The 144,179-nt window shown below is 42.2% G+C and overlaps 1 protein-coding gene and 1 non-coding gene across 2 annotated transcripts; both read left to right on the top strand.

Moving 5' to 3' along the window:
- The first annotated feature begins 30,911 nt into the window (after positions 1–30,911).
- On the top strand, positions 30,912–86,785 carry Lyplal1 (lysophospholipase like 1). The gene is made up of 5 exons (XM_004670109.2): positions 30,912–31,035; positions 34,757–34,856; positions 74,234–74,403; positions 83,916–84,031; positions 84,781–86,785. Exons 1-5 carry the CDS (start codon positions 30,942–30,944, stop codon positions 85,018–85,020), a joined length of 720 nt encoding a protein of 239 aa, XP_004670166.1. The 5' UTR covers positions 30,912–30,941; the 3' UTR covers positions 85,021–86,785.
- A 22,570-nt stretch (positions 86,786–109,355) lies between these two features.
- LOC123457956 lies at positions 109,356–109,457 on the top strand. The gene has a single exon (XR_006635304.1). It is a non-coding gene; the product is annotated as a small nucleolar RNA U13 (small nucleolar RNA).
- The last annotated feature ends 34,722 nt before the right edge of the window (positions 109,458–144,179 follow it).

Genomic DNA, 144,179 nt, shown 5'->3' on the forward strand with positions numbered 1-144,179 from the left:
AAGGGCTATCTCATTTGTCCTGGTGCTAACTTACTCTCCATTGGAGAATCTGCTTCTCTTTTTCAGATAGATGCAGATACTAAGGAGAGATCCACCCCATCATACCTCAAAAGGGCCCCGGCTGAAACTAAGGAAAATTGGCCAAACAAGCAAGGGAGCTGTTTTCCTGATGAACCGGATACCAGCACAAGGGGGAAGGAGACCAACACAGAGAAAAATCAATGCCTACCAAATCAAAGAACCAGAGCCCCAGAGGCCCCCAACACCTCATCCCTTAAGCAGACCAAAAATGAACCCAACATGGCTGAGGGAAATTTTGCGGAAGAGGGGCCGGAAAGAATGTCAGAGACACATGTTGGGTCATATACAGAGACATTTATCTTACCAATAACTGGGCTAACTCCCCAATGCACGACCCATATACCTCAAAAAGGAGGGGCCAGTGGGGAGGGGGTATGTCACAGATGAGCCTAATAATGGTACCAAACTGCCTGTACTTGCAGAATATAAAACTAATAAAAATAAATAAATAAATAAAAATAAAATAAAATTTGTCTGGCCTCAAAACACCCATAGACAGTGCTTTAAGTAACACTAAACATTGATGAATAAATTCAAAGCATATGTTCATTTGAACTAACTTAAATTCAATGTACTAAATAACTTCAGCTTTAAAATTTCAAGATTTAGTTTTTTAAATATTTTATTTATTCACTTGAGGCACAGGAAGAGAGGCAAATATGTATATAGAAAAAGGGCATGTCAAGGCCTCCAGCCACTGCAAACAAACTCTAGATTCATGTACTACCTTGTGCATCTGGTTTTCCATGGGTGCTGGGGAATCAAACCTTGGTCCTTTGACTTAGTAGGCAAGCACCTTATCTACTAAGCCATCTCTCCAGCCCAAGATTTAGTTGTTTTGATTGGTCCAAGTTCCATGAAGCTTTAAATATTTGAATTGTGCCTATCTATAGCATCACTTTCTGTAAAAAAAAAAAAAAAAAAAAAAAAAAAAAACTTGACTAATTGGTATTAAAGAACTATATTGGTAACCTTATTAAAATAGGTAACAATTATTTATAGGACTCTCACAGTGTATAAAAATAAAAGCTTAAAGAAACTGACAAAACACACCATTAAAGAAGAATAAAAGGGAATCAGCTCACCAGAAAATATTAAGATATTTTGGTGGATGTAGGTTTTATAAAATTCTTAAATATGTTTTGGACTAACACATTTCCCTTTAATTCCCTTAATATGCTCTGTGGATTTCCACAGAAATTTGAACCGTATGTTTCTAATACATTTGTACTTAACTCATCAACATGTTTGGTAAGAATAATTTGAAGCACAAAAGCCCTGTGAACAGTTTTTGTGGGATCTTTTATTGTATTTGGTAAACAACTGGAACCTGACCCCAGAAATCTTGGGGCTTCATATAATACTCAAATTCCATAAAGAATGAGCGAGTTCTTAACTGGATCAGGCACACTTTGCCTTTCACGGCGCCTTGCTCCAAATCTTGCAGCTGGGCGGAATTATTTGGATAGCTCATTCTATTTCTTGTCACTTTCATTTTTAAGGCTCTAAGCCTTTGATGGTACAGAGCTTGAGTTCACTGGAGTCAGAGTTAGACAACACCCCATCAGCTCTGTTTGTTTCCACACTTGGAGCACCTGCTGTCAGCCTGCTCCCCAACAACATCTGAAAGAAAGGCTTTTCTCTCCTCCCTCTAGTTGAAGAGACTTCAACAGTACAGTTTGGAAATTTCTGCCATGCCCTACCCACCAAAATGCATTGGCTCAGGTACAGACAAAAAGACCAAAATTATTATCTGGCAAACTCTGGAGTCTGACTGAACAAGTAGAAAATTATTTAATGACTATGTTCACAAGTTAATTATTCCTTCTAGTCTAACCCCAACATCTTCGATAAATCATGGGACTCACATACTTCCTTTCTCTGTCAACTTGGTAAAACTAACCCTAAAGCCCTGAGTCTCAGTGTCCATGAAGGATGTTGGACTCAGGGTGGTAAGCACTGGCTAGCTGTTCTCTGCCAGGTTTCCTCCTGCAAACCATGATTTTTCTCATTAAAATGGCTGACTTCCCTGGTTTGCTTGGAGGGGTGTGAAGGGGCGTGAGGGAAAATTAACAGCCTCACCTTTGGTTTCTGCTTGTTCCCCATAGGCGTTCCTCCAGCAGCTGCCAGCTCCCAGTATCCCTGTGGTTTGTATTTACAGACCCTTCGCTCTGTAAGCCATTAGGATAATCTGCTCATACTGCTATCTCCTTTTACCTCCACCCATCCCCATTATCTTCTGCATTACCAAGTCAACCCTTCCCTGATACTTGAAAAACTTTTTGGAAAGGAGATCTGAGGTCTAAAAGCATTCCTTTCTTCTGCCGCTCCTTGCAAATGAGAAATAAAAACCCTCTGGCCTTTAGATATATGTAAGTTCTGTAGAAAGAGAAAAAAAAAAAACTTAAAAACAGAGGATTAGCAGACCAAATGACAATAATCCAAAGGAAATTCCTTAGGAGAAAAACAGCTCTCTTTCATCAACTCTCCCAGGAATTAAAGAAAGATGAACCAGATATGTGTGCTATTTAGAGAAAAAAAAAATGCACTTTTCAGTCCAGAGCATGAAATCTACCTTCTAAGTTTTGTAGATGAAGCCGATTTTTTTCCTTTTTATCAAATGAAAGTAGATAACTTCAAAGTGGAAGAGCCTACTATGAAAGAACACTACAGAAATGAGTCCCAAGCTCCTCATTTAATAACCATCCTAAACTAAGCTGTTACAGCAAATATAGTACAAAGGGTAGAAGAATAACCCTTCACTGACAGTCAGTCACTAAGGACTTTGCATTTCCTTGCTTCCATAAAGCATTCTGTCCTGGTAAAATTAAAGTCTGGGTGACCTTACCAAAGTGGGAGAAGAATGCACTACAACTTCTCTAAATCACTTATTTTAAGCTTCATCCATTAAAATTTTATGTTAAGATATGTTATATAATATGATTAGTGCACTTATTCAACTGTACATATAGACATTTTATGCATGAATGCATAAATATTGGAAGAACAGGCTCAAGGCATTTTTTTTGGTAGTGTATGTGTGTATGGTGTGGTGTGTGGTGTGTATGCAGTGTATGTATGTCTTTGCGGTGCCCCATGCTCTCGACTGAGACAAGAGCGAGCACTCATCTTTGGTGACAAGAGCAGAAGGTGAGGTATTCTGTCACACTCCTTGGCTATTATTTGAAGCTGGAGTCTCTTACTGATTCTGGAGCTCGCTGTTTTCATAAGCCAGGCAGTTCCCTGGACTCTAGTACACAGGCATTACAGGTGCGCATGGCCATGCCCAACTGTTTACCTGGAATCCAGAGATCCAAACTCCAAACTTTGGGGCTTCAGGCTCCTTCATTCCCTCCTACTTGGACAGGAAGCACTTAAAGCCACTTCTCCAAACCCAAACCATGTTTGTTTTTGTTATTGCTAATGCTGGCTTGTTTCACTACTAGAGAGGCATAATCGTAATGTGTAGAGCCCACCCACTGGCCTGTCAAAGCCTGAGTTGGAAACATGGTCTTATTTCATTAATCTGCTTGCCCTGGCAGCAATTACTGTGAATTTCCATTTTAAGTTAAATTAGACACTGCCCGAAGTCTATCAGCAAAACACCAGTCAGTTTTTGCACATTCTTGTTAACAAACTTTAAAACACCAGTCAGTTTTTGCACATTCTTGTTAACAAACTTTACCTTCACAGTGAGTTGCAGTGTAACCATTTTAAGTGGGAAGATTTTCATCAAAGAGCTAGTAATATAAGAGTTAAAGAAGATATTGATTGGGTGGAGAGATGGCTTAGTGGTTAAGGCACTTGCCTATAAGGCCTAAGGATACAGGTTCGATCCCCCAGTACCCACATTAGTCAGATGCACAAGGTGATATATGCATCTGGAGTTCATTTGCAATGGCTGGAGGTCCTGGTGTGCCCATTCTCTCTATTTGCCTCTTTCTCTTTCTCTCTGAAATAAATAAATAAATATTTTGAGAGAATTTAAAAGAAAGAAGAAATCAAAAAGCTTCTTCTAATTCATTTTCTACAACGATGAAGCCATGTAGCCTAATAACAATTCTACTGAGGTGAGAAGGATGCTTGCTCCACACGACATCTAAAGATTTCCTGGTGGTGATGTAAGAGACAGAGTTGTCCATGCACACAGGGGAGGAAGGGTTCTCAATGGATGGTGTGTCCTGAATGCAAACTGTCCTCAATGATGGGCTCGTGTGCTTAAACACTTGGTCCTCGGGAGGTGGCACCGATCGGAAAGGATGTGAAACCTATTGGGATGGGGTCTTGCTAAGGAAATGGGCCACAGGGCTGGAGGGAAGGCTTGAGGTTTTGCAGCCACACTCATATGCATTCCCTGCTTCCTGACTGGAGCTGCAGTGTGACCAGGCGGCCTCCTGCTCCTGCTGCTGCAACTATGCTCTTCCTATCATGAGTGAACACGTACCCTCCCAACAGCAGCAAAGAACCAACCTGTTCTTCACAGAAGCATCAGGTACTTGGTCACAGCACTGGGTAAAGTAACTTGCTACAGTGGTAATAAATTGGGAACAGATAGTTTGACTCTTTAAGATAAGGAGTTATCATAAGCAAGTGTCAGATTTGATGAGTTTCCTTCTAAGCTTTCTTAGTTATGTCTGTACATTTCTTATATAAATAACCTTTTAGACATTCTTATCTGTCTGGTCTATTGTCTTGAAATAGTCTTGTCCTCGCAATTGCTGCGTGTATCCACTATGTGTTCATGATGTTGATTCTCCTGTTCTTCCAACTGATGTAATTTCACCCTCTAGTCTCACCAGTAAAAGAATAGAAATTCCATCCATTCTTTTCTTTAAAATATTCAAAATTACTATATTTTCTATTTCTTAATAAACACACATGGCATTAAACTCATTCTGGATATAACAAAGTTTCTAGTGTAGTTTGTGGCATAGAAAAATGCTCTAGATATATATTCGGGCTCAGTAGATGGCTGGATGGTTAAAGGAACTTGTTTGAAAAGTCTGTTGGCCCAGGTTCAATTCTCCGGTACCCAGATGCATAAATCAGCACTTGTGTCTGGAACGTGTTTGTGGCAGCAAGAGTTCCTTGCATGCCCATGCTCACACACTCTCTCCTCACAAATGAATGCATAAAAATATTTAATTTAAGAAAAGACACACATTGAAGAAATTAGTGAGAAAGACCAGAATAGTATCTTATCAAAATCAAGCACTGCTTTCAAATATGACTTATAAATTGCTTGTATCCTTCAGAGATCATGTTTGGCAAACATTGCACTGTGTACCATTAACAACTGTAAAGTATTTTCTAGATTATTGCTGCTTTCTTGGTGAACCTGGTACCAGCACAAGGGTGATGAAGGTAGACACAGAGAATAGTCAACTCCTAACAAACCAGAGATCCAGAGACACAGAGGCTCCCAAGACCTCATCACTGAAGCAGACCGAACACAACATGGCTCAGGGAAATTTGCAGAAGATGGGGCAGAAAGATTGTTAGAGCAACAAGTTGGGACATTATGCACAGAGACATTGCCTCTTCCCCACAGTGCACGACCCATATTCCCCAATGATGAGGGTACCTGCAGAGGGAGGAGGCTAATGATGGTACCAACACGACTGTATACACATTGTGTACAGAACTAATAAAAAATCAAAATTAAATAATCACACCAACATATTCATGAGGTTTGTACTATCCTTTGCTTCTAAATTTTGTTGAAAATGCTATCTATATCCTCAAGACTACGTGCTTATTGGAGTTTGACAGCAGAGGCCTTACAGTAGTGGGGGAGGGTTAGGGGTGTTTAGATGTAGTGAGTAGTAAGAAGTAAGATACTGAATACTTCTACAGAGTTTTAAATTTATAATGGATATAGTACTCATACAAATCCCTACTTATTATGTACTGCTATAAAGTTCATTTTACAGATTAGAAAAATGAGGTTTAGTGACCATTCTCACTCATGGTCACATAATTAGTGAGTAATAGGATTGAAGTTAAAATGCAGGAATTGTGGTGCAAAGTGCAAAGTGCAAGCATGAGGTTAGCCTGCGTGACAAGAACGGATGATACGGAGCAAAGCTCAGATAAGTTAAAGGAGAAAGAGATCACTGTACTGACATTTATCAAAAGACTTCTTGGAAATTAACGATAGGCTTCTTTGTTGTGTGTTACTGTTCACACACATATGAAACTACGGCTTGATAGAATTTTCCTGAACAACCATCATTTAGCTATTCCCATCCTCTCTACACTCTAGTCATAATGGTAATTCTTGAAGCTGGTGGCCTGGGTTCAACTTAGCATAAACTGTCATTCAAGGAGTTTGGGTTCTCAATGTGGGTGGATGGAATTTGGAGAGTCCTGGGGTATCTCAGAGAAATGAATACATTTATGAGACAAATTGAGGATTGTATGCAAAACCTAAAATAAAATGTAACCTTCATGAAATGTGAATTGGCATATTCTCAGTGAGTTTGCTAGAATCTCAGAGCTGGGAGTTTGTAATATGCATTGATGCTGGTCCAGGTTTTATGCAGGTTATATAAGAGTTATCAGGATGAAAGGAATATGGAAATAGTAGCTTCAGACCAAGTCACTTTCATGGGCTTGAAGATAATGGGCATAAAATGCAGTTTTGGGGTGCAGGTGAAGAGTTGCTATCTTAGCCTTAAGGTGAAGGTACACCCAGGGTGTGGGCTTACAGGTGTTTCTCTTATCTTTCTCTGAGCAGGATAGCTGAGTTTCATTCATTTCCCCACATGTCAGAGTAGCATAGCTGCTTGGAGCAGTTATCTTTGCATTTCTGGGACCATACACCTGACCCAAAGCAGCTAATGGGAGGGAAGTATTTGTTCTGGGTGACAGCCTGGAGGGGAAGCTTCAATCATGGCAGGAAAGCGTGGCAAAAGGGAGGCTGGGATTCTCATCTTGCCACAGCAGCAGGGAATTAACAGTGAGCTAGCCAGCTCCGGCAAAAGGGACCTGGGCTATAAGAACCCAAAGCCTTCCCAAAGGGACACGCCTCCTCCAGCAAGGCTCCACCTTCGAAATTGCTACCAACTGGGGACTGAGTATGAGGCTTAGTGATAATAACTTGAGGCTATGGGGGAAACTACCTAATGCTAAAAGTACCACATATATACAAAGGCTACAACTTAAATGTCCCCCACCACCCTCATGATACTCAAGAACATGGTACTGAGAGATGATGGAATATTTAAGAAGAGGAACCTCAATGTCTGCAAGTACCTAGAGCATGCTGATGGTGAGGGTGGTGGAGTAGAGCATGCTGATGGTGAGGATGGTGGAGTAGAGCATGCTGATGGTGAGGGTAGTGGATTAGATCATGCTGGTGGTGAGGGTGGTGGAGTAGAGCATGCTGTTGGTGAGGGCGGTGGAGTAGAGCATGCTGATGGTGAGAATGGTGGAGTAGAGCATGCTGGTGGTGAGGATGGTGGAGTAGAGCACGCTGGTATCAGGGTGGTGGAGTAGAGCACGCTGGTGGTGACGGTGGTGGAGTAGAGCACGCTGGTGGTGAGGGTGGTGGAGTAGAGCATGCTGATGGTGAGGGTGGTGGAGTAGAGCATGCTGATGGTGAGGATGGTGGAGTAGAGCATGCTGATGGTGAGGGTAGTGGATTAGATCATGCTGGTGGTGAGGGTGGTGGAGTAGAGCATGCTGTTGGTGAGGGTGGTGGAGTAGAGCATGCTCGTGGTGAGAATGGTGGAGTAGAGCATGCTCGTGGTGAGGATGGTGGAGTAGAGCACGCTGGTGGTGACGGTGGTGGAGTAGAGCACGCTGGTGGTGACGGTGGTGGAGTAGAGCACGCTGGTGGTGAGGGTGGTGGAGTAGAGCATGCTGATGGTGAGGATGGTGGAGTAGAGCATGCTGGTGGTGATGGTGGTGGAGTAGAGCACGCTGGTGGTGAGGGTGGTGGAGTAGAGCATGCTGATGGTGAGGATGGTGGAGTAGAGCATGCTGATGGTGAGGATGGTGGAGTAGAGAATGCTGATGGTGAGGGTGTTGGAGTAGAGCTCGCTGGTGGTAAGGGTGGTGGAGTAGAGCATGCTGATGGTGAGGATGGTGGAGTAGAGCATGCTGGTGGTGACGGTGGTGGAGTAGAGCACGCTGGTGGTGAGGGTGGTGGAGTAGAGCATGCTGATGGTGAGGGTGGTGGAGTAGAGCATGCTGATGGTGAGAATGGTGGAGTAGAGCATGCTGATGGTGAGGGTAGTGGAGTAGAGCATGCTGGTGGTGAGGGTGGTGGAGTAGAGCATGCTGATGGTGAGGGTGGTAGAGTACAGCATGCTGATGGTGAGAATGGTGGAGCAGAGCATGCTGATGGTGAGGGTGGTGGAGTAGAGCATGCTGGTGGTGAGGGTGGTGGAGTAGAACATGCTGATGGTGAGGGTGGTGGAGTAGAGCATGCTGGTGGTGAGGGTGGTGGGTGCGCTGTGCAGTCCTCTTTCTACTTCATTTCATTTTGTTTGTTGTTTTATTCTGTTTTTTTCTGGTTTTGGTCCTGAGGTAGCTTTGCTCTAAGCTGATGCTTTAGTAGAGATCTGAAACAAAGGGGCCCACCATGGGTGAAACCTCTGAAGCTAGTAGCCAAAATAAAGCCTCTTGTCCTTTAAGTTATTTATCTCAGGAATTTGTTAGAGGGACAGAAAGCTGACTTGCACAGTAGTTATAGATGTGACGCCTAATGACCATAAAGAAGGGAATGCCACATGTTATCTGAGACTATATGAGGCAGCTTCCTGTTTTCCAGCTTGGTCTCAGTAAGCCTCAAGCTGCCAGGCGTGTAGCTGCCATGTGAGTGGTCAAGCAAATGGAGCAAATAAGAAAGGAATCCAAGACTCAGATTTACCTATACATGTGACTGGCATAGGGCACACATTTTACATTAGTGAATACCTTTATCCTTCTCTTGTGTGTGTGCACACGTGTATGTGTGTGTGTGGAAGCGTGTGCATGCAATATATGCACATGTATGGACAGATGTGTGTGCCCAATATGTATTCATATGGATGCCAGAGAACGTTGGGTGTTTTCTTTAATGCTTTTTGCCTTTTTTCCCTGAGTTGGTGTCTCTCTGAGCCTGGAGATCCATGTTTCTTGGTTAGAATGGCTGACCAGTGATTCCCCAATAATCTTACCAGCTCTGCCTCTGCCAGTGCTAGGGTTACCGTCATGTGTGGCCATGCCTGGGTTTCTATGTGGATGCTGAGGATCAAATGCATGTTCTCATGCTTTCATAGCCATTTCTACAGTCCAGTAAGCATTTTTTTGAATGCCTGTTTCATGTCACATACCAGGCTAGATCCCTGAGATGGTGTGGGGGGATTTTTATCCTATAAGATATATGGAAGAGCATATGGGAGGGTAAAATGTATGAAGTAAAGGAATTAGGCAGCTTCTAGTCACTAGAGCTGGTGAACAAACAGGAGAAGAAACAAAGCAGATCATTGCTCTAAGGTACAATTATTGAATACTGATTAAATTCCCAAGAGAGACTTACAGAAGCCTCTTTTCTTCAACAAGGTAAGACAATATTTTTCAAAGTAAATTCCACAAATAAAATTGACAAGCGAGGAAGTTATTTGAAAACTTATGCATCAAAAGTTTTAAGGTAAATGGGATTGGAGAGATGGCTTAGTGGTTAAGGCACTTGCCTGTGAAGCCTAAGGACCCACGTTCAACTCTCCATGTCCCACGTCAGCCAGATGCGCAAAGGTGAGGCATGCACAAGGTCACACATGTGCACACGGTGGTGCACATGGCTGGAGTTTGATTGCAGTCGCTGGAGACCCTGGAGTGCCAATTTGCTCTTGCTCTCACTCTCTTACAGAAAAGGCCAATCGGTTGAGCTTACCTCAAAAAAAGAATGTTTTAAGGTGAATATTTCAGTACAGTTAAGCATACATTTAAAACCAAATGTGAATTCTTCACCATCAAGAAAGTTCAAAGCCCTTCAAGTGAAATTGTTTGACCTGTTTGCCAGCAAAATAAATACAATGGGTGGTCTGTTTCAGGCACCTGTCCAAGTCCAATCACATTACGTTTTCATAGTATCAACATTTAAAAGTCCCATCCCTGTTGCATCAACAACAGCATATGGAAACATCTCCCAAACACATGGCAAGCAACACGTTACACAAACACATTTGCTCCATGAGCCAGAATCGGCTGACTTCCAGAAAACACAAACTCAGCAAGTGATGGAAGGCTTTGCATGTTACAACTCAGAGCTGGATCTGAGAGTGAAGACCTGCCTCTTGCAGAGTAAGCTGGCTCAGTAACAGTGTGGGAACTCCTTCCAGCTGAAATGGCAGAGCAGAGGCTAAAGTGCCAGCTTCTGGCACTGAAGCTGGTTTATTTTTCATTGCATAAGCTGTTTAATTTTTTATATCACTGAAGCCTAGAATACAGGTACAGTACATCCATCAATGCTTTTCTCCCTCCCGTAACATAGAAGGCAAGAACTGTAGGACAGAAAACTTAGATCTGAGCCCACAACTGCATGGCTCATATACCCACATAAATCACTTAATTTCCCTCATTTTCTAGTCTATGACTTCATGAACTAATTGAAGAGGTTTTCAAAGAATTGCATGAGGATGCTTACAAATTATAAGCATTGTTCAAAACATTAGTAGTAATAATTACCTCCTTGAGTGGGGCTTCACGTTCAACTAGTGTTCCATAGGGTAAAAGAAATACCAACGAGATGAATGGTTTGGTTGTGGCCACTGGAGAAATGGTCATCGAAACCCTGACTATTTATCATTCAATGACTTCCTAGCAGAGCCTTCAATGAAACAGACATTCATAACATACGTCCTAGACTTGGTAAACCACAGAAAACCTAAGCCTCCATTCTCACAATTGTCTGAATATCCATTTACTTGCCTGCCTCACCCTGTGTGTAAGGCTCAGTGAGAAAACACGTTCAAATACACAAATGTGAGGTGCTGTTCAAAACCTGTGCTAAATGAATGGAGATGTTGTAATAGAAGGTGATTATGGGACCTGCAAGCTCCCACTCAAGTCATCCCTTTGTGGTGCACTTCTAGTCTGTGGTGAATAGTGTTTAGTTATCAGGGTGGAATTTTCTTATTCTGTTTCATCTATAGAAAAGTCAAGAGACATTAGGGACACATGCAAGGTCAAGGTCTTGCTGTAACTCCATCCAGTAAATCCTCCATGGGACACAGGTGGTTCCCCGGCCAGACCACTTCCTGTGTTATATCCTGAGGCCTCCACATTTTTGGCCACTCTTTCTAGCAGGCTCCCCCCTTTATAGCTGGTCTGGCTGACAAATTTTAAGCCATAAAATAATATAAACCTGAGGCATTATCATTACCACTTGTATTAGGTAGAATCATTTCTCCTGTCCCCCAAAATGAAAGTCCACTCAGAACTACAGAATGTCACTTTATTTGCATATAGTGCCTTTGAGGATGGAATCAGTTGGGAATTTCAAGTTAAAATGATTCAGAATTTAGGCAGGGCACCGCATCCAATGGACGATGTCCCAATAAGATAAAGGAGAGGGAGATTGGAGACAAACAAAAACTAGTGATACAGAGAAAACTACCTCATGAAGACAGGCGGGGACAGGCACGATGCAGCCTCACCAGATGGCTGGAAGCAATCCGCACTTGCACGGATTTTTCCTGAAGTCGTAGGAGGCAAGAGAACCCAGTCTTGCCACCTTACAGATGTTTATGCATCTGAACTGTGCAAAAACACAATTTTTGTGTTCTTAAGCAACTGCGGTGGTGGTAAGTTGTCAAGATGGCTCAAGAAACTAAAGGCATTACTGCAACTGCTTATTGTGTAAAGAATGGAATAAGGTATTTCAGTGACTTTAAAGTTTACCCAAGGATCAGAGATTCTAAATATGTAACTAAAGAAAAGCTTTGGTAAATATTGCTGTACATAGAGAAATCTATGAATCGCACTGCACACAGGAAAAATTCAAGCTGGCAACATTTATCTTCACTGGTGATGCGCCAGTTTCACTTGTCCAATAATTATAGCAAAATCCACTTAGTAAGCAAAAGCCTTTCCTCCTCTGCAGCATACTTCCATATAATTATTAAATGGAATGTTCTTAAAAGACACCTTCTTGTTCCATAAAGTTAAAGGAAATATTTTACAACAAAATTGCAAAATATAACAAAAGATTGTCATGTTTCTGTCATAAAGCCACCACTTGGAGATTTTCATTACTATTTGTTAGTACTGATATAGCCCAGTTTTAAATCTATTGCACAGTAAATTTCATCTAAATAAATCCAGTAATGAACATTTTTGTCCATAAGCTAAGTAACTAGGAACCCTCAAAAATTTTTAAAAACTACTTTGCTGGGTCCATTTATGCCCACTTGAATACTTTCTCCTGGGTTATTACCCAGATGCAAGATAGAAAAAGACCCAAATTTTTAACTTATTAGGGCAAAAAAAGTGCCTGTAAAAATTTTATGCTCTGCAATCAAAGGTGGTTTTCCCAGCATGGTGTCTGCTACCCTTATACAGCTGTGAATGAAAAAAAAAAAAAAAAAAAGCAAGGTGTGATTAAATGGTCTTTTTTCATATTATCCTCTCTCCAAGGTTTTTTAAGTTGGAACCCAGCCATCATTAAACAGTCTGTTTCACAGGAGTCATTGCTAGAAATGACCAAGTGAACCACCCAGATCCTGACTCCACATCATGTAAAAAGTCTGTGTGGACAATCTCTGAACAGCCTGAAGGTTCTGTTGCACGTCAGTTTTAATAATAAAAAAAAACATGATAATAACTTTGTTTATGTGCTTTTGACATCCCATGGCTTCCTGTGAATTTTATTTTATTTTTCTCGGAACAAACAAGACATACTGAGGAGTGGCCTCTTCTGCCTGGCTCTCCTTCCCTCACCCACACTCTCCCTCCTCCCTTGTTCTTCACAGTTCTCAGGAGGATCCCTTCCCTTAATTTACCTTGTGTTTACTGTCGGGATCTAATGCGTCATTAAATCCTGCTATCTCTCAGCTGACGCTGTCTCTGTTCATATCACTGCCGCAAAGATCAGACCTCCCTCCCTGCTGCTGTTTCCAGAGTATTCTGAGTGACTTTCTTTCTGCAATACCTTACAGAATCTCCATCCAGGTAACCGTGTCATGAAGAAACAATGACGTCATGGCATTCCCCAGCTCAATATTTTGTTAGGCTTCACAACTGTCCACAGTGCAAAGGTTCTCAACCTATCATGGGAATTTAATCCCTTTTGTAATTAATGAAGCCTAGTCATCTCTCTCTTTTAAATTTTCCTTGTAGGAGCGGTAGTACACATGCATACATAGAAGTTGTTTCCTGTGTGGGTTGATATCCAAGTGATATGTGTGTAGACATGCATGTATGTGTATGCACATGCTTATGGAGGCCAGAGATGGACACTGGATGTCTTCCTCACTTACTCGCTACCTTTTTTTTCTTTTTGAGACAAGATCTTTCACGGAACCTACAGTTTACCAATGAGCTAGTCCCAAATCCCCAAGGATCCTTCTTCCTGCTTGTTCTTTAAGTGAGTGATGGGGACCCAAACTCAGGTTCTCATGCTTGTGGGGCGAGCCCATTACCCACTGAGCCATTCCTGGGCCTCTGTTTATCACTTTGAAGCTGTAACACACAGCTGTGATTCTCAAGAAGCTAGTGTTCGCACCACTTTCTTTCCAGTGAGGCTCTTTCAGCCTGTCTCCACTTCTTTTGAGCTATAGAATACCTTCCTCCTGCCCCGCCCCTGTTAAAAATCCGACCAGTCCGTAGAGGCCCGTACAACTCTGCGCTCACGGAGCCGCCTTCCGCCGCTGGGAGACTCCAGTGTAGTCATCGCTGCAAGGAGTGCAACTGTCCCACCCCTGACTCTCAACGTTCTTTTCCATACCTCGCTTACTGTTTGTTTCTCTCGTTCTCATTCCTACTAAACTGAGTCACAATCTCCTGCCTCCCCCCAAAGACCCACTATCTCTGGATCCTTCCTGTTTTGTCCAGAACATTTGCTCCTTCTTAGCATAAATCTCTCCCTCAGTTGCCTATACCGTATAAAAATCTCTTCCATCTGATCGATAGCCCTGCCACCTTTAACATCAGTCTTGCTTTCCCCAATGTAAGACCAATAAACTGTATAATTCCTGTTTCTTTACTCAGAATTAAGGTGATGGCAATATAGATTACATTCTTTTAATTTTTATTTTAATTTATGGTTGGCTAGTTAGTCATTGTTTTTCAGCTCCATGTTTAGCTTTTGTAGACTTTTCATAAGTTTTCAACTTTGTCCTTGTTACTTTAAGTTTTAGAAAATGGCCATTATAAAGTACAGTCTAGGGCTGGAGAGATGGCTTAGCGGTTAAGTGCTTGCCTGTGAAGCCTAAGGACCCCGGTTCAAGGCTCAATTTCCCAGGACCCACATTAGCCAGATGGACAAGGGGGCGCACACATCTGGAATACATCTGCAGTGGCAGGAAGCCCTGGCACGCCCATTCTCTCTCTCTCTCTCTCTCTCTCTCTCTCTCTCTCTCTCTGCCACTTTCTCTGTCTGTCTCTCTCAAATAAGTAAATAAAAATAAACCAAAAAAATTTTTCAAAATAAAAAATAAAGTACAGTCTATTCTGACAGTCAGATTTGTACCCCTTCTCTCTGTATCTCTTTCTACACACAAACACACACACACACACCTTGTAGGCAGTGCCTGACTACATAGCCCTCACTGACTGCTGGGGTTACAGATTTACCCGCTGGCTTTGGCTTCACCTTTGTTAGTCTTAGAAGAGTGCTCCTGCTCCCCAAGCTGCTGCGTTACTTTCCACCCCATCTCTGAATTATTGTTCTGCCTCTCACCACCTTTGGGAGTTACATGGTCATATCATTTTTTTCAATATCTTCTTATGCAGCCTTGTCTATTCCTTGAGTTTATAGCCTTTTAAGAATATTTGTATTTATTTTATTTGCAAGCAGAGAGAGACAGAGACACACACAGAGAGAATGGGCATGCCAGGGCCCTTAGCTACTTAAAATTAACTCCAGATGCACGTACCACTTTGTGCATCCAGTTTCATGTGGGTACTGGGGAATAAAACCCAGGTCGTTAGGCTTCACAGACAATGGCTGAGCCATCTCCCCATACCAAATTTACAACTTTTTGTTTATTCATTTATTTTTATTTAATTTGTGTGTAGGTATGTGTGGCAGGCATATATTTGTGCATTCACATGTGTGAGCACAAATGCACACGTAGAGCTCCGAGGTTGATGTCAAGTCCTTCCCCAGTCACTCCTGACCTTACTTACTGAAGAAGGATCCCTTCCTTGAACCCTGGGCTTGCTGATTCAGCTGGTCTAACTCATCATCTTGTCTCACAAACACTGGGACTACAGGTGAGCACCAGACCTACCAGCCACGTAAGACCGTGCAGAGGATATGAAACTTCAGTCCTCAGACTTTCATGGTACGAGCTCCATCCCATACAATTTCTTAAGAGATGCAATACTTTTTTTTTTTTTTAATTTTTATTTACTTGAGAGCGACAGACACAGAGAGAAAGGCAGATAGAGGGAGAGAGAGAGAATGGGCACGCCAGGGCTTCCAGCCTCTGCAAATGAACTCCAGACGCGTGCGCCCCCTTGTGCATCTGGCTAACATGGGTCCTGGGGAACCGAGCCTCGAACCGAGGTCCTTAGGCTTCACAGGCAAGCGCTTAACCGCTACGCCATCTCTCCAGCCCAAGAGATGCAATACTTTTATTGACTTGGGTTTCAACATGACACTGAGCCTTGCTGCTGTACTGAATCAGCTTTCAAGAGCGTTCCTGGTCACCTCTCTTCCACTTGTCAAATCCAGTGGTCCCATCTCATATTTCATCATCTTATAGCACTGGAAGTTGGTTTCCTGCATGTAAAAGCAATTGTCTCCTTTGCGCTTATGACCTCCTCCTTCTGTCTGTTGTCTGTGACCCTTCCTGAGGGCTCTGGGCTGATATCTCTTCTTGTGTCTGCCCTTTAAATGTGTGTCCAAAAGATCCTGAGGCTCCCTGCTCTTCTCTTACTGCTCTGCCATAATAAATTCCTCCGTTCCTATAGTTTTATCCAGTTCATATAGATTAATGACTCCCATAATTTACTTCCACTTAAGCATCTAAGCATTTGGCTCAAATTGCCTTTTGAAAGTTTTGAAAAAATATTTCATATATTCATTAGAGAAATAGAGAAAGAGGGAGACAGAGAGAGACAGAGAGAAAGACCATGAGGGCTTTTAACCACTGAAAATGAACTCCAGATTCACGTGCCACCTTCTGCATCTGGCTCACATGGGTACTAAACCTGGGTTCTAAGGCTTTTCAGGCAAGCATTTAACCACTAAGCCATCCCTCCAGCCCCCAAATTACCTTTTGTTTAAATAAAAAAGTATTTTTATTTATTTAGGAGAGAGAGAGAGAGAGAGAGAGAGAGAGAGAGAGAGAGAGAGGGAGAGAGGAAGAAAATATAGGCATGCCACAGCCTCTTTTGCAAATGCAAGTATACTCCAGAAGCATGTGACATTTTGTCCATCTGATTTTTACATGGGTGCTGGGGAATTGAACCCATGGACAGACTTCACAAGCAAATATCTTTAACTGCTGAGCCATCCTTTCAGGCATAGACTCAAATTTCTAGCTTTCACATGGTTTCTGTTTGGCACCTAAAACAGTCTACCACCAAAAGCAGAACTCTTCATATTTATAGCTACCCCTTCCTCCATATTCTTTATCTTTATTAACAGCTTCACCAGGGCTGGAGAGATTGCATAGTGGTTAAGGCCCATGTCTGTGAAGCCTAAGGACCCAGGTTTGGTTCTACAGGTCCCATGTAAAGCAGATGGACAAGACACATGCATCTGGAGTTTGTTTACAGTGGCTAGAGGCCCTGGCATGTCCATTTCCCCTCTCTCTTCCTCTCTCCTTCTTTCTCTTTCTCACTCTCCTTCTCTCTCTCTCTTCTCTCTCTCTCTGTGTGTGTGTGTGTGTGTGTGTGTGTGTGTCTAATAAATAAATAAAAATAAATCTTTTATAAAATACATCTTCACCATGCACTTTGGAACAGACCTTTTAGATGATTGATTTCCTACATGTTACCTCAAAATACAATGGGTAGCCAAGTCCAACTTCATTTAGCCTCTTTCCTATCTGTCCTTTCTCCTAGATCCTGCAATCTATTGAAAGATTTCTAAAGAATCTTTCCTCATAGGCGGCTCTTACAATGCATCTATATATTGTATGTAAAGATACTTCTGTGTTACAAGACTTAGTTTGCTATATGAACATTTTGCTCCTATGTTACAAAACAGTCTGTTACGATAGAAGCTTGTACCTGCCTGTTTGACTTGTGTTTTAAAAAGTCTGGTCTAGAATATGCATGCTCAATCTGTGGCCCAAGGGCCGTGTGCTCCTCAGTATAGCTGTGAATGCAGCCCAAGACATTTTTAGATGGCCAAATAATGTAATGGCTAAAGATTGGGCACTTCTGGTCTAGAGTAACTGAAAGGCTAGTTAACATAACTATTGTACAACTTTGACCCTCATGATTTCATTGGAGAAACCGTCTGCTTTTACATCAATTGTATCTAGCACCTCGTGATATCAGGGAAACATTTCTATCTTCCTTATTTGGATCCTTTCACGAAACTTATCTTGTCCTCCCAGGGCTACACGCCAGCCTCACTGACCTGCCCTTGCTCTCTCCTTGTACCAAGTATCCCAGATAGAATCTTCACTTCCATAAGCTCTATAAATATGTCCCTTTTGTTCTCTTTCACTTGGCATTAAAGATCATGCTGTTTTTTTAAAATACCTTTGGGAGCTCTAGGTATCTTGGTTTTCTTTCTTTCTTTTTATTCTTCCTTTTGTTATTGACAACTTCGATGACTGTAAACAATATCCCATGGCAATTCCCTCCCTCCCCCACTTTCCCCTTTGATACTCCACTCTCCATTACATCCCCACCCTCTCTCAATCAGTTTGTCTTTTATTTTAGTGTCATGATCTTTTCTTCCTATTATGAGGGTCTTGTGTAGGTAGTGTGAGTCATTGTGAAGTCATGAATATCCGGGCCATTTTGTGTCTGGAGCAGCACATTGTAAGGAGTACTACCCTTCCTTTGGCTCTTACATTCTTTCCACCACCTCTTCTACAATAGGCCCTGAGCCTTGGAAGGTGTGACAGAGAGATTTCAGAGCTCAGCACTCCTCTTTCACTTCTTCTCAGCACCATGGTGCCTTCTGAGTCATCCCAAGGTCACTGCCATATGAAAAGAGAAGGTTCTCTAACCAAAAGTGAGAGTAGCATTGATATTTGGGTATGAACATTAACAGAACTGCTTACTGGGGAGTTTGATGAGCATACTATATACATTTAGCCAGAAAGCAGCAGATGTTATACCCCTTGGGCTCAGTACCAGGGATATATTCACTCCCATGGAGCAGGCCTCCAGTCAAATTAGAGGACAGTTGGTTTTCACTATAACAGACGTGCCACTATTGTATCCATTAGCTCATTTGGCCTGGCTGGCCAAATATAAGGCTTGCAGTGTTCACTTGAGTATCTTCACTGGTGATTTCTCTCTCTCCCACTGAACTTCATGCAGTGTGGCTTTTTCCAGCTTTCTGTCAGCTGGTCTACATGGAAGAGGTTTTCATTTTAGTTCCAGCCAGACTTCTCAGTGACCTTGCAGTCCAAGTATGTGGAGTCTTGAACAATAGGGTCTTACCATCTTTTCCTGGTGGGAAACCAAGGGCCTCAACAATGGCCTATAATGTTTTGGGGGCATCAGGGACCTCCCTGGCCAACAACTCACTGGAAGGTATCTCATCCCTGGCACTGAAAATTTTTCATACAATCTATGGCTCCTAAGTGTTCTGCTGTCCAAAAGAGTAGGGCTTATTTATGTCCTCTTAGATTTTGATTAGCCCTTCCTCCACTTTTCCTTTACTCAATCTCTTCCTTTGACCTCACTTAAACCTTTTCACCCCCATTAATCTGTTCTTCTACTTACATATACGTAATGTCTTGGTTTTCTGTCTGTACTAGGATTATGCCCATAGTACATAAAACTGAAGACAACCCTGGACTTAATATATGATTGCAGATGGTTTATGATTGTTTCTTTGTATTTACGTATGAAAACAAAACCATACATCCAGACCAACCTGGGCTTCCTTCAAGCCCTGGCAAAGTAATTTCCCCTCCCACAGTGGATGGGAGTATCTAGGTATATTTGGCTAGCTTTGCTTGGGATGTACAAAGCATCTTTTTCCATTCTACCTGCCAGCAATGAAAAAAACATCACTTAGTACAGGACTAAAAACTTGCATTTGCACTGATCTCCTGGTGTTTTGTATAAGCTTTGAGGGCAGTTGTACTGTCTCACCCAATATAGATCTGAAAACATGCTTTCAGAATCTCCTTCTTGTTTTTCATGTATAAACAGAAAAAAATGCCATTAATTTATTTTTTATCTTTAAGTTGTTAGCCTATTATCAACTACTTCACATCAATGTTATACATTATACTATGGTCCTTTATTTATTTATTTATTTATTTATTTATTTTTGAGAGAGAGAAAGAGACAGAAACAGACAAACATAGAAAGAAGCCAGGGCCTCAGCCACTGCAATCGAATTCCAGACACTTGCACCACCTAGTGGGCATCAATGTCCTTTTGCTTGCTTCACCTGTGTGTGTCTGGTTATGTGGGATCTGGAGAGTCAAACATGTGTCCTTAGGCTTTGCAGGCAAGTGCCTTAAGTGCTAAGCCATTTCTTCAGTTTATGGTACTTGTGTAACCCATTTCTGGCTATATTTATCAAAACTTCGGTGACATTAATCTAGTTTTGTCTTTTTGAAGTTGTTCTTCAATTTTAAAACTAATAAAGAGTTTTGGAGCCATGTCATGAGCAAGTATGCCAAAGTCTACCTGAATGGACTTCGAGCTTTTGTTTTCTCTATTGGCTCACAACTTTGAGCCTATCTTTCATGCAAAGTCCTCAGCTATGTTTTACAGGCACTCAGGTTGGTGACATCATTAAACATGAATTCATTAGCTTTTTTCCTTCAGCTTTCTTTTTGTCACATGTAGCTACTGACATTTATTTAGAAGAGCCAAACACTTCACAGCAATAATCATTCCCATAAGCCATTAGTCCATGCTATAGAAGTGGTACACAAAATCACATTACAATAACCTCAAGAAACCCTTCCCCCACTCAAAAGAACAGTTATAAATTTAAGCCAATATAAACTTGTCAGAGTGTTCCCTCTCAATTTCACACCCGGGTGCGGTGCTACAGCAGCTGGGGAGCTGAGCTAATAAGTGTTGAAAAATGAAAAAATGCCGCTTTATGGTATCACATAAACTGGCAAAAGAATACTCTTAACTCCACCCCATTCTTGACAAACAAATACCACAATGTAGATGCTGTAGCAGCAAGACTTTATGGTGGTAGACCCATGGGACTCACAGAAGCCCCTTGTGGGATTTTCTTTTTATTGAATACTATATATAATAAGAAGTGCCATAACATTTGTAAAATCTAATCACTTTTGGTTTCTTTTTGAACCTCAAAGGGGTCATTCTTAGAAAAGCTGTTGGAACCACTGCATAATGAGCTATTTATCCAGCGGTGAAACAGGATTATCCTTTTTACAAGGCGACTGAGCTTTTTCTAACAATTTAAATACTGGCATGCACGTAGACAACTGGAGGCTGCCAAGGAACATCACAGCATTCAAAGAGTAAAGCAAAAACACTTTTGTGTAATTTCTATGAAATAACACAAGTGGGGTCAATTATTTTCCCTGGGCTGGTTGGTTTCCTAATTGATGGTCACTAAGTTACTCACAAGTCAACATATTTGACATCTAACCAACAAACATCACTGGCAAGTTTATACATTTAAGTCTATTAATACCTAGTTCTCCTGGAGAGCCATACCATTACAGCAGGAATCCTGAGACACATCTGACAAGGAATTCCTTTATTCAGCAACTTGGAATAAATGAATTGAAGTAAAAACAGCCAGGCGTGGTGGCACATGCCTTTAATGCCCACACTCCGGAGGCAGATGTAGGAGGACTGTCATGAGTTTGAGGCCGCCCTGAGACTACACAGTGAATTCCAGGTCAGCCTGGACTAGTGTGACACCCTACCTCATAAAAACAAAACAAAACAAAACAAAAAGTAAACAAGTAAGGAAAGGCAACAGAGTACTTCATAGGGTTATGTTCATTTCGCATGGAGAAATGCAAGTCTTTATTGGATAAGTTGTAGCCTAAGACACTATCCTGTCAGAACCTAGTGTCCGAGAATTTTTCTATTAGAGGACTTATTTATATAACCATGACTATCATTCAACCTAGACTTCTCTGATTTTCAGCATCTATGAAGATACTGTTTCCCCTCTGAACCTCAAAAAGAAGTTACCTATCCCTTTCATTTGGTAGCTATTCTGCACATCATATTATAGATACTCTTATCACTAATTTCCCTGCTAAGTATAAACTCCTTAAAGAAAGGGAGTCTGTCTTTCTTTCAACCAACAGTATTTAGCACAATGTGTTATAATGGATGGATTTTATATTCTTGGTTGACTATGATTGATTCTCAATGAATTCACCATATATAAAATCAAATATTTATTAAGCCAGAATAATGCTTATTATATTATTATTATTAATACAATATAAGTAATAATGGAAGAGTCAAAAGGCTTGATTTAGGCAAAGGGACATTTGTATCATTTGGGAGAAGGACTATTTGGATAATCTAAATCTTGCGCAGATTAGACAAGACTGGAATGAAATGAAGGAATTCTAGTTACAGCTTTGATAATGTGGAATTACATCAAGCAACCTCTGAAAAGTTATCTTTGTCCTACTTCCCATGGAGTGTACTTTTGAGGCATACTTGAAGACTGCACTATATTATTTATCATTTTTATGTTCCCTAATTTAATCAAAGGCATCACTAGCCTATTTTATTCACAAATCAACACAAGTAATGTCAATGGCAGATGATTTGCAGGATCAAATCTTTCTGCCATTACTATTAAAATCTTCAATTTAACTAATGTTAAGTTTTTCAGAAATGTTAAAACTTAAAAAGTTTCACTAACACATGAAACATTCATATAGCAAAGTTCATAACAAAAATAAAAATATTACAAATTTTGGTAGTTATAGTAGATTCCAAATTTTAAGCAAATTATTTTCAAATGTATATTTTGTCTCATCATTTTGCTTCTACCCTTTAAAGAAAATAAAAAGAACATGAGTTTTTTAGGAATACAAATTTATCAATTACTTTTTGGTATAGTACACAGGATATAACTGAGGTTTGCCACTTCTTCTAAAATTTTAACAAGCTTCCCTCAAATTTAATGGGAAGTTTCTTCTTCTGATCTTCAGGTAACTAGTTACAAAACTTAAGAAAATAATCATTAAATATTGGGAGTCTACTTGAACATGGAGAATGATTCAAAAATAATATAAAAGTCACTCTATTACATTTTTACATGATTTCTAGAACACTCAGACAAATTCCTGATTTTTCTCTTCAAGGGAAGTTAAATAATTTTATTCACACTGGCAAGTGAATAACTTGAATTACTGGCATTTCTAAATCTCTAAGTATGTATCTTTAAATTAGATTTTTATCCATTTGAAAGCAGATTATGTTCATCACAATAAGCTTTTAGAGATCTTGTGTGGCTCCCCAAGTGCATACAGTGAGGATTCCACAGAAAAATCTTCTGGAGAGCAATAAGCCCTTCCTCAAACAACCTAGGGAGCAAGAGAGGCAAAAGAGAAGAAGAGCTAGCAATGCCACAATGGAGAATGTGGTGACATCTGAGGAAGGGATTTTGTCAACCTCAGGTCAAGAAAAGACAATAATTCAAACCAACATCAGCCAGAGGCACAGATTAAAGTTCTGTCTTCAAAGGACTCACATTAAGCTGCAGATTCCAGAATAATTCCCACGATTAGCAAAATCTTTGACTATAAAGGTCAACCTTATCTTTCCCCAATAAAGACCAGTATTTACAAGAAAAAAAAAGTTGTTATCCCTCTGCCTTTTCATCAGTATTTGTCAATGTAAAAACAATGGTTTACATTGTGTTGTTTTCATCTATGCACATATTACCTTTTATCACATCCGCTTTCCTGTTTCCCTCTCTCATTTCTGACCTCCCAGGCCCCTGATGGCTTTCCTGTGCCCTAATAGTCTCCTTTCTGTTACTGTCTTTAGTCCCTCGTTCCACATGCATAAAAGCACATGATGTTTGTCTTTCTGAGTATATTTCATTTCACTTATGATTATCTGTAGCTCCATTCATTCTTGCAAGTAATTTGTTTAATTCTTCATTAAACCTGAATAATACGCTGTGTATACATGCCACAAATCTATTTATCCATTCAAAGTATCCAGGCTGATGCCACAACTTCACTGTCGTAGATAGTGTGATAATAAACACAGGTTTGTAGGTGTTTCTATTCCGTGTCAACTTTGATTCCTTTGGTGCACTTTCAGGAGTTATATAGTTGGATTGTTTAGTAATTCAAATTTTAGTTTTCAAATAACCTCTAAGCCAAGTTCCCTAGTGTCTGTAGTATTTGGTTCTTTGTTTCTCCACTCCAACCTTTATCATTCATGCATAGGAATCTGTTACATGCAATGAAATTTATATAAACAGCCATAGGGCAAAGTGTGTGATTCTTGTGAAGCTCTGGTTTTTTTTTTTAAATCCCAGTCAAATACCTTAGATTAGCACTACCAGAAATGCTTTAGTAATCTCCAGGTTGAACACAATTGAGAAATGGTTGCTATTAATTAGTGCAGAGAATGTTAATTAGTGCAGAGAATGTTGGACTTTTTAACATCACAATCTGTTTTTTTTTTTTTTTTTTTTTTTTGGTGTTGTTGCTGTTGTTTTTCTGTTCACAGAACATAACCAGTCCACTTAGTGATGTTATAAGATAAATGCTGTGCTCTGCCACAAAGCACAAATTGTGGGAATAAAATATACGCACCTTGTGCTTATGACCAGGGCCATGGGTCAAAAGTAACATCATGTTCTGTGTGAACTGAAATAATCAAGAGATTTCATTTAAGGTGTATTTTTATGTTCTCTGGAACTTTAAAACAAGGAGGATAGATAGATAGATAGATAGATAGATAGATAGATAGATAGATAGATAGATAGATAGATAGATGATAGATAGATTGCCTGTAGTGGTCTAATGAATCCTTAAAGGTAATGATAAAATTTTCAGTCTGTGCTTGTCAGAGGAGAAGTGGAATTTGCTTTCTCTCTTCTGTGTAAGTATGTCTTCTCTGAATGGGCAGCAAATTGCTGGTTGTTATTACCTCAAGTGACTTCCAGATGTTAAGCACATGATCAGCAGAACTAGCCTCTACCAAGATCAGTAAGACAACTCTTAGTATATATGTTAATTTTAATATCCATGAAAAATGCTTTTTGTGTCAATCATATCCACCTGCATGATGTAAAACATCTGTATAGATAAGATACTTTTCTATGGGGAAGAAAAAACTTCTATATTGCACATGTGAAATTTCTGTTTTTGTAAAGAAGAAAGAGCTAAATAAGTGAAAACTGATTAGAAGTTAAATCACAAAGCTTTAGGTATATTTTAGATTTTAAAATATAAGCCCAATGTTGTACCCCAGTAAATGATTTCTGAGATAGAGTGGGAGATATTTTTTGATGGTATAGTCATTATAAATTGCATATGCATATAAAACCCCACCCATGCCTATGAGACAACACTAATTAGATTCAATAGAACATATGGACACATGCACAGACACACACACACACACACACACACACACACGAGAGAGAGAGGAAAGGGAGAGAGTGTGCACATGAGAAAGAGAGAGGAGACATTGAAGTTGGAGAGGAACTAGGTGAGAAGAAGGGGTTCAGTGGAAGGTAGATGGAGAGAATTTATAAGAAGGTAATAAGAAAGAGCTATGAAAATACATTATTCATGTATAAAATTGTTAATGAAAATATTAATATATATATCCAATATCTGTAGAAGTGAAGCCATATCTTTACAGCTTATGTTAACTTATGTCTTTTAGATGATTTTCTGAATGTAAGTAAAATATTGGACACATTGTTTACTGCTAAAGTTAAATGTTGACATAGTTTACATTTTCTATCAACAAAACAAATAATTCACACTCTTTTTATTTTATTTTTATTTTTAAATTTTTTTTTAATTTATTTATTTGAGAGCAACAGACACAGGGAGAAAGACAGGTAGAGGGAGAGAGACAGAATGGGCGCTCCAGGGCTTCCAGCCTCTGCAAACGAACTCCAGACGCGTGCGCCCCCTTGTGCATCTGGCTAACGTGGGACCTGGGGAACCGAGCCTCGAACCGGGGTCCTTAGGCTTCACAGGCAAGCACTTAACCGCTAAGCCATCTCTCCAGCCCTTATTTTTATTTTTTATTGATAGCTTCCATAATTGTAGACAATAAGCCCTGGTAATTCCCTTCCCCTACTTTCCCTTTGCAACTCCACTCTCCATCATATCCCCTCCACCTCTGAATCAGTCTCTTTTTCATTTTGATTTCATCTGATGTCATCATCTTTTCCTCCTATTATCACCTTGTGTAGGTAGTGTCAGGCACTGAGAGGTCATGGATATCCAGGCCATTTTGTGTCTGCAAGAGTGCATTGTAAGAAGTCCTATTCTTCCTTTGGCTCTTACATTCTTTCTGCCACCCTTTCCTGAATGGACCCTGAGCCTTGGAAGGAAGTGCTGAGCACTCCTCTGTCACTTCTTCTCAGCACTGTGGTGCCTTTGAGTCATCCCAGAGGTCATCACCATCTGAAAAGAGAAGCTTCTCAACCTAAAAATGAGAGTAGTATTAATACATGAATATGAACATTAAGAGAAGTGCTCACTGGGCAGTTTGGTCAGTATAGTATACACATGTAGCCAAACACCAGCAGACATTACATCCCTAGGGCTCATGACTTCCCCTGTCATAAGTTTTAGGTATCAGGCATATATTCCCTCCCATGAAGCTGGCCACCAGTCCAATTAGATGGGTGATTGTTTTCCACCATGACATATCTGCCACTATTGCACCTATTGGTTCATTTGGCCTGACTGGCCAAATTTAAGGCTTTCAATGTCCACTGTTGTTTATCTCCACTGGTGATTCCTCTCCCATGGAACTGCATGCAGCGGAGCTTTTTCCAACTCTCTGTCAGCTGGTTTACATTGAGATGGTTTTCAGCTCAGCTACAGCAGGATTTCTCAGTGATCTTGCAGCACAAGCATGTAGAGTCTTTAGCAATAGGGTCTTACCATTTATTTCTGGTGGGAAACGAAGAGCTTTGGCAATGGCCTGTAATGTTTTGGGGGCCTCAGAGACCTCCTTGGCCAACAACTCACTGGAAGGTATTCCATCCGTGGCACTGAAAATTTTCTAGTAACAATCTATGTTTCTGGGTGTGCCATTGTCCAAAAAAGTAGGTTTCATATGATTTATTCATACCCTCTTAGATTTTGATTATCCCTCCTTCCACCTTTCCTTTACTCAATCTCTTTCCCTAACCTCACTTAGGCCTTTCCACCCCATTAATCTGTTCTTCTACTTATATATATACAATACCATCCTCTTAAGTCCCCTTTCCCTACCTTTTTATTCAATTTATATCCCCTTTCTAGTGTACTGGCTCCTGCTAATGAGTTTGATTCCAACTCACATAGAAGTCTAACTATTTGTAGCTTGGATACACATATGAAAGAGAACATGTGATGTTTGGCTTTCTGGGCCTTAGTTACCTTATGAAGTATAATCCTTTCTAGATCCATCCATTTTCATGCACATTCCATAATTTAATTTTTCTTTACCAAAGGTCTATGTTTTTTTTTTTTTGTTTTTTGGTTTTTTTTTTTTTTTTTTTTTTTTTTGCTTTCTACATATTGTATTATTATGACCAAGAAATGGCAGCGTATTCCACAGGCTGTGTTTCTCCCTGATAAAGAAAACATGTTCAATGTTTGTGTAAGAGCCAACCCATTTTTCTTCGTAAGCACAATATTAGTGATGTTTTCACATTTAAATATTAGTGCCAGTATAAAGAATATCAGCACTGTTAACATAAAGGCAGGAGCAGCGTGTGGTTGTTCATGCCTGTAATGCCAGCACCAGGGAGGCTGAGGCAAGGGGACTGCAGCAAGTTCAGGGCTAGCTGGACTAATGAATAGAAGAAAGGAGGGGAGAAAGGGAGGAAGGAAGCGAGTGAAATAAAAGAAATGAAAGGAAGGGATGACGGAAGGAAGGGTCAAGAAGGAAGAAGTAAAGAAAGCAAGAAACAGATGCTATCACTGATCAAAATTAAAACAAGGATAATTTTTTCTTTTGTTTTGTTTGGGGTACTTACCTTTGCAGTATAGAACTACACTATCAGTGGGCACACACTTCCTAAAAGAAACTGAGCAGCAACAAAGAAATTAGAAATTGCACAAAAAGTACAGAATGCAGGAATAAAAAATAAATAAACCAAGTTGAACAGGGCAAAGATCCACCAGAAAAACAGTAAGGCCATCCTGGAACTTAATTACATCTCAAAGTATTACAGTTACATGAAAGGAACAAAACATTTTTGTTCAACAGTTTGCCTACCAGATGGCATCTCTAAATATAGTAACATAAAACCTTCTGTTTGTTCTATAAATAAAGATGAAAGGGATAGCAACAAGAGCTAAGCATTTAAATCACTGGAAATAAAAGAACACTTGATTAGGTTAGGAAGAATTTGGCTTAGTCTCATAATTATCTTGAATCTGTGCAGAGTCGAGTCATAGGTCAAGCATCAAATCCTAACCTGTAGGTAGGTATCAACTCTCCATTATCTGTCTGCAAAGTGATGTTAATTCACCTAGAGTGACAGGCAAGGAAATAACACCAGGATCCCTCAGGAAAATCTAAAGAAACACAGGAATCCTAATAGGTAGACCCTAAGTGGGTACAGTTCAAATTGCAGAAGGACTCAAAATAATAAAACCACTAAAATATGCCCTTTTCTTCTATGTGTGAGCCAGTGTATAAGTGTTAGTAACAGTAAGAACCTGCAGTCAATCACAATATGTGAGGCTCTACAAATGATGAACTTGAGACAAGATTATCACTCACAGATTCTCATTGCCAAGAGCAGAAAACAGGATTATAGAGTTATGGAAATTTGTACTGATTGGATTTGTCACCTTTTCTGGGTGCTGTGTATTAGTAATAGTACCAGTATCAATAATCATAAATACTCAGTCATTATGTTGCTTTTTCTTAAGAAAAAGTGAGAGAACTGGCATGCCAAGGCCCCTAGCTGCTACAATCAAAGTGTGCCACCTTGTGCATATGTGCAACCTTGTACAAGTGTCTCCTTGTGTGTCTGGTTTACATGGGATCTGGGGAGTCAAACAAGGGTCCTTAGGCTTTGCAGCCAAGCACCTTAACCTCTAAGCCAGTTCTCCAGCCCATTATGTGTTGTTTGCTGCTCCAGAAGCAGAAAGTCGTGAAGCACAAGGTTGTGTGTCTGTGAATGGTGTCCCAGGGGTGGCACTACAAGTTTTCCTTTCAACTCTCCTAAAAGTCCTACCCTCTGTCACCTGGCTCCTGAAAGCTCTATAGAACTAGTGTGAGGAAGGCATGTGCAGAAACAGCAGTGGATCACATTTGGCTGTGCTGTTCAGACTTTACTCAGGTCTATCTGCTACAGATCTATGGGCTGTAGAAAAAAAAATGACTGCTTCTTTTCAGTCTAGCTAGCTAATGGTATGACAGCATTGGCAGGGAATTGTAATAGCATAAACTGTATCATGACAATGAATCCTTGAGGCTAAGCAGCGTAGTCTCTCCAGAGCAGTACAAGTACTCTGAAGAAACAGGAAATAATCTGTAATTGATTATGTACAGTGGGTACTACCATGAAAGGAAGGCTGGCATTTAATGCCACTTGAATTCCTGTGGGGTTGCTTTGTTTAGTTTTACATGAGGAAAGAGGCACTTTCAGAAGTTACTATCATTTTAAACAAAAATTTGGGCCTTTACAGAAGGGATAATTGCACTTTGCAGTTTTGGAATTTTGTCCTTGTCTATGACATGAGCTTTACTGTTTCAACCATGTTAGGTGGACATATCCATGGCATTAAGAACATCAGGAATTGAGTGCAGTCATCACTACTGTACATTTCCAGACAATTTTGCACTGATTTAACAATATCCCTTTCCCTAGCATTTGATAATTATTATAATACTTTCTGCTTTCAAAAATTTGATCATTCTAGATACCACATATGGATGGAATCAGACATTGTTTGTCCTTTACTGCCCGGCTCATTTTGGTAACATGATATTTTCAAACTCAGTGTATGTTGTACATGAATCAGAATTTCATTCATTTTAAGGCTGAGTAATATCCACTTACCCATATATACTAAATATCTTGTGCACTCAATCATATATTCATTGATGCTGGTGATGGTTTATCTTTTGGCTTTTACGCATAATACAGCTATGGATAGTGCTGTACAAGCATCTGTTTAAGGTCTTGATTTTGTTTCTTGGCAATGGTTCTAGAAGTAGAATTGGGAGATCATATAATTACATGTTTGGCTTTTTGAGGGACCAGGAAATTGTTTGCACTGCAGTCACCTCCCATCAGCAATGCTCAAGAACCCTCACTTGCACACACCTCTACCAAGATATATTCCCCATGTGCTTTTTAAAAAATCTTTTATTTATTTATTTATTTATGAGCGAGAGAGGTAGAGAGAGAGATAGACAAAGAGACAGAGAGAGAGAGGCAGCGAGAGAGGTAGAGAGAGAGATAGACAAAGAGACAGAGAGAGAGAGGCAGCGAGAGAGGTAGAGAGAGAGATAGACAAAGAGACAGAGAGAGAGAGACAGATAGAGATACTAAGCGTGCCAGGGCCTCTAGCCATTGCAAGTGAACTCCAGATGCATGCACCACCTTGTGCATCTGGGTTACATGAGTACTGGAGGACTGAACCTCGTTCTTAACTGCTAAGTCATCTCTCCAGCTCCCCTATGTTTTCTTTTTTCTTTTTGTCACAATCATTCTAAAGGATGTGAAGTTCTATCTCATTAAAATTAGCACTGTTATCTAATTCAGGAAAAAATAAGAAGATACAAAGAAACCATGTGACTAACTTACTCTGTATGGAAAAAGCTGCAAATAAATGCTGTGAGTTCTAAGGTGGAAGGTAAAATACAGTTATAACTGTTAAATTTTAAATGCAATAGCAGGAATGCTTTTCCAAATAAGAAAATAACCAGGAGTTGGGGAAATGGCCCAACAGTTAAAGGAGCTTCAGTTCCCCAATATCCATGTAAAGACAGACTCAAAGTGGTGTATTCATTTGGAATTTATTTGCAGGAGGTCCTAGTACACCCATTCCAGATGACCTCTGTGTCTTTCACTCCTTGCAAATAAAATTTAATTAAAAAAAATGAAAAAAACATAATGAATTTTAGAATAGCAGTTAACACTCCGCACCAAATGCTCAGCATACAGCGTGTTCATTGGTCGTTGCAGCGGAAAGGGGATGTCTATTTGCGGAACGCCACCCTCTGCAAAACCATGCTCTGAACTGAATCAGGGCGGCTCCCGCGCGCATGCGCACTCCGGGGCGCGGCGTCTGCGTGCCTGCGTGCCTGCGTGCGCGTGCCCGCGGCGGCGGTGGGCGGGGCTCGCCGCGGCTCCGGGATCCGCCATGGCTGCGGTGCGGGGCTCGGTGCACCTGCCGCGCTGCGTGGTGTCCCCGGCGGGGAGGCACAGCGCCTCGCTCATCTTCCTGCATGGCTCAGGTGGAGTGTCAGGACGTCCTGTCCGCGGCGGCTGGGGCGCGCCTGCCCTCGGTGACCCGGCCTCCCGGCAAGGGGGCGCGGGGCAGCGCTGGCGGGAGGTCGGGGGCGGCTGGCCTTGCCCTCCAAACCCTCCTCTGTGCCCTCCATCCCTGGTCAGCTGCCAGCCCACAGCGTCGTCCCTAGGCCACCCTCCCCACCCCTCTCAGTCCCCCAGGTTTAGACAGTCCAGGTAAGTCAGCGAGCTGGCGTCTGCCTCCAGTGACCACCTGCTCACGCTGGCCCGTGGGAAGGACGGTGCCTGAGTCACAGTGTCCCGAGGTAGTATCGAGTGGGGGACCCCATCCGAGCGGCAGCGCTGGGTGAGGTTAACCCCTGCCTACCCCTCCTTCCTCACTCCTGTTTCCTCCTGCACGATGTGGAAGTCCAGACTGGGATTAACGAAACTGCTGCTCTCCTGTCCCTGTTCTTCTCCAAATCAGCAAAGAATTGAGAATGCAGGCTCATGGGAAGGGTCAGTTACGAAATTTATTTTAGGGAGAGATAGGAGGACCAGGAGGGAACCCAAACAGGAAAGCCCAAGCCCAGGGAAATTCTCCCCCTTCCTAGGGAGAAGACACCCCCACACACAGACACACACACACACACAGATAAGGGGCCAAGACAGCTCACACGTGTTGCTCAAGTCTCACCTAAATCGGGCCTCCAATTAGAATGAGCCTCATCCAGACTCAGGGGTGTAAGGGAGACAGGCCTGATTGGTTAGTGGGCTCAAGAGGAGCACTGACTTAGTCCAGTAGGAATGGCGCAACTCGGGGTCTAAGCCAAATAAACTGGGGGAGAAACAGGGAGCTGCTGAATAAGGACTTGGTGATTGAGGTGGTTTGAATAGATGGCCCCCAATATATTCAGTTCTTTATTGTTTGTAGTTTGCATCTGCTGGCTACCTGGCTGGAAGCAATGTCACTGGGTGATCTTAAGTTGTGGTGGTGGGATTCCGATTTCAACCTAAAGATATGCAAAGTGTGCCTAGCTGGAGTTCCTGAGGTGTGCTATGGCTTTTGTCCTTTAGGCTTGTACTTCCCTCTCTCTGCTTGGTCCTGTGAAGGCAGGCCAGCTTCTTCTGTCTTTATGGAACTTCCCCTGGATCTGTAAGCTTCAATAAATCCCTTCCTCCATAACTGTGTCTGGTCTGGAAGTTCATCTCAGTGAACCTGAAGCTGTCTGATACAGTGATGTTGCTTGCAGCCATCTTGGATGAGACTGGCTCAGACATGGGTTCTAATCTTGCCAGAGTAGGCAAGGTGGCATTATGTTTTGTGATTTAGTAGGTAAGTCCCTAGCTATAACCACCTCCCAGAAAACACACACACACAGAGAAAACAATACAGCCATATTGTTCCTAATCTGTATTATTAAAACTCCAAGGTACAGGGTAAAGTAACAAGCCGCCTTTAACCCAAGTACAGGCATTCTGCTTTTGCATTTCTTGCTTACCTATAGTTAATTTTCTTTCTCTCCCACTGGGTTGAAGGCTCATCTAGAGTAAGGGTAAAGACCCTTGTTTTACTCCTTGGCTGAATCAGGGTAAATTCAGGGGGAAAAAAACAATTAATGACATGCAACCACTCCTCAGAGGGCCTACCTAAATTAAGGAACCAAAACAATTCAGTTAATTTGTGTCAGCAGTGCATGGGAGATCACAAGATGGTGGACTTACTGCCAAGTGAATACTAAGGAGAGGGGAAAACGTGTGGTTAGGCACCATTAAGGCAGACGGAAGAGATTGTCAGAACTTTTTCCAGGAAAATAGTGTTTGAGCTCCGACATGTGTAAGCTTAATGGTCATGGGAAAGGGGAAGGGACTGGCAGGTAGAGTTCAAATCCCTCGTGGGAGGTGTTCTCTTGATTTTGAAAAGATTCAACAGGGTGTCTAAGTTCACTTGTAATTACTCTGAAGGGTGATGGTGAAGTTGAGAGTTGACCCCAAATCTATTGTCAACTTCTGTTAATTTAATCTTTTTGTATATTTTTATTTATTTGTAAGCAGAGAGATAGTATGGGTATACCAAGGTCTCTTGCTGCTGCAAAAGAACTTCAGACACATATGTCACATTGTGCACCTGGCTTTATGTGGATTCTAGGGAGTTGAACTCCAAGCCAGCAGGCTTTGCAAACATCACTGAGTCATCCCAGCCCAGTTCTGTTAATTTCATCACCTATCCATACCTTGGATTTGGACAACCCATGTGTAAGTGACTGACACTGGAATTACAGCCTCCTGGGTGACTCAACCTCCTCTCAGTTTGTGTTTACACAACCTCCAGAACGAACTTCTAGAACCCTTCCAATTCTCTGACAAATACTCACGCCTTCACGCTCAGTATTGGTGAAGTGCTGGCCTTTGCTGGGAGACGCCCATCTCTCCTTCCCCACTTTTCAGATGTCATCTGGCTCTCTCCTTTCTGGGTTCTTAGCTCTTGCTCTTTCCTCTGCCTTATGGGCTGTTTGCTTCTGCATCTCACTTCCTACCCCTGTGTATATTTTAGCTCAAGTTATTCAGCTACTCGGATGGGGGATGGGCCCCCAGCTTGTCATTGATGTGATAGGCTGTGTACAGACCACCTGGGGATGAGACAAAGCTGCCTCAGGCCAGCTCAGGAGCTCATGAGCTAGGTCCATTCTAAATACGAGAAAGCCTTGCAGTACCATGTGCTTCATCTTCAGGTGGCATGTGTCTTTCCTGTTGATATTGTGATCACTTGACTTACGCATACTTACAATATTACCTTAATGTTTTACGTCACTGATGGGCTAGCTGTGAATAGTGGACCATTAATAGTTATTCAGGAGATAATGTTGGAATTGGTGCCTTAATGAGTTGATTGACTTAAAAGTTTTAAGTTGTAAACTTTAAAAATTTTTCTTCTCAGTAAAACCTTGGATTTAAAGATATATTTTATTTACAAGCAGAGAAAGAGAGAGAGAGAGTATGGGGTGTACCAGGGCATCTTTCTGCTGCAAACAGAGTGCCACTTTGTGCATGGGTACTGGGGAATTGAGCTTTGGCCAACAGGTTTTGCAAGTAAGCACCTTTAACTGCAGACCTATCTCCTCTAACTTCTTGCATATACTTTGCTGATTTTTCAGTCTTGAAATATAGTCATGCATGCTGTTAGGCCATATAAACTTGTCATTAAAATTAAATTATAACTTCTTTAAATTAAAAATAAGTGGAAAAAACCCTCTGCAGAGTTGTTTCTTGTTTTTGTTTTGTTTTTCAAGGTAGGGTTTCAATCTCGCCCAGGCTGACCTGGAATTCACTGTGTAGTCTCAGGGTGGCCTTGAACTCTCATTGAACTGTTGCAAACAAGGATTTTGCCCTAGGTCACTCCACCTGCAATAGTAACATAGAAATGATAATGTTAAAAATTAGGTAAAGTAATTTCTTTTGCGAAAAGTTACTTGTATCTGTGATACTCAGCATATGAGGAAACTTAGAATTCCAGCCTAAGAAAGATCTTGGAACTGACAAATGATAAATCCAGAAGTAAAATAATCAAAATGCCTCATGTTCACAGCTCAGCCTCATGATGTTCTCTGTGTGCGAAGATTATTAAACTTCTTCATTCCAGCCTTTGTGAGATCTGGAAGCTACAGGCTGCTGTTAACTGCACTATGTTATTAAGATGTCTGTCTTACTGGAGATTTTGTGGTTCCTCAGGCGATTCTGGAAAGGGGTTGCGAATGTGGATCAAGCAGGTTCTAAACCAAGATTTAGCCTTCCAGCACATAAAGATCATTTATCCCACAGCTCCTTCCAGGTATGTGGCCATTGAATTCACATCTTAGTGTAACTGCATGGCATAAAATATGTGTATGTGCCAGCTAAATGCTTTTAAATTTAATTTCTGTACTTAAGATATTTTAAATTAGGGTACTTTTGCCCCCACAATGTATTCTTTATTTTGCAATTATAATACTCTGTGGCCAAGTTTTGCAGCCAGGTGAGTAATTTCCCTCTCTGAGTGTAAAGCATCCCCGAGACTCTGACTTTAGCCTTTTGCCTCACATGGCCCTCCCCTGTCTGCTTCCTGTGACCTCACACATTACTCACTGTTCAGACCACAATCCCCAAAACAGTGACTTCTGTAAACCCAGTCTTTCTAATAATTTAGTTAATCCATAACTCATGATGCTTGGAAAAGAGTTTTATGTCACTCTTTCCACATTTAAAAAGATTATTTAGAAATAAGGTTGTGCTCTTTGAATCAGTAAACCAGAATAGAACAGGAATTGACTACCTAATAACAATTTAGAGTATATAAACTATAGGTGTGTCAACAAAATTCATAATATTAGGAGTGGCATAGTTTTGAGACCAGAACTGCTTTTTGTACATATCAAATAAGCATATGCTAGTCTTTTATTCTAAATATATGTGGATTTTTCAGATATTTTGTTTTTTGGTGTGTAAGTAAAATAAAGTGCTGAGCTTTAACCTGATCTGATTTCTCCCTGTGTCTCCCTGATTTCTTCTCACTACACACACTGTGCGCTACACAGACCCTCTGGTTCATTCCTGTCAGTCAGCTTCACATTAAGGATAAAAAGCACTAGGATTTAGTGCACTTTGTGTATTAACTGACCAGAATGCACTTATCTAGCTGATAGACTTGAGAGAGGTAGAAGAAAATCGATCCATGTAAAACAGAAGATTCTAAGAAGTTACTGGCTAAATGTCAAAAGTGTTTGCTGTTTGTAACAGACTTTTAAGGTGAGGTAAAATGAGGAAGAATTAGTGACATTCCAATGGTAATGGGAAAGAGAAATATACTTCAGTCTAAATGTAATTAAATCATAAGAAAGACCATTGGAAATATGATTTTAGAAATTAGTACCTTTCATGTGAGTTTCATATGTCATCAACAATTGTAATATGAATTCTAAACCAATGATTATCCAGCTTCAGCTGGAGATATTTACTGCTCTGAATACCTTTATATGCATGTCCAAAGTATTAGTATTTATTGATGCTATTAAGATACAGTTTGGTGAAAGATTACTGAAAGAACTTATTTGAATTCTTCTAACTTTTTGTTATATGTACATAGTTAATAACATTTGAACAGGTACCACATTAAAAAAGGAAGAAACCAGCAAGATGTTAATAACATATTTAGGGGCTGGAGGGATGGCTTAGCAGTTAAGATGTTTGCCTGCAAGGCCAGAGGACCCAGGTTCAATTCCCCAGGACCCACGTAAGCCAGATGCACAAGGGGGCACAAGCGTCTGGAGTTTGTTTGCAGTGGCTGGAGGCCCTGGCGTGCCCATTCTCTCTATCTCTCTTGCTCTCTCTCTCCCTCTTTCTCTGTCAAATAAATAAATAAAAATAAAGTATATTTTAAAAAAATAACATATTTAATCCAGTATATCCAGTCTTATTTTAACATGCACAATATAAAATAGCTCATATTATTATTAATAAAACTTTAAAATCTGGCATTTTTACATGTTCGATACATTGCAATCTGAACTCTAATTAATTGACTAAATTTAAACTAATCTGAAGAGTCAGTCCTCAATTGCATCAGTTGTATGGTAAGTACCCTGTGACTCTGTGTATTGCCAGCGGCTACCATTTTGGGTTTTTTTTTATATTAAAAAATAGATCTCATAGACTGTTCTGAGAGGCACTGTTCTAGATCAGTTTTTATTTAAGGACAGTGACTTAAGTTTTCACTTTTAGTTAGAAAACTGCACAACGTTTCCAAGATTTTATTTTAAATAATAATTAATAATTGTAAAAAAGACTGAAGCGGGTATCAGCACACATGGGGAAAGATCTAGTTGACTCTTGGTAAGCATAAATTTCAATTTGTAGGAGCAAACTTGTCAAAGGCATACTAGAAGGAAGCCTTTCCAAGGTGAGTGTTTAGCCTGTCCTGTCGAGCAGGAGTAGCCAGCCTGGGTTAATCAAGCTAGAGAGAATTCTCAGCATGGAATATAATACTGTATACAATTGTGGTTTGTTATGTATTTTGTCTACATAGTCACTTTCTTTGGTGAAGGGGGAGTGTTATTTTTTCAGATAAGGTCTCACCTTGGCCAGGAGCTCATTATATAACCTAAGGTGCCCTTTACTTCATGAAGATCCCCCTGCCTAAGCCTTCTGAGTACTGGTATGTGAAACGTGGCTCCCATGCCTGGCTCTACTCTCTTTGCTGATCCTTATAGACACTGAGGGATACAATATCTGAATATTCAGCACAGAATCTGATAAGTGAATTTGAATATACATTTTGTAGAATTTCTTGTAGAAATTACTGTACTAGGAATAACTCTGAAGTTTGTTGTAATACTGATTATGCCTATGTAAGTTTTGAAAAAGTCAGTTTTATTCTGGTAAGTCACATAAGGATTTTTTCTAAGATTTGGCCAGTAATAGAATAGATACAGAGTGAGCAAAAGATGTTTTAGCTGCAGTGTGAAGCATGTGGGACTAATTTTGACCATTTAGGCCCAGGTTGAGGAGGCCTTGCTGTCATTAGGCCCGTGTTTTTTTTTAAAAAAGTCTTTTTAAAAAATATTTTATTTATTTATATGAGAGAAAGAGGCAGGCAGAGAGAGAGGGGTGGGGAAGAGAATGGGCATGCCAGGGCCTCTAACCACTGCAAACGGATTCCAGATGCATGCACCCCCTTGCACATCTGGCTTACATGGGCCCTGGGGAATTGAACCAGAGTCCTTTGGATTTGCAGGCAAATGCCTTAACTGCTAAGCCGTCTTCTCCAGCCGAGACCCATGTTTTTAACTTTGTTTTCAGACTTCACAACTCTTTTGTATAGTGTATTGTTAGAACAATCCAGTATTCATAGTATGGTCTACTGTTTCAAGACCTTGGGCCATTGTTCTAAACAGTTTTCTCTGCTTAGGCAAGAAATTTGAGCATAGATTATTGTCCTTGTTTTTGTAGCATGTTATCTGGGAAAATGAAGATGTCTGCTGTCTTCCATCTTCTCTCATGATATCCTCTGTGCCAGTGTATTAGCCAGAGTCCTCTAGAGGAACAGAACCCATAGATGAATTGTATTAAAAGGGAATTTATTGGATTAGTTTATGACAGTCCAACAACAGCAGATTACAGGCCTGAGAGTCAGAGAACCTGGTAGCTGCTCAGTCCACAAGGCTGGATGCCTCAGCGTTCCCAATCCAGCACTGAAGGCCTGGAGGCATCCTGGACAGATGCTGCTCTTCAGTCCATGCTGGTCTTCGGTCCACGCTGGAAAGCAGCAAACAGCAAGCCTCACGGGGGCAGAGAATTCTTTTCTTCCCAGAGCTTCTTTTGATAAAGCCTCCCCTCAAGAGGGGCTGCCCACTCCAGGGAAAGGGTTCCCCATGGAAGAAGGATTCCTCCTTTAGTCAATCCTTCCTGGCAGCAACCTCAGAGGCCCACTGATGAGGAATGTCTTTGGATTCCTAAACAGATCAAGTTGACATGAACTTAACCATCACAGCCAGTAATGTTCATTTCAGTACTCCTGTGTCATGTGCCTTCTTTGCTCTTCAAGATAGCATCAGTGGGCTGGAGAAATGGCTTAGCAGTTCAGGCACATGTCTTCAAAGCCTAAGAACCCTGGTTCAATTTTCCAGGTCCCACTTAAGCCAGATGCCCATGGTGGCACATGTGTTTGGAGTTTGTTTACACTAGCTAGAGGCCCTGACATGCCCATCCCACTCTCTCTCGTTCTCTCTTTCTCCCTTTCTCTGTCTCCAATAAATAAATAAAAATAAATTCTTTAAAACAATATTTGTTTAAGGTAGCATCAGAAGGAGGCTTATGCTGGATAAGAACCTTTCTTAACTCTTACTGTTTAAAACATAATTGATACTAGATAAATTTAAAATTTAGCTACTATTTTTAAAGTGTATCAGTATTTCATTATCATTTTACTGTAGACTTTTTGACATTGTCTGAATTGACAGCATTGTAGGTATCTCCTATTTTTTTTTCCTTCCTTCATCAGTGTTCTGAAAAGTACATGTGCAGTTCCCACAGTGGTGTGCTAAAATTTCATCTAGTTTTTAGATCTTTCCGTTGATGCCATTACGTGGTAAGCAGGAGTTAACTCATTTTACCCTGCCGTGTGTCTAGCCTCCCCTGTGGAGGTGATGGTTAACGTTTACATAGCCTGTGTCCGGTGAGTATTGATGGGAGTGAACGCAGTGCTTTCCCTTTCGTGCGTCATCCTGTCATCTCGCCCTCCTTGAAGTTCCGCTGCAGTATTCCAAGTAATCAAGTAATTTCTCTGTGAATCTTGACAGGAAATCTTTTAATATTAGTGCATTAATTACTTTATCATTGCTATGACCAAATCCCTGAACAGCATCAGCTTAGGAAGAAAAGCTGGTTTCAGCTGACCGCGGCATGGGAGGCGCTGCAAGCACAGGGCGAGTGTCCATCCTCGGCGCGCAGGAGGACGGCCCTTCCCTCCGCAGCCACGGCCCGGGCGAGCGGCCTGCGCCCCTCAAATTCCCACAGCCTTCTCCGGAGAGCACCCCAGCTATATGAAGGTTTGGGGGGTGAATTTAGTTTCTGTCATAGACCCAAGGCATTGAGAGGTTCTGTTTGTTTCTGAGTCACTGTTAAATTTGTGATTCTCAAAGAATTTCTATCTTTCACCTGAATTGTCAACTTGAATTGTAGCATTTTCATTTAAGGGTTGGTTGGTTTATTTCCTTTCTTTCTTATTTCCTTTCTTTCTTTCTTTCTTTCTTTTTTTTTTTTTTTTTTGAGATCGGGTCACACTCTAGCTCAAGCTGACCTGGAATTCACTATTTAGTCTCAGAGTGGCCTCGAACTCATGGCAATCCTTCTACCTCTGCCTCCTGAGTACTGGGATTAAAGACATATGTCACCACACCCAGCCTTAATGGTTTATTTCTGATAGTAGCATTTTATTTTCTTTCTTGATTCACCTTGTCAAGGGCTACCAACTTTATTCATCTTATAAGTTTCATTTTATTTTATTTATTTATTTATTTATAGGCAAGCAGAGAGAGAGGAAATAGAGAGAGAATGGGAACGCCAGGGCCTCCAGCCACTGCAAACAAACTCCAGAAACATATACCACCTTGTGCATCTGCCCCACATGGGTCCTGGGGAATCGAACCTGGGCCCTTTGGCTTTGCAGGCAAGTGATGTATCCGCTAAGCCATCTCTCCAGCCCTTTACTCATCTTTTTAGCAATGATTTGGGGTTTTCCATTTTCCTTCTTAACTTCATTAGATTTTGGAGACGGATTCACTGTGTCACCAAGGCCGACCTGGACTTGATGATTTTCCCGAGTCCTGGAACTACAGGTGCGCTCCAGCACACTCATCCCTGCTTTCTCTCTCTCGTTCTCTTGTTTCTCCAGCACACTCATCCCTGCATTCTCTGTCTCTTTCCCTTGATTATTCAGCACACTCATCCCTGCTTTCTCTCTCTCTTTCCCTTGTTTATTCAGCACACTCATCCCTGCTTTCTCTCTCTCGTTCTCTTGTTTCTCCAGCACACTCATCCCTGCGTTCTCTCTCTCGTTCTCTTGTTTCTCCAGCACACTCATCCCTGCTTTCTCTCTCTCGTTCTCTTGTTTCTCCAGCACACTCATCCCTGCTTTCTCTCTCTCGTTCTCTTGTTTCTCCAGCACGCTCATCCCTGCTTTCTCTCTCTCGTTCTCTTGTTTCTCCAGCACACTCATCCCTGCTTTCTCTCTCTCGTTCTCTTGTTTCTCCAGCACACTCATCCCTGCTTTCTCTCTCTCGTTCTCTTGTTTCTCCAGCACACTCATCCCTGCTTTCTCTCTCTCGTTCTCTTGTTTCTCCAGCACACTCATCCCTGCTTTCTCTCTCTCGTTCTCTTGTTTCTCCAGCACACTCATCCCTGCTTTCTCTCTCTCGTTCTCTTGTTTCTCCAGCACGCTCATCCCTGCTTTCTCTCTCTCGTTCTCTTGTTTCTCCAGCACACTCATCCCTGCTTTCTCTCTCTCGTTCTCTTGTTTCTCCAGCACGCTCATCCCTGCTTTCTCTCTCTCGTTCTCTTGTTTATTCAGCACACTCATCCCTGCTTTCTCTCTCTCGTTCTCTTCTTTATTCAGCACACTCATCCCTGCTTTCTCTCTCTCGTTCTCTTGTTTCTCCAGCACGCTCATCCCTGCTTTCTCTCTCTCGTTCTCTTGTTTCTCCAGCACGCTCATCCCTGCGTTCTCTCTCTCGTTCTCTTGTTTCTCCAGCACACTCATCCCTGCGTTCTCTCTCTCGTTCTCTTGTTTCTCCAGCACACTCATCCCTGCTTTCTCTCTCTCGTTCTCTTGTTTCTCCAGCACGCTCATCCCTGCTTTCTCTCTCTCGTTCTCTTGTTTCTCCAGCACGCTCATCCCTGCTTTCTCTCTCTCGTTCTCTTGTTTATTCAGCACGCTCATCCCTGCTTTCTCTCTCTCGTTCTCTTGTTTCTCCAGCACGCTCATCCCTGCTTTCTCTCTCTCGTTCTCTTGTTTATTCAGCACGCTCATCCCTGCGTTCTCTCTCTCGTTCTCTTGTTTCTCCAGCACGCTCATCCCTGCTTTCTCTCTCTCGTTCTCTTGTTTCTCCAGCACGCTCATCCCTGCTTTCTCTCTCTCGTTCTCTTGTTTCTCCAGCACGCTCATCCCTGCTTTCTCTCTCTCGTTCTCTTGTTTATTCAGCACGCTCATCCCTGCTTTCTCTCTCTCGTTCTCTTGTTTCTCCAGCACGCTCATCCCTGCTTTCTCTCTCTCGTTCTCTTGTTTATTCAGCACACTCATCCCTGCTTTCTCTCTCTCATTCTCTTGTTTCTCCAGCACACTCATCCCTGCTTTCTCTCTCTCGTTCTCTTGTTTCTCCAGCACACTCATCCCTGCTTTCTCTCTCTCGTTCTCTTGTTTCTCCAGCACACTCATCCCTGCTTTCTCTCTCTCGTTCTCTTGTTTATTCAGCACGCTCATCCCTGCTTTCTCTCTCTCGTTCTCTTGTTTCTCCAGCACGCTCATCCCTGCTTTCTCTCTCTCGTTCTCTTGTTTCTCCAGCACGCTCATCCCTGCTTTCTCTCTCTCGTTCTCTTGTTTATTCAGCACGCTCATCCCTGCTTTCTCTCTCTCGTTCTCTTGTTTCTCCAGCACGCTCATCCCTGCTTTCTCTCTCTCGTTCTCTTGTTTCTCCAGCACGCTCATCCCTGCTTTCTCTCTCTCGTTCTCTTGTTTCTCCAGCACGCTCATCCCTGCTTTCTCTCTCTCGTTCTCTTGTTTCTCCAGCACGCTCATCCCTGCTTTCTCTCTCTCGTTCTCTTGTTTCTCCAGCACACTCATCCCTGCTTTCTCTCTCTCGTTCTCTTGTTTCTCCAGCACGCTCATCCCTGCTTTCTCTCTCTCGTTCTCTTGTTTCTCCAGCACACTCATCCCTGCTTTCTCTCTCTCGTTCTCTTGTTTCTCCAGCACGCTCATCCCTGCTTTCTCTCTCTCGTTCTCTTGTTTCTCCAGCACACTCATCCCTGCTTTCTCTCTCTCGTTCTCTTGTTTATTCAGCACACTCATCCCTGCTTTCTCTCTCTCGTTCTCTTGTTTCTCCAGCACACTCATCCCTGCTTTCTCTCTCTCGTTCTCTTGTTTATTCAGCACACTCATCCCTGCTTTCTCTCTCTCGTTCTCTTGTTTCTCCAGCACGCTCATCCCTGCTTTCTCTCTCTCGTTCTCTTGTTTCTCCAGCACGCTCATCCCTGCTTTCTCTCTCTCGTTCTCTTGTTTATTCAGCACGCTCATCCCTGCTTTCTCTCTCTCGTTCTCTTGTTTCTCCAGCACGCTCATCCCTGCTTTCTCTCTCTCGTTCTCTTGTTTATTCAGCACGCTCATCCCTGCTTTCTCTCTCTCGTTCTCTTGTTTCTCCAGCACGCTCATCCCTGCTTTCTCTCTCTCGTTCTCTTGTTTCTCCAGCACGCTCATCCCTGCGTTCTCTCTCTCGTTCTCTTGTTTCTCCAGCACGCTCATCCCTGCGTTCTCTCTCTCGTTCTCTTGTTTCTCCAGCACGCTCATCCCTGCTTTCTCTCTCTCGTTCTCTTGTTTCTCCAGCACGCTCATCCCTGCTTTCTCTCTCTCGTTCTCTTGTTTCTCCAGCACACTCATCCCTGCGTTCTCTCTCTCGTTCTCTTGTTTCTCCAGCACACTCATCCCTGCTTTCTCTCTCTCGTTCTCTTGTTTATTCAGCACGCTCATCCCTGCTTTCTCTCTCTCGTTCTCTTGTTTCTCCAGCACGCTCATCCCTGCTTTCTCTCTCTCGTTCTCTTGTTTCTCCAGCACGCTCATCCCTGCTTTCTCTCTCTCGTTCTCTTGTTTATTCAGCACACTCATCCCTGCTTTCTCTCTCTCGTTCTCTTGTTTCTTCAGCACACTCATCCCTGCTTTCTCTCTCTCGTTCTCTTGTTTCTTCAGCACACTCATCCCTGCTTTCTCTCTCTCGTTCTCTTGTTTCTCCAGCACACTCATCCCTGCGTTCTCTCTCTCGTTCTCTTGTTTATTCAGCACACTCATCCCTGCTTTCTCTCTCTCGTTCTCTTGTTTCTCCAGCACGCTCATCCCTGCTTTATCTCTCTCGTTCTCTTGTTTCTCCAGCACGCTCATCCCTGCTTTCTCTCTCTCGTTCTCTTGTTTCTCCAGCACGCTCATCCCTGCTTTCTCTCTCTCGTTCTCTTGTTTCTCCAGCACGCTCATCCCTGCTTTCTCTCTCTCGTTCTCTTGTTTCTCCAGCACGCTCATCCCTGCTTTCTCTCTCTCGTTCTCTTGTTTATTCAGCACGCTCACCCCTGCTTTCTCTCTCTCGTTCTCTTGTTTCTCCAGCACGCTCATCCCTGCTTTCTCTCTCTCGTTCTCTTGTTTCTCCAGCACGCTCATCCCTGCTTTCTCTCTCTCGTTCTCTTGTTTATTCAGCACACTCATCCCTGCGTTCTCTCTCTCGTTCTCTTGTTTCTCCAGCACACTCATCCCTGCTTTCTCTCTCTCGTTCTCTTGTTTCTTCAGCACGCTCACCCCTGCTTTCTCTCTCTCGTTCTCTTGTTTCTCCAGCACGCTCATCCCTGCTTTCTCTCTCTCGTTCTCTTGTTTCTTCAGCACGCTCACCCCTGCTTTCTCTCTCTCGTTCTCTTGTTTCTCCAGCACGCTCATCCCTGCTTTCTCTCTCTCGTTCTCTTGTTTCTCCAGCACACTCATCCCTGCTTTCTCTCTCTCGTTCTCTTGTTTCTTCAGCACACTCATCCCTGCTTTCTCTCTCTCGTTCTCTTGTTTCTCCAGCACACTCATCCCTGCTTTCTCTCTCTCGTTCTCTTGTTTCTCCAGCACACTCATCCCTGCCTTCTCTCTCTCGTTCTCTTTCTCTCTCTCGTTCTCTTGTTTATTCAGCACACTCATCCCTGCTTTCTCTCTCTCGTTCTCTTGTTTCTCCAGCACACTCATCCCTGCTTTCTCTCTCTCGTTCTCTTGTTTATTCAGCACACTCATCCCTGCTTTCTCTCTCTCGTTCTCTTGTTTATTCAGCACGCTCATCCCTGCTTTCTCTCTCTCGTTCTCTTGTTTCTCCAGCACGCTCATCCCTGCTTTCTCTCTCTCGTTCTCTTGTTTCTCCAGCACGCTCATCCCTGCTTTCTCTCTCTCGTTCTCTTGTTTCTCCAGCACGCTCATCCCTGCTTTCTCTCTCTCGTTCTCTTGTTTCTCCAGCACGCTCATCCCTGCTTTCTCTCTCTCGTTCCCTTGTTTATTCAGCACGCTCATCCCTGCTTTCTCTCTCTCGTTCTCTTGTTTCTTCAGCACACTCATCCCTGCTTTCTCTCTCTCGTTCTCTTGTTTATTCAGCACACTCATCCCTGCTTTCTCTCTCTCGTTCTCTTGTTTCTCCAGCACACTCATCCCTGCTTTCTCTCTCTCGTTCTCTTGTTTCTTCAGCACACTCATCCCTGCTTTCTCTCTCTCGTTCTCTTGTTTCTTCAGCACACTCATCCCTGCGTTCTCTCTCTCGTTCTCTTGTTTATTCAGCACACTCATCTCTGCTTTCTCTCTCTCGTTCTCTTGTTTACTCAGCACACTCATCCCTGCTTTCTCTCTCTCGTTCTCTTGTTTCTCCAGCACGCTCATCCCTGCTTTCTCTCTCTCGTTCTCTTGTTTATTCAGCACACTCATCCCTGCTTTCTCTCTCTCGTTCCCTTGTTTATTCAGCACACTCATCCCTGATTTCTCTCTCTCGTTCTCTTGTTTCTCCAGCACACTCATCCCTGCTTTCTCTCTCTCGTTCTCTTGTTTATTCAGCACGCTCATCCCTGCTTTCTCTCTCTCGTTCTCTTGTTTCTTCAGCACACTCATCCCTGCTTTCTCTCTCTCGTTCTCTTGTTTATTCAGCACACTCATCCCTGCTTTCTCTCTCGTTCTCTTGTTTCTCCAGCACGCTCATCCCTGCTTTCTCTCTCTCGTTCTCTTGTTTCTTCAGCACACTCATCCCTGCTTTCTCTCTCTCGTTCTCTTGTTTATTCAGCACACTCATCCCTGCTTTCTCTCTCTCGTTCTCTTGTTTCTCCAGCACACTCATCCCTGCTTTCTCTCTCTCGTTCTCTTGTTTCTCCAGCACGCTCATCCCTGCTTTCTCTCTCTCGTTCTCTTGTTTCTCCAGCACGCTCATCCCTGCTTTCTCTCTCTCGTTCTCTTGTTTCTCCAGCACGCTCATCCCTGCTTTCTCTCTCTCGTTCTCTTGTTTCTCCAGCACACTCATCCCTGCTTTCTCTCTCTCGTTCTCTTGTTTATTCAGCACACTCATCCCTGCTTTCTCTCTCTCGTTCTCTTGTTTATTCAGCACGCTCATCCCTGCTTTCTCTCTCTCGTTCTCTTGTTTCTCCAGCACGCTCATCCCTGCTTTCTCTCTCTCGTTCTCTTGTTTCTCCAGCACGCTCATCCCTGCTTTCTCTCTCTCGTTCTCTTGTTTATTCAGCACGCTCATCCCTGCTTTCTCTCTCTCGTTCTCTTGTTTCTCCAGCACGCTCATCCCTGCTTTCTCTCTCTCGTTCTCTTGTTTATTCAGCACGCTCATCCCTGCTTTCTCTCTCTCGTTCTCTTGTTTCTCCAGCACGCTCATCCCTGCTTTCTCTCTCTCGTTCTCTTGTTTATTCAGCACACTCATCCCTGCTTTCTCTCTCTCGTTCTCTTGTTTCTCCAGCACACTCATCCCTGCTTTCTCTCTCTCGTTCTCTTGTTTCTCCAGCACGCTCATCCCTGCTTTCTCTCTCTCGTTCTCTTGTTTCTCCAGCACGCTCATCCCTGCTTTCTCTCTCTCGTTCTCTTGTTTCTCCAGCACGCTCATCCCTGCTTTCTCTCTCTCGTTCTCTTGTTTCTCCAGCACGCTCATCCCTGCTTTCTCTCTCTCGTTCTCTTGTTTATTCAGCACGCTCATCCCTGCTTTCTCTCTCTCGTTCTCTTGTTTCTCCAGCACGCTCATCCCTGCTTTCTCTCTCTCGTTCTCTTGTTTCTCCAGCACACTCATCCCTGCGTTCTCTCTCTCGTTCTCTTGTTTCTCCAGCACACTCATCCCTGCTTTCTCTCTCTCGTTCTCTTGTTTATTCAGCACGCTCATCCCTGCTTTCTCTCTCTCGTTCTCTTGTTTCTCCAGCACGCTCATCCCTGCTTTCTCTCTCTCGTTCTCTTGTTTCTCCAGCACGCTCATCCCTGCTTTCTCTCTCTCGTTCTCTTGTTTCTTCAGCACACTCATCCCTGCTTTCTCTCTCTCGTTCTCTTGTTTCTTCAGCACACTCATCCCTGCTTTCTCTCTCTCGTTCTCTTGTTTCTTCAGCACACTCATCCCTGCTTTCTCTCTCTCGTTCTCTTGTTTCTCCAGCACACTCATCCCTGCGTTCTCTCTCTCGTTCTCTTGTTTATTCAGCACACTCATCCCTGCTTTCTCTCTCTCGTTCTCTTGTTTCTCCAGCACGCTCATCCCTGCTTTATCTCTCTCGTTCTCTTGTTTCTCCAGCACGCTCATCCCTGCTTTCTCTCTCTCGTTCTCTTGTTTCTCCAGCACGCTCATCCCTGCTTTCTCTCTCTCGTTCTCTTGTTTCTCCAGCACGCTCATCCCTGCTTTCTCTCTCTCGTTCTCTTGTTTCTCCAGCACGCTCATCCCTGCTTTCTCTCTCTCGTTCTCTTGTTTATTCAGCACGCTCACCCCTGCTTTCTCTCTCTCGTTCTCTTGTTTCTCCAGCACGCTCATCCCTGCTTTCTCTCTCTCGTTCTCTTGTTTCTCCAGCACGCTCATCCCTGCTTTCTCTCTCTCGTTCTCTTGTTTATTCAGCACACTCATCCCTGCGTTCTCTCTCTCGTTCTCTTGTTTCTCCAGCACACTCATCCCTGCTTTCTCTCTCTCGTTCTCTTGTTTCTTCAGCACGCTCACCCCTGCTTTCTCTCTCTCGTTCTCTTGTTTCTCCAGCACGCTCATCCCTGCTTTCTCTCTCTCGTTCTCTTGTTTCTTCAGCACGCTCACCCCTGCTTTCTCTCTCTCGTTCTCTTGTTTCTCCAGCACGCTCATCCCTGCTTTCTCTCTCTCGTTCTCTTGTTTCTCCAGCACACTCATCCCTGCTTTCTCTCTCTCGTTCTCTTGTTTCTTCAGCACACTCATCCCTGCTTTCTCTCTCTCATTCTCTTGTTTCTCCAGCACACTCATCCCTGCTTTCTCTCTCTCGTTCTCTTGTTTCTCCAGCACACTCATCCCTGCCTTCTCTCTCTCGTTCTCTTTCTCTCTCTCGTTCTCTTGTTTATTCAGCACACTCATCCCTGCTTTCTCTCTCTCGTTCTCTTGTTTCTCCAGCACACTCATCCCTGCTTTCTCTCTCTCGTTCTCTTGTTTATTCAGCACACTCATCCCTGCTTTCTCTCTCTCGTTCTCTTGTTTATTCAGCACACTCATCCCTGCTTTCTCTCTCTCGTTCTCTTGTTTCTCCAGCACGCTCATCCCTGCTTTCTCTCTCTCGTTCTCTTGTTTCTCCAGCACGCTCATCCCTGCTTTCTCTCTCTCGTTCTCTTGTTTCTCCAGCACGCTCATCCCTGCTTTCTCTCTCTCGTTCTCTTGTTTCTCCAGCACGCTCATCCCTGCTTTCTCTCTCTCGTTCCCTTGTTTATTCAGCACGCTCATCCCTGCTTTCTCTCTCTCGTTCTCTTGTTTCTTCAGCACGCTCATCCCTGCTTTCTCTCTCTCGTTCTCTTGTTTCTTCAGCACACTCATCCCTGCTTTCTCTCTCTCGTTCTCTTGTTTATTCAGCACACTCATCCCTGCTTTCTCTCTCTCGTTCTCTTGTTTCTCCAGCACACTCATCCCTGCTTTCTCTCTCTCGTTCTCTTGTTTCTTCAGCACACTCATCCCTGCGTTCTCTCTCTCGTTCTCTTGTTTACTCAGCACACTCATCCCTGCTTTCTCTCTCTCGTTCTCTTGTTTCTTCAGCACACTCATCCCTGCGTTCTCTCTCTCGTTCTCTTGTTTATTCAGCACACTCATCTCTGCTTTCTCTCTCTCGTTCTCTTGTTTACTCAGCACACTCATCCCTGCTTTCTCTCTCTCGTTCTCTTGTTTCTCCAGCACGCTCATCCCTGCTTTCTCTCTCTCGTTCTCTTGTTTATTCAGCACACTCATCCCTGCTTTCTCTCTCTCGTTCCCTTGTTTATTCAGCACACTCATCCCTGATTTCTCTCTCTCGTTCTCTTGTTTCTCCAGCACGCTCATCCCTGCTTTCTCTCTCTCGTTCTCTTGTTTCTTCAGCACGCTCATCCCTGCTTTCTCTCTCTCGTTCTCTTGTTTCTTCAGCACACTCATCCCTGCTTTCTCTCTCTCGTTCTCTTGTTTATTCAGCACACTCATCCCTGCTTTCTCTCTCGTTCTCTTGTTTCTCCAGCACGCTCATCCCTGCTTTCTCTCTCTCGTTCTCTTGTTTCTTCAGCACACTCATCCCTGCTTTCTCTCTCTCGTTCTCTTGTTTATTCAGCACACTCATCCCTGCTTTCTCTCTCTCGTTCTCTTGTTTCTCCAGCACACTCATCCCTGCTTTCTCTCTCTCGTTCTCTTGTTTCTCCAGCACGCTCATCCCTGCTTTCTCTCTCTCGTTCTCTTGTTTCTCCAGCACGCTCATCCCTGCTTTCTCTCTCTCGTTCTCTTGTTTCTCCAGCACGCTCATCCCTGCTTTCTCTCTCTCGTTCTCTTGTTTCTCCAGCACACTCATCCCTGCTTTCTCTCTCTCGTTCTCTTGTTTATTCAGCACACTCATCCCTGCTTTCTCTCTCTCGTTCTCTTGTTTATTCAGCACACTCATCCCTGCTTTCTCTCTCTCGTTCTCTTGTTTCTCCAGCACGCTCATCCCTGCTTTCTCTCTCTCGTTCTCTTGTTTATTCAGCACGCTCATCCCTGCTTTCTCTCTCTCGTTCTCTTGTTTCTCCAGCACGCTCATCCCTGCTTTCTCTCTCTCGTTCTCTTGTTTATTCAGCACACTCATCCCTGCTTTCTCTCTCTCGTTCTCTTCTTTATTCAGCACACTCATCCCTGCTTTCTCTCTCTCGTTCTCTTGTTTATTCAGCACACTCATCCCTGCTTTCTCTCTCTCGTTCCCTTGTTGATTCAGCACACTCACCCCTGCTTTCTCTCTCTCGTTCTCTTGTTTCTCCAGCACGCTCATCCCTGCTTTCTCTCTCTCGTTCCCTTGTTTATTCAGCACACTCATCCCTGCTTTCTCTCTCTCGTTCCCTTGTTTATTCAGCACACTCATCCCTGCTTTCTCTCTCTCGTTCTCTTGTTTATTCAGCACACTCATCCCTGCTTTCTCTCTCTCGTTCTCTTGTTTCTCCAGCACGCTCATCCCTGCTTTCTCTCTCTCGTTCTCTTGTTGATTCAGCACACTCACCCCTGCTTTCTCTCTCTCGTTCTCTTGTTTCTCCAGCACACTCATCCCTGCTTTCTCTCTCTCGTTCTCTTGTTTATTCAGCACACTCATCCCTGCTTTCTCTCTCTCGTTCTCTTGTTTCTCCAGCACACTCATCCCTGCTTTCTCTCTCTCGTTCTCTTGTTGATTCAGCACACTCACCCCTGCTTTCTCTCTCTCGTTCTCTTGTTTCTCCAGCACACTCATCCCTGCTTTCTCTCTCTCGTTCTCTTGTTGATTCAGCACACTCATCCCTGCTTTCTCTCTCTCGTTCTCTTGTTGATTCAGCACACTCATCCCTGCTTTCTCTCTCTCGTTCTCTTGTTTATTCAGCACACTCATCCCTGCTTTCTCTCTCTCGTTCTCTTGTTTCTCCAGCACACTCATCCCTGCTTTCTCTCTCTCGTTCTCTTGTTTCTGCAGCACACTCATCCCTGCGTTCTCTCTCTCGTTCTCTTGTTTCTCCAGCACGCTCATCCCTGCTTTCTCTCTCTCGTTCTCTTCTTTATTCAGCACACTCATCCCTGCTTTCTCTCTTTCGTTCTCTTGTTTCTCCAGCACGCTCATCCCTGCTTTCTCTCTCTCGTTCTCTTCTTTATTCAGCACACTCATCCCTGCTTTCTCTCTCTCGTTCTCTTGTTTATTCAGCACACTCATCCCTGCTTTCTCTCTCTCGTTCTCTTCTTTATTCAGCACACTCATCCCTGCTTTCTCTCTCTCGTTCCCTTGTTTATTCAGCACACTCATCCCTGCTTTCTCTCTCTCGTTCTCTTGTTTATTCAGCACGCTCATCCCTGCGTTCTCTCTCTCGTTCTCTTCTTTATTCAGCACGCTCATCCCTGCGTTCTCTCTCTCGTTCTCTTGTTTCTCCAGCACGCTCATCCCTGCTTTCTCTCTCTCGTTCTCTTGTTTCTCCAGCACACTCATCCCTGCTTTCTCTCTCTCCTTCTCTTGTTTATCCAGCACACTCATCCCTGCTTTCTCTCTCTCGTTCTCTTGTTTCTCCAGCACACTCATCCCTGCTTTCTCTCTCTCGTTCTCTTGTTTCTCCAGCACACTCATCCCTGCTTTCTCTCTCTCGTTCTCTTCTTTATTCAGCACACTCATCCCTGCTTTCTCTCTCTCGTTCTCTTGTTTATTCAGCACACTCATCCCTGCTTTCTCTCTCTCGTTCTCTTCTTTATTCAGCACACTCATCCCTGCTTTCTCTCTCTCGTTCTCTTGTTTCTCCAGCACACTCATCCCTGCTTTCTCTCTCTCGTTCTCTTGTTTATTCAGCACACTCATCCCTGCTTTCTCTCTCTCGTTCTCTTGTTTATTCAGCACACTCATCCCTGCTTTCTCTCTCTCGTTCTCTTGTTTCTCCAGCACAATCATCCCTGCGTTCTCTCTCTCGTTCTCTTGTTTCTCCAGCACACTCATCCCTGCGTTCTCTCTCTCGTTCTCTTGTTTCTTCAGCACACTCATCCCTGCGTTCTCTCTCTCGTTCTCTTGTTTCTCCAGCACACTCATCCCTGCTTTCTCTCTCTCGTTCTCTTGTTTATTCAGCACACTCATCCCTGCTTTCTCTCTCTCGTTCTCTTGTTTATTCAGCACACTCATCCCTGCTTTCTCTCTCTCGTTCTCTTGTTTCTCCAGCACACTCATCCCTGCTTTCTCTCTCTCGTTCTCTTCTTTATTCAGCACACTCATCCCTGCTTTCTCTCTCTTGTTCTCTTGTTTCTCCAGCACGCTCATCCCTGCTTTCTCTCTCTCGTTCTCTTGTTTCTTCAGCACACTCATCCCTGCTTTCTCTCTCTCGTTCTCTTCTTTATTCAGCACACTCATCCCTGCTTTCTCTCTCTCGTTCTCTTCTTTATTCAGCACACTCATCCCTGCTTTCTCTCTCTCGTTCTCTTGTTTCTTCAGCACACTCATCCCTGCTTTCTCTCTCTCGTTCCCTTGTTTATTCAGCACACTCATCCCTGCTTTCTCTCTCTCGTTCTCTTGTTTATTCAGCACACTCATCCCTGCTTTCTCTCTCTCGTTCCCTTGTTTATTCAGCACACTCATCCCTGCTTTCTCTCTCTCGTTCCCTTGTTTATTCAGCACACTCATCCCTGCTTTCTCTCTCTCGTTCTCTTGTTTCTCCAGCACACTCATCCCTGCTTTCTCTCTCTCGTTCCCTTGTTTATTCAGCACACTCATCCCTGCTTTCTCTCTCGTTCTCTTGTTTATTCAGCACACTCATCCCTGCTTTCTCTCTCTCGTTCTCTTGTTTATTCAGCACACTCATCCCTGCTTTCTCTCTCTCGTTCCCTTGTTTATTCAGCACACTCATCCCTGCTTTCTCTCTCTCGTTCTCTTGTTTCTCCAGCACACTCATCCCTGCTTTCTCTCTCTCGTTCCCTTGTTTATTCAGCACACTCATCCCTGCTTTCTCTCTCTCGTTCCCTTGTTTATTCAGCACACTCATCCCTGCGTTCTCTCTCTCGTTCTCTTGTTTATTCAGCACACTCATCCCTGCTTTCTCTCTCTCGTTCTCTTGTTTCTCCAGCACGCTCATCCCTGCTTTCTCTCTCTCGTTCTCTTGTTTCTCCAGCACACTCATCCCTGCTTTCTCTCTCTCGTTCTCTTGTTTCTTCAGCACACTCATCCCTGCTTTCTCTCTCTCGTTCTCTTCTTTATTCAGCACACTCATCCCTGCTTTCTCTCTCTCGTTCTCTTGTTTCTTCAGCACACTCATCCCTGCTTTCTCTCTCTCGTTCTCTTCTTTATTCAGCACACTCATCCCTGCTTTCTCTCTCTCGTTCTCTTCTTTATTCAGCACACTCATCCCTGCTTTCTCTCTCTCGTTCCCTTGTTTATTCAGCACACTCATCCCTGCTTTCTCTCTCTCGTTCCCTTGTTTATTCAGCACACTCATCCCTGCTTTCTCTCTCTCGTTCTCTTGTTTCTCCAGCACACTCATCCCTGCTTTCTCTCTCTCGTTCCCTTGTTTATTCAGCACACTCATCCCTGCTTTCTCTCTCGTTCTCTTGTTTATTCAGCACACTCATCCCTGCTTTCTCTCTCTCGTTCTCTTGTTTATTCAGCACACTCATCTCTGCTTTCTCTCTCTCGTTCTCTTGTTTACTCAGCACACTCATCCCTGCTTTCTCTCTCTCGTTCTCTTGTTTCTCCAGCACGCTCATCCCTGCTTTCTCTCTCTCGTTCTCTTGTTTATTCAGCACGCTCATCCCTGCTTTCTCTCTCTCGTTCTCTTGTTTATTCAGCACGCTCATCCCTGCTTTCTCTCTCTCGTTCTCTTGTTTCTCCAGCACGCTCATCCCTGCTTTCTCTCTCTCGTTCTCTTGTTTCTTCAGCACACTCATCCCTGCTTTCTCTCTCTCGTTCTCTTGTTTATTCAGCACACTCATCCCTGCTTTCTCTCTCTCGTTCTCTTGTTTCTCCAGCACGCTCATCCCTGCTTTCTCTCTCTCGTTCTCTTGTTTCTCCAGCACGCTCATCCCTGCTTTCTCTCTCTCGTTCTCTTGTTTCTCCAGCACGCTCATCCCTGCTTTCTCTCTCTCGTTCTCTTGTTTCTCCAGCACGCTCATCCCTGCTTTCTCTCTCTCGTTCTCTTGTTTCTCCAGCACACTCATCCCTGCTTTCTCTCTCTCGTTCTCTTGTTTATTCAGCACACTCATCCCTGCTTTCTCTCTCTCGTTCTCTTGTTTATTCAGCACACTCATCCCTGCTTTCTCTCTCTCGTTCTCTTGTTTCTCCAGCACGCTCATCCCTGCTTTCTCTCTCTCGTTCTCTTGTTTATTCAGCACGCTCATCCCTGCTTTCTCTCTCTCGTTCTCTTCTTTATTCAGCACACTCATCCCTGCTTTCTCTCTCTCGTTCTCTTGTTTATTCAGCACACTCATCCCTGCTTTCTCTCTCTCGTTCCCTTGTTGATTCAGCACACTCACCCCTGCTTTCTCTCTCTCGTTCTCTTGTTTCTCCAGCACACTCATCCCTGCTTTCTCTCTCTCGTTCTCTTGTTTATTCAGCACACTCATCCCTGCGTTCTCTCTCTCGTTCTCTTGTTGATTCAGCACACTCATCCCTGCTTTCTCTCTCTCGTTCCCTTGTTTATTCAGCACACTCATCCCTGCTTTCTCTCTCTCGTTCCCTTGTTTATTCAGCACACTCATCCCTGCTTTCTCTCTCTCGTTCTCTTGTTTATTCAGCACACTCATCCCTGCTTTCTCTCTCTCGTTCTCTTGTTTCTCCAGCACGCTCATCCCTGCTTTCTCTCTCTCGTTCTCTTGTTGATTCAGCACACTCACCCCTGCTTTCTCTCTCTCGTTCTCTTGTTTATTCAGCACACTCATCCCTGCTTTCTCTCTCTCGTTCTCTTGTTTCTCCAGCACACTCATCCCTGCTTTCTCTCTCTCGTTCTCTTGTTGATTCAGCACACTCACCCCTGCTTTCTCTCTCTCGTTCTCTTGTTTCTCCAGCACACTCATCCCTGCTTTCTCTCTCTCGTTCTCTTGTTGATTCAGCACACTCATCCCTGCTTTCTCTCTCTCGTTCTCTTGTTGATTCAGCACACTCATCCCTGCTTTCTCTCTCTCGTTCTCTTGTTTATTCAGCACACTCATCCCTGCTTTCTCTCTCTCGTTCTCTTGTTTCTCCAGCACACTCATCCCTGCTTTCTCTCTCTCGTTCTCTTGTTTCTGCAGCACACTCATCCCTGCGTTCTCTCTCTCGTTCTCTTGTTTCTCCAGCACGCTCATCCCTGCTTTCTCTCTCTCGTTCTCTTCTTTATTCAGCACACTCATCCCTGCTTTCTCTCTCTCGTTCTCTTGTTTCTCCAGCACACTCATCCCTGCTTTCTCTCTCTCGTTCTCTTGTTTCTCCAGCACACTCATCCCTGCGTTCTCTCTCTCGTTCTCTTGTTTCTCCAGCACACTCATCCCTGCTTTCTCTCTCTCGTTCTCTTCTTTATTCAGCACACTCATCCCTGCTTTCTCTCTCTCGTTCTCTTGTTTATTCAGCACACTCATCCCTGCTTTCTCTCTCTCGTTCTCTTCTTTATTCAGCACACTCATCCCTGCTTTCTCTCTCTCGTTCCCTTGTTTATTCAGCACACTCATCCCTGCTTTCTCTCTCTCGTTCTCTTGTTTATTCAGCACGCTCATCCCTGCTTTCTCTCTCTCGTTCTCTTCTTTATTCAGCACGCTCATCCCTGCGTTCTCTCTCTCGTTCTCTTGTTTCTCCAGCACACTCACCCCTGCTTTCTCTCTCTCGTTCTCTTGTTTCTCCAGCACACTCATCCCTGCTTTCTCTCTCTCGTTCTCTTGTTTCTCCAGCACACTCATCCCTGCTTTCTCTCTCTCGTTCTCTTGTTTCTCCAGCACACTCATCCCTGCTTTCTCTCTCTCGTTCTCTTCTTTATTCAGCACACTCATCCCTGCTTTCTCTCTCTCGTTCTCTTGTTTATTCAGCACACTCATCCCTGCTTTCTCTCTCTCGTTCTCTTCTTTATTCAGCACACTCATCCCTGCTTTCTCTCTCTCGTTCTCTTGTTTCTCCAGCACACTCATCCCTGCGTTCTCTCTCTCGTTCTCTTGTTTCTCCAGCACACTCATCCCTGCGTTCTCTCTCTCGTTCTCTTGTTTCTTCAGCACACTCATCCCTGCGTTCTCTCTCTCGTTCTCTTGTTTCTCCAGCACACTCATCCCTGCTTTCTCTCTCTCGTTCTCTTGTTTATTCAGCACACTCATCCCTGCTTTCTCTCTCTCGTTCTCTTGTTTATTCAGCACACTCATCCCTGCTTTCTCTCTCTCGTTCTCTTGTTTCTCCAGCACACTCATCCCTGCTTTCTCTCTCTCGTTCTCTTCTTTATTCAGCACACTCATCCCTGCTTTCTCTCTCTCGTTCTCTTGTTTCTCCAGCACGCTCATCCCTGCTTTCTCTCTCTCGTTCTCTTCTTTATTCAGCACACTCATCCCTGCTTTCTCTCTCTCGTTCTCTTGTTTCTTCAGCACACTCATCCCTGCTTTCTCTCTCTCGTTCTCTTCTTTATTCAGCACACTCATCCCTGCTTTCTCTCTCTCGTTCTCTTGTTTCTTCAGCACACTCATCCCTGCTTTCTCTCTCTCGTTCTCTTCTTTATTCAGCACACTCATCCCTGCTTTCTCTCTCTCGTTCTCTTGTTTCTTCAGCACACTCATCCCTGCTTTCTCTCTCTCGTTCCCTTGTTTATTCAGCACACTCATCCCTGCTTTCTCTCTCTCGTTCCCTTGTTTATTCAGCACACTCATCCCTGCTTTCTCTCTCTCGTTCCCTTGTTTATTCAGCACACTCATCCCTGCTTTCTCTCTCTCGTTCCCTTGTTTATTCAGCACACTCATCCCTGCTTTCTCTCTCTCGTTCCCTTGTTTATTCAGCACACTCATCCCTGCTTTCTCTCTCTCGTTCTCTTGTTTCTCCAGCACACTCATCCCTGCTTTCTCTCTCTCGTTCCCTTGTTTATTCAGCACACTCATCCCTGCTTTCTCTCTCGTTCTCTTGTTTATTCAGCACACTCATCCCTGCTTTCTCTCTCTCGTTCTCTTGTTTATTCAGCACACTCATCCCTGCTTTCTCTCTCTCGTTCCCTTGTTTATTCAGCACACTCATCCCTGCTTTCTCTCTCTCGTTCTCTTGTTTCTCCAGCACACTCATCCCTGCTTTCTCTCTCTCGTTCCCTTGTTTATTCAGCACACTCATCCGTGCTTTCTCTCTCTCGTTCTCTTGTTTATTCAGCACACTCATCCCTGCTTTCTCTCTCTCGTTCCCTTGTTTATTCAGCACACTCATCCCTGCTTTCTCTCTCTCGTTCTCTTGTTTCTCCAGCACACTCATCCCTGCTTTCTCTCTCTCGTTCCCTTGTTTATTCAGCACACTCATCCCTGCTTTCTCTCTCTCGTTCTCTTGTTTCTCCAGCACACTCATCCCTGCTTTCTCTCTCTCGTTCCCTTGTTTATTCAGCACACTCATCCCTGCTTTCTCTCTCTCGTTCCCTTGTTTCTCCAGCACACTCATCCCTGCGTTCTCTCTCTCGTTCTCTTGTTTATTCAGCACACTCATCCCTGCTTTCTCTCTCTCGTTCTCTTGTTTCTCCAGCACGCTCATCCCTGCTTTCTCTCTCTCGTTCTCTTGTTTCTCCAGCACACTCATCCCTGCTTTCTCTCTCTCGTTCTCTTGTTTCTTCAGCACACTCATCCCTGCTTTCTCTCTCTCGTTCTCTTCTTTATTCAGCACACTCATCCCTGCTTTCTCTCTCTCGTTCTCTTGTTTCTTCAGCACACTCATCCCTGCTTTCTCTCTCTCGTTCTCTTCTTTATTCAGCACACTCATCCCTGCTTTCTCTCTCTCGTTCTCTTGTTTCTCCAGCACACTCATCCCTGCTTTCTCTCTCTCGTTCTCTTGTTTCTCCAGCACACTCATCCCTGCTTTCTCTCTCTCGTTCTCTTGTTTCTCCAGCACGCTCATCCCTGCTTTCTCTCTCTCCTTCTCTTGTTTCTCCAGCACGCTCATCCCTGCTTTCTCTCTCTCGTTCTCTTGTTTCTCCAGCACGCTCATCCCTGCTTTCTCTCTCTCGTTCTCTTGTTTCTCCAGCACGCTCATCCCTGCTTTCTCTCTCTCGTTCTCTTGTTTATTCAGCACGCTCATCCCTGCTTTCTCTCTCTCGTTCTCTTGTTTATTCAGCACGCTCATCCCTGCTTTCTCTCTCTCGTTCTCTTGTTTCTCCAGCACGCTCATCCCTGCTTTCTCTCTCTCGTTCTCTTGTTTCTCCAGCACACTCATCCCTGCTTTCTCTCTCTCCTTCTCTTGTTTCTCCAGCACACTCATCCCTGCTTTCTCTCTCTCCTTCTCTTGTTTCTCCAGCACACTCATCCCTGCTTTCTCTCTCTCGTTCTCTTGTTTCTCCAGCACACTCATCCCTGCTTTCTCTCTCTCGTTCTCTTGTTTCTCCAGCACGCTCATCCCTGCTTTCTCTCTCTCGTTCTCTTGTTTCTCCAGCACGCTCACCCCTGCTTTCTCTCTCTCGTTCTCTTGTTTATTCAGCACACTCATCCCTGCTTTCTCTCTCTCGTTCTCTTGTTTATTCAGCACGCTCATCCCTGCTTTCTCTCTCTCGTTCTCTTGTTTCTCCAGCACGCTCATCCCTGCTTTCTCTCTCTCGTTCTCTTGTTTCTCCAGCACGCTCATCCCTGCTTTCTCTCTCTCGTTCTCTTCTTTATTCAGCACACTCATCCCTGCTTTCTCTCTCTCGTTCTCTTGTTTCTTCAGCACACTCATCCCTGCTTTCTCTCTCTCGTTCTCTTCTTTATTCAGCACACTCATCCCTGCTTTCTCTCTCTCGTTCTCTTGTTTATTCAGCACACTCATCCCTGCTTTCTCTCTCTCGTTCTCTTCTTTATTCAGCACGCTCATCCCTGCGTTCTCTCTCTCGCTCTCTTGTTTCTCCAGCACGCTCATCCCTGCTTTCTCTCTCTCGTTCTCTTGTTGATTCAGCACACTCATCCCTGCTTTCTCTCTCTCGTTCTCTTGTTTATTCAGCACACTCATCCCTGCTTTCTCTCTCTCGTTCTCTTGTTTCTTCAGCACACTCATCCCTGCTTTCTCTCTCTCGTTCTCTTGTTTCTTCAGCACACTCATCCCTGCTTTCTCTCTCTCGTTCTCTTGTTTATCCAGCACACTCATCCCTGCTTTCTCTCTCTCGTTCTCTTGTTTATCCAGCACACTCATCCCTGCTTTCTCTCTCTCGTTCTCTTGTTTATCCAGCACACTCATCCCTGCTTTCTCTCTCTCGTTCTCTTGTTTATCCAGCACACTCATCCCTGCTTTCTCTCTCTCGTTCTCTTGTTTCTTCAGCACACTCATCCCTGCTTTGTCTCTCTCGTTCTCTTGTTTCTTCAGCACACTCATCCCTGCTTTCTCTCTCTCGCTCTCTTGTTTCTCCAGCACGCTCATCCCTGCTTTCTCTCTCTCGTTCTCTTGTTTATTCAGCACACTCATCCCTGCGTTCTCTCTCTCGTTCTCTTGTTTCTCCAGCACACTCATCCCTGCTTTCTCTCTCTCGTTCTCTTGTTGATTCAGCACACTCATCCCTGCTTTCTCTCTCTCGTTCTCTTGTTGATTCAGCACACTCATCCCTGCTTTCTCTCTCTCGTTCTCTTGTTTCTTCAGCACACTCATCCCTGCTTTCTCTCTCTCGTTCTCTTGTTTCTTCAGCACACTCATCCCTGCTTTCTCTCTCTCGTTCTCTTGTTTCTTCAGCACACTCATCCCTGCTTTCTCTCTCTCGTTCTCTTGTTTATCCAGCACACTCATCCCTGCTTTCTCTCTCTCGTTCTCTTGTTTATCCAGCACACTCATCCCTGCTTTCTCTCTCTCGTTCTCTTGTTTATCCAGCACACTCATCCCTGCTTTCTCTCTCTCGTTCTCTTGTTTATCCAGCACACTCATCCCTGCTTTCTCTCTCTCGTTCTCTTGTTTCTTCAGCACACTCATCCCTGCTTTCTCTCTCTCGTTCTCTTGTTTCTCCAGCACACTCATCCTTGCGTTCTCTCTCTCGTTCTCTTCTTTATTCAGCACACTCATCCCTGCTTTCTCTCTCTCGTTCTCTTGTTTCTTCAGCACACTCATCCCTGCTTTCTCTCTCTCGTTCTCTTGTTTCTCCAGCACACTCATCCCTGCTTTCTCTCTCTCGTTCTCTTGTTTCTCCAGCACACTCATCCCTGCTTTCTCTCTCTCGTTCTCTTGTTTCTTCAGCACACTCATCCCTGCTTTCTCTCTCTCGTTCTCTTGTTTATTCAGCACACTCATCCCTGCTTTCTCTCTCTCGTTCTCTTGTTTATTCAGCACACTCATCCCTGCTTTCTCTCTCTCGTTCTCTTGTTTCTCCAGCACACTCATCCCTGCTTTCTCTCTCTCGTTCTCTTGTTTATTCAGCACACTCATCCCTGCTTTCTCTCTCTCGTTCTCTTGTTTCTCCAGCACACTCATCCCTGCTTTCTCTCTCTCGTTCTCTTGTTTATTCAGCACACTCACCCCTGCTTTCTCTCTCTCGTTCTCTTGTTTCTCCAGCACACTCATCCCTGCTTTCTCTCTCTCGTTCTCTTGTTTCTTCAGCACACTCATCCCTGCTTTCTCTCTCTCGTTCTCTTCTTTATTCAGCACACTCATCCCTGCTTTCTGTCTCTCGTTCCCTTGTTTATTCAGCACACTCATCCCTGCTTTCTCTCTCTCGTTCTCTTGTTTCTCCAGCACACTCATCCCTGCTTTCTCTCTCTCGTTCTCTTGTTTATTCAGCACACTCATCCCTGCGTTCTCTCTCTCGTTCTCTTGTTTCTCCAGCACACTCATCCCTGCTTTCTCTCTCTCGTTCTCTTGTTTATCCAGCACACTCATCCCTGCTTTCTCTCTCTCGTTCTCTTGTTTCTTCAGCACACTCATCCCTGCTTTCTCTCTCTCGTTCTCTTGTTTATTCAGCACACTCATCCCTGCTTTCTCTCTCTCGTTCTCTTGTTTCTTCAGCACACTCATCCCTGCTTTCTCTCTCTCGTTCTCTTGTTTCTCCAGCACGCTCATCCCTGCTTTCTCTCTCTCGTTCTCTTGTTTCTCCAGCACGCTCATCCCTGCTTTCTCTCTCTCGTTCTCTTGTTTATTCAGCACACTCATCCCTGCTTTCTCTCTCTCGTTCTCTTCTTTATTCAGCACACTCATCCCTGCTTTCTCTCTCTCGTTCTCTTGTTTCTCCAGCACGCTCATCCCTGCTTTCTCTCTCTCGTTCTCTTGTTTCTCCAGCACGCTCATCCCTGCTTTCTCTCTCTCGTTCTCTTGTTTATTCAGCACACTCATCCCTGCTTTCTCTCTCTTGTTCTCTTGTTTCTTCAGCACACTCACCCCTGCTTTCTCTCTCTCGTTCTCTTGTTTCTTCAGCACACTCACCCCTGCTTTCTCTCTCTCGTTCTCTTGTTTCTTCAGCACACTCATCCCTGCTTTCTCTCTCTCGTTCTCTTGTTTATTCAGCACACTCATCCCTGCTTTCTCTCTCTCGTTCTCTTCTTTATTCAGCACACTCATCCCTGCTTTCTCTCTCTCGTTCTCTTGTTTCTCCAGCACGCTCATCCCTGCTTTCTCTCTCTCGTTCTCTTGTTTCTCCAGCACGCTCATCCCTGCTTTCTCTCTCTCGTTCTCTTGTTTATTCAGCACGCTCATCCCTGCTTTCTCTCTCTCGTTCTCTTGTTTCTCCAGCACGCTCATCCCTGCTTTCTCTCTCTCGTTCTCTTGTTTCTCCAGCACGCTCATCCCTGCTTTCTCTCTCTCGTTCTCTTGTTTATTCAGCACACTCATCCCTGCTTTCTCTCTCTCGTTCTCTTGTTTCTCCAGCACACTCATCCCTGCTTTCTCTCTCTCGTTCTCTTGTTTATTCAGCACACTCATCCCTGCTTTCTCTCTCTCGTTCTCTTGTTTCTCCAGCACGCTCATCCCTGCTTTCTCTCTCTCGTTCTCTTGTTTATTCAGCACGCTCATCCCTGCTTTCTCTCTCTCGTTCTCTTGTTTCTCCAGCACGCTCATCCCTGCTTTCTCTCTCTCGTTCTCTTGTTTCTCCAGCACGCTCATCCCTGCTTTCTCTCTCTCGTTCTCTTGTTTATTCAGCACACTCATCCCTGCTTTCTCTCTCTCGTTCTCTTGTTTCTCCAGCACACTCATCCCTGCTTTCTCTCTCTCGTTCTCTTGTTTATTCAGCACACTCATCCCTGCTTTCTCTCTCTCGTTCTCTTGTTTCTCCAGCACGCTCATCCCTGCTTTCTCTCTCTCGTTCTCTTGTTTCTCCAGCACGCTCATCCCTGCTTTCTCTCTCTCGTTCTCTTGTTTATTCAGCACACTCATCCCTGCTTTCTCTCTCTTGTTCTCTTGTTTCTTCAGCACACTCACCCCTGCTTTCTCTCTCTCGTTCTCTTGTTTCTTCAGCACACTCACCCCTGCTTTCTCTCTCTCGTTCTCTTGTTTCTTCAGCACACTCATCCCTGCTTTCTCTCTCTCGTTCTCTTGTTTATTCAGCACACTCATCCCTGCTTTCTCTCTCTCGTTCTCTTCTTTATTCAGCACACTCATCCCTGCTTTCTCTCTCTCGTTCTCTTGTTTCTCCAGCACGCTCATCCCTGCTTTCTCTCTCTCGTTCTCTTGTTTCTCCAGCACGCTCATCCCTGCTTTCTCTCTCTCGTTCTCTTGTTTATTCAGCACGCTCATCCCTGCTTTCTCTCTCTCGTTCTCTTGTTTCTCCAGCACGCTCATCCCTGCTTTCTCTCTCTCGTTCTCTTGTTTCTCCAGCACGCTCATCCCTGCTTTCTCTCTCTCGTTCTCTTGTTTCTTCAGCACACTCATCCCTGCTTTCTCTCTCTCGTTCTCTTGTTTCTTCAGCACACTCATCCCTGCTTTCTCTCTCTCGTTCTCTTGTTTCTCCAGCACACTCATCCCTGCTTTCTCTCTCTCGTTCTCTTGTTTCTCCAGCACGCTCATCCCTGCTTTCTCTCTCTCGTTCTCTTGTTTCTCCAGCACGCTAATCCCTGCTTTCTCTCTCTCCTTCTCTTGTTTCTCCAGCACGCTCATCCCTGCTTTCTCTCTCTCGTTCTCTTGTTTCTCCAGCACGCTCATCCCTGCTTTCTCTCTCTCGTTCTCTTGTTTCTCCAGCACGCTCATCCCTGCTTTCTCTCTCTCGTTCTCTTGTTTATTCAGCACGCTCATCCCTGCTTTCTCTCTCTCGTTCTCTTGTTTATTCAGCACGCTCATCCCTGCTTTCTCTCTCTCGTTCTCTTGTTTCTCCAGCACGCTCATCCCTGCTTTCTCTCTCTCCTTCTCTTGTTTCTCCAGCACACTCATCCCTGCTTTCTCTCTCTCCTTCTCTTGTTTCTCCAGCACACTCATCCCTGCTTTCTCTCTCTCGTTCTCTTGTTTCTCCAGCACACTCATCCCTGCTTTCTCTCTCTCGTTCTCTTGTTTCTCCAGCACGCTCACCCCTGCTTTCTCTCTCTCGTTCTCTTGTTTATTCAGCACACTCATCCCTGCTTTCTCTCTCTCGTTCTCTTGTTTATTCAGCACGCTCATCCCTGCTTTCTCTCTCTCGTTCTCTTGTTTCTCCAGCACGCTCATCCCTGCTTTCTCTCTCTCGTTCTCTTGTTTCTCCAGCACGCTCATCCCTGCTTTCTCTCTCTCGTTCTCTTCTTTATTCAGCACACTCATCCCTGCTTTCTCTCTCTCGTTCTCTTGTTTCTTCAGCACACTCATCCCTGCTTTCTCTCTCTCGTTCTCTTCTTTATTCAGCACACTCATCCCTGCTTTCTCTCTCTCGTTCTCTTGTTTATTCAGCACACTCATCCCTGCTTTCTCTCTCTCGTTCTCTTCTTTATTCAGCACGCTCATCCCTGCGTTCTCTCTCTCGCTCTCTTGTTTCTCCAGCACGCTCATCCCTGCTTTCTCTCTCTCGTTCTCTTGTTTATTCAGCACACTCATCCCTGCTTTCTCTCTCTCGTTCTCTTGTTTCTCCAGCACACTCATCCCTGCGTTCTCTCTCTCGTTCTCTTGTTTCTCCAGCACACTCATCCCTGCTTTCTCTCTCTCGTTCTCTTGTTTCTTCAGCACACTCATCCCTGCTTTCTCTCTCTCGTTCTCTTGTTTATTCAGCACACTCATCCCTGCTTTCTCTCTCTCGTTCTCTTGTTTCTCCAGCACACTCATCCCTGCGTTCTCTCTCTCGTTCTCTTGTTTCTCCAGCACACTCATCCCTGCGTTCTCTCTCTCGTTCTCTTGTTTATTCAGCACACTCATCCCTGCTTTCTCTCTCTCGTTCCCTTGTTTATTCAGCACACTCATCCCTGCTTTCTCTCTCTCGTTCTCTTGTTTATTCAGCACACTCATCCCTGCTTTCTCTCTCTCGTTCTCTTGTTTCTCCAGCACACTCATCCCTGCGTTCTCTCTCTCGTTCTCTTGTTTATCCAGCACACTCATCCCTGCTTTCTCTCTCTCGTTCTCTTGTTTATCCAGCACACTCATCCCTGCTTTCTCTCTCTCGTTCTCTTGTTTATTCAGCACACTCATCCCTGCGTTCTCTCTCTCGTTCTCTTGTTTATTCAGCACACTCATCCCTGCTTTCTCTCTCTCGTTCCCTTGTTTATTCAGCACACTCATCCCTGCTTTCTCTCTCTCGTTCCCTTGTTTATTCAGCACACTCATCCCTGCTTTCTCTCTCTCGTTCCCTTGTTTATTCAGCACACTCATCCCTGCTTTCTCTCTCTCGTTCTCTTGCTTATTCAGCACACTCATCCCTGCTTTCTCTCTCTCGTTCTCTTGTTTATTCAGCACACTCATCCCTGCGTTCTCTCTCTCGTTCTCTTGTTTCTTCAGCACACTCATCCCTGCTTTCTCTCTCTCGTTCCCTTGTTTATTCAGCACACTCATCCCTGCTTTCTCTCTCTCGTTCTCTTGTTTCTCCAGCACACTCATCCCTGCGTTCTCTCTCTCGATCTCTTGTTTATTCAGCACGCTCATCCCTGCTTTCTCTCTCTCGATCTCTTGTTTCTCCAGCACACTCATCCCTGCTTTCTCTCTCTCGTTCTCTTGTTTCTCCAGCACGCTCATCCCTGCGTTCTCTCTCTCGTTCTCTTGTTTATTCAGCACACTCATCCCTGCTTTCTCTCTCTCGTTCTCTTGTTTATTCAGCACACTCATCCCTGCTTTCTCTCTCTCGTTCTCTTGTTTCTCCAGCACACTCATCCCTGCGTTCTCTCTCTCGTTCTCTTGTTTATTCAGCACACTCATCCCTGCTTTCTCTCTCTCGTTCTCTTGTTTCTCCAGCACACTCATCCCTGCGTTCTCTCTCTCGTTCTCTTGTTTATTCAGCACACTCATCCCTGCTTTCTCTCTCTCGTTCTCTTGTTTCTTCAGCACACTCATCCCTGCTTTCTCTCTCTCGTTCTCTTGTTTCTTCAGCACACTCATCCCTGCTTTCTCTCTCTCGTTCTCTTGTTTATTCAGCACACTCATCCCTGCTTTCTCTCTCTCGTTCTCTTGTTTCTCCAGCACACTCATCCCTGCTTTCTCTCTCTCGTTCTCTTGTTTATTCAGCACACTCATCCCTGCTTTCTCTCTCTCGTTCTCTTGTTTCTCCAGCACACTCATCCCTGCTTTCTCTCTCTCGTTCTCTTCTTTATTCAGCACACTCATCCCTGCTTTCTCTCTCTCGTTCTCTTGTTTATTCAGCACGCTCATCCCTGCTTTCTCTCTCTCGTTCTCTTGTTTCTCCAGCACACTCATCCCTGCTTTCTCTCTCTCGTTCTCTTGTTTCTCCAGCACGCTCATCCCTGCTTTCTCTCTCTCGTTCTCTTGTTTATTCAGCACACTCATCCCTGCTTTCTCTCTCTCGTTCTCTTGTTTCTCCAGCACACTCATCCCTGCGTTCTCTCTCTCGTTCTCTTGTTTATCCAGCACACTCATCCCTGCGTTCTCTCTCTCGTTCTCTTGTTTATTCAGCACACTCATCCCTGCTTTCTCTCTCTCGTTCTCTTGTTTCTCCAGCACACTCATCCCTGCTTTCTCTCTCTCGTTCTCTTGTTTATTCAGCACACTCATCCCTGCTTTCTCTCTCTCGTTCCCTTGTTTATTCAGCACACTCATCCCTGCGTTCTCTCTCTCGTTCTCTTGTTTATTCAGCACACTCATCCCTGCTTTCTCTCTCTCGTTCTCTTGTTTATTCAGCACGCTCATCCCTGCTTTCTCTCTCTCGTTCTCTTGTTTCTCCAGCACACTCATCCCTGCTTTCTCTCTCTCGTTCTCTTGTTTCTCCAGCACACTCATCCCTGCGTTCTCTCTCTCGTTCTCTTGTTTCTCCAGCACACTCATCCCTGCTTTCTCTCTCTCGTTCTCTTGTTTCTCCAGCACGCTCATCCCTGCTTTCTCTCTCTCGTTCTCTTGTTTCTTCAGCATACTCATCACAACTTTCTTTCTTTAGTTTTCTTATTTCAGTTATATCTACTTACAATTTTTTCCTCCTTCCTGTTTATATTATAGGCAATACATTTCTAACCATTGCCTTAGCTAAATCTCACTGGTTTTCTTTCCTTTATGCCGAAATACTTCCTGTCCCCTTCCTGCTTCCAGTGTTACTGTTCTGTAACAACCCACCCCAAGCAACAGTGTTATTACAGGCACAGATTTTGGGTGTTAGGTATCCAGAAAGGGCATAGTGGTGGTGAAGGGATTCTGTTTTTGGTTGTGGAGGCTGTTCAGAAAGCTGGCAGGCCTGTGTGTTTGATGACTCCGATGCTGAGGTGGGTCCGTCATTGTAAGACTTGCATGCTGGCAGTTACGTTGCACATTGAATGGGAATCTCCTTCGGGCCCATCATTGTAAGACTTGCATGCTGGCAGTTACACTGCACATTGAATGGGAATCTCCTTCGGGCCCATCATTGTAAGACTTGCATGCTGGCAGTTACACTGCACATTGAATGGGAATCTCCTTCGGGCCCATCATTGTAAGTCTTGCATGCTGGCAGTTACCTTGCACGTTGAATGGGAATCTCCCTCAGTCGAACTCCTGTGAGCATTAAGCTGGGCTCTACCCTGTGGGGTCCTGAGGTGCCCAGAGGCTTGGCGACTGCGTTCCCAAAGAATGCATCCTCTAGAACCGAGCAGTGCTGCCTGTAAAGCCCAGTGTTCACAGTTGCTCTGTTCCGTTGTCAGCAAGAAAGCACCCATACTCAGGGAGAAGAAACCTCGGCCCATACCTCATGACAGAGTATCAGATTCTAATGCAAGAGATGCAGTTCTAAAACTTTCTTAACCAATAACTTATCTAGAAGTCTGTCTGTTGGTAATGTTCACATATTTAGGGTTATTCTTGAGGTCTTAAAACTGCTGGTTTCTAATTTCGTTTCATCATTATTAGATAAATATCCTGATCAGTCTCAGTCTTTGGGTAGTCATTGGTAATTTTGTGGCTTTGCATATAGTTTTTCTTGGTGCTTCCTTATGTGTGTTTGTATATGTGGAGTACTACAGCCATAGTTCAGGGTACTTGATAGTTTCACTCAAATTTTATACATGCTCAGTAATTATTTTTAAGTGAGTCTATTAGTTACATAGGAAAGGGCTTTTAAATCTCCAACTCAGTTTTTCTTAATTTTATTTTTTTTAGTCCATGTGGGTTTTTGCTTTTCTCATTAGAAGCTACCTTTATTTTACTAGATGATCATTTAAAATTTCTGATAGCATCCAAAGCAACAGTTTATTTATTTATTAAGAATATAGTAAGCATTGGCTTTCTAACACTTTCTATATTTCCTATTATTTTCACTTCTTTGATCAGTGTATCTTTCTCCTTCCTTTTACGTTTCACTTACCTCTATCAACTATATTGACAATGTGCTTGTTATAGACAAGATGCAGCTAGGTTTTGTTTATTTCTTTGGCCAACCTGATAGCTCTGTCTTTCCAAAGATTTTTTCATCCATTTACCTTTAACAAAACACTGAGTTTATACATTGAGTTTAGGTTCATTGCTATTGTTACCCTACATTGTCCCCTTTGTTGTTAAACTATCTGAATTTTTAAATTTTTATTTATTTGAGAGAAAAAGAAAGGGTGAGAAAGAGAAAGAGAGAGAATGAATGGGCACGCCAGTGCCTTCTGCCATACAGAAGACTCCAGATACATATGCCACCGTGACTGGCATTACATGGGTACTGGGAAATGGAACTCTGGGCTGCCAGAATTAGCAAGCAAGTGCCTTTAACCACTGAGTCAATTTAGTTATCCATTGTTTTTCATGATACTGCTAGGACACAGTATAAATTGTAAATCTTTCCGTATCTTAGTGTTACTTCTTACTATTTTAAGTGACCTGGGGAACCTCTGGTTACACAGGTCCCTTTCTTTTCCATGCCCTTATGTTGCACTTGTCATTTGTATTTTAGCTATATATGTAGAAAATCCCATGAAACAAGTTTGTAATGTTTTGCTTTTGATAATAAAACCTATTTGAAAGAATATAAGAAGAGAACATTGCGTTGTGTATATTCCGTTGCACTGTATAATGGCATGTTCATTGACTTTGTGAATTACCATTTTGGTTGTAGGTGCTCCTTTTCCTCAACAATATTTAATAGATGCCTTAAACCAGCTAATCAGGAGTATATTAAGTAAAAGTCAACAATAGTGGGCTGTGTTAATTAAAATGGAAAAAAGAACTGTTTTTTTATGTGAATTTGGACTCTAATTTGAAGACCCCAGTAATGATTTTAATTTGTGACATATTGTAACTGTATTTATGGTGTTCTTAGTCTGTGTTGTTCACACTTGGGGGTGTTCTTAGTCTGTGTTGGTCACACTTGGAGGTGTTCTTAGTCTGTGTTGTTCACACTTGGGGGTGTTCTTAGTCTGTGTTGGTCACACTTGGAGGTGTTCTTAGTCTGTGTTGTTCACACTTGGAGGTGTTCTTAGTCTGTGTTGTTCACACTTGGGGGTGTTCTTACTCTGTGTTCAGTTAGAGGTGTTCTTAGTCTGTGTTGGTCAAACTTGGAGGTGTTCTTAGTCTGTGTTGTTCAGTTAGAGGTGTTCTTGGTCTGTTTTCACACTTGGGGGTGTTCTTAGTCTGTGTTGTTCACACTTGGGGGTGTTCTTAGTCTATGTTGTTCATACTTGGAGGTGTTCTTAGTCTGTGTTGGTTACACTTGGGGGTGTTCTTAGTCTGTGTTGTTCATACTTGGGGGTGTTCTTAGTCTGTGTTGTTCACACTTGGGGGTGTTCTTAGTCTGTGTTGTTCACACTTGGGGTGTTCTTAGTCTATGTTGTTCATACTTAGAGGTGTTCTTAGTCTGTGTTGTTCATACTTGGGGGTGTTCTTAGTCTGTGTTGTTCACACTTGGGGGTGTTCTTAGTCTGTGTTGTTCATACTTGGGGGTGTTCTTAGTCTGTGTTGTTCACACTTGGGGGTGTTCTTAGTCTGTGTTGTTCACACTTGGAGGTGTTCTTAGTGTGTGTTGTTCAGTTAGAGGTGTTCTTAGTCTGTGTTGTTCACACTTGGGGGTGTTCTTTGTGTTGTTCACACTTGGGGGTGTTCTTAGTCTATGTTGTTCATACTTGGGGGTGTTCTTAGTCTGTGTTGTTCATTTAGAGGTGTTCTTAGTCTGTGTTGTTCACACTTGGAGGTGTTCTTAGTCTGTGTTGTTCACACTTAGAGGTGTTCTTAGTCTGTGCTGTTCACACTTAGAGGTGTTCTTACTCTATGTTGTTCACTGATAGAGGTGTTCCTTGTTTGTGTCCACTGAATATCTTGAAAAATTCAATAAGGAATAGGACTTTGTTCTTGTACTTTTTGATGTACTGTTTTCCCACAGTAAAGTATATTTTTCAGTCAATTTGCATTCTAGGTTAGCCTGAGGCCCTTTAATGCTTAGGCATAGGAAACCATGGATGTATCTTGAGGCCATCCCGTAGGGCTCCTATGTTACCCATGCGAGAGGACTCCTCCCCAGACACCAGCCCATCTCAGTACTGCAGCACACTTGTCAGGGCAACAAGCACAGGCTTCTTTGAGGAAGTGTGTTACTTCCGTGGCATTATATGTATAATATTATATTAATATACATTGTATATTATATTTATATTATGTATATTCTGCCTATTATAATTATTTTATTAAAAGTAATGGATTTTTGTTTTTTAAAAACAAGTTCAATCAGTATTTGGAAATTACAGTTTCTGTATTTTATTATTAAGTTCACAAGAAGTTCAAAACACAACTAGAACAGTTTTAGAAATGCTGCCATTCTAGCTGAATTACATCATTCTCAAGTATAAAATGATGATTGGCATTCATCATTTTGCAAATGCTTAAGCAGTGTGTACTGTTTTTCCGGCTTTGTTATTGCCATGGAAATAATATTCTTTGCTCTCAGTGACCCCCTACAGACTGAAAAGACAAAGAAAATTATTATAATTTCTAATAATAAGTGATATGGAGTCAGTTAAATAGGGTCAAGAGATAGCATGTATGTGCCTGCTTGAGTTGGACTTAAATGGTCAGTAGACTTAAATGGAGCCCACCATGCAGAGAAGTGTCATTTGGGGTAGAGGAATATAAATAAGCCAGTGCAATGTGACTGGACCCTCCAGCATTCCGAGCAATGAGAGCAGAGGGGTTGACTGACCAGATTGTTCTCTTAAAGGCCTTGAGTGACCTTTAGATTTCATAACTTCTGGAGAGCATAGGTCCAAACAAAAGCCAGTACCAAGCTCAATGTCTTCCTAGTTTTAAAATAGCATGAGCTTTTACCGTAGCCTAATACTTCACAAGTGTGTAGTGGGCTGATTGATTAATTTAGGAACCACACAGATGTTCTTTGCCAAACATATTTATTTATCGTAGTAATGTCTGAGCTGTTTTATACCAGCTTATAAAGTGATTTATTTGAGGAAGAAAGTGAATGAGTATAACACGTGTGCCAGGTTTTTTAGCTATTTAAAAAACAATCTTTTATACTTTCTTTAAAGGTTATTTTAACATCTTAGGAAATTTATGTGTTCTTGATGGCTTTCTTAGTGGCAAAGTTCTGAATTCTTTGTCCCATTAATTTCCCTAATTATCCCTTTGAACAGAAAAATTTCATTTTCTTAAAGAAATGAAAGACTGAAAAGATGCCAGATTAGTACCTTGTAGTTTACATTGAGACCCTTCCTCTGTAGAGAATCTACCTAGATGAATTAAATAAGGCATTGTCAAAGGAAAGAGAGCTAAGTGAATATCATTTTTTCCCATTAATGGCTGAGTTCCCAGAATGATTCACATTTTAGCTATGATATCACCCTTCTTTAAGTGCCTGGACAGACAAATAAACATCAAGAGAAGTAGCCGAGGAAGGAGGAAGGGGAGGAAGAAACAGCTCAGAAGGGCAATGGTCTGGCTGGAAGTGGAGCATTAACTTCTGAGTCAGGGCCTTGCTAGGCCTCTGTGACAGTCTGAATGCGCCCACGGATGTCATTTTGGTGGTGACTGGGTGGCAAGCACCTGCTACCATTTGCAGTGGACTTGTGCAGGTTCATGCTGAGACAGTGTCTGTGAGGAGGAAGGTTTGAGAGCTTTCAGCCTTCTTATTCCCACTCATCTACTTTCCTTGAGCCAGACAATTTCTGGGATTGGAAGGCATATGGAAAGGAGGAGGACTGTGGGAGAGAGCTGGTGTCGGATTTGATCTTTTCTACACCAGTGGGGAGCCTAGGTAGACACAGCATAAGAGAGACCCAGAGAGCTCAGCCTACAAAGCTCTGCCTTCCTCCCAAGATTACTCAAAATATACTAACTCTCAGGTAATAATACAGCATTGATTAAAAAGTAGAATTATATGAAAGTACTTTAAATTTTACTAAATGATTGCTTAATTGTTTTACAAATAAAGAACAGTATGCCTAATGATAGTATAAAGGTAGGAAGAAAGTATCTTATCTACCACAGTCTCAGAAAAAGCACTGAAGGCCTGGAGCAATGGCTTAGCAGTTAAGACACATGCCTGTGAAACCTAAGGATCCAGGTTCAATTCTCCAGGTCCCATATAAGCCAGATGTACTTGGTGGCACATGCCTCTGGAGTTCATTTGCAGTGGCTAGAGGCCCTGACATGCCCTCTCTCTCTCTCTCCCTCCCTCCCTCCCTCTCTCTATCTCTAAGAAATAAATAAATAAATAAATAAAAATAATATAAAAAAACTTAAAAAAAAAAGAAACTGCACTGGAGCTGCTAGTTAGTGGAGAGTCACTGGAACAACAGTCTTTCTTAGCCTTCACCTGTGCCATCGCCACTCACAGGCTCAGTACAGGCCCAGCGGACACAACAGGTTAGGAGAACAGTGTTTCTCAACTAAACTTTCACCTGTGTCATCACCACTCATAGGCTCAGTATAGGCCCAGCTGACACAACAGGTTAGGAGAACAGTGTTTCTCAATTAAACTTTCACCTAATTCATAAAGACTCTTTTCTTGATTTTCCAAAGTATAGCATAAAATCACTAATCATTCCAGAAGCATGAAAGAAGTCAACTCACTGTAAACAGTATATGCCTTGGGTATTAGGAACTGTACTTTGTCTAAGAAGGGTGGCTTATACCTTCCCTTCCACTGTTCTCAGGTCCCTCCTTCCTTTTCTCCCTTTATCCATCCTTCTTCCCTCCCTGTCCATGTTAGAAAAATGAATTTCAATATTTATATCACACCATGTATAAAGCAAATTCCTTCTAAACGTAACTTAAAAGCAAAAATTCAATCATAAATCTTAGAAGATTATCCAGAATTCTATATGGAAAAAAAAAATTCTATGGATTAGGAAAAAGCTCTTACGTTCTTTCTGGTCCTTTTCCTCCATGCTTTTCGAACTTTGGGCCATTGTTACCTGTTCTAGACCTACATAGTACTGGGCCCATCAGTATGTCCACATGGATGACATAGGAGAGTAAAAACTAAAAGAAGGACTTCAAAATAGAAGAGGAACTGCTTGAAAAGAAAAGGCCAGTGGAAGGCAGGAAAAGAAAGTAATGAGGGGGGATTGTGATCAAAATGTGTTATGTATATATCTAAATATTATCAATAAAATGTTTTAAATAGTGCTTAAATCATTAAAAAAAACAATTTTATTATTTGAGGCAAGCTTAACAGACTGGCCTTTGTTTTCTATGCTGGGGGAAGGGGAGAGGGAATTGGTACGCCAGGACCTCCAGTCACTGAAATTGAGCTCCAGACACATGCACTGCCTTGTGCACATGTGCGACATTGCTCATTTGTCATTTGTGTCACTGTGCATCTGGCTTACATGGGACCTGAAGAGTTGAACATGAGTTCTTAGGCTATGTAGGCAAGTGCCTTAACCACTAAGCCATCTCTCCAGCCCAGAAATTTATTGTTTTATACAAGCTTTAAATCAAATGTAAAGGTTTTTATCTAATAAAAAGTATAACACAAATATATGTCAATGTGCAAAAATAAATTTGGAAAACTACTTGAAAAATAGATGATAAATATTGTCAATAGTAGACAAAGGGTTCTTCTGCCATCACAAGAACAAACACTAGAAAAGCAAGAGCAGAGCTGGGCGTGGTGGTGCACACCTTCAATCCCGACACTTAGGAGGCAGAGGTAGGAGGATTGCTGTGAGTTCGAGGCCAGCCTGAGACTACACACTCCAGGTCAGCCTGGGCTAGAGTGAGACCCTACCTCAAAAAAGCAAACAAGAGAAAAAAGAGAGAAAAAAAAAAAAAAAAGAAGGAAGGGATAGAGAGGGAAGAAGAGAGGAAGGAAGGAAAAACAACAGCAGAGAAGTCATGGGAAAACATGTTCAGGTCTCCTCTGGGTGGGGTCTTCTAGCACCACTGTTTTTTTTTTATGGATAAACTGCACATTTCATCTTTTACCTCACTGGCACTAGAAAATAAGTGTGCAGCTAAATCTGAGAGAGCAAAAGTACAAGTGTGGATGAGGAGTAACCCCTGACTGTGGGTGTCAGAGGGAACAGTTCCTTGTGATTGGTTTAGATTCCTTTAATAGTAACAGGTCTTTTATATGCCAGCTCTTTCATGTTTATACATACATACATATGAGATACACACACACACACACACACACACACACACACACACACACACACACATTGCATGTTTGCCATCATCCACTAAGAGAATTAGAGGTTGGTTAAGTGATATGTTATCATATTTTTCAAACTCTCTAGACCTTTGTCTTGGCAACCTTTTATTTTCTGAGTTTTCTCAGCCAGTGATATCTCTTTGCACCTCCTTGCGGCTGCCTTTAAGCATCTACCAAGAAATCGTCAACTGCATTGTAAACGATTAAAGAAATTTTTTGAATACTCTGATATATGTATATGTATATATATGATGTATATACATATATATTGAGGTAGAAACTCATTGAAGAGCGTTACTGTGTGACTAATGGGTTGTGACTGCCCAACCTCTTATAGATACTTAAGATGATCAGCTACCTTTACTATATTTTAATTAAATCAAAATATGAAGGTTAATACAATATGTGTGGGACATTTTTCTTATTTTTTATTATAAAACTCAGATTAACATCAATTATTTGGGACATTAATATTCTAGACATTAAATCATTCATTTTCATATTATTTCCATCTTTGTTGGTTGGTTTCTTTTAAACAGGCCATATACTCCAATGAGGGGTGGAGTCTCCAATGTGTGGTTTGACAGATTGAAGATATCTAATGACTGCCCAGAACACCTTGAATCAATTGATATGATGTGCCAAGTCCTTACTGGTGTGATTAATGATGAGGTAAACAGTGGCATCAAAAAGAACAGAATATTAGTAGGTGAGACTTTTCTCCTTGTTTCATACATCTGATGTATTTGATGCTGCTTAGGAGCACTTGTATATTGTTTTTCCCATTCACAGTTCTACCTAAATAACATATTGAGGCTTTCAAATATATGAAAATCATTAACCGTATCTTGTAAAACCTGCAATGGTGTTTTTTTCTGAATAATAGCTTATTTTTCTTTTGTTTGTGGTCATGCGGGTGGCCAGGACTGGCCTTAAGCTCCTGATCCTCCAACCTCCACCTCCCTGGCTAGGGTCACAGGCTTGCTCCATATTGTTAATTATTTATTTAGTTTTTTTCAAGATAGGATCTCACTCTAGCCCAGGCTGACCTGGAATTCACTATGTTGTCTCAGGGTGGCCTTGAACTCATGGAGAGCCTCCTACCTCTGCCTCCCGAGTGCTGGGATTAAAAATGTGAGCCAACATGCTTGGCTATTTTGCCATTTTTAATAGTAGTTAAATTTTTCCTTTTAGTTTAATTTTTAATGAGGATTATTCATTTTAATTTTAATAATGTCTTTATTTTATTTACCTGAACTTTTCTAGTATTAAGTGTCTATTACTGTGATTGAGATAGACTATGAAAAATGTTATACCTCGCTCATGACTGAATAGTACAAAACTCAGGTATTTTTAGATGTTTTTTAAAACATGTCTTTAGAAAACGCTGTTTTCAAGGGTAAATACCTTGGTATAAGCACTTTATTCTATTTAATTTTTTTTGTGCTCATCAAGTACATAATCTAACAACATTTATATTTCCATACTTGCAAAGTGAGAAATGTATTGAATGTGTGGGGCACATGACATTCTTATGAAAGTTTTATTCCAATTGTTACTAATTTAATAGTTGAATTTGATGATGCAAGTGTATAGCAAATGAAATAGCTTTATCATGTACTAAATGACATTACACATTGAAGTCCTTTAGAGACAGAATTCGGATAAATTAATGCCTGGGCATGAAAGTTCTTTGTGTTTCTGGAATTACTGGATTTTGTGCTGAAAGACAGAAGTAACATAATGTTGGAGCTAGAATCCTTTTTTTTCTGTTCAGCTTCACTTTAGTTTAGAACCAGGTGACCTATCCCCAGCCCAGGTACATCACCTGTCTCATCCTCAGTTTCCTTACCTATGTGTGACTCTGTTTTTGTGTTTGATGTAGATTTTCAACCCTAATACAATAAACACGGGTAGAAAATCTGGGAGAAATGGGAAGAATCCAGGGAAAGGAGACCAAACAGCCTCAGGGCCTATGAAACAGAAGAAGGAATTCAAAATGTATGCAGGTTTAGTGGCTTAAATCAGATGTCCTCCATAAACTCATGTGTTCTGATGCTTAGTCCCCAGCTGGTGGCAGTTTGGGATGTGGAGCCCTACTGGAGGAGGTGTGTTGTTGGTAGTGGGTTTAGAGATGTTTCAGTCTGCTTCTCTGCCAGAACTCAGCTTATACTTGCTGCTGTTTTCCACCTGCTGTGTCAGGGATCCTCAGCTTACACCTTGCTTTCATCATGAAGCTTTCCCTTGAGACTGTAAGCCAAAATAAACCCTTTCCTATCATCAGCTGCTTTTGGTCAGATGCTTTGTCCTAGCATTGTGAAGGTCACTACAACAGAAGGTCTCACAGATTGCCCTCATCACTTATTTATTTTAACCATAAGCAAATATTTCTTGTCTACCTCTATGGCAGGAAATTTTTATAAATGAAGCAAGGTCTGCCTCACAAGTTTCTTACAGCAATACTTGAGACCCACCATACATAGCACACTGCAGCCAACCAAGGAAATGGTCAGGTATCATTCCTTCTAAATCCAAGGATCCATCTCAGAGCCTGGCCCAGGTGACCTACAGTGAAAAGCATGATGAGGTCAGTAAGTGGGTGGTGTAAGCAGTTAAGAACTGTATGGATCCAGAGGAAGACGAAGTCACTGCCATGGACCTGTTAGACAGTAGTAGAAGGCAGCAGTGGCATTAGCATCTATAAATTATTATAACTTTATCTGCTGTGGTGGGGAATGGCACGAACAGTAAACTAGAAGTGAAAAAAGACTACACTTGTTAATGCTGGGATAAAGTTAGCTGTCTGACTGGAAGTACTTCAGTGACCTAGGGACTGTGGTGGTGTGGTGCTGACTCAGATGTAGCAGTAGTTGTGCATCAGTCACATTCTTGCCTCTATGGACTTTTTGTTGTAGACACTATAATTACTGACCTAGCTGGTGTCTCTCATATATTTGAATATGTGCCACAAGAGACCGTACCGAAGAGAGTTCAGAATCACCTGTCCGTGCCTACAGTCCCTGAGTTAAGACCATTACAATTAGCAGTGCCCTGGCATGGCCTGCAGCATGTCACACAGTGAAGAAGTGTCCATGTGCTTGAACTTCTGGCTACTAATGCTAGGCTCACATGTTGTATGTGCAGTGGTCTCCTTAAGGTCTGTGTCTTGGGGGATAATACTGCCTACCTTATGGAGATCTGAATGTTGAATTGTACAATTCACATGAAATACTTGGAAATGAGTATGGCATTTATTGCTGAAAAGACTTTTTTGCTGTTATTATATATTTTCTTTTCAAATGTTTTATTTATTTACTTGAGAGACAGAGAGGAAGAGGCAGAGAGAAAGACAAAGTGGGCATACCAAGGCCTCCAGCCACTGCAAACAAACTCCAGACGCATGGGCCCCCTTATTCATCTGGCTTATATGGGTCCTGGGGCATCAAACTAGAGTCCTTAGGCTTCGCACGCAAACACCTTAGCCACTAAGCCATTTTCCCAGCCTGTGATATTACATATATTCTATAGCACCTACCTCATGGTCACCAGTGGGGCATGGAGTGTGGGTTTTGTGTAATAATGTCACTGCTTAGATACTCTTCAGAATTCATTATTTTTTCCTTACAGATGTTGGCTCTTTCTTTCCTTCTATCTTCCTTTCTATTCATGCATTATTGGAACGGAAGTTACTACAAAATATCTTCCTTACTAGTTTTTATAATAATGTATGTCTACTGGGACATATTTCATTTGTTAAGATTGAAGCTATTCATAGAATTGTAATGGGGGAATGAGTTGGAAATGAAGAGAAAATGCACCTGAGATTTCAAACAATTATCAATTTTATATAAGTGCACATGCATATACATTCACACACATATACTCCATAAACTCCTAAGATTTAAAAGGAAGAAAATGAAGGAACTAGGTATAAAATTGTTCTCATTATTCCTTTTGTTTAATAAATGCTCGAGGTTGTTGCTAATTAAGCATTAGATGATAGGCACTAATGAGCTGATGCCTCTGAGGTCATAACTGCGGCCTCAGTCAGTATGCTGGCTGTATCTGGTGAAAGCGGGATCCCATGCTCTGTTGTATATTTTCTGTGCTCTCATGTTTAATCTGGTGTTAGGAACAATTCTTTGTATCCCATCATCCACTTTCTCTAGAGTGTCTTTTCATCTTTAATTGGAAATGATACTTGTGTCAAATTTTCTGTCCAAATTGGTAATAAAACAGAAGTGCTAGAGTCCAAAAACTCTGAGAAAGTCTAATGGGATAGATACTGGAGCCCCATGTTCTAATGCAAGGCAAGTTTAACTGAAGTAGTACATGGAAGGTATGGCGCAAGTAATGCAGAAAGAACCCAGTAGATATTTCTGGGAGTTAGCAGCTGCTTTGTATGGGGGAGGTGACCTTACAGCACCAGTAAGAATTGAGCAAGTGAGCCAGATGTGCACGGTGGCACATGCATCTGGAGGTTGCTTGCCGTGGCTGGAAGCCCTTGTATGCCCATTCTTTCTCTCTCTCTCTCTCTCTCTCTTGCTCACTCTTTTTCTCTGTCAAATAAATAAAAATAAAATAGGTTGCAAAAAAGAATTGAGTAAGTGAAGAAGGAAAACGTTCCTTGTAGAAGACAGTGAGGCGTGCCAGGTTCTCACAGGAAGTAGTAGTTGGGCATGCACCCACTGCAGCACTGCCAAGTCACACGTGGAGTGAGTGATGTAGCGCCTGCATGTAGAGGAGGGCTGCCAGCATGCAGCCATGAATGTTGAGAGCAGAGAGAGCAGATAGGCGAGCGGGATCATGGCAGACTGACCGACACACTAAGACGCTGACAGGGTGAGTCACATGACATAAGAAAGCTCTGGGGCAGGCTAGGAAAAATTCTTTGTTTTCCAAGTTTTGTACAAAGGACACACGTTGCTTTATTAGTAGAAAATACTTGGTAAACTGCTGTTGAGAAAGGAGGAGCTGGGTAAAAATATTATATAAAATATCCCACATTAGATGCACAGGAGATGAATCAATGCAAGACTCTTCTCTGTGAACATTCATGACTCCTTATTCTGAACATGGAGACTATAAGAGAAAATTATTTATGTATTTTTGCATATTTGTATCTCCCACAGTTCTATAAAAGTCATGATAAAACATAGAAACACAGACATGAAATTGTTAAATTTTAAATTACTTTTTGAAAGTTGACAAGATTGATTGAGTGGTAGAACCAGGGTTAAATCCTATATGGTGAGAAAATTATTAATAGTATTAGATTGTTCCTTCTGGCTTTCTTAAACATAATGAAAGTGCCTAGTGTGCAAAATTCCAGCAATGCGTCATAGCCAGTATATCTTCCTCTCTGGCATAGTCTGCCTGAAAACTCCATTTCCTTCTAGTATGTGTCTGTATAAAGTAAGAGGAATGAAGGTGAAGAAAGGTATGTCTCCCTATACATTGGCATGCTGAGATAGTATATATGATGGAAATGCTAATAAATTAGTTGATGCTTTTTTTAGCTGTGAAGTTTGTGTGACTGTTGTATCTCAGTCTTTACTTTAGGTAGTGTGAAATTGTAAGGCTTGGCTCACATATCATGAGCATCACAGGCAATAAACATAATAGAACATGATCATTCCCTTTCCATAACTAAGGAGATTGAGATGCAGAAAGTGATGCCTAATAAGGATGGAGGGAGACTAGAACCCTTGTCCCTGGAGTGAATCCAAAACTTTGTACCATGACCAGAGTCCAATAACGTCCACTAGGTGGTGATAATTTGTTAAGTGAAAACAATTCTGTAATTTAGGTCTAACTTTGGTGTAGGGTGTTGAGTCCCTGAGAAATGACGTGAGCAGACTGTCAGTATTTTGGTATGAGCTCGTGATAGTCCTTTGTAGCAGGGGGAGCATGTGCTTCTGGGAATAAGTCATATGGATAACCCTCCATCATGAAGGGTTAAAAGAAGATATTTTATTCATAAAGGGCATTCAGAGTATATCCAGTTTAAAATGCTAGATTTTGATTTTTATTTCGTTTTGTTTTGTTTTGTGGTAGGGTCTTGCTGTAACCCAGGCTGACTTGGAATTCACTCTGTAGTCTTAAGCTGGCTTCACTCCTCTACCTCAGCCTCGAGAGTGCTGGGATTAAAGGTGTGCGCCACTACCCCTGGCAGATTTTGATTCTTTTTAATTGCATGATTCTATGGGAAGTTGTGTGTGTGTATATATATATATATATATATATATATATGACATGATGCTTATATGTATACATAATTTGAGTTTAGCTATTAAAATCAATATTCAAAAACATACCAAAATTATGTATGTGTGGTAAGAATCTGGATGACTCACATTTTTAACTCGTTTCTCTGTAGAGAATGCTTTGGAGAATATAAATTACTTAAGTTTATAATGAGATTAAAATTAAAAATAAAGTGAAGAGGAACTGGAGAGATGACTCAGTGGTTAAGGTGCTTGCCTACACTGCCTAATGACCTGGGTTCACTTCCCCATTACCCATGTATAGCCAGAAGCACAAAGTAGCACATGTATCTGAAGTCTGTTTTCAACAGCTTGAGGCCTTAGTGCACCCATTTCTCTGTCTTTCCTCTCTCTCTCTCCATGCAAATATATATGTGTGTGTATGTGTGTGTATATGTATATACATACACACATACATACATACATACATACATACATACATACATATATATATAATTAAAGTGAAACACAGCTAGAATTCCCAAGGTGAAGCCTAGCATCACAGGGCCTCAGCTGCCTAATCTCCTCAGCTGGGAGCAATGGTGAGGCACTCTTTGCTTCAATCACAAGTACCAAGACTTTCAAGGCTTGAGGTTTTCGATAGAGAAAAAGAAACATTTTGTATACCCTGCACATGGTGTGGGGAGGGGGTGTACACATAGACACGTCAGCGTGGTGAGCACCGTGCGCGCGTTCCCGGCACTTGCAGACGTTACCGCGGCTCAGCGGGAAGAGTGGTGCTGTGGCCGGGTGGAGTGGCCAGCAGGGCCCTATCACCCTTCCAAGTCATCGTCACTTGGTAGCACGCTTGGGGCTCTCCTTAGACATTGTTCTCTGATATAATATCTTAATTTTCCCAATATAGCTTTTTTATAGATTGTTTCTGTTTTATTTTATATAAGAAGTTCGTAAAGCCGAGTTTATTATTTTAACATGTTTTATTCTGCTTGTTAATCTTAAGTGTATGTTGAAATGCTACCTCTTAACAGTTTAAATACCATACCCGCAACTATAAATACCCAGTTCAGCCATGACCTATAATGAATTTACTGCTTTCTGTTTACTTATTGAACAGTATATTTTACATTAGATTTTACACTCAGATGGAAAATAGTATCATATAGTTAGTCCTTTGTGTTAGATTCTTTTAGGGCAAAGCGTACAAAGTCCCCTTTCACAGCAGCATCCCACGCGAAGGCGCTTGGCTGTGAGAGGCAGCCAGTGCAGGCTGTAGATTACCTCACAGGACTACACGTGCTGAGGGCCTGCGTCTCAGAACACCGAGACTGCTCTGTCTCTCTTCACCGTAACGTGAGGGTGCGCGCCTGCAGAATGCTGTCTACATATGCTCGCAAAAACATTCCAGTGCGTGGGCAGATGCTTGCCTTCGTTCTTTTCTCTTGTCAGGTTAGTCCTATCAGGGGGCACTGAAGCCACATAAAATGACTAGGCTTCCTTCTCAGTGAAAACCAAGTGTTAAGTGGTACTTACTGTGCAGAATTTTATGGTCTTAAAATCATTTTAAACTGTGTATATTTTATCTTTTAATGACCATTAGCATAGCCTCAGAATTACCTTTCTGTACAATACTGAGTTCATGTGAATTGGGCTTTGCCCCTCAGTCACTGGGTTGTCCAGGTATTCTAGAACTTTATCATTCAGGCTCTTTGAATTCAGATCTCCGTTATTTAAAAGTTAAATAAATTTGTTAAAAAAGTTTAAACGTAGTTTCTCATTCATATTAATTGTATCTCAAATCATCATAATCTGCATTTGAGGCAAACATAATTCAAGCTCTTGAATTTTTCAGAACATTTTTTTCTTTGCTCCTGCAGCCTGCTCTGGCTGCTATACTAGATGTGCTCCTTTCAAATCTGCACCCTACTTTCACTTCTCATCTTTACACACATACATAATTTTGAATCTCTTACCACACAGCTATGTTCCCAAACATTTAATTTATGGAATAAGAGCTTTTGAGATCTAGACACAGGTGAGGAGGTTTTGTTATTGGGTCTGGGACTAGGTCTCGCATGTTCTAAGAAGCCCGAGGAAGGATGACTGGATTGCAGCACACTGTGGTCACCCAACCAGCTTCTTTTCTCTTTTCCTCCTCACTGTGACCTGACGCTTCTGCCTTCACATCCTCAGCGCTGGAGTGGTGTGTGCACACCCCACTCCAGCTTTCATCATACATTCTTAACACTTTATTTTCATATTGAATCACATCACCAGAAAACTGAGCCTCCTGATGATAAATCTGTCTCCTTTCAGACGTGTCTTTCTCAAACTTGAGTTTACATTAATTTCATTTCCCCAGTAAGTGTTTGTCTCCTAATTGCCTGACCCCATCCTCAACACAGGGGTCTCTATGTTTTCCCATGGATTTTACGTTTCTGTGTTCTTTCATTAAAGTCAGTAGCAGAAATGGCTGTATATAGAATGTCTGGCTTTGCACTTTATGTTTAATAAATATCCACTTAAGTAAATCAAACCAAGGAATTAAATGCTAGGGAAAGTTCTAGTGTGCTTTGTTGTGATGACTTCTGTCAGAGAACTCAGCCTTGCTGTGGGTCTCCTGTTAAGACAACTAACACGTCAGTTAGCGCATGCCTGTAGCACAATCTGTTTCCATGTCTTTCTCTTCAAACTCCCACTCCTTTCTCCCTCTTTCACGCATACCATTTCAGAGGTGTCATTTCTTGTTTGCAGTGTTTGATCAGAGAACTTAGAACTAAATGGGCTTTCAGGAAAGCTGAAGAGGTGATCTGATACATGTTGATTCTCATCCCTCAGCTAAAAGTACATTTCTGTTTGCGATCGCTGTAAACTTTGCCATTTTACAGGTGAATTTTGAGCTTGTATTTATGTATTCATTTTCATTTATTTGAGAGTGACAGAGAGAGAAAGAGGCAGAAAGAGAGAGAGAATGGGCACACCAGGGCCTCCAGCCACTGCAAATGAACTCCAGATGTGCGCGCCCCATTGTGCATCTGACTAATGTGGACGCTGGGAAATCGAACCGGGTCCTTAGGCTGCACAGACAAGCGCTTAACTGCTAAGCCGTCCCTCCAGCCTTTGATATTGTATTTTAAAAGATTGGTGGAAAGCCTAGAGAACACATACCATGGCTCTGTAATTTCACTAAAAGTGAAGACCTAGATTCCTACTAATTTACACAGACCCTCACTGGGGCTTATCGCAGGCAGGACTTGAAGGATGGTTCTCATGTTTTTACCTAGTCAGGCTCACCATGGAAGCTGCACTCTTGCTGATCTCCCCAATTCCTCTGTGGTTTCAACTGGGCCTTGGCTGAAATGTAAGGGGGGTGATTATTTTCTTGGGTCTTGCTATCTTCTGAAAAACACACTCAGATGCTCCAATGGAGAGTGAAGTCAGCATAGATTAAATAGGATAAGTATTATTAATTTAGAGTTTGATGGATGTTTCCCCTCTTTTAGTCAGACTAGATGGAGCTTGACATTGCAGAGCATAATCTTTGTCTCCATAGGATTCTGACCTGGCTCCCAGTTCCAGATATGGCTTCCTTTCCACTGAGCAGATCTCTTAGCCAATCAGAAAGCCACTGATTACCCACCAAGGCTGTGTGCCACCATTGCCCTGGTGGGTACTTCTTGTCAAACTGAGTAGCTTAGATCCCTGCCTGCTCACACCACTGTTGGCTACTTTCCATGAATAGCCGTGTTTATTGGGGGGGGGGGGGTGTTGAGGGGAAGTACAGCTTCCTGGGTAACTCACATGGACTCCATCAGGGATGGCTGTCCTTCACTCAGCAGGCTTGTTTCCTGAGCTCTATCAGTGACACATTTCCTTCTAGCACTCTGTGTCTTCCAAAGTCTCCAGGTATTTTTTAAATACAAGTGACTTGTCTTGTCCTGACTTGACTTGTTCTGACATGCCACATGTTTTCTGTTTACTGTTTGGCTTCCTTTAGGAGGATTTTCTATGGGAGGCTGCATGGCCATGCATTTAGCATATAGAAATCACCAAGATGTGGCGGGAGTGTTTGCGCTTTCTAGTTTTCTGAATAAAGCATCTGCTGTGTACCAGGTAAGCTTCAGACTTCAAAATTATGACATATGGAGACTAAAATAAAGTTCATAATTAAGCAATAAAATCGATACAGAGTTAGTGTAAATTGGGCACCCTGGCAACCCCTGGCCATTGAGGCATAATGATTAATTTCAGGTAGTCTTCAATATCTGGAAGTACCCTGTGAAAATGTGCATGTGTGTGTGTACATGTATAATTTACATGTTTCCTTTGTATTAAAATGTTGATGCCTGTAGCCAGGTTGGCTTGTTAAGAGCCACTCAGAATCTCATTGATGAAGCCAGTGCTTCTGTCCAGCAGCCTTCTAGTCGGTGAGCGCACTGCAGTGCACTGTGACAGCCTCCCGGTGTGTGACTGCAGAGCAATGTGCTGTGGCAGCTTCACTACCTGAAGAAATGAGAACACAGCTACAGAGCAAAGCCAGGACATGAGTTCCCCTTGCATGTACCTTAGCTCCATTTTACTTCTTTCTGTTAAGAGGTTTGTCTCCCACATAACTCGGGTTCTTAGAAACCGCATTTCTTGCTTTAGCCACCCCGGGGAGAGTCTTCAGTAGAGGAAACACAGGCACAGCCCCCAGCCCCATGGCGTCAGCAGCAGTAGTGGGGAGGGCTGCCCCCAGTGTGCATGCACACTTCAAACTGTCCCCTGCAGCCCTTCCTTCCTGTGCTTACAGAAGCCTCGGGAACACTGAAACTTTTCTCCTCTGACTTCTGACGTGGAATGTCTTCCATCTGTGTCTCTAGGCCATTGAGAAATGTGGTGGTGTGCTTCCTGAGTTATTCCAGTGCCATGGCACTGCAGATGAATTAGTTCTTCATTCTTGGGGCGAGGAGACGAACTCAACGTTGAAGTTGCTAGGAGTCAGCACCACATTTCACAGTCTTCCTGGTGTTTACCACGAACTCAGCAAGATAGAGCTGGAGAAACTGAAGTCCTGGATTCTTTCAAAGCTACCAAGAGAAACTGAGAAACAAAACGAGTGATGATGATGGATTTGCTATCTTTTATCTTATCCACATTATTTTATTTCCTTCTTTTTTATTTTTCTTATTATATCAATAATCAAGTTTGCTCAAATTTATGTCTACTTATTTTTTCTAAATAGAATCAAATGGCCTCTGCCTGTTCTCACAAAACTGTCTTGTGAGTCATCCTGTTACTTGTATTGTAGTTCACTATGTTACTGCTAAGCAGCGCTCCATTGTAAGGCTGTACTATACTTAGTTCACAAAGATGGCTGTTGTGACTGTGTGAGCCTCTATACCTATCTCATCACTTCTCTTGGACAACTGAGTAGGAATGGAATGACTGGGTTGTACCATAGCTACACAGGCACAAGAAGAGGCCTCAGCCATTCCCCAATGTGTTTTTTGCCATTTCACTTTCCAGTCAGCAGTGTGTGACCACTCCAGGAGCTCCAGTTTTCCCCAGCACTCAGTAAGGCTTGTGCTTTGAATGTGAAATGTCTCCCTCATGTGTTTGTGATAAAGCCTCATAGTAGCCATCCATCTGATAGAAATGTGGGAAGTGGACAGCCTTGCTGGAGGAGGTATATCAGTAGGGGCAGAACTTGAGGCTTACTAACCCAGGTCCAAGCCCAGTACTTAGATTGCCACTACCCAAACATGTGGCCGCCCTGCTCGGCCATGCTTTCAGTGGGGAAGGTGTGGCAGCAGGAGCTTGAGACAGCTGGTCACTTTCAGTCCACAGTCGCTAGCAGAGAGCTAAGAATGCTGCAGCTGAGTTTCTTTTGCCTTTCATTTCATCTGGAACCCCAATGATGCTGCCACAGTTAGGGTGGTACCTCAGTTAATCTAATCTAGAAAATCCCTGACAGACACTGACAGAGGTTTGTTTCCATGGTGACTCTTACATGCTGCCATTTTGACAACAGATTAACTGTCACACAGCAGTGATCTGAGGGCTGTGATTATGATGTGTTTGGGGGTAGGGACATTTTTTGTTCTTGTTCTGTGTTGGTTTTTTTTCACTTGAACCAATAATTGATGCAAGTCATTTATGAAGGACAAAGCCTTTAATATTATCCATCCTGTTTTGGCCCACATGGGACATTGAGGTATATTCCAGATTTATACTGTAGCTTAGTCCTGACTTGTAGATGGTCCTTTCCCAGCCTCAGAGAGTGTACTCACCAACATGTAGTGGTCAGTATCATCTCTAGATCTCTGGACTTCCCTTATCTTCTGCCCAGTGAACACTGTAAAGCCTGTTTGCTTTACTTGACTCTTGGCCTTGCTCTTCAGCCCTGAGTCTTACAGGCTTGAGTGGATTTTTCCACCAGCACTAGGTAGAGACTCCAGGCATTAACAAGGGAGTCATGGTCAGAAAGATTTACTTCTTCATTTTCCATCTTTGAGATCAATCGGTGTCCCCCATTAATGTCTACTACTTTATAAAAGAAGAAGAATGAGAAGAGGAAGAAGAAGAAGAATGCTGGGTTGGTCTGGGCTGGTCTGGGCTGGGCTGAGCTGGACAGGGCTGGGCAGGACATGGTGGTACTCACCTTTAATCCCAGCACTTGTAAACAGAGGTGGGAGGAACTCTGAATTCAGGCCACTGTGGAACTACAGAGTGAGTTCCAGGTTAGCCTGACTTAGTGAGACCCAAAATACAACATTTCATGATTTCTAGTCTTTTGCCCTTTTTAATTATCATATAATATGTTACATAACTGTAAGCTAAACTATCTTTGAAAGAGAATTAAAACTTTTAAAAGACTAATTTGAACCCTTGGTGATATATTTGTGACACAGTTTCAAGTTCATGTGTAGTAGCTCGCTTCTTCCTGGACTCTTGTTCGTGCTCCATAATGCAGGTCTGTCAGCGGGCTCTGTCGTTTCCACAGACTGCAAGACACTTGCTTTTGCCCTCACCTTTACCTTCATTCTGTATACCCTCCCTCCTTCCTTCTTCTTTTTTTCATTTCTCTCTTCTTTCTTTTTTCTCTCCCTCTCATTCATTATCACTCACTGTCTTTTTCTTTCCTTTTGAGACATAGTCACACTGGCTGGCCTCAAGCTGCCCATCCTCCTGCCTGTGGCTCCAGAGTTACACGTATGTATCACCAAACCTGACTCTTGTATTTCATTATTAAGAGATATATAGCAGGCTGGAGAGATTTCTCAGTAGTTAAGGTATCTACATATAAAGTGTAAGGACCTGGGTTCTATTCTCCAGTACCCTTGTAAAGCCAGATCCACAAGTTGGCACCAGAAGTGGGGTCATTGCTGCTAGAAACCTGACTGTGTGGCTTTTGACTATTGGAGGTGATTTTTGAGAAGAATGTTGAAGAATTTGAAACCTTGACCCAAAAAGAACCTTGCAGTGCTGTAAGTACAGCTTGATGGACTATTCTCGTTGAGTTGGGGTATCTGAGTGCAGTAAGAACTATGGACTAAGGTTTGGCTTCTGAGGGTGAGAAAGAGCTTTTCCTGAACTGGGCTTAGACACAGTTTGTGTGAGAGGTTTGCTGTCATGCCCATGTCCTGAGAACTTGTGCAAGGTTGCATAGAAGTGAACTGGTATGAGCAGAGGGATATGGCACAGAAGTAAAGTCTTTGGGTCAAAACATCTGTCCATTCAGCTGCAATTGTATGTGTATTACAGCCATTGAGATTGGGCCAGCTGATCTGCATTGAGACAACAGGAAGAATGTGGAATGCCGACTCTTTGGAAGGGGACTGAATGCTAAAGGAGTGTTCTGCTCTTCAAAGCCTACTTTATTCACCCCTGGATTAACATATTGGTAGCCCACCTGCTATTATGTAATATAACAAATGCAGAAAAGAGAGGGTCATTAAATTTGCAACATGGTTTTGTATTTTGGAGTCATGAGGATGAATGAGTTGCAGTGGAGACCCAGTGGAAATTCAGGGACTATGGATGGCTGCCAAGGAAAGCTGCCCTCACTAGATGAAGTTTTCCAGGATTGTGAGTAGCCTAGCTGGATGGGTGGAATTGGACCTCCAGAGATTGTCAATGGTTAGAAATATCAAACCTGGAGACTTGCCATTGACGAGAGTTGTTGGACTTGGAACTACAGAATTTATTGTTTGCCCTGTTTAAATCTTGTATTGATTGAATATTTCTTTGCTATCCAAAGCCATCTTTTGTAGTATGAATGTTTATTCTGTGCCATTGTTATTATTTTCTTTTTCTGTATTTTTCTTTTTCTGGTATTAGGGCTCAGTTTAAAAGACTTTGGACTATGAGGGTGTTTGAACATCATTGGGATTGATAAAAACTATGGGGCTTTTAAAGTTGGACTAAATGTACTGTATTTTATATCATATATGGTTATCAGTTTAGGCCAGGGGCAGAATGTGTTGGTTTGATTCAGGTGTCAACCATAAACTTAAATCTTGTGAATGCTAGGTTCCCAGCTGATGGAAATTTGGGAATTAATGCCTCCTGGGGGCAGTATATTATTGGGGACAGGCTTATGGGTATTATAGCCAGCTTCTCCTGGTCAATGTTTAGCATACTCTCCTGTTGCTGTTTCCATCTGATATTGGCCAGGGGTTGATATCCACCCTCTGTTCATGCCATCATTTATCCCTGCCATCATGGAGCTTCCCCTTGAATCTGTAAGCCAAAAAGGAAAAAATAAAAATAAAAACTTTGCTATCACAATTTATTCTTGGTTGGGTGTTTTCTGCTACCAATACAAACCTGACTACAACAGAGGGTAATAATCAAAAGCAGTAGATACTTGTATTAGTTACTTTTCTCATTGCTGTGACCAAATACCCAACTCAAGATGCAATTTACAAAGATAGGTGCTTATTGTAACTCCTGGTTTGAGGATGCAGTCCATCATAGTGGGAAGGCATGGTAGCAAAGAATGGCTTTGGGCTGTAAGAGTGTGAGGTCCCTTGCTAATGTCTACGTGGAATAGGCATCAGAGACCAGACAGGAAACAGTGTTGGAATATAATCCTCAAGGCCCAACCTCATCCACACCTGTGACCCACTTCCACTAGCCAAACCCCACCTCACTAAGGTGCTACAACCTCCCAAAATAATACCACCAGCTGGGCACCAAATGTTCAAACATGAACATTGTGGGGACATCCAAACCAGAGCAGTACTTCTTCCAACTTTTTATAAGGTCACTAATCCATCACCTTAGGCTTCAAATTCCAAGATCTGAATTCTGGAAGGCTTCAAATTCCAAGATCTGAATTCTGGAAGGGCCACAAACCACAGCAAACTACTATAAGGCTGCCTGTATGGGTTGAATGTTAATACTAGTTACTAATTTGGCCCATGGGTGAGGCAGATTGAGGTTCTCCTAGAAGAGAGTTATCAACAAAAGTTCCACTTAGAAAGCCATTTGGACCTCCTCTTACCTTGGACTATGATTGCCTGCCACATTTCTCCTCTTTAAGAGAAAATATAATGGAAAATGAGAAAGACCATATACTGTCTGCAACATGTTCACTGCCATTTTCCATGAGCCTTAAATCTGTTTAAAGCCCCTGCAAAACTTTGTTTTGTTTTTTCATATTTCAACTCTGGAAAACAGGTGGAAAATTTTATTTGAAATATCGACTACACTTTTCTAAATACATAACACATTATTTTCAAATGCACTTATGCTGTTCTGTAGCTATGGGCATTGTCTTATGTTATTTTGACTTCTTGTTTTGTATTGTGGAAACCATGTTATTTTTATATTAGAATTAAAATGAATGGATTTTGAAGAATAATAGGCATCCTGTTTTGAGGAAATTTAATTTGGACAACATGCCCATTTGAACTTAATTTGGGGGGGTTAAGAAGATGGTTTTATGAGTAAAGTGTTTGGAATGAGTGCCAATGCTCAGAACTCCAGCTCTCACATTTAAAAAGCAGGTGCTAGTATGTGTACTGAGGAGGTGGACACAGGATCCCTAGGGTTTGCTAACTAGCTAGTCTAGCAGAATCAGTAAACTTACGGCTCAGTGAGAGACCCTGTCTCAAAAAGTAATGTGGAGAGTGATTGAGGAAGACATCCAACATCAACCTCTCATCTCCACATGCCTGCACCAACACAAGCAAACATGGATATTCACATGCACATGCACACATCCCCCCATAAATGCAAATGAAAAAAGAAAAAAAAAGCATGTTTTTGTCAGTCTAATTCATTGTCCCTTCAATATCTTTTCTAAGTGGCGGGAATGTATGATACCTTTGCACTTTGTTTTAGGTTTATCCTAGGGATTATTTCAAAATAATGTGCCTCTTCACTTTTTAAATTATTTGTTAATTTACTAATTCATAATTGGTGGCCTTTTTTGTTTTGTTTAGTTTTTCCACTACCAACTTTTAAGAGCATAGTGTCCATGAATTTAAAGTTCACTATGAAACCAGTTGTCATGGTTGACCCCTGTAATTGCAGCATGTAGAAAGCTGAGGTTGGATGATTGCTGCTGCTTCAAAACTAGCCTGGGCTATATAGTGAGGCCTTACCCTAAAAGAAAATAAGGCTGAAAGTTGACTCAGCAGTTGTTGCAGTCAGTCAAGTTTGCATTGCTGGCAGAAAACACTCAACCAAGAGCAGCTTATAGGGGGAAAAAAAAAAAAGGTGTATTTTGGCTTACAGACTCAAGGGGAAGCTCATTGATGGCGGGGAAATGATGGCGAGAGCAGAGGTTGAGAAACACCCTGGACAGCATCAGCTGGACAACAGTAGGGGAGTGTGCCAAGCACTGGCAAGAGGAAACTGGCTACAATACCTATAGGCCGGCCCCCAACAATACGCTACCTTAGGAGGCCTTAATTCCCAAATTACCATCAGCTGGGGACTTAGCATTAAGGACACCTAGATTTATGGGAGACACCTAAATCAAACCACCACAGTAGTTTGAAGGCATTTGCTTGCAAAGCCTGCCCACCTGAGTTCAATCCCCTAGCCCCCACGTAAAGCAGGTGTAAAGTGGTTCCTGAACCTGTGACCTCCATACCCCTGACAGTGAGAGGCCATGCCTGCAGAGTGGGAGGCTTGAGGGCCAGCTGGACTGGCATGTGCTTGCGGCAGTGGGAGGCCCTGTCTCAAAGAAGGTGGAAAAAGAGCACAGGCAACTGGAAGTTGTCCTCCGACTTCCACTTGTGTGCCTTTGCACACACAAGAGTAAATAAAAAACTTCCATGTTTTCATTTTCTTTCTCCCCATTATCCTCACTATCCTTACCCCAAATTTTCCTTTTCCATTATTGGCTTGTCCAGTTGAAACCAGTGATCTATTTGACACATTGGTTACCTGATATACAAATTCTGGAGGCTTCTGCCATACTTTCTTTTGCCAGGTCGGATGGAAAGTCCAAATGGAGGTGTCCAGGAGGGATGGAAGCCTTTCCATGGGGCTTGAGGTACTAAGCTGTCTTCTCCATTCCCTAACACAAACACGAGAAGTGCTGCAAGTGAAAACTCACTGCAACCCACTGGCAAGAGCAGATAAATGGTCCTCTGTACAAATTTCACTTCAGGAGCAATAAATCTGTAGGTAATTCTGAAAACATCTTTTCAAATAGTAAATGAAAAATATGCTAACTTCAAATAGTAGGAGAAATACATATTTTAGGCATCTTAATTTTCTTGTGAAATGTCAAGTGTGTTTTAAGATGGTTGGTTAAGACCATTTTTATTCTGCTATGGAAACAAACAAATTTTTATTGCTGGAAGGGAATTCAGAGATTTTTCTTTTATGCGTGTAGAAATTAGAAGCCCAAAGAAGCACAGTGGTCTTCTACCAGTGCTGGATACGTGGGACTAAAACATAACTACTGGCTTGCTGTTATGCCACCCGCCACGAAGGGGACAGAAAGTAGAGCCAAAAACTGGCATAAAATTCAAATGCTCTAAAGTCGTTGCTATTTCCTTTCCTTTGTAGATGTTTTATATTCGTGGTGATTTTGGCTCCAGTTTTACATCTTGCCAATGGAATGAGTTAAATTGGCCTCTCCAAGCACTTCAGCTTTCATAACAGCTGGTCCAACCCAATGCTTATATTCATGCTATAGATTTGTATATTGAAGTGTTCTTAAAGATTATTCATGTGTTTTAGATTTCCCATTTGCCCCCAGTGGCAATGTTTAAATAAAAGCTATTTTAAAACGTGCATAACCCCTTCCATTGCTCACCTTTATCACCCTTCCCTCAGCCCCCCACTGAGCCCTCTTCATTCCTACTGCCCCTCCTCGGTTTTGGTGTCTTTGGATTTGGGCTTTTGTTTCATTTTGCCTACTCCATCATGTATGACATGTTTATGTGCCCAATATTATGCAGGTTGTATGCAGGTAACAACAGCTGCTGTGAGGTCCGTGAAGACATGGACCCCTTTGTGTCTGGAAGACGGCATAACAAAGCACGCCTCCTCATCCTTCCACCCCTACACTCTTTCTGCCACTTCTTCCAGTATCGTCCCTGAGCCATTAGAGCGTATGACGGAGGAGCATGAACCTCACTTCTCAGCATTTTGATGAGCTTGGAGTTTCCCCAATGGTCCCTGCATTCTAATAACAGAAACTTCTCTAAGCAACAGTAACAGAAGCATTAGTATATGAGCATAAACATAAATATTTATAGAGCAGCTTGGTGGGCATATGTCCATACATCCAGGCAACAGTAGTAGCCACCAGAGCCCATGACCTGGCCCAGCCATGGGGTTTTAACTAGGATTTTCATATCACATATGAATCCTTCCCAGGGAGCAGGCCTCAAGTTCAGTCTGGCAGTCTGCTTTAGTCCTTGCATGGTTTTGTGTCTTTATAGGATTTAATAGTTTGATTAACCAGTGATTGTAGAAACACATACCTTCCACTCTGGCTATCAACTTAACTTGTTTTTTTTTTTGAGGCAAGCCCAAAAGACTAGGCTTTATTTTTATGTGACAGAGCAAGAATGAGAGAGAGCATTGGTATAACAGGGCCTGCAGCCACTGCAGTATAACTCCAGTTTGTTTCCATGACTCCTTATTTTTAAAAAAAAAATTATTTTATTTTATTTTATTTTTTTAAATTTGATTTATTAGTTTTCTTTTCATCAAATACAGGCAGTTTGGTACCATTGTTTAGGCTCATGTATGATCTACCCCCTCCCATTAGACCCTCCTTGTTGATGTAAATGGGTCGTGCACTGTGGAGTTAGTCCCCAGTTATTGGTATGCTAAATGTCTCTGCAAATCATGACCCAACATGTGACTCTGACATTCTTTCCGCCCCCTCTTCCGTAAAATTTCCCTGAGCCATGTTGGGTTCATTTTTGGTCTGCTTCAGTGCTGAGGTGTTGGGGGCCTCTGAGGATTGATAGGTGTAGGCCCTCTTGTTCCCCATGATTGATGATAGCTTGATATTGTAGAGTGGGCTTGTGTTTGGGTATGGTTCTGACTTGTTTCCCAGCTCCAGCTATCAGTCTAGTACCACTGAGTGGATCAGTTAGCCAAATCAAGAGTAGTTGGTTCCTCACCATGGCTGTGTGCCACTATTGCACTTGTGTGGGCATCACGTCAGGTTATTTGTTGCTAATTAGATTAGACAATGAGTTGCTTGGACAGATATTGGTCGTTTCCCCAGAACTGCAAATTAAAACAACTATGAGATTCCACCTTCCCCAATAAGGATAGCCAACATCAAAAAGTCAAATGAAAATAAATGCTGGCGAGGATGTGGAGAAGCAGGGACACTCATTCACTATTGGTGGGAATGCAGGATGGTACAACCACTCTGGAAAGCAATATGGAGACTCCTAAAAAAGCTGACTATAGAAATACCAACAGACCCAGTTATACCCTTACTGGGCATCTACCCTAAAACCTTCAAACCAAAGGCCAGAGAGATTTGCTCAACCATGTTTTTAGCAGCTCAATTCGTAATAGGTAAAAGCTGGAATCAACCCAGATGTCCATCATTAGAAAAATGGATAACAAAGATGTGGTATATCTACACAATGGAATTCTATTTTATTTTATTTTTTTTGTTCATTTTATTTATTTATTTATTTGAGAGCAACAGACACAGAGAGAAAGACAGATAGAGGGAGAGAGAGAGAATGGGCGCGCCAGGGCTTCCAGCCTCTGCAGAGGAACTCCAGACGCGAGCGCCCCCTTGTGCATCTGGCTAACGTGGGACCTGGGGAACCGAGCCTTGAACCGGGGTCCTTAGGCTTCACAGGCAAGCGCTTAACCGCTAAGCCATCTCTCCAGCCCCACAATGGAATTCTATACAGCAGTAAGAAGAAACGACACAAAGAAATTTGAGGAAAAATGGTTGAACCTGGAACAGATCATTCTCAGTGAACTTACCCAATCACAGAAAAAAAATTGACACATAGTCTCACTCATCTACAACACCTAACCTGAATCTACCTAAGACACCTTACATACTCAGCAAGCACCTCATGGACTAGACAATAGGATGGAAGGGAGGGCGGAGAGGGCATCGAAGGGTGGAAAACAGTAATCTGGACCCAAACGGCATTGGTACCATAAAATTCTACTTCCTAAAAGTCAGACCAAATGGCTGAACCTTCACTAGACCTTTACAGGAAACACCTGAACCACAAGACAGTGGAGAGGGTAGGATCAAGACTAACATAAATCTTCTACATCTTCCCTCTCCCCCTCTCCCCTCTATCTCTCTCCTCTCTAACTCTTGTATATTGGTTATGTTTTTCCTCAATTTATTAGTGGGCACTGGCCTGTAACCCCCACTTCCAGCTTGGGGCTACCATCCACAATGAGCTTTTGATCAGAGAAATGTACAAGGTTTTCCAAAACAATGACAGACTTCTGTCAGAGTTCTTGATGACCCACCAAAGGCCAGTGGTAAGACCCTATTGCTGAAGACTCCATATGCAGCTGATACGCAAAATCGAACGGCATGGCTGGAAGCCAGGAGAGAGTCAGTCCCCAGACAGTCCACGACTCCTTTATTGTCAGTCTCATACAAGGAGGCTCCTTCTGTTTCTTGTGCCTCTGTTTATTCTCTCTCTGGGCGATCTCCCACTCAGTGTCAGGGCAGCACGCTTTCATGGCAGCTCTAGGTCCATATTTCTAACTTCCAACTAGTCCCCACACCTGCTGGCCTGAAAACCATTTTACATTTCGTTTGCCAAAACAATGTGAAGTCTCCATACTCAACCACATCTGTGATAGGGTGTTCGTGGGTGCCAACCTCTCCTACCTTCTCTCCTTTCACCTCAAAAATGGGTTTGTAGCGACTGTGTGTAAGCAGAGAAGCACCTGAAAATTGCTGGCCCTGAACCTGCTTCTCTTTGTAGTCAAACACCTTTTGCTCCACATGGTCGTGTCTCTGTGTCATCCTCTACTCCTCTTCTCTCACCTTTCATCATGCCAGCTGACAGACAAGTGTGCTGGTCAAGGAGCCATCGCTGCCCCGTGGTCTCTAAAGCTCTCGCTGTCTCCGGTGTAGCTCTGGCACCCTGGTCCTGGCTTTGCCTGGCTCTGTTCTTTTCTTTCTTCCTTCTGTTCATTCTCCAGTATGAGTGGAGCTAGTCAACAGCCCTGTTACCTCACAAGCCCTGTGCACCCCGATGTGGTTCTGCCCTTTATAAAACATTCACATTCTTCGGCTCGGTGAGAAATCCATTCACAATCTGACCTGTGGTGATGGGCACACAGTTGACATACTGTCATAGGTGATCCCAGCATTTTTATTTCTTATTGGCATCTTGATTAGATTTATTTGGCTATCCTTTGGACTTGATTTCTCAGAACCCACAAATAAGGTCCTGCCTGGGTTTTATTGTTGTGGAAGGAAACACAGTTAAGTTGCATTAAAAAAGGCCTAGACTCTCCTCCCACCTGCTTCTAGGTAGGTTTGTCAATCAGGACATTGGCCCTGGGGTCTGATGAGTTTTATACCCCTCCCTTACAATGCATGACCAAGTAGATACAGAATATACTCCCAACTGAAGTCGGTTTTAATGGATGAGAAACTTTTGGGGGGATATCATGTAGTCAGAAAATTAATGTCAGATTCCTTAGGGCAGAGTCCAGAGAGAGCCTCCACTGCTCTTTGGCTAAGAAGAGTGGGCATATACATCAATAACTCTACTTGAATTAAAGCTGCTCTCACTTTTGTTTGGAGATCTTTTATTTTACAGATGGTGGACAGTACTTTTGGAACCAGTATGTAACAATATATCAAGAATAAGAGCCAACTGCCTACCATCAAACAGTTCACCTCTGTCACATCCACCTGAGCCCAGGAGTCATTGCAGAGGCATCTGTGATATACATATTGCTCTCACAGCTAGCCTGAAAACCAGTTCCAAGGAGATAGCTATAGACACTATGGTTATTCAAACCTCATATCCAGAGGCTCTAGAGACCTCAACACTAAATCAGAACTTTAAAATGCTCACCAAGGCTCAGGAAACAATGGGGAAGAAGGGGTAGAAAGATTACAAGAAGCTCAGGGTGGGTTGGATTAGCCTGAGGCATCTTTCTCCCTACCACCACCCAGAGGTCTTTAGAACTCCACAGTGAATACCAATAACCCCACAAAATGAAGACCCACAGTTAAAAGGAGGCAGGAAAGAGGGAATATAAGAATACAACCTTTTTATTAAAAAAAAATAAGAAATCAAAGCAAATATTGAATTAATAAATTCTGATCGAGATGTATTGCTGACAACCCTGAGACTGATGGCATCACATCATGTGTACCTGGTGTGTGGTGTGTAGCACAGATATCTGACAGCCACTTCTTTACTTAACATTCATTGCTACAATGTTTTTTGCTTTATTTTGTTAGAAAAAAAATTAGGACCATTCATTCCCATGCCATTTTTGATGATTGTTAGAAGAGTAAAAATAGGGCTGGGGAGATGTCTCAGTGATTAAAGGTGTTTGCTTTTAAAGCCTGCTGACTGGGGTTTAATACCTTTGTACCTATGTAAAGCCAGATGCAAAAAAAATGGTACATATATCTGGGTTCATTTATATTAGCAAGAGGCCCTGGTGCATTGATATTCTCTTCTCTATTCACAAATAAAAGTATACATGAAATAAACATATAATGAAATAGAACCATTAAAAATAAGCTAGGTAGGTGTGTAATGATAGGCAGGGGATTGTATCATGAAGTCAAAGTTCTATGTACAGCAAGAAGTCATTGTGTTAGCCCGAAGCAGTAACTTGATTTCATTATAACCGATGAGCAAGTAGAATAGAACAATGGGTCATTTAAAACAATTTTCAACTTGTATTATAAAAACGAAGTAGCCTTAAAACACACCTGCCAAGACCCGGGAACTTTTGTGGAAGAAGGGGGAGCGACAGGGCAGGAGGGAGTATCCAGTGGCATTACCCACTCCGCCCTCACAATGACTGATTGCCTCTCTCACAACTCATACCCTATAAGCCCATAATGACTACCGGGAATCCCACTGAAGAGGATCCTCAGTGGAATAGGGGCAGGGAGGAGGAAATGGTACCAACACATGATGTGTACATACAGTTTCTACCAGATAAAAAAGATGAATATTTTGGATTATTTTCTGAGCTGTTTAAAAGAACATTAACATGCCGGGTATGTTGGCGCATGCCTTTAATCCCAGCACTCAGGAGGCAGAGGTTGGAGGATTGCTGTGAGTTCAAGACCACCCTGAGACTACATAGTTAATTCCAGGTCAGCCTGGGCCAGAGAGAGACCCTACCTCGAAAATAAAACCAACAACAACAACAACAAAAGAATGTTAACAGAATGCTTTGTCATCCACCATCATCTTGGCATATATTCCCAACAAGCAAGGACAGCCCACAAGTAAAATAATATTGAAGAAATTCAAACACATTCCTGCTGTCTAATCTCCGGTGTTCTGTGATGCTTTGCGAGCAGAAGAATCTAGACCAGAATCCAAGAAGAGCGTTTAGTTGACTTTGCTCTGGAGCAGTTTGTTAGTTTCTAGTTGATGTTTATAACCTTCCCACTCATGAAACTTTGTTTTTGCAAGCTGAGGTTCCCAGATACTTCCTTATAACTATTGTGGGGTGGATCCCACTCTCCCAGACACACTGCAGAAGAAGCAGCAGACTTTCTCGGTCCCTTCGAGTGCCTCAGGATTGCTGTTCCTGCTGTTACCCAAGATGCTCATTGCCTGGCTTTCTCACGATGCAGTCACTCTTGCATCTTGCACAAATGAGTGCTGACCTTCAAGATAAATGCAGTAGTCTTTCCCTACTAAAATTGCATTTGTTTCTTTTCTTACCTTAGAATCAGCTCAGAGTGTCCTACTTTATTCAATGGATTGGTATTGCTGTCATTTCCAAGAGATGCTAAGTGTCCCAGAACTGTGCCCTGCCCTTCAGCTTTGAGGTTGTTTCCAGATTTCTTTCATTCTTTTTTATTTTAGTATTTTATTTTTATTTTCTTATTTGAGAAAGAGAGATACAGAAATAGGCAGGTTGAGATAGAGAGAGAGAATGGGTGCACCAGGGCCTCCAGCCACTGCAGATGACTCCAGATGTGTGCACCCCCTTGCGCATCTGGCTTACGTGGGTCCTGGGGAGTTAAACCTGGGTCCTTTGGTTTTGCAGGCAAACACCTTTGCCACTCAGCCATCTCCCCATCCCCTTGTTTTGATTTGTTTTTCAAGGTAGTATCTTGCTGTAGGTCAGGCTAACCTGAAATTCACTATGTAGTCTCAGGGTGCCCTTGAACTCATGGTAATCCTCCTACCTCTGCCTCCTGAGTGCTGGGGTTAAAGGTGTGCGCCACCATGCCCAGCTTGTTCCTTTCATTCTTGACCAGGACGTGACTCTGTGGCTCAAAACACCATCAGACTCATCTTGTACTTCTTCTGGTCAACTCTCTAAATTGACCATTTCTCCTAGGACTCATGATTCCATGTAACAAAATACACAAAGTGAACTCATTCTATTGGAATACTACATTCCCAAGACCTCTTTGTGGATAAAACTGGAGAGCACATTTGTGTATTAATATGCATGTCTACACACACACACACACACACACATATTATACATACATATGCATATATAATTCATATACATTTAGGACACATTTGTACTTGTATACGTGGAAACGTAGCTACATAATAAGCATACATATGTACATCATGCACATGTTGATATCACATGAATAGTGAGTTCACAGCTATCTTCACTTCCAATATCACTCATTCCCCTCTCGCACGATTTGGAGCCAGATTCTAGCTGCTCTTAAGCGTAACACTTGCAAGAATTTTGCAAGCTGTTAAAGCACTGCAGGTTGAAACTAATTGTGACAGGAGTCTTTCCAACACCCCTTCCTCCTTGAGTGCCTGACTTTCACATCAGCCACAGGAACGCACATCTTGTGAACATCAGGGCAGCACTGTGCAGATGAGCTTCTACCTGTCTTCCCACCAACATCATCCTGTGAGCTCCTACTCTGGGCCAGCAACTCTTCCTCCCATCTTATTTTATGCCTAATGCCCCTCACATCACAGACTAGTGTCTCTTTCCCCAGTCCCACACAAGGAGTAATAGAATCACCTTGTACTGACCTGTATCTCAGCTTCTCACGACCACATACCGTGTTCTGTTGAGTCCACTCTAGAAATTTTTTTACATGTTATTGTCTTTTACAAATTCTATCATGCATTTGGCACAAATTTATTTTCATTTTTCCTCATCTGAGACTTTATCTTTCACAAACATCTTATCCTGACTGAGAAGTAATGGATGATAATGCAGTAACTCCTGGCACCTCTGAGATATATTATGTTAGACATATTAGCATAGGCTAGTTTTAGTTGAATAATTGAATAGAAATCTTATTCACCTAGTTACTTCGCTCACTGCTATGACAAAATGCCTGACCAAAACAACTTAAGGAAGGCGGGTTGATTGTGGCTCCTTGTTTGAGGGCACAGTCCATGTATTGGGGAAGGCATAGCTGCAGGAATGTCAGGCAAGCTGGTCATACTCTGTCCGCAGTCAGGGTTAGAGGGTGCTGCGTGCTGACACTCCGCTCACATGCTCTTTCTGTTCAGTTCAGGACCCCAGCCCATGGAATGGCATTGCCCACAGTTAGGCTGGCTACTTCATCTCAATTAACTGAATCTAGAAAATACCTCAAGACATGCCCAGAGATCGATTTCTCTGGTGATCCACATTCTATCAAGTTGACAACAGAGGTGATCCGTCACAAGGGAACTAGTCTTAGATTTGGGAAAACTGCCTGAGGAAGTCATGAGGCACTCAGCCTTTTCCACCTGCTCCTCCAATCTCATTGACCATTTCCTTTCATGTAGTGTCATATGGTCACAAAAGAGGTTCTAGAACACCAGATACTTCAAGCAACATGTTCATTGCAGAAAAAAAAAAAAAAAGAATGATTGGCAAAAGAAAGATCTCATAGTTCCCTTTTCTATGGCAACAACTTTTTTTTTTTTTTAAATCAGAAATCTCCCAGCCATCTTCCTAGTTTGGAGTAGTGTTTCATAGCACCATCTTGCCTAAAAAGATGCCACACAGAAGCCAAGGTTCTCTGATCATGTCTAAAGCACTGCGTTTATAACCTGATGTTCATGTGAAGTCTCTCTTATGTTGGATAAATGAGGTGTCTGTTTTCACCTTCACCTTTTATTATTTTTGTTCTGTGCAATAGTTTTTGAATTTTGAATTTTTCTTGTTTATAAATCTAGACATTTGCAAGACAGCTTTGTATCTTTGTCTTCATTTGTTCATACTGTAGTTTTGCATTGTGAACAAACAGCCTTCCTTAAAAGCAGTGTGTTGGACCTGGGGGAAGATGTATCCTTTAAATGGAATCTTTTGCTCCATTATGTGGCTTTCTTTGGGTACATGCCACAAACATGACCTTAGGTCAGGGAGGACTTGGCCACAAAAATAACTGTTGAAGAGTGACATTAAAAATAATTCTTGGACTTTGAAACCTTAGAAAAGAGGAAAGGCTTGCATGCCATTGTTTCTCCATGGTAAGGCTTTCTCAAGGACAGTAGTGTGTTTAACTAGGTGATACCTTGTTCCTTGATGTCTGTATTAAAAGGATACTCTCAAGCATGTTTGAGTGGTATTTGACAGAAAACGCAGACTCAAGCTGACCTATGGAATGAATGTGATGTAATGTGGGTGGAAGGACAAGAAGACATGTAGACGGAGTGCTGCCCAGTTGCTAGTACTGTGTGGCCAATCCCTGCTGTGTGTGTGCTAGCACATGTGGAACGGTTTGCCCAATCTGTGGTGTATATGTCTGTGCAGAGCATTTTTCCCGTATCCAAGCTGTGGTGTGCCTACAGAGCAAGTTTCCCAGGACCCAGAAATGTAAACGCATGGGCTAATAGACAGAAAAATTGAATTTGGAATGTTCATGTTGTATGTTGAACCAAACAACTTCAAAACAGTAACACCACACAGAGGATGAACATGAATTTAAAGTGAATGATTGTACCTCTATGCAAACTATTACACCCCGTAACTGTCCCTAGATTTTAAATCCTATTTAATGCTGTAAAACACCTTGAGGCATTCATTTTCTTCTTCCCTTGGAATTTTAGTTTTTCAAATATATTTTATTTGGTTTCTTTGTAAGGTGTGAGTGAGAAGACTAAACTGGTATTTTTATCAATGAGGAACATTTCAAAAGTAGTCCCCATGACAAGTCATAATTGCAAACAGACAAAGGATGGTGTAGGTGCAGCACCGAATTTGAAGGTAAGTGGTGAGTTTTAGCTTTACTTTAAATGTTTATGGTTACTCTTTTCTTTATCCCTGTATTTTATGGAAAGAAGTTAACAAAAATCAGAATTGCTTAGAATTATTTCAAAAGGAAATATGTTGTATTACCATATCTTTGATATGGTAATATAAAAACTCTCACTTGTGCACATCATAAATCACTTTGATCATGATATCCTAAGGACAGGATTAATTGGAATGTTAGTAACCTTGACTGAAGAACATGTGATGGTAGATGGGTGACAAGAGAGTTTGCAGAGACTGAAGTAAACACACCAGGAAATCACACACTAATTGCTGTATTTACCCATGGCTACATCTGTAAGCAGGAATGTAAACATCTTCAACACAAAGGTGATGTTCTTGAAAAGGTAAGCATCTTTCACTTAAAACATAAACTTTTCAAAGTTAAAACTGAAGCACCTTTGATTTCTACCAGATACACTAAATGTATATGTGAGGTTGCCAAGCCAACCTTTGTTTATAGAGCATAATCTAATTACCAATGGATCCATGTGGAAAAATAGACCAGGGTCTAACTGTATCAATGATCTTTCACTATTCCGGACAACCTATCTTACTTACTGTGTGTCATAATCAAAACTGGCTTTGCAGAATTAGAGAGAAATAAAGACCACCATTCCCATGTCCATAGTATATGTAGAGGTTGTGTTCAGAAGGAAACTTGCTTGCTCCCTACCTGTTTTCCTAAGATGAACTCCTTATGTATGTGGGTCCCTGAATGCACATGCAGACTTGGCTTCAGGAAGGCTTCTCAATGCTGATATGGATATGGAGTACTTGTGCCTGCGTTATGTATGAATCCCAGCATTTCACAAAGTCCCGTGTCCCGTCAACACTCTTGTGTGAGGAACCAAGGGAATAGGCTGATACTGCGTAGTTTTGCCACTGGGGAAAGCTCTAAAGTCACAGCTGCACGACACAGCATTTGCTTGAAGCTCCAAGAAGACCTTCATCATTGTTGTGGGCTTCAATACACATGGGCAGCCTTCCTGTCAAAGAAATTAGTCCTTATGTAAATAGCCTATAGAGAAAATTTTTATACAGTAGAATAATAGGAGCATGTAATAAAACTTGATTTCCTGCCAAACAAACATATGGATATTAAATGCATAAAAATGAAAATGTGTGCTCTACGGGTCCCATGTGGAATGATTGAAGTCATCCACTAACGTCTGGATCCTGTCCATTTAGGAGCCCACAATTCCTTCAGGCAGGGGACAGCTCTTACTGTCTAGGGATGCGGATATGAGAAAATGTGGTTTCCTGTGGGGTAGAGAGAAAGGTAAGGTACAGGTTTCAACCATCAACATGTTTTATTCAGCACATTCCATTGAATTATGGGATTCTAAGTTTCATGACATGCTATTAGTAATTACAGCATTCGTTATTATCTCAGAGCAAGAGAGGAAACCTCTAATCTGTAAATAGTGGCCTTACAGTGTCTGTGTGGCTTGCATGTCGAAATTAGACTTTGTGTTACTTTCAGATATTCATTTCTCTGAAACATTTATTGAACAACTATTAGTAAGACAACTCTCAATAACCAAAAGGGTATCAGCCTAGCCTCTCTATCATGACAAAAGCAGCCTATTCATGTGTGCAATCTTAGACCTTCATTGTCACTCAAGACAACCTAGTCTTTTGTACCAGCATGAAATATCAGAATAACTCTTGGTGTTATACTTGAATAATTCACTGGGTCTTTTAAAAAATAAATTTAAAAATCATTGAAAAGCCAATTGAATTAGATAATGGACTATTTAGGGTATTTCTCCCTCTTTCTCTCTCCTCTCTCTCTCTCTCTCTCTCTCTCTCTCTCTCTCTCTCTCTCTCTTTGCTATAAGACCTAAAACTGTATGTTTGGATTCTTTAAAAATGCTAAACAGAAAGTAAGACTGTTAACTTGCAATTTCCAGCTAGGTATTTTGGTCATAGGAAATGATTTGTTGAAACAACATAAAGAGTTGGGTCAGCACGTGTAAATATTCACACTCAGTGTGAGTTCACTGGGTACACGTTTGAGGTAACTTAGAACATTTTGAGTGAGTTGTTTTGCTAAACAAATCACCAGCCAAATAAAATACCAATTAGTCTAATGGTCAGATATCATTGTTTAAATATTCTGTGTTTTACAGTATGAAAGTTGTCTTTTCTCCCTCAAACAACATTATCCTATTAAGCAAGCTATAGCTCTTCCCAACCATTCTGACTGTGTGTGGGGGAGGAATAAATGCTCAGAGAAGTTTTCAACAGTTACCAACAATTTTGTCAACACATTTTATTGGATAAAGTGCTACTAAGACTCCTGACACATGCAGAGCTAGTAATTACACCATATGGCATGATCTCAGAGCAGTAACGATGACTTGGTTTTTGGTAAAGACTTATGTATCATGCTGCTGGGTGAAGTGTGGTCATGAGCTGTCCACTATTCTTACCTCTTTTGTTTATTTGCTTGTTTAGTTTGATTATTCTTGTTCCTTCACTTATCTGGTTTTCATCTAGTAGTTTTCAACATTTCAACTTGCATTTCTCATCCTCCCAGAAGGATTCTGGGAGCTCCCAAACTGAAGTGGGCTCCCAGGTGTTCTCAGCAATCACAAGGTCTGCATTAACAAATGTGTTTTGTAATTCCCTGTTTATTATTCTCAGTCTCTCTAGCAGCCATCTCCCCAAGGTAAGCTCCGTTAGGACAAAACTGTATCCTTTGCCATATCATTTCCAGACTATAGCACAATCCATAGCAATTACAAGATACCTAATAGATGCTTATTGAATGAAGGAAATGGTGAGTGTATGAATGAATGGGAAGAATGAATGGGAAATCGATACATCTGATGTCTCGACTTTTTCCTTCCACACATAGCTTTTGACCAATCACTGAACATTGCTCTATCCTAATCCTCTCAAGCTTCAAGTGAAAAGCATGGCAAGATGATTCCAAAGCCCTTACACACCTAAATTGTAATGTTTCTTCATCCGTTCTTTGTTCATTTGTTTATTTGTTTGTTTATTTATTCTCTCTTTATTTGAACGTTTCAGTACTTCTTATACCATACTGAGGCAGAATTAATGTCAGTAAGCAAACTGATAGTTAATACGCAGATGTAGTATATCTGTTCAGTTTCAGAACCAAGGTCTTGAACTGGTAGAGATTAGGAAATTATGTTCCTTGCAGTCCTTAGACCTTCAGCAAAAACAAATGTACCTAATAATGTGGAGTCCTGCTTGACCCATCAACACAGAAAAATAACAAGACAAACTTCATCTAACTGAAAATCGTCACTGTCTTTCTGGGCGTGGCAGCACACATCCACTTCTAGCCCGGAAGAAGTTAGAGGTTCTGTCAGGAAGTTGCGAATTCAAGACCTTCCCAGACTGTGTAGAAAGATCTTACCTCAAAGAAGCAAAAATAACATCAAATAAATAAATAAAACAAGCTTAATCCAAGTAAGACTATTTGTATAGGAGAGGAACACGTGGTTCTACTATAATTTAGATGAACATACGTTTGGCCATATGAATTCAACTGGAAAATAACTACTCATTACATTTATATAAAATAAATTATTAATTTAATAATATATGATTTAAGAGAGGATTATGACAGATGCTATCTTGAATATCCAACTCATGACCTTGAAAGCATGTATGAATTATGTGCTGAACAGGGTCTGCCTAAAGAAATTTGAACTTCAAGATGAACTGTTTTAGTTACCATTTAATCTGCCTGACTAGGCGCTCTTGTATCCGTCACGTTCAGGGAAACTACTAGATGATAGTGGCTGACATCTACTCATTGTTTACTACATTGCGATCACTGCGCCAGGAAGTAGACTGCTCTTTCCAGTGTAGAGATTAGAAAATTATTAGGCAAATGAGAGAGCTGGGGTTTGAATCCAGGCTACTCAGCAAAGCTCAAGCATGAAGTCACCAAAATTGGTCTTGGTGTACAGGTAGCTGTCAGTATCGATCTATTTATTTATTGATTGTTTGACTAATTGATTGGATAGAACACAGGACTTTGTACATGTCTGGCCAGTACTCTTCCCACTGAACTATATTCTTATCTCCTTGAGACTATGTTTGCTGGATTGCTTAATAAGCAAATGGATTGATAGGTAGTATTTCATAAGTAGAAGAGAAAAAAATGTGAAGATAGTTATCCTGCAATATAAAGAAAGGGTTTTATCAGAGAAACATGTTTTCTTTAAACGGTATTTTCTTACATTGGTATATATAATAGTTTAAATGTAATAAATTCTAACCCTAAAATAAGATTTTCATATTATAATCCAATATATCATTAAAATAAGCATCAAGGAATTGTATATTTATATAAATTACTCCTGATGAGGAAGGATTATAAGGAAATCTTGGCAGATACTCAGGGATGCTACTAGTATACATGACAGTATTGTAATTCTCCGCATGTAGGTCTGGAACAGTGTTCAATTAGAATGTTGTCCCAACAGGCATTTAATCCAATAATTATAATGGGATATATCCAATTGCTTAGATTGATGTGATCACTTGACTTTTCCCTATTTGTTAGAAAGTAGTCAATGGATTTGTAAAGAGCTCTTAAGATTGAGTACTTTTAAACACAAAGAAATGGTCACACAACCACATCATTATTAAACCGTGTCAAATAATGATTCCATATGGTAAAAGGTAAAATCTGAAATCTCAAGGGAGTGGCTTGTAAGGCATATGAGAAAATATAAACTTGGTTTCAGAGCACATGACATGAATATTGTGTGTCTGTGTGGTTTCCATCATGCAGTGGGGGAACAATAGCTAAGGATTTAAAAATAGCTATTTCCTGACATCTTTTTGGAAATAAGGATGGCAATGGAAATCAATGAATTCTACAAATAACAAGACCATAATTTACAAATATCTCCATAGTGAAAATAGATGCTTTGAAACAAACAAAAATCTACAGGATTCTCAAGGAGATACTCGTAAAATAAAATTGAGTTAATTAACAGAGTTGGGGATTTACACATTTTTAAAATATTTATACAAAATCTCTTGTAATAAAATCATATAACATAGTGGCACAATATGACCAAATGCTTAAATGGAGACATGTGCAGTTCCTAAATTCTGTTTGCATATGGCTTTATTCTATTTCTAGTTCAGGTTCTTTGACAACATTTAAAAATGTAAATAGCACTATAATATCAAGCGGAAAGTAAGAAATGATAGCTTTTGCTATACTTTTAAATGATGAAAATCAAATTCCTCAACCTGTAAATTTCAGAAATAAATTTTTGTTTCATTATTTTCAATTAGTTCAAGCAAAATATTTTCTATGAGCAGAAAAAAAAAAAACTGTGACTTGATCTCCAAGTATGTTGAAATTCAGGTATTCTTACATGTTAAAGATAACCAAATGTATTCAATTTTGCTTTTATTTCCTGTGAATGCAAGAAAAATGTGCCCTCTCCCAGTGGAATGTGAATTTAAATGATGTATATACTTGTAGGTCTACCTCTTAAAATATCCCGTGAAAATCTTCATCAAGTTTCCCCTGTCATAATGGCTGTCAGAGAAGGTGCCCCTGACGGAGAGGTAACTAGACAGAAGGATTCCAGCCCTGAGTATCCACTTGGAGAAGAACCTCAAAAGAGAATTTATGTAAGCTACAAAACAATAATGTGAGTGGAATACGAAATTTTACTGTATATTCATTAAGAATTGGAAATTTTTGTTTAGAATAGCAAATTTAGTTAACCTAACATCCACTGGAAAGTTCCTGTCAGGTAGAATTGATGGTAAAATAAAACCCTCAATAACAGATTTCTTTAAATAAATGCTAGAAGTTGAGCATGAGATTTGAAGAAACAGAGGCTGGGATGGCTAGAAACCCCTGTTCACTTGTTGGTATGGTTTAATTACATTTAGGTTTCAAAGCATAAGAGAGGACTTTTGAGCCACACTAAGCCACTAGGACATTTCAATTTAACAAAATAATTGAATGCTGTATGTAGAAGATATTGCCATACTACTCAATACAAGAAATAAACACAATTCAATTTATTACTTACTAATAAAGGCAGAACTGTGCATCTGAGGCAGTTCATGAGAAAAACAGATATCTGACCTTGTATATTTTGGGTGTGAGGAAATAGAGTTCAGGAAATGTCAAATTTTCTGAACCATAAGCTGACCTACAACTATGAAGTGACGTATATTGGCATTATTTTCTTTGTCAGGAGTGTGGTCACTGGGTGAGGATGCTGCTGGATAATTTTCAGAGTGCCAACATTGGCATTGATTGAATAAGATGGATTTTATAGGAGTCCCAAGACTTGGGAGAGGGCTGTGTGGTTTAAGGCACTTGCTTGCAAAAGCTGCCGACCTTGATGTGATCCCCTAGTATCTGTGTATAGCCACATGCACAGTGTGGTGAGTGTGTCTGGAATTGTTTGCAGCACCAAGAGGCCCTGGTGTGCCCATTGTCACTTTCTTTCTCTCTCTCCCCCTCTCCTTGCAAATAAATAAAAATATATTTTTTTTAATTTTTGAAAACTTAGTTCCAATTTCTTTTTACTTTTTTCCCATGCCAAGAATAATTCATCCTTTCTAGGTCTCAGTAGATCTAAGGTGGAATTGAAAATACTCTTTGTTGGCCTACAGTTCTAGGCAGCTCTAAGATAGCCATTATTGTGAAAGAAAGACATTAAAGTGAAAATGCAAAATAAATCAGGCTTAAGAACTATGTCTGTAAAGGACCTTGAACATACTTCTTGGCCATCTCTAGATACGTAGAACCAACACACAAGAAGACAAATGCATGCTAGGCTTTCTTTGTGTTGTCAGAGGAGCCATGAACATGTACTTAAATCCACCGTAAGTCTGCAACCTCCCATGCTACGAGGTTCTACACTATGTAGTTTCTGCCTGCAATAAGTCCAGGACAAAAACAGATAAGGAAGAGTGTTCTGGATAGCAACGTGGGTCCCAGAAAAGAACAGATGAAGGAGCGTTTCCTCTCAAGGAAATAAAAGTTGGCTTGCTCAAAGTACTCCCATACTGAGGATCTTTAGCTGCCTGCTTTTCTGGATGTCATCAGAGCTATGGAAAAGCAGATACTGTGTGTCCTTCATCTTTATTTTTTTCTGAATTGGAGAGTTTATCATGGTTTAAGAAATACGACAGCCGCAAAATTGACCGCAGTGAATCTTACTATACTTTGTATCTGGAGCGTCCCCCAATGCCCAGGTGTTACAGGGTTGCTCACCAGCCTGTGGTGTTACTTGAGAAGAGTGGCTTCTTCGAGAGTTGGGGCTCGGTGAAAGTCGTCGTGTCATCGGAGATGTGCCTTTGAAGTAGAATTGAGGGTCCTTCTCCTCCTGTCATGATTTTGTTTCACCATATCATTCTTCCATGGTGTGCTGCCTCATCACCAGCCTAGATCAACAGAACACCTCAATCATAATGATACCTATAACCTCTGAAACTGTGACTGAAATAAACCTGTTCTCTCTGCACGCACATGAATCCCAGGCAGATGTGACAGTGACGAAGGTCACAAATGTAAAAGTGGATTATTTTACTGGCTCATAAGCATGATGACTAGGCGTCCACATGCTTCCGTGACATGTGCCTCCCACAAAACTTTATGCAATATCAGCATATTACCAGCCTAACATTGAAAAAAAAAAAGTACAAAGATGGACATCAGAAAAAAGCCAAGAAAAAAAAAAGTAAGGATACAAAAATCATGAGAAAATAATTCAGTAGATATTTATTATGCATGCTCAATAGATATAGTGGTAAAAGTTGATACAGTGTTAGACATAAGATCTCTGATGAGATTCCTATACTATGTAGAGATGAAGAACGGCATAATAATGAGTGTGAGTAACAATGTCCCATGCTGTATTTACAGTGTTTTCTCAGTCAAGACTGCAGATGAGGGGTTAAGCTGTGAAAGCAATTCAATCCCGTGTGACTGAAGGGCACTGTGTGTGCCAAGCCAGGCATCTGCAAGCATGTTAGATCAGTTGACGGAGGGGGCACTGTGTGTGCCAAGCCAGGCATCTGCAGGCATGCTAAATCAGCTGTCCCGTATTTTAGTGCCTGTCATGTCTACAGTGAAGCAGGAGACAGTTGGCAGGAGGGAATGCGAGCCTTTTGAATCCATGTAGTTTGGCACATCCTTACTCCCCAAACATGTGGTATCAAGATGGCTCTGCATGTATCAATTTTATAAATGCCAATCAAGGCTCCAGATCTGAGATCCAGATATTGGCTTTGTCCATGAGTGAATGATGGATTTTTATTTATAAACAAAATTGTTAAAGTGGAAATGTTTATATTTTGGAATTGAAGTAAAAATTTAAAAAAAAAAAACTACATTTTTGCAGGCCCAAAGGCAAAAGGAAAAATGAAAAAAAGACTTTGCCTAGAAAAGTTTCCGGAAATCAACATTGATCGGAGGTGAAGTTTGGATGGGAGTGCTCTGAGATGTGTTCTTGGTTTCACTAGGATGAGAGGCAGTAAGGCTGAAAGTAAAATGAAATGTGATAGGGTTATGTTTCATGAGTGTTTAATTGCAACCCCCCAAACTGAGCTCATGTCTTTTTTTAAACACAAGTTAGATAAAACAAGACTGAGAGGGATAATTACTAAATTAGTATACTTATTCAGAAGTCAGGAGGGGTAAGGGACAGTCCTTCTAACAAGAAAGGGGAAAAGATGCACCCATGTGTTTTAATCCAAGGGCCCATTTAGAAGACCGTGGTCCTAGGGGAAAACAAGTCTTTTCCTTCAATCCTTACTGTTGGTGAAAAACTCACTCAGGTGCTGGGAGCTGAAGAGTCCGGTTGCCAGGAGCCAGGAAAGATGAAGAAGGCCCCTTGTGGGCTTCAGTGGGGCTTTTCATTATGGATAGGGGGTTGGATAAGAAGTCATCACACCTGGGTGCAGGAAAGGGCTGGGCTTGAACTCTGCATGCACCTGAGAAATTCCAGCCCTGTGGTAGCTGCTGCAGAGAGCAGGGCGAATGTGTGACTTGAGCAGCCACATTTGTTTGTGCTCCACCAGGAATTAAGACTCATGATTCTCTTATGGGCCTTCCTCAGCCACCTCTCCCTAACCCTGCCTATCTCCATCTCAGGAAGACCAGGTGCATTTAGCTGAGGGAGGGAGAAGAGGTTGACTTGTTTTTTAGAGGAGAAATGTTGCTATGTCAGATATGCAGAGGCCAGGAGATCTAAGACTTTTGAAAAGGGAACAGGAGGTATGCCTAGATATAGATGTTTTTAAATTTTTGTTTATAATGGAGGGGAAGGGACTCTTCTCTCCCTCTCCCTCCTCCTCCCCCACCCCTCATTAACAATTTGGAGCACATACCAGAGGCAGGCAGATGAAATTTGAGATACACTGAACAGGTCCCTTAGGGGACCCATAATCAGAGTCCTGTGACAGAGTCCATATGTGCAATTGGAAACTAGCTCTTGAATACTGCACATTTTCAAGTGGCCTCCAGGTGACATACTTAGGAGAGATGTAGTTCCTTCCTAGGACTTGCCCAGTAAGGCACATAGAAGTAGGACAGGGCAGTGTTAGATATTGATCTGATGGAAAGCTACTTTCTGGATAAAATCACCTAATCCCCACCACTGAGGTAGCATAATTTGTTTAAGACTTATGAAAATTTGAAAATGGTGGAGGAAATCTGCCTTGTGAGCCACATGGCAGAGGAGTGGTCCTGAGCAAACTCACAGCTCTCACAAGCATCCATAGGATTTGAAAGAAGGAATGGGTGGAAGGTAATTTTCTAGCAGAAAGTATGTATCCAGATACATACTTGGTTACCAGAAAAATATCCTGAAATTTATATTTCATTGACCCTGTGATTTATCAGAGGCCATGGTAGAAGGTAAATTATAGTTAGATACAACATAAAGGGCTGTTAGCCACAGATTCTTACATTTGTCCCTTTTCCCCCAATTTCCTTTATCCCTATTTGTTCCTTCCTTTATACCTACTTTACATCTTCCTACAGTATTCTTTATAATAAAGCTCTTTAGAGAAAACTCAGCTTCAGGATAACAGGATAAAAAGAAGAAATTCAGATACAATGTAATAGCATTTAAATATGCTGGTTAGAGAAGATGAGGGTTGAGGAAGATGTTTTCGTCTCCTCAAAGTGAGTTTTAAAGGGTGCCACCCATTCCACACTGGGTTTCTGAGCAAGAGTGAGAAATTGCAGAGCATGGTTTTCAGATTTGAATGGTTGTGAATGTTCATTTAATGACATTTTATATTTAAGAGACCAAGGGAATCTTTAGTTATGTCCTGTGGATCTCATCATGAACAGGACTTTATATTCATTTGAAGCTTCCAGCCATGTAGGGGGAAGCTCTGCACTGTGACATACTATGCTAAGCATTATTTCTAGTAAGCTATATTAAATTAAATAGGTCAACATAATATCTAATAGGAAATAGAATAAGGAGAGAGTTTTCATCCTAGGATATGGTTAGGACTGGAATTAATTAGATTGGTATAAAATTTGACCCAGTTCAGCTCTTTATACTGTAAAAAAATCCAAATTATACACTGTAGACTGAGGTAGACAAACAGAAGCCACAACTGTTTGTTGGGAGAGGGACCTGCTGAGAGGAGGTTTGCCTAACTTCAAGTTCATTTTGGATGTAGTCACTAAAAAATTAAAATTCTAGCCAAGTGTGTTGTTGCACACCTTTATTCCCAGCACTTGGGAGGTAGATTTAGGAGGATCACTGTGAGTTTGAGGTCAGCCTGAGACTACATAGTGAATTCCAGGTCAGCTTGGGCTACAGTGAGACCCTACCTTGAAAAAGTAGAATTCTAAATAATTTTATGAGTGGATATTGTTCCCTTTTGTCTTTTAGCTCTCTATAGAAATTTTGGAAATATAGAAACCCTGATATCTGACCATCTCTTACTCACATCATGAAGGAGAATGCATCGTATGACTGGTAGATGGCATCCCTGGTTCCTGTTTTTCATTAGAGGAAAACTAACTCACTAAAAAGAGCATACATCAAGCCAATGAGAAGAGTAACCCGAGTCTAACCCAAGGTCGTGCTTTCAAAGTAGGCAGTGGTGGTGTCCTTTCATTAACAAAGCTAAAGGCATGATGTTAAGCAAGCTTTCTGAGGAATAAGCCTGAGTGTTCACCTCCATCCACGTCTGAATTCCCAAGTGTATCTGCACATGAAAAGGGATGGGTGAATATTATTTGCCACTTCTGCACATCATGTACTGTTTCCCCAGTGTGCAGACACTAACTCTGGAACTTTCTCTTTATATGCAAAAGCTTCACTTGCAAGTATGTTCAACCTTATTGTACACTCTCCATAACACAAAGTAATGTTTGTAGACAAAGCCAGAGCCTCGAGTGGAGAATTCCTAAGGTGGAATTCTGGGTCATCCACAATATAATGATTGACATATAAACCATCTCCCTTGAATTTGTTTCATTTGAAAAATAAAGATAATACTTTTGTTAAAACTATTTTAGTATTAAATTGAACATATGAAAGGCACCCAATGCTATGCCTGGTAAAATCTGTGTCCAACAATAGATTATTCTTGGTGATAATTGTATGACTTATTAATCCAGCACAGACTTCTCTATTAACGTGTTGCACTTTCTAGTTCAATATAGAGAGTTAATGAGTTTTAACTGTAGAATCAGAAGCAGAATCCAAACCAAAGAGGCTTTACTTTCTTCCTAAATGTAAAATGTGTGAAGCAAAGTCTTACAAAGAAGCATCTGTCAAGTGAAATTCATGTGTTTTTTTGAAGAAGTTCAAGTTTTTTCTCATAAAAATATATGAAGTTTACAGAGCAGGTTTAAGATCATGTTGGGTGGCCTGCCACCCTTTCTGTGCATTAGGAGTGCCAGGCACTGGGGACTTTGTGCATCCAGGAGCAATAGGTCTTTCCCGTAGGATCCAGCTTGAAATGTAGTTAGCTGGACAAAAGCTGACTAGGGCAATCAGTCCGAGCCATGCTCTGCCCCTCCTAGTTTACATACTTTCTGTGGGTTATAATGTGATTGATAACCAGCAAAGCCCAATATAATAAACTCCAGCAGCAGCCTCAGCTTAGGGGGCAACACAAGGCTTATTCAGCGCTATAGCATGATAACGATCAACTGCTGGCACATGATCTCCAGGCATTAAGAAAAAAAAGACCTATCATAGGAGTCATTTGTTAAGACCTCATGAGCTTAATGCTGGTTGGATTTTAGAATAAATTGATAAGAAATGTAGGTGAATAAAGGGGAAAAGGGTAGAGAGGGTTAAAAATCTAACTCATGAAATCAACTTTAGAGATTTCTTTTTAGCCTTGAAAGAGTAATATAACTGAACCGAATGATAGCCCCTCTATAAAGAGAACACTATACGATTTCTCAAAGTATTTTTTAATACACATCTAAAGTTTCATTGTTAAAGACTCAAATTTTCCAAATCAGAGAAAAGTATTACTTCATGGTTCCCAAGTTTCCAATCACTTAACATATGAAACACTGAAGTTCAGAGTCAAAAGCTCTGAGTAAAAAGTATCTGTTTGATGTTGGTGAGGCCCTGTGTCAAGCTCAGCGTTCAAAGGCTCCCTGTGCTGCTCTTTAAAAAGCCATCGCTTTATAATACAGGTCTAGGTTCTGACCCTCCTGGTGACAAGGCTTGCTTTACAGAGCCACGTGCAAGGATCTGCTTTCCACACCCGGCTCCTTGACACCAGAGGCAGGTGGCACAGTCAGAATGGCCACAGGCTTCAGGTCTGGGTAGGGAGAGAAACACATTCGCTTTCTTTATGCGCTGGATGTATGCTGACCTATCCTGACTTCATATCTCTCCTATGTTTCTAGGAAAGAAGCTTGGGACTTTCAAAAGATGTGTGGCATGAGAGATCCTGAAATACTACTTATAGAAGTAATGTAAGCTGTGCCAGGATGATCCTGGGTAGGTTTTCAGATTGTCGTTACAACTTTGCCGGCTATCATGGGGGCTAGTTGCTTTTCAAAGGGGATACATTCAGTGAGAAAAGTTCTACTGTCTATTTGCTTGTGGACATGAAGGTCTCATGAAAGTGACTATTATTCAACATTGAAGAATACTTTAATAATTGAAAAATAGCCCACTTCTTTAACAAAGTGTACTTTTGTTCACTATAGAGCTTTTAGACAACACAAAGGGAATAAATCTCACTATCTAGAAATAATCTTGTCAACCTATAGTGATTTCACTTTACAGTCAATTTTATATCAGCTATATGTCATTAACATCTAAATCCTTTGTCATGTTAACATGGTGTTACTACTGCTGGTGATTAGCTACTCAGGCTGAAATATCAGCTAGAAACTTCTTGGGTTATGCTTTTAGCTGGAATGTTAGGCCAGGACAGCAATTCAAAACAGAGGTGATTGGTTCATTTTCTGGGGCTCATCCATAGAGAGACCATGTATGATACTTAAGTAATAACTCAGAGACAAGGTAGAACTGAAGACAAAATTATTTTTAGACTTTAAAATAATAGTAAAAAATTGTTCATTTTCTCTGCAAGTTACAAAAGCATTCAATTGTTCAGTCTTGTTTTAGTCCAATTCATTATTTTTCAATTAGTATTACAAATTCTAAGTGAGCATTTATGCATACTAGGTACTGTGTTTCATTGAACTATCTCATGATTTTTTTATTTTCCTTAAATCAAGGCTACACTGTATCTCCAAAGTGATAATTTTTTCTATAATAATCCTATGTGCATCTCTCTATCTCACATTACTAATAAAAGCATCATTCTACTTTAACAGCCAGATTTTTTGGTAATGATATCAGAGAAATTGAACTTTCACACCAGCATTTGTTTGGGCAGAGTGAGTGGAGGGAGACTAACTGATAAAATTTATGGGCAGCTGTAAAAAAAGCATTCTTGAAAAATCATCTATAAAGAGTAAGTTTAAGGCTTGCTGAGTCATTCTGCTTAAAGTATGCTAAATTTGTATAGAAAAGTTAGTCATGAAGTATGGCTACCAATTTGGGCGACATAATTTCAAAGGCTCTCCATAGCATAATTCTTCTCTAAATATCCTTACACTTGTGGAGCTGTGGATGGAGGCTGACCACAATGTCCCTGGGTCTGCATCTTTCTGTCCTGTGTTGGTGAATGTCTGACTATGTTGGGTCATGGCCATCTGGAGTAGTGTGGGTGGGATTCTGGACTAACATGGGGGTTTAGGTATTCTTTTCTCCTATTTGGTCTTTAAGAAGTCAGTGTGGAACCACTTCAATGCCTCCCACTGTTTCCCTTTGCACTTTACAATGCCCGTGTGAGCTCCAGGGGAGGCACATTTATGATGCTTGCCATTCAATTTAGACTCTACTAGAGCAAATGATTACTGCAACTCAGAGAGAAAAAAACTGGAAAATAAGTCCCTGATGTGAACCTGGTCACAGGGCCAAAACAGTAGTGCCAATTATGATTTCAGTGCCTTACATTATTTTGCCAACAGTCTTTTCAAAAAATGAACAAATTATTGATTAGAGTAGGCATATAAATTCATATTTTTTCTCACGTAGTCAGTTGACTTTGCATTTGAAGCTAATATTAAGAGTTTCTGACAACTTTTGTTATTTTCACTCTTTTTGCGTGTTGTTACTTGAGGACTATCATTGAGAATAAACTGGGTTGAAGAAAATGAATGTCTGGTGGACCGTTTCAGCATGGGTGTGGCCCGGGGTATGTGCAGTGCTTTCCATCATTTTCTACCTAGTGTTCCTTTCTTGATTACATGGATTAACAGAAGCAGGTTATTATCTCTGGAAAGCCTATCACTCAAAACAAAAGATTATCACATTAGTCTTACATTGAAGTTAGGAATCCAGGCCCAAAAAAAGCTGTGGAATAGAGAAGATGGCACGTTTGTTTGTCACATGTAACTACATCTCAACTCTAAGGATAAAACTGAGGCTGTGTGAAAGGTAAGTCATTCTGTGAATGTGGTTCTGATACTATCTGTAAAAGGAGGACTACAGTGAGTGTGTCGATATAATATAGTGCTGGGAAAATCTATCCGAGTTATTGTGTGAAAAGAAACTCCCTAGTTGCAGGAAAACTGTCAATTTCATTTCACTATTACCCTTGACCATTCATAAACCTTGACACCCACTTTTAGATTAGTATACAAACTCTCCTTTTGTGTTTCCCAAAACCCTAGGCCTAATCATCTTAAATGTCACATCATGAGAACTCAGGGTAATTTCGAACATGACTGCTCATTAATACTCCTGGCAACACACCACTTATCTAATTTTCATCAAAATATACCCTTCACATAAACTTGAGACATTTCTCAAAAACATTCATTGAAGCTGTGGCCAAACCCAATGATAAGATAGCCTGCCAGCCTCAGCCCACCCCATCCCAATGCTAGGGATTAAATTGTTGGTGCCTAAAAGAAGCCTTTGTGAATTTATATTTCACTGGACCAAGAAATGCCTAAGGGACAATGGGTAATTAAGATGATTTAGAGGCCTATTATGTCTCAGTCATGTGGCACTCCTTATGTTATGTTTATTTATTAATTATTCCTTTAAGGGTCTCAGATCCCATCATGCCAGTATTTCTCTGAATGAACATGAGTTACCATTTTACAGATGAAGAAACAACCAGAAAGAATAAACTTTAATAAGTAATTTGTCCAAGATCACACAGCTATAACCTACATAGAACTGACCTGAAGTTAAATTGGTATGACTCCAAAAGCTGTTCATTCTGCCACTCATAAGTTGCCTCAAAAACCTCTCCACCCTCCTTCTCCAACATTCCTGACCTTTAAGTGGGAAGAATACATCTTAGCAAAGATGCTGCATGATTTTACTGAGTAGGTCAGTGTTAGAACAACTAACACACACTGGCTCTCCAGTTCCTAACACAGTAACTGGTCTAAGAATCACATATAGTAAATAACTGACATTTATTAAGCATCTAATACATGCCAGCATTATTCTAGGCATGACAATGAATAAAACCAGAGATTTCTAATATCATGGAATTTCCATCTTAGTGTATAAGTGGAGACAGTGTGATGACAGGCAAAAAATAATAATAAAAACAAAGCAAACAAACAAACAAAAGCAGGCATTCATGAAATTATAGCACTAGGGAGCGGGATACAGGATGATCCTGCCTGCCTGGGATATATAGAAAGACTTTGTTGTAAAAGCCAACACTGACAGGCATGGTAATAAGCTATGGATTCTAGTAACAGGTAGTAAGTGCCAAGAAAATGACAAGAAAGCTTAGGATGAGCAGCAGAGTTGGCACTGGGCTATACTTTATGTAGAGTGGTGAAGGCTAATCTTCCAGGCACAGGTAATAATAATGGGATGAGGAACAAATATTGTCTTTATTTGTGAAGAATAACTTGGTAGATGAAATGGCCAGTACAGAGGCCCAAATACTTCTGTACATCCCAGAAATAGCCAGGCAGTCAAAGTAGGCTAAGGAAGTTAACCAGTGTCAGCAGGGTTCAAGCAGAGAGCTTAGGGGCTCACACTGCATCTTACAGGATATTTTCCTCTAAGTGAAATGTAAACAACTCTCAGAGTTTAAGCAAAAGCCTTATATACACCAATAAATAAAAATCATGAATTTCATTTACAAAGTCTCCATGATTTTGAAAAAAATAAGTAATCTAGAATCCCATGTAAAGGCAGTGCTCTACATGATTCTATGGGAAAGGTTGTTGATTTCTCATGGAAGGTGGCTTCATTTTACTTTAGTCACCCATCCATTTCATTCAGCCATTCACTGGCCAAAATATTTATGAAGCCTTCAGACTACCCTGTGTGAGGTGCTATGCTAAGTGAAGGAGGCTGTGTGGGATTTATGATGTAGTCCCCAAGGTGTTCATGGACTTTAGGAGCTATGTATGTGGTCCAGTTGCCTGTGAAATCATTGTTTATCCCCAACCTAATGACTTCCATTGTAATTAAACTCCCTTCCCCTTGGCTGTGTGTGGTTGTTGAGAGTGATCAACCATTGCACATCACAAGTCATAGTAGGCAACATCTTTCAAAGGCTTATTGTAAGAGAAAGACATTATTATATGCCTGAATTTACCTAAATTGGGAAGCCAAAAAGGGCTTATCATCAAAGAAGAGAGTTCCATAAATTGGAGGAAATAGAATCTGGAGCTCAGAGATTGTTCATTTCCCTGAAGTCAAACTAGGGAGAGGGCTCTGCTTAGAACCGCTCTGGATAGAGGAGGAAGACACGAGCTAACTTGCTGCTTCTTTTTATGTAGTACATATTTTCAACTTACATTGCCACTGAGTAAGAAAGGGCTTTAGAGTAGCCAAATGTGAACTGGAGCTCTGCCAGAGAAAAAAAATCTTATATAGTGACTAATTCTCTTTAAATGATCCAGCTGACAGGCTCTGTGAGGAGTGGAAACAGTGTGGTAATGCACAGCCTAACACAAGATGTTGCTCTCACTTTTCTTATTCAAAAAGGGCAAATACCCAAAATTGACTACTTCAAAATATAAGTATATTTGAGTGGTCATATGTAACATATTGTATTTAGTGTTTTACAACCAAGTCGTTCTATCCATGTCCATCCAACTTTACAGCATCTTTACTTTGTTAAATAATGATATAATCATATATATATGGTCAAGGATTGTTGAAACATATCCTATCTTCCCCATTTAAGTTTGTGTTCCTAGACATTAAACCTTTAAACTGAATTTTTGCTCTTTAAAATCATGGTGATTATAAACATATCATAAATCATAAGTACAAACATGAACTATGTATGATGAAGTAGAAAACCTTATAGAAAACAGTTTATACATATATTCTTGCCTATTTTCTCCTCAAAAAATGAAGAAAAATTCTGAACATAGTGAGAAATCATTAAAAAAATAAAACACAAGTATTATCTCCCAGAAGTGGCAAGAATATGCATGAGTGATTTTGTTATTTTCAGTATGTTTTGTACTTAGATGGAGTGTTGTCCTTGCTTGAGAGCTTAAGTCGGACAGAGCGTCAGATGCATCTAAATGTCCACCTGAGATATTGCTGATGGAAGGTGGACCGCAGAGGCTGCTGTGGGGCTCCCTCCGGGCACAGGCCGAGCTCACATGGAAGAGCAGCGGTGCGGCGCTGCCGTCTAGTCTTCCCGCAGCTGGACCTGCTAAGCAGTGCCACAGGAGGGTAACTGCAGCTTGAGCATGAGGCTTGCCCAGCCTTGCGGGCATCCTCTCATGGTGCTGTGCTTGCTGCTGAGGAGACTTGCCCAGCCTTGCGGGCATCCTCTCATGGTGCTGTGCTTGCTGCTGAGGAGACTTGCCCAGTCTTGCGGGCATCCTCTCATGGTGCTGTGCTTACTGCTGAGGAGACTTGCCCAGTCCTGTGGGCATCCTCTCATGGTGCTGTGCTTGCTGCTGAGGAGACTTGCCCAGTCCTGTGGGCATCCTCTCATGGTGCTGTGCTTACTGCTGAGGAGACTTGCCCAGTCCTGTGGGCATCCTCTCATGGTGCTGTGCTTGCTGCTGAGGAGACTTGCCCAGTCCTGTGGGCATCCTCTCATGGTGCTGTGCTTACTGCTGAGGAGACTTGCCCAGTCCTGTGGGCATCCTCTCATGGTGCTGTGCTTACTGCTGAGGAGACTTGCCCAGTCCTGTGGGCATCCTAAAATGGTGCTGTGCTTACTGCTGAGGAGACTTGCCCAGTCCTGCGGGCATCCTCTCATGGTGCTGTGCTTGCTGCTGAGGAGACTTGCCCAGTCCTGTGGGCATCCTCTCATGGTGCTGTGCTTACTGCTGAGGAGACTTGCCCAGTCCTGTGGGCATCCTCTCATGGTGCTGTGCTTGCTGCTGAGGAGACTTGCCCAGTCCTGTGGGCATCCTCTCATGGTGCTGTGCTTGCTGCTGAGGAGACTTGCCCAGTCCTGTGGGCATCCTCTCATGGTGCTGTGCTTGCTGCTGAGGAGACTTGCCCAGCCTTGCGGGCATCCTCTCATGGTGCTGTGCTTGCTGCTGAGGAGACTTGCCCAGTCCTGTGGGCATCCTCTCATGGTGCTGTGCTTGCTGCTGAGGAGACTTGCCCAGCCTTGCGGGCATCCTCTCATGGTGCTGTGCTTGCTGCTGAGGAGACTTGCCCAGTCCTGCGGGCATCCTCTCATGGTGCTGTGCTTGCTGCTGAGGAGACTTGCCCAGTCCTGTGGGCATCCTCTCATGGTGCTGTGCTTACTGCTGAGGAGACTTGCCCAGTCCTGTGGGCATCCTCTCATGGTGCTGTGCTTGCTGCTGAGGAGACTTGCCCAGTCTTGCAGGCATCCTCTCATGGTGCTGTGCTTGCTGCTGAGGAGACTTGCCCAGTCCTGTGGGCATCCTCTCATGGTGCTGTGCTTGCTGCTGAGGAGACTTGCCCAGTCCTGTGGGCATCCTCTCATGGTGCTGTGCTTGCTGCTGAGGAGACTTGCCCAGTCTTGCAGGCATCCTCTCATGGTGCTGTGCTTGCTGCTGAGGAGACTTGCCCAGTCTTGTGGGCATCCTCTCATGGTGCTGTGCTTGCTGCTGAGGAGACTTGCCCAGCCTTGCGGGCATCCTCTCATGGTGCTGTGCTTACTGCTGAGGAGACTTGCCCAGTCTTGTGGGCATCCTCTCATGGTGCTGTGCTTGCTGCTGAGGAGACTTGCCCAGTCTTGTGGGCATCCTCTCATGGTGCTGTGCTTACTGCTGAGGAGACTTGCCCAGTCCTGTGGGCATCCTCTCATGGTGCTGTGCTTGCTGCTGAGGAGACTTGCCCAGTCCTGTGGGCATCCTCTCATGGTGCTGTGCTTGCTGCTGAGGAGACTTGCCCAGTCCTGTGGGCATCCTCTCATGGTGCTGTGCTTGCTGCTGAGGAGACTTGCCCAGTCCTGTGGGCATCCTCTCATGGTGCTGTGCTTGCTGCTGAGGAGACTTGCCCAGTCCTGTGGGCATCCTCTCATGGTGCTGTGCTTGCTGCTGAGGAGACTTGCCCAGTCTTGTGGGCATCCTCTCATGGTGCTGTGCTTGCTGCTGAGGAGACTTGCCCAGCCTTGCGGGCATCCTCTCATGGTGCTGTGCTTACTGCTGAGGAGACTTGCCCAGTCCTGTGGGCATCCTCTCATGGTGCTGTGCTTGCTGCTGAGGAGACTTGCCCAGTCTTGTGGGCATCCTCTCATGGTGCTGTGCTTGCTGCTGAGGAGACTTGCCCAGTCCTGTGGGCATCCTCTCATGGTGCTGTGCTTGCTGCTGAGGAGACTTGCCCAGTCCTGTGGGCATCCTCTCATGGTGCTGTGCTTGCTGCTGAGGAGACTTGCCCAGTCTTGTGGGCATCCTCTCATGGTGCTGTGCTTGCTGCTGAGGAGACTTGCCCAGTCCTGTGGGCATCCTCTCATGGTGCTGTGCTTGCTGCTGAGGAGGCTTGCCCAGTCTTGTGGGCATCCTCTCATGGTGCTGTGCTTGCTGCTGAGGAGACTTGCCCAGTCCTGTGGGCATCCTCTCATGGTGCTGTGCTTGCTGCTGAGGAGACTTGCCCAGTCTTGTGGGCATCCTCTCATGGTGCTGTGCTTGCTGCTGAGGAGACTTGCCCAGTCTTGCGGGCATCCTCTCATGGTGCTGTGCTTGCTGCTGAGGAGACTTGCCCAGTCTTGCGGGCATCCTCTCATGGTGCTGTGCTTGCTGCTGAGGAGACTTGCCCAGTCTTGCGGGCATCCTCTCATGGTGCTGTGCTTGCTGCTGAGGAGACTTGCCCAGTCCTGTGGGCATCCTCTCATGGTGCTGTGCTTGCTGCTGAGGAGACTTGCCCAGTCTTGCGGGCATCCTCTCATGGTGCTGTGCTTGCTGCTGAGGAGACTTGCCCAGTCTTGTGGGCATCCTCTCATGGTGCTGTGCTTGCTGCTGAGGAGACTTGCCCAGTCCTGTGGGCATCCTCTCATGGTGCTGTGCTTGCTGCTGAGGAGACTTGCCCAGTCCTGTGGGCATCCTCTCATGGTGCTGTGCTTGCTGCTGAGGAGACTTGCCCAGCCTTGCGGGCATCCTCTCATGGTGCTGTGCTTGCTGCTGAGGAGACTTGCCCAGTCCTGTGGGCATCCTCTCATGGTGCTGTGCTTGCTGCTGAGGAGACTTGCCCAGCCTTGCGGGCATCCTCTCATGGTGCTGTGCTTGCTGCTGAGGAGACTTGCCCAGCCTTGCGGGCATCCTCTCATGGTGCTGTGCTTGCTGCTGAGGAGACTTGCCCAGTCCTGTGGGCATCCTCTCATGGTGCTGTGCTTGCTGCTGAGGAGACTTGCCCAGTCCTGTGGGCATCCTCTCATGGTGCTGTGCTTACTGCTGAGGAGACTTGCCCAGTCCTGTGGGCATCCTCTCATGGTGCTGTGCTTGCTGCTGAGGAGACTTGCCCAGTCCTGTGGGCATCCTCTCATGGTGCTGTGCTTGCTGCTGAGGAGACTTGCCCAGTCTTGCGGGCATCCTCTCATGGTGCTGTGCTTGCTGCTGAGGAGACTTGCCCAGTCTTGTGGGCATCCTCTCATGGTGCTGTGCTTGCTGCTGAGGAGACTTGCCCAGTCTTGCGGGCATCCTCTCATGGTGCTGTGCTTACTGCTGAGGAGACTTGCCCAGTCCTGTGGGCATCCTCTCATGGTGCTGTGCTTGCTGCTGAGGAGACTTGCCCAGTCCTGTGGGCATCCTCTCATGGTGCTGTGCTTGCTGCTGAGGAGACTTGCCCAGTCCTGTGGGCATCCTCTCATGGTGCTGTGCTTACTGCTGAGGAGACTTGCCCAGTCCTGTGGGCATCCTCTCATGGTGCTGTGCTTGCTGCTGAGGAGACTTGCCCAGTCCTGTGGGCATCCTCTCATGGTGCTGTGCTTGCTGCTGAGGAGACTTGCCCAGTCTTGCGGGCATCCTCTCATGGTGCTGTGCTTACTGCTCAGGCATCTTTCAATGGCAGCTTGTGAAGATTTTCAAGGTTTTTAAAAATGTTCTAGTTAATTTTTTTTTTTTAATGTAGGAACCAGAATTGAACTCAGGTCCTTATACTTCAAAGGCCAGCAATTTAACAGCTGAGCTATCTCTCCAGCCCAGCTTGTGAAGCTTTTAGTGAACTTTGAAAACTTAAATGTGAAAGCCGCAACATGGGTGACACACAATGTGGAGTCACTGTTTCATGCTGGTGAAGGTGTTTCTCTTTGGAAACTATTTTCTATATTTCTAACTAAACCACTTTTCATGACCTATTTTTTAAATTATTTTCATGCTGTGCACTGAAAATCACTTGAAAACAATGCCAATTTAAAAGACAGCACATTTTCGCACGCGCATGCTTGTATGTGTGTGTGTGTGTGTGTGTGTGTGTGTTTGTGTGCGCTCGCACATGTGTGTACACTTGCCTGTTCATGTGTGTATCTGCTTAGTGGAGGCTAGGGCTTGATGTCGGGTCTCTTCCTCAGTCACTTTCCATCTCACACGTTGGGACAAGGAGCTCCCTGGTCATTTACACTAGTGAACAGTCCCAGGGATCCTCCTGTCTCCACCACAACAGTGCTGGGATGACAGGTGCATGCCACCATGTCTGGTGTCCATGTGTCTAGGTTCACGGTTATTTGTCAAGCACTTTACCCACTAAGCTATCTCCTTAGTCAAAATAGGAAGTAATTAGCTAACATCAATCTTTTACATTTTATAAAGCTAAAAAGCAAGTCCTTTCATTTTCTTCCTAGACTCATGGTCAACCTCAGTGGCCTGATATGGGACTACTTACCTCAGTGTGGTGATGGATAGCCAGCCAGTCTAGCCCAGCTAATGACCTTCAGGGCAATGAGAGACACTCTCAAATGGAGAACTGGAGAGATGCTTAGCATTTAAGGTGCTTGCCTACAAAACCTAAGGGCCCCTGTTTGACTCCCCAGATTCCATGTAAGCCAGATGCACAAGATGATGCATGTGCAAGGTTGCACATGTGCATAAGGTGGCACATGTGTCTGGAGTTCAGCTAAAGTCTCTGGAGGCCCTGGCATGCCAATTCTCTCTCTCTTGCTCTTGCTTTCTCTCAAAAAAATAAGGCCAGTTCATTGGGATTGCCTCAAAAATAAAATAAAAAAAAATAAATAAATAAATAAAAAGAGGTAGAATGTTACCTGAGGTTGCCTCCTGGCATCTGCACACATGTGCATTCAATGTGTACACACACACATAAGCACATGCACACATATACACATGCACACACACATATAAATGTACACACAGGCACACACACATGCACACACATATAAACACACACACACACATGCACGAAATAAATATATAAGCTTAAGCTGTGGAAACAGTAGGTGTTCACAACAAGAGTGATATTTCCTGCTACGTGTAGGCTACTTGCTATTTAAAAAAAAAAAAAAAGAAAAGAAGGAAGTAAAAAAGCATCGGTAATAAGAACCCTCAGGGGAAAAAATAGAACATTGCAGGAGATTTGTCATACAATCTAAAATGTCAAATGGTGTATAAGAAACTGTGAAATATGCTAAAAGGCACAAAGATGACCCTGCTCATAGAGGAAAAAATGAACTAGTGAAAATTTCCCTGAGAGGTTCCCAATGGGCAAAGATTTCATATATGCTACCATTAATATTTTCACAGAATCTATAAAAGGACAGCCAAAAGGGATGATAAGGACCCTATAAATAAGGAATATCAACAAAAATGTCTAATCTGTTGTGGTGGCTTGATTCAGGTGTCCCCCATAAACTTAGGAGTTCTGAATGCTAGGATCCAAGATGATGAAGATTTGGGAATTAACACCTCTTGGAGGCAGTGTATTGGTGGGGGTGGGCTTATGGGTGTTATAGTCAGTTTCCCCCTTGCCAGTGTTTGGCACACTCTCCTGTTGCTGTTGTCCACCTGATGTTGGCCAGGAGGTGATGTCCACCCTCTGCTCATGCCATCATTTTCCCTGCCATCATGGAGCTTTCCCTTGAGTCTGTAAGCCAAAATAAACCCTTTTTTTTCCCAAAAGCTGCTTTTGGTCAGGTGATTTCTGCCAGCAATGTGAACCTGACTGCAACATCTACTTAAAAGCACCAGATGGAAATTCTGAATGTTCAATACTGTGAGTTAAGAGTATTTACCATATTTCACATGAGCTCACTTTCCGGGTAATTGCAAAGTTAAGTAATTGCCTGGAGAAGGTAAACATTTTTAAGGTCCTTAAGAGGAGCCTTAACTTATTTGATACAAGGGCAATGAAATAGTGGTTTGAATCGACATAAAATCCTCCTTGTATCTCCCTATGACATCATATGAGCTGCCAGCACAGGCGTTTTGATGTGAGGGATTTTTCAATACGCTTCATTCATCATCACAACTTTTTTCATGATATCACTTTTTCCTTGAATCTCTGAGTAAATAAGAGCATGTTGACTTTGATTTAATTGTGTTTTACTTAGGCACCTGATGCCGACAGTCCAGGAAGATTCAATTCTTTGGTGTGACAGAATCAAATGGCTAATGACTGGGTAGGTGGGACATTGTTGATTACAAAATAACAAGCAAAGTCCTTTAGCGTTTTTGTCCTTGCTTTGGACTCATGACGTGCCACTGAACATGTGTTCCAGAGTTCTAGATACCCTCTTTTATCTCCAGTGGTGAGTGTTGTATGTGTTTGTACACATGTGGTTTCATTGATTAATTGAAAAGGGATGAAGAGGAACCCAGATGTATAAGTTGAGTCAGATCTTGAAAAAATAAATTGTTTTGAGCAAAAACAATGAAGGGAAGTAGGAGAGTCAATTATTTCAGACACTGCAAACACCATGGCTAAATTTGTAAAGGAAGGGAAGCACACTCTCTATGTAGGGACTAGCAGCCTGCTGGATTTCCAAGGGTAAGAGTAGGGGACAAAGTGAAACCCATGGTCAGTACAAGTCACAGTCCCTAAGTTCTTGCCATGCCTCTTCAATTCTCAGGACAACTTTAAAATAAATCTGAAAAAAAAAATAATAACAAGTGGGTTTTCAGCTAATGTTCTCTGTCTGCCTCTCATTCCCTTCTCTGTAGTAGGACGTCAAGCTCCTGTCCTGCTCCTACCCACTCTACTGTTTTGAGACAATGCAATTCTTTCCTGCTTCGTGTACACCTGTCTGGTTTCTGCACTAGCTTCTGAAGTTTCTGGATGGCAGCACATGTGTCCTTCACCTCTTTGGCATGTATCATTTTACATGGTGTTGATGTGATGATCAATACATCCATCACTTTCTATGTTCAGAAATTTGGACTAGAGTACAATAACCTGCACTTCCATTTGTACCATTAAATTTTAAGTAAAGCCAGGCATGGTGTCACCTGCCTTTAATCCCAGCACTTGAGAGGCAGAGGTAGGAAGATCACTATAAGTTTGAGACCAGCCTGAAACTGCATAATAAATTCCAGGTCAGCCTTGGCTGAAGTAAGACCCTACCTGGAAAAAAAAAAAATTGAGTAGAAATCCTGGGATCAAGCAAAAATAGCAAATTCATTCCTGTAAAATGTTTTCTTCTAAAAGCAAATTATACATTGTTAAGGTTAGGAGTTTGAATGCCTGCCCCCACCCCCACCAAGGCCCAAATGTTAAAGGCTTGGTCTCAAAAGTGATCTATCTTTTGAGTGGTGGTATCTAATAAGAGATCTATGTCACCGGGGTTTTGCCCTCAAGAGGAAGTGTGGCACTTTGGCCTCCTCTTCCCATTTATTTTACTCTTGAGCTCCAGACCAGGTGAGGGCTTTTGCCCCCCAACACATTCCTGCCATCATATGCTGCCTTGCCACAGGCAGGCAAAACAAACAAATGAAAAAAAAAAAAAAAGTTGACATTCAACCATGAATAAGGACTTCCAAAACTGTGAGCCAAAATAACCCCTTTACACTCTAAATTCTTCTGTAAGAAGTTTTTATTACAGTGATGGAATGCTGACACATGCCTATCATTTTTTTTCTTTTTCTTTTTTTTAAAATTTTTATTTATTTATTTATTTGAGAGCGACAGACACAGAGAGAAAGACAGATAGAGGGAGAGAGAGAGAGAGGATGGGCGTGCCAGGGCTTCCAGCCTCTGCAAATGAACTCCAGACATGTGCGCCCCCTTGTGCATCTGGCTAACGTGGGACCTGGGGAACCGAGCCTCGAACCAGGGTTCTTAGGCTTCACAGGCAAGCGGTTAACCACTAAGCCATCTCTCCAGCCCACACATGCCTATCTTAAATCTCAAGAATCTTTGTTAGGTCAAGACTACATTATCAGTATAAATGAGCTATAGGATCTGGAGAGATGGCTCAGTCAGTAAACTGCTTGGCACCACAAGCATAAGGTCCTGAGCTCAGACCCCCAGTGTCCACATAAAGGCCAAATTTGGAAGATTATAGATGTTATAACCCCAGCACTAGGAAGGCAGAGACAGGATTCCTGGAACTTCCTGGGTAGCCAGCTTAGCCAGTTCAGTCTCCAGGCTCAGTGAGAGACCAGGTCAATTATTACCATTTTATATATGAAACTCTCAATTTAGAGTGAAATAGATGTGAATATATTACAATGCCTGACATCTTTAAATTTATGTAAAAATATTCATCCCATATTAAGTTTCAAGATTCTAGACTATAGCTTATACTCTGGGTCTAAAACATTGCTCTAATAAAACAGATCTTGTATCCTTGAATTTTATCTCTCTGCTGATATTTTTAACTACTTTCTAAAAGTGTAATTTAAAAGTTTCCTTCCAGAGAATGGGAGCAAAGATAGCTATAAACTTCTTTTTTATCAAATGGAAAAAATAATCCTTATGCCATTTTTAAAACACTTGTGATGTAGCATATATATATATATATATATATATATATATATATATATATATATATGTATATGTATATGTATATGTATATATATATATGTATGTGTATACACACACACACACACACACACACACACATATATATATGTGTGTGTTGTATGTATATATAGTATAATATTTGCTATAGCCCTTTCCCTGCTCCCATCTGGCTTTGAAACTCAGCATTTTAAATCTCATTTACCTTTCATTCAGTTAATCCATCTTTCAGCTAGGCTTGCTTGAAGAAACAAAACATTAACTGGACTTACCATTGTGTCTTGGACTGTTTTGGTGACAATTTTCAGTGACAGGGGAAAAAAAGTTGCTAATTCATTGCTTCAGGAAATGAAGGCTTAATAGCCTCATGTCTGGTAAATTATGGCCTTCCTGTACTCCAGGCAGTGGCAGCCCATAGCATTATTTGGAATCAAGAAAAAAAAACAGTAAAGGAAATCTATTTTTATATTTGTGTGGACTCTGAAAAGAAAACCATAAAGATTTACAAGCCAAGTGGATTTTCTTTATAAAAGCACCCATTGTCCAAGACATAGCACTGACTCATCCAAAAGATAAGTAAAAACCCTTTCAATATCTTCATGGAAACTCTGAGAGGTCACTGTAAAGCAAGATCACCACATGGCAGAGCTTCTGGGCATGGTTGGTGGGGCCACATGTAAGATATGAAGATGCAATGATACAATCTTTTAGGCTTCTGGGAGACATGACAAATACACAGTGAGTTCTCTTTTAGTGGGATTTGTTTATTGGTTGTGTCATTCAGTTCATCTTCACACTTACCTGGCAGGTAGACCAGCTTTCAAAAGACATACAGATAATGAGAGGAGATTCCTGCAAAGGGCCCATTGTAGGATATGGCATCGTTCAGTGTATCAAATGAAGGAGTACAGGAATAGAACTTATGATTATGGTCGTCCCAGTGGCAGGGCTCGTGGTGAATAGCTTTTGTTATACCAATACCAAGTTGGATCATTGGCATGTGATATTACCATAGCGACTCCTACATTTGTTGCTACCTAGTTCACAAAAATAAACCAGGATGAACAAACAGACAAAGTGGAGGATTTTTACAGTGGGAATAAGAGATGTGGCAAAAAAAACCCTAATGTCGAGCATGGTAGTACACACCTGCAAGCTCAGCACATGGGAGCTGAAGCAGGAGGATTGAGAGCTTGAAGTCAAACTTGGCTACATAAGGAGACCTTGTCTCCAAAATAGGAAGGACAAAAAAAAAGTTAAAATCTAATACGTGGGAAATTCACTAGTCCTTAGAGGAGAGGGCTAGTTTGATGCTAGTAGAGCAGTAACCCCCCAGTCACAGTGTAGGACTGATTTCTACTAATCCTTTGTCATTTTCAGTTGGGATTATTAATGTTACAATAGGTCACGTTTATTGTCTTTGGTATTTCTATTGAGGTTGGTGATATATGCCCATTACGTCTCATCCCATAAGTCCTTACACATGAAGGTGAGAATATCCATGAACCTTGGGGAGTGAGCTTGGTGTTGTGATTGAGGTGCAGTTGAAATGTTTTCCTGGTCACAGAGTACATGAAGCAGCATGCACTTGGGAAGGGAGGAAGGACTTAGAAATCATTTTGCTTCTCTAACCCCATTCCTTCTTCTACACTGATGAGCAGTTGCTATGGGGTGATAAGGAAATTTAGGGGGCACTAAGATGAGTAATGCTAACCTGATATATATATATCAGGGTCAGAAGCTGAAAGCAAAAGGCTAGCCTATCTGAGGATCTCGCACACTGCCTATGCCAAATGTTATTCTTTATTTGGTTGTCCCTCACTGGGTGTTCTGGTTTGGATCTTAAGAATCTTCTGAAGACCCATGTTTTAGAGGCTTGGGCCCCAGTTTGGTGCTGATGGGAGGCAGTGGAATTTATAGGAGGTAGGGTCTAGTGGGAATGGCTTAAGTCATTGGGAGTACATCTTTGAAATGGGTTGTGGGATCTTAGTCTTTTTAACTCTCTTTCACTTATAGGCCATGAGGTGAGAGCCTTGGAATTCCCATTGGGTACTCCCACTATGATGTTCAGCCTTGCTGTGGGCCCTGACAGTATCATGAACTGAAACTCCCAGAACTGTGAGCCAAAATAAGTCTTCTCTCTTCATTAACTGACCAACACACTCACCATGTGAATCATGTTCAGGTGCCTGATTATGGGACATCCCTTAACAACCTGGCTTAAGACTTTTTCTCTAACCTACCTCCATGTCTTAAAACCAGAAATTTGATAATCTTTTACTATCCAAGAAAATTTTTGAACATAAATTCAATTCACTACCCTATATCAGAAAACAAATCTTGGGACTTCAAATAACACACATTACCAGTTCTAATGTCTCCAAAGAAATAGATAAATTTTTCAATGTTGTAAAGTTGTGCAAGAAATATGAGAATGCAGGAAATATAAAATATGTAATATGAAGTATTATTGGAAAAAGTTCAGATCTATGTTAATTTTTTTCTATCAATTTATCAATATGATTATGCCCTATCATCTCATTGGCCCTCTGATCTAACAAGTACTTATGTCTACATTTTACACAAAGGAAAGTGAGGCCTGAATTGTGGCATTAGGCATTTTGCAAAGGCAACAAAGTGTTCCCGAAGCAGAACACAGCAGCATAATCTTACCAAAAACTGTTTCCCATAAACCAAGTGGCTGTCAGGTCTTACTCAGCAAGTCTGTATGAGGACTCATAATGTGTCCCAGACACATTAAATAGTAGGTGGACAGAAAATTTGTTTACTGTGTAGCAAACTTATTTAAAATCCTTATAAAGAATGAATTTATTTTTACAAGTTCACTATATAGATGCTATGGTGCTATTGTTTAAAGTAGTGTCCAAGCTAGAAAACAATGTCCCTAGAAGATAAAAGACTTCCCTATGCTGTCACCTCCTATACATGATGAAGTTCACTTTAATTACAGAAAATCTGGTTCTTCAGTTAGGTCTCTTATCTACTATGTTAAATTAATTATATTAATCAATATTGAATATAGCTTTTTCACATAAAAGCACCAATTAATGTTTCATAGATTGTTAAAGGACAGATTATTCCCTCTCATTATATTTATTTGCCTCTATCTAGGTGTAGACCTTCCCAGTTGTGGTATCTGGGGCTAGACCATTCCTTACTGGTGGGGGCTATCCTGTGAATCATAGTCATAGCCTTTACCCATAGATGCAAATTGTACTTCCTCAATCAAAAATGTCTCCAGAATCACAGAGGTGGGGGCAGAGTGAAGGTAAGGTCACTCCTGGGGTGAAAATTTCTGGCTTCGGCATGGAAAGGAAGGGGCTATGATAACTGGGAACACTCCTGAAACCTAGGGTCATGAATTCAGGAATGCTTCCGGTTGACTGCCTTCTCCCAGTACAGCACTGAACAAAGAGTGAAGCGCTTGTTTCTGCTCCTTTCCCAAAAATTAAGAGATCATCCTTGTTGGGGTGACATCCTTACATGTGACAATGTTCTGATGGAAGGAACGTTGGGTGGTAGGATTTGTAGGAGAAGGAGAATCACAAAATAGGCTCTCATGCTCCAGATGAATGTGTGCTGGTACATTTAGTGGGTTTCTGAGTAAAATGAAGACAGGAATGAGGCCCTCTGTGAGGCAATGGACTTGACGCTCACATGGAACTCAGGCCCAGTGACATTCCCCAGTTAGGAGCTGACCTCAGCATGATGTGGCTTGGCATAACTCAGAAAGGACACAGGATGGAGAAAATCCAGAAAACACTTATCGTTCAGCATGGGAGGTATTCATATGTTTATTGAGACATCTGAAGCACGGAATGTAGGACTTTCTTGATGGATAAGGAAACCTAATGTTCTCAGTTATTATAACAATGAAGTCATTGCAAGTCCCATAAAACTAAAGCCTGCTCTCCAAGCTCAGGTCTAATTTGTTATTCACATAGTGGTTCCAAGCTTATTTAACAAGCCAGTTTTGACAAGTCAAATTTCTTTATAGGATGTTTGTTTAATTGTAGCAGAGCCATCCTATCATAAAAGTATTTTCAACTGTGTGGAGATTAAAAAATGTGAAGTCAAGGGCTTACTTTTTTCATGATGAGGTTTGTACAACTTTCAACTAATGACTTTCTGAGTCAGATTTTCATTAGGGATATACAAAAACATTTCAAAATGAGCATAGGAATCTCTAAAATTCAAAAGAAAAAAGAAAAAAAAACTGAAGTAAAAGAAACTATGGATAGACTTATATCTTTAGGAGAGATCAAGATCACTGGAAATATGATTACAAATCTAACATAGATTTTTAACTTCTTTCCTAAGGCAGTGGCAGATTCACATGAACACGTTATAGACATGGTTCTCAAGGGAAATCATCAACAACATTTGAAAGTTTACAAATGAATGTCATTTTTATCACTCCCTACTGCAGCATGAAGGATATCGGCTTTAGAAGACACAAAATGGCCTGGATATCCATGACTTCATAGTGCCTGACACTACCTACACAAGACAATCATAAGAGAAGGAAAAGATGATGACATCAAAATAAAAAAGAGACTGATTGAGATGGGGAGGGGATATGATGGAGAATGGAGTTTCAAAGGAGAAAGTGGGGAGAGGGAAGGTATTACCATGAGATATATTTTATAATCATGGAAGTTGTTAAAAATTTTGACAAAAAAAGAAACAATCATTTTAGTCCAAATCCCTTCAGGACCTTCACTGATCCACATAGCTTTTCTGAACTTCATTTCCACATGTAATCACACAGAGAATACCTATTATATAAGGCTTTTTATGTTTTTCAACTTAGCAAAATACTTGAACTAGTACAGAAACAATTATTTCAATATTATAATCCCTAATATCTTTATGACATTCACTTTTACAAAGGAATATTGCTGTCCAGGATTTGAGGCTAACAGTTTTTCTTAAGAAACTACAGTTTTGTCTGTATTTCCTGAGATTTGTACAGATGGATGAGCGATGATGTCTATTTTTGTCTCTACCACTGGGATTATGCTTACAAGTTGTCTATTGTTATATTACACCTAAGCAATGCATATTTGTGGCTTAGGAAAGACATAGGAATTAATTTTCATATACATCTAGCCTCAAATATTTTTATTCAATACAATTCATTCTAATATTTACTGATATCTTGAAAATTTGAGAAAATGCCAGCCATTTATTTTGAAAAGCCACTGCAAAAAAAATCCTGACTAAAATCATATTTATTTTTTTAAGACAAGGTTTGTATATCACAGGCTGGCCCCAGCTAGTAATACTACTGCCATGGCCTCCCTAGTATTGAGATTACATCTATGTGCTCTAGCCACTGAAAAATTCTAACATTTAAAAGAAAGAAAATAGTAATAGAATGAGACAACCTTGATTTTAAGGAACTATTGAGGGTGGATGAGATAGATGGGATTACACTGTGGTCATGTGATCACTCAGAGTGGATGAGATAGATGGGATTACACTGTGGTCATGTGATCACTCCACATGATCGGATTGTGTTTGGGACATTCAGTTAAGAAAGCATCAAGTCGGGCTGGAGAGATGGCTTAGCAGTTAAGTGCTTGCCTGTGAAGCCTAAGGATCCTGGTTCAAGGCTCGATTCCCCAGGACCCACGTTAGCCAGATGCACAAGGGGGCGCACACGTCTGGAGTTCCTTTGCAGTGGCTGGAAGCCCTGGTGCACCCATTCTCCCTCCCTCCCTCCCTGCCTCACCCCCTCTCTCTGTTGCTATCAAATAAATAAATTTTTTAAAAAAAGAAAGCATCAAGTCTTTTGGCATACTACTAAGCTCCTACTCTGTTTCAGAGATGTAAAATAAGTATTAGCTCATATAGATGAAAATAACTGGAATGAGTATATACAGCAACCTCAGACCAAGTCAAAGGCAGGTCATGGTGGAATTTAGGATATCTGAGATGAGGGGAAGATTGTATAACTTACCAGAGGGAAACACCATCAAATGGAAATACAAAAATATACCATTGCATATTTCCTAGCTGCAGAGTCATAGAAGAGAGTAGAACAGAACCTGAAAAAGTTCCCAGTGACGGGGATTCTCCACTAGATTTCTATAATGCTCCAAGGTATCAAGTATAAATTAAAACATCTAACACTTAAAAGAAGTAGGAGGGGAGGGTAAGAGTGGGTGTGGGAGACACTAAAGTGGACCCAAATGGCAATGGTAACATAAAATTCTACATCCTGAAAGACCGACTAAATGGTTGAACTTTCATGAGGTCCTTAGAGGGAACACCTGAATCACAGCGCCCTGGGAGGGTATGCTGAGGACTAACTTTATTCTTCTCCTGTTTCTCTGTCTCTCTCTCTCTCTCTCACCTCTATCTCTTTTATATTACATATTTTTTCTTCTTCCTTTTCCTTGATACTGGCCTGTAACGCCCAGTATCAGAATGTTGTTAACATCAACAATGAATTGTTGATCAGAGAGACCTACGTTTCCCAAAAGAAGACATATTTCTGTCAGAATATTTGATGAGCCACCAAAGGTTAGTAGTAAGATCCTATTGCCAAAGACACCATATGCTGTTGGTACAGATCACCTGGCTGGAATCTGGAAGAGAGTCAGTCCCCAGACAGTTAGCTTGTCTAATGCCAGAAGGTAGTACATGAGTGACTGGGGGAAAATGACCAACATCTGTCTAAACTACTCAGCAGCAAACATCCTGTCATAATTCTCACACAGGTGCAATAGTGGCACACAGTCATGGTGGGTAACCAACTACTTGATTTGGCTAACTGATTCACTCAGTAAAATGGAACCCATAGCTGGAACTGAGAAACAAGTCAGAACCATATCCAAACCACAAGCCCACTCTCCATTATCAAGCTCCCACCAACTGTGGGCTATTAGAGGGCCTACACCTATTAAATTATAAAATAATAATGGTTATTCCATTTATCTGGTGCTGACTTCACTCTCCATTGGAGAATTTGTTTCTCTTTTTCAGATGGATGCAGATCTGGAGTGCAAAATCAGCTCATCTCACCTCACCAGGGCCCCAACTGAAACCAAGAGTAATTGGGGAAATGAATAAGAGTGCTTCTTTCTTGGTGAACCTGGTACCAGCACAAGAGTGAAGGAGATAGACACAGAGAACTCTCAACTCCTACCAAACCAGATATTCAGAGACACAGAGGCCCCCCAAGACCTCATCACTGAAGTTGAACCCATCATGGCTTAGGGAAATTTGCAGAAGAGGGGGTGGAAAGATTGCTAGAGCCACATGTTGGGACATTATTCACAGAAACATTGCCTCTTACCCATAACTGATGGCTACTCCACAATGCATGATCCACATTCCCCAATAAGGATGGTTCCTGCATAGGGGAGAAGGCAATTAGAAGGCTTATGATGGTATCAACATAGCTGTACACACACTGTGTACATAACTAATAATAAAAATAACAAATTCTGCCATGCAGAATTTAAAAAAAAATTCATTTCTTCCTTAGCTATGAATGAAGGTATTTCTGCAGAACAATGTGGAAACCCAAAAATAAAGCACAGAAATTTCATTTAACTAAGTTTGTTGGAGGATAGTTATGCAATGACTGCTGAGTGGAATTATGCATGGTAGTTTTGGAGTTAAAATTCAAGAAAGTGTTGCATTGGAGTCAATGGACTGGTAATAGGCTTGTGGTAGAGGTGTTGGTGTTTTTAGAGAATACTTAGCACATAGCAGTACTGAGTATTACTTTGTCCAGGGTTACACATCTAGTGAACGACAAAGTGGTGCTTCTCAGTCTGACTCGAAGTCAGCACTCTTCCCCAGCATTCAGGAGGTTTAGGGAAGAGACGGCGATCCCCACTCGGTGCTGTGTCCTCTGTGGTATGACCTTCACAATATGGCAGAATGCTTCACATCTCCTGTTTGTGGGACATTGCTGAGGCTTGAGGGAGAGATCTTGAACCTCATCCCCCATGTCCAAGACTGCCCGTGAATAAACAGCAATGTGGGTCTGCCATTCAGAAACATGGGGATGAAGAACTCAAAGTATATTTGCCTCCAGGGAGCAGGACTAAGGAGCGGAAAGTAGAAAAACTCACTGTTTGTTTATGAGGTGTTTAGTGCTATCAGAACTTCCAATTCTCCACCTTTCACTCAGGTTAAAATAAAATCAAAATGCAGTATTTCAGGATCAAAGCAAAACTTGGTGAATAGATTTCATGAACTATCTAGTAACTGCCTAACAGGGCTGGGTGTAGAAGACGAAGCTTACTAGGGATCATGGAGAAGCTCATGGAGTAGGGAGTCATCCAGCTTCCTGTTGGCCTTCACCCAACATTTCATCCTGAAGCATTTATGAACCTTTTCCTTTGAACCAGGATCTGTGCAGATCGATTCAATCTTATTCACATCAAAAGAGGTAAGTGGAGTCTATGCCTCAGCATTAGTCAGTAATAGAAAGAAGTCAGAGTAAGATTTGTCACTGTGCCTAGGACGAGCCTAGTCATCTAATTCTTCAGATATTAAACAATCTAGATGAGCTATTGGCTTCTTCAATCCTGTGAAGATTCAGTAATAAAAACAAACTAGCAATTCACCTGTATTGACCATGTGCTAAGTACTTTTATTTGTGCTTTTGATGTATAAATTCCAAAACAACACTGTGAGTTCAGGACCCCTTACATTCTCTGGTTTACAAATGAAGAAACTTACCAGAGATATTATAGCCCTTACCCTGGTGTATAGCTGGTACTCGGAGGACTAATTGATCCACAAAGTTTGGCTCTCATACCAGGCTCCTAACCTTCTCTGCCCCACCCTGACTAACCTCATTGCCACAACATTGCTGATGAGTGATGGTAGCCAAAGGTTAACCAGCTGATTATCTATTAAAACAACGGAGGCACCTAAATACAAACTTACCCCAAGTAGTGATCAACCAAGAGACCCATCCGGCCCACAGAAAATACTAACAAGACAGTAATTTAATGGAAGTGACACTTTAAACTCATACAGCTGCTCTGTCTACAGAGAAGATGGCAAGCAGATTTGAATTAGGGGAACTCAGAGTTGAGAATCCACCATGCATAAAATTAGGAGAAAGTCTTCCTAAAATAGCATTTGCCATAATGAAACTGCAGTTGCTGTATTCCTAAAACACAAACAAACAAAAAAAAAAAAAAGTTTTATAAATAAAGCTCTTGTCTTTATCTTTAGATATACAGCAGCTAGAAATTGAACTCAAAATTATTGAAGAAAAAGCTTTTAAGTAACAAAACTCATGTGGTAAGGGAGGTCATATGGTTTATTTGCTATGAGAATTAAAAGCAGTCACAAGATGCTCATCATACTGGAAATGAATGACAGCTCTTTACTTGTGCCCTGTTCCTAAAGAGACATGGTACTTATGATCACCAGAAGGTAGGAAAAACACAAAAACATCTCCAACACACAGAGAAACAGAAGGTACTATACAGTGAAAAATTATTCAGTCACAAACAGGAATGAAGGGCTGACACATGCTACCACAAGAGAGAGGCTCCCACAAGGCTGAGGCTCCCACAAGAGAGAGAGGCTCCCACAAGGCTGAGGCTCCCACAAGGGTGAGGCTCCCACAAGAGAGAGAGGCTCCCACAAGAGAGAGGCTCCCACAAGAGAGAGGCTCTCACAAGAGAAAGGCTCCCACAAGAGAGAGGCTCCCACAAGAGAGAGGCTCCCACAAGAGAGAGGCTCCCACAAGAGAAAGGCTCCAGAAGAGTGAGGCACAAGAGCATTGAGTTAAGAGGAAAACAGCTGGACAGGGAAGCCAAGTTGTATGATCTCATTTATTTGAAACAGGCCGGGTTGGAAGTTCTAGAAAGTAGATTTGAGTTTGTCTCAGGGTCTGAGGGTGGGGGGTAAGGGGAGAATGAGGAGTAGTTCCTAATTGGTATAGGTTTATGATGAAATTGTTTTGATGCTTGGTGGAGGTGGTGGGTCTATAAAATCGGGAGAAAAGGTTTATTTTTCATATCAGTGAATCACAAAAATTCATTGTCCTTGTTATTGGCTAAAAATCACAGATTTGTAATGAACCATCCCTGGCTTGGTGAAGGCAGTCAAGGTCACAAAGAAAAGCTAAAGTTGCCATCATTTCAATCATATTCTGTCAGAACTTTCCAACTTCCAATGGACCAAGCACTGGGCTGTACTTAGGACTCCTCTGCCCTGACTGGATCCTAACTCATGTCCTCTGCCATGACTAGATCCTAACTCATGACTCCCGCACCCTGACTGGAACCTAGCTTAGGACTCAACTCCTCTGACTGGAAGTCAACTCACGGACCCTCTTCCCTAACTGGAATCCAGGACTTAGTGAAATTGTCACTCCAGGTGCACTCTGCTTTTCCAAGAGATCATGTGACATTTTTCCCATTAAGTCATGAATTCTTTCCTGCCTGCTCAGCCAGCTATCAGGCCCAGGAAAGTTAGTAGTATTTTGTGACCCTCACCTATCCCCTTCTGTATGGGAGCAGCTGTGACTCATGTCTAGCTCACTATGTCTGCTTAGAAACACTTTTCTAGCATGCTTTTCTTCCATTTTTCCCATTCACCTTCTTTCTTCCTCATTAAGTAAATCAATAATAGAATTGAGAGAAGGTAAGGAAGGATACAAAAGTAGAAGGAAACATCCTGTGTCATCTTAGGATTCAGCAGTAGTAGCAGATCTACTATGCATATTCTCAGCTAGATTTATTCATCATTTTGTGGTTGAAGATTTTGCTTTCACTTTTTTATACTTTGAGGTACTTATTTGTGTGTGTGTGTGTGTGTGTGTGTGTGCAGTATGCACATGTGTGTACAGTTACACACACTCTGTGGTGGTTTGATTCAGGTATCCCCCATAAACTTAGGTGTTCTGACTGCTAGGTTCCCAGCTGACGGAGATTTGGAATTAACGCCTCCTGGGGGCAGTGTATTGTTGGAGGCAGGCTGATGGATGTTATAGCCAGTTTCCCCTTGCCAATGTTTGGCACACTCTCTTGTTCCTGTTGTCCACCTTATGTGGGCCAGGGAGTGATGTCCACCTTCTGGTCATGCCATCATTTTCCCTGCCATCATGGAGCTTCCTCCTTGAGCCTATAAGCCAAAATAAACCTCCCTTTTCCCACAAGCTGCTCTTGGTTAGGTGATTTCTACCAGCAATTGTGAATCTGACTGCAACAATAAAGTGGTACCTTGAGTGGGGCTGCTGCTAGACACCTGACTGGGTAGCTTTGGCCTTTGGGAACTGATTTTCAAGAGGAATGTGGAGGGATTTGAAACCTGGGCCTAAGAAATGCCTTGCAGTGCTGCAAGTAGAGCTTGATGGATTATTCTGGTCAGAGTTGAAAGACCTGAATGCAATATGAACTATGGACTGTGAGGTTTGTCTTATGAGGGTAAGAAAGACCTTTGCTTGGACTGGGCTAGAGGCAGTTTGTTTGAAAAGCTTGCTGTTATGCCTGTGTCCTGAGAATTTGTGCAGGGTTACTTTGTATAGAAATGAACTGGTGTGAGCAGAGGGATATGGCATAGAAAGAAAAATCTTTGGAAGAACTGATGCCTATTCAGCTGCAATTGAGATTTCAACCTTTGCGACTGGGCCAGCTGACCTGCATTGGGGCAACAGGAAAAATGTAAACTCTTTTAAGGGGCCCGAGTGCTCAAGGAGTGTCCTATTCTTCAAAGTCTGCTTTATTCCCCCCTGGATTAACAAATTGATATTCCACCTGGTATTGTGGAGTATGAGAAATGCAGAAAAGAGAAGGTTATTGAGTTTGCAATATGGTCTTGAGTTTTGGAAATGGCCATGGGCAGTGTGAAGCAGGTTTGCTGGATGCCTGCATGGAGACCCTATGGGGCCATGAGGATGAACCGTGTTTACAGTGGAAACCCACTGGAGATGTAGGGACCATGAGATGGCTGCTAAGGAAAGCTGCCAGCCCCAATGAAGTTTTCCAGCACTGTGAGTGGCCTAGGGAGAGGGGCAGGATTGGAACCCCAGAGATTTGTTTCTGCTTAGAATTATCAGACTTGGAGATTTGTCACTGACTAGAGTTGTTGGACTTGAAGCTACAGAGTTTGATGTTTGCCCTGGTTGTTTTAAATCTTGTATTGGCTGAATATTTCTTTGCTATACCCAATGCCATCTTTTGCAATGTGAATGTTTATTCTATGTCATTATGGGTTTGGGGGGCATTTTTTTGGCATAATATCTCAAAGTCTTGGACTGTGGAAATGTATGAACATCATTGGGATTGACAAAAACAAAACTATGGGGACTTTTTAGAGTAAAAAAAAAATGGCATATCCAGACAAAGGAACATTATTCAATAGTAAAAAGGAATGAACTACTAATTTTTTAATAGCATTAGGAACATTGAATGCATATTACTAAATGAAAGAAGTCAATATGAAATACCTACATTTTATGTTATTACAGATATTTGGCATTGTACAAAAGCCAAAAGTATACACAAAGTAAAAAAGATCACTAATTGCTAGGAGCTAAGGGATAGACTTAATAGGTAAAGCATGGAAGATTTCTACAACTGTGAAAATACATTGCATGATATCCAAATTATCAATACACAAATATTGGGCATAATTCACAGAATATACAAGACCAAAAAGGAACTCTAAGGTAAACAGTAGAGTATGAGTGATAATGACAGGAAAATGTTGGCTCATGAGTGGTAATAAGTATACAATTTTCTAATAAGGGATGGTGGTAATTGGGGAATGCCATGGAGGTCATAACACATAGACATATAAGAAACTAGTTTATTTTGCTCTTGATTTTGCCATGAACCTAAATCTATTCTAAAGCCATTATTGCAATTTTAAAAGAATTACATTTATATTAATATATGAGTGTTTTGGTAGAATTAAGTTTTAACGTTAGTTGGTATGAAATGTCACAGAGAAAACTCTAATTTTTAATAATTTTGCTTAAACTGACTCATAAAAAAATAATGACCTAGTAAATGTGAATGATAAATATAAACTATCTTCCTTCAAGGGCAGGTTTACAAAGCTGCTGCTCAGGTTGTGTCTGGGGTTTCCTTGGCTCTTGGAACCTTCTTTTGTAGGTACAAGACCTATTTGAATAACCTTCTTGTTGCTGGGACAAAACAACAGACCACAAGTATCTGATAGGAGGAAAGGTTTCATTTTGGCTTACAGTCTCAAGAAGTTCTGTCAGGGCAGAGAACATTGGCAGAGCAGAGGCTGGACATCACTTCCTGCCTCAGCAGCTGAAAGGGAACAGAGAGAGTGAGATGAGCTAGTACAAACAAGGGGAGCTGGGTTGAACAACCCTTGCCCGCTCCTAGCAATACACCTCTTTCAGCGGGGACCCTCCAGCTGAGGACCAAGTAGTCAAAATCCACGAGGTTATGGGGACCATCTGATTCAAACCAACACAGGACCCCAGGCTATATGAGAGCACAAATTAAAGAGATGGAGCAAGCAGAGAAAAAACTCAGTCAGTGTCAGAGTGGGTGTTCAATGCTAAAACTGAGCATTAGTCCAGCCACTACCCAGTCCATGCTGCAAGAACCAACAAAGCCCAGAACAGGCAAGTGAGATCAAATGGGGGTGATACAGGTTGGTTTCATAAAAAGTAAAGTTTCCTGCAGTTCTCCTAAAAATAAAATGTCACAGGTCTTCACTCTGATCACAGAAATGCAGGCCCAGCAGCTTCTATAGGAAGATCATGTGAAAGAACTAGAACTCAAAGTCCTTGTGCTTAAGGATTTTGCCTATGACCAAGGGACAAAACGTGGCTTGAGAGCAAGTTCAAGGGATAGTGGAACATGGTCCTAAAAGCCTACAGGCCGCTAGGCTGTAGGATGTGGGCGTGGTCAGAATGAAGTATTTTGTGGAGTGATGATCCCTGTGTGGAAGGAAGAAGTGACTTTAAGGCTTGTGTCCCCTTCTGTCTTAGCTGTTTGTCTTTAGCTCCTGGCATCCTGGAGCCACCCTAGTGCATTGTTTTAGTTAATGCCCAGGGTAACTTGAGTCAGCCTCAGCTTATAAATAAAGAAACTGCTTAGGAGAACTTACATAAACATTTCAAGATGACATTATTCAGTGACCAAAGCAAATCCAAGCTAGTTTTTCTAACATGAAGTCAATGGGCCATCCTACATTTTTCTTCTTCTTCTTCTTCTTTTTTTTTTTTTAATGAGAGGGATGTGTCTCTATTCATCAAATCTTTCTTATTTGAAAGAGACACATCATGCAGTGGCCAATCCACTCATACAGAATCCTCCAAGCCTCACATAACCCCAGAGCCCAAGAACAACTATAGCTTTGTAGTAAGATCGTGGGTTTTGTCTCTATTTTGCAATGGCAGTTGGCTGAGAAGTGTCACCCTTTTAAGAGCAACAGGGCAAGCAACAGGGCACCAAAGGCATGGCATGCTTGTTCTCAGGCTGCACAGTGGTGCAAGGAAGAACAGGCATGACTCTATGGTGCTGTATCTTTCAGAGGCCCGTCTTCTTTCCACTACCAGTGCTCTTCTAGTGCCTGTAGCCTCCCTGTGGTCACAGCTTCATGAGCACCTTACACCTGTTGGGTCCTGAGGAATGTGTGCCAAATTTGTTCTACTCACAGAGCAGTCTGGTGTAGGGGTTAAGCACAGTGTACGGCAACAGAACACTTGGCGTCAAACTCTACATCCACCACTGCTGGCTGTAAAATCTTAATCAAGCTTCTCAGTTTTCCTACCGTTAGTAAGTAATATTCATACCACCTTCTTCAATGTTGTTAGTCACTGTATAAACTACCAGGTGCTTGATGCAGTGCTTAGCATAGAGTGAGAGCGAAACTATAATACTCTATTAGTTAATACCATGGTGATTGATGTCAGAATAAAAGGCAATAAGAAAAAAGGGAACTACTTAAATAAGCTTTGATAATTTTATTTCTCAGTGCCTTACATAGTACAGAATCAAAGAGTCTCTGGTCTCGCTGTTATGACTCTTTAAATCTACTAGGCTCTATTGGATAATACATTTTTATTTTGGTTTGCTTATTTTCATGGCTTAGAAGTCCATTTGCTTGGTGTGAAAGAAAAGAGCATGCAGAATTTTGAAGAGGTCCCGGTGATTTCCTTTGCAGTCTGCTGGCTCTTGTTCTTTGAGGAGCAGTTGTTTCTGTCCTGGTTCTTCAATAAGAAAAACGAGAGCAACACCTCCCATGTTTCCCAGGTTACTAGCCATCCCCTCCCCCAACAGTGCGAGTTGGGTCTCACTGGTCTCCTTCCTTGCTGTGCCTGATCCTGCTGATGACTACTGCAACCTTGGATTAGCAGCCATCTTTCTCCTAACTGAAGGTCGGAGCTCTCTACCGGCCTCCTACTTCTGTTGACTTTCCAGGTCAAGCCAAGTCCTTTTCTTCCATATGCCCACATTACAAATGAAAATGGCTCTTTTCAGGAATACAGATGTCTT

Source organism: Jaculus jaculus, chromosome 1, assembly GCF_020740685.1.
Source record: "Jaculus jaculus isolate mJacJac1 chromosome 1, mJacJac1.mat.Y.cur, whole genome shotgun sequence".
NCBI classification, from domain to species: Eukaryota; Metazoa; Chordata; class Mammalia; order Rodentia; family Dipodidae; genus Jaculus; species Jaculus jaculus.

Coding starts and splice junctions, on each gene's coding strand:
- Lyplal1 (XM_004670109.2), top strand. CDS start 30,942: ATGGCTGCGGTGCGGGGCTCGGTGCACCTGCCGCGCTGCGTGGTGTCC. Junction 31,036..34,756: donor CATCTTCCTGCATGGCTCAG/GTGGAGTGTCAG, acceptor GTGGTTCCTCAG/GCGATTCTGGAAAGGGGTTG. Junction 34,857..74,233: donor TATCCCACAGCTCCTTCCAG/GTATGTGGCCAT, acceptor TCTTTTAAACAG/GCCATATACTCCAATGAGGG.